The sequence below is a fragment of the Pseudophryne corroboree genome, chromosome 3, assembly GCF_028390025.1.
Source record: "Pseudophryne corroboree isolate aPseCor3 chromosome 3, aPseCor3.hap2, whole genome shotgun sequence".
NCBI classification, from domain to species: Eukaryota; Metazoa; Chordata; class Amphibia; order Anura; family Myobatrachidae; genus Pseudophryne; species Pseudophryne corroboree.
The window spans coordinates 230,482,982-230,627,160 of NC_086446.1; positions in this window are offsets into that span (position 1 = coordinate 230,482,982).

Here is a 144,179-nt window from a genome sequence, read left to right on the forward strand (position 1 = left end):
CCTCAGTTTGAATCTGTGCCCGGACGAGCTGGGTGCTGTTCAGTGAGCTCTCCTGAGCTTGCTGTAAGAAAGTATTTTGTTAGGTTTTTTATTTTCAGGGAGCTCTGCTGGCAACAGACTCCCTGCATCGTGGGACAGAGGGGAGAGAAGCAGCCCTACTCTTTGAAGCTAGGTCCTGCTTCTGAGGCTACTGGACACCATTAGCTCCAGAGGGATCGTACACAGGATCTCACCCTCGTCGTCCGATCCCAGAGCCGCGCCGCCGTCCCCCTTGCAGAGCCGGAAGACAGAAGCCGGGTGAGTATGAGAAGCAAGAAGACTTCGAAATCGGCGGCAGAAGACTCCGTTCTTCACATGAGGTAACGCACAGCACTGCAGCTGTGCGCCATTGCTCCAAACACACCTCACATACTCCGGTCACTGTAAGGGTGCAGGGCGCAGGGGGGGGCGCCCTGGGCAACATATGGACCTCTGTTGGCAAAAGTACTCGTATATACAGTTGGGCACTGTATATATGTATGAGCCCCCGCCACAAAGATATGTATTTTAGCGGGACAGAAGCCCGCCGTCGAGGAGGCGGGGCTTCTCCCTCAGCACTCACCAGCGCCATTTTTTCTCCACAGCTCCGCTGAGAAGAAGCTCCCCAGGCTCTCCCCTGCAGTTCACGGTAGAAAAGGGTAAAAGGAGAGGGGGGGCACATAATTAGGCGCTAAAAACACAATATACAGCAGCTACTGGGTTAACATTAAGTTACTATGTTATTCCTGGGTTATATAGCGCTGGGGTGTGTGCTGGCATACTCTCTCTCTGTCTCACCAAAGGGCCTTGTGGGGGAACTGTCTTCAAAAAGGGCATTCCCTGTGTGTGTGGTGTGTCGGTACGCTTGTGTCGACATGTCTGATGAGGAAGGCTATGTGGAAGCAGAGCGGGAGCAAATGAATGTGGTGTCTCTGCCGACGGCACTGAAACCTGATTGGATGGATATGTGGAAGGTTTTAAATGATAATGTTAATTCCTTACATAAAAGGTTGGAAAAAGCTGAAGCCTCAGGACAGTCAGGGTCCCAACCCATGCCTGATCCTATGTCGCAGAGGCCGACAGGGTCTCAGAAGCGCCCACTATCCCAAATTATTGACACGGATACCGACATGGATTCTGACTCCAGTGTCGATTACGATGATGCAAAGTTACAGCCAAGATTGGCTAAATCCATCCGTTATATGATTATAGCTATTAAGGATGTGTTGCACATCACAGAGGAAACCCCAGTCCCTGACAGGAGGGTTCATATGTATGGGGAAAAGAAGCCACAGGTAACTTTTCCCCCCTCACACGAGCTCAATGAGTTATGTGAAAAGGCTTGGGAATCTCCAGATAAAAAACTGCAGATTTCCAAAAGGATTCTTATGGCGTATCCTTTCCCGCCAAAGGACAGGTTACGCTGGGAATCCTCCCCTAGGGTGGACAAAGCTTTGATACGCTTATCCAAGAAGGTAGCCCTGCCGTCACAGGATACGGCTACCCTCAAAGATGCTGCGGATAGAAAACAGGAGGGTACCCTGAAGTCCATTTATACACATTCAGGTACCTTACTGAGGCCGGCAATCGCGTCGGCCTGGGTGTGTAGTGCTGTAGCAGCATGGACGGATACCTTATCTGAGGAACTTGATACCTTAGACAAGGATACTATATTAATGACCCTGGGGCATATTAAAGATGCTGTCCTTTATATGAGAGATGCTGAAAGAGACATTAGCCTACTAGGTTCTAGAATAAATGCTATGTCGATTTCTGCCAGAAGGGTCCTGTGGACTCGGCAATGGACAGGTGATGCCGACTCAAAAAGGCACATGGAAGTTTTACCTTACAAGGGTGAGGAATTGTTTGGGGAGGGTCTCTCGGACCTGGTCTCCACAGCTACGGCTGGAAAGTAAAAGTTTTTGCCATATGTTTCCTCACAACCTAAGAAAGCACCGTATTACCAAATGCAGTCCTTTCGATCTCAGAAAAACAAGAAAGTCCGAGGTGCGTTCTTTCTTGCCAGGGGCAGGGGCAGAGGAAAGAAGCTGCACAACACAGCTAGTTCCCAGGAACAGAAGTCCTCCCCGGCTTCCACTAAATCCACCGCATGACGCTGGGGCTCCACAGGCGGAGCTAGGCCCGGTGGGGGCGCGTCTCCGAAATTTCAGCCACAAGTGGGTTCACTCCCAGTTGGATCCCTGGGCAATAGATATTGTGTCTCAGGGATACAAGCTGGAATTCGAGGAGATTCCCCCTCACCGATACCTCAAATCGGCCCTGCCAGCTTCCCCCTTAGAGAGGGAAATAGTGTTAACTGCAATTCACAAATTGTATCTTCAACAAGTGGTGGTCAAAGTTCCCCTCCTTCAACAAGGAAAGGGTTATTATTCGACCATGTTTGTAGTACCGAAACCGGACGGTTCGGTTAGACCCATATTGAATTTAAAATCCCTGAACATGTACCTGAAAAAGTTCCGGTTCAAGATGGAATCGCTGAGAGCGGTCATTACAAGCCTGGAAGCGGGGGATTTTATGGTGTCTCTGGCATAAAGGATGCAGACTTTCATGTGCCCATTTATCCACCTCATCAGGCGTACCTCAGATTTGTGGTACAGGATTGTCATTACCAATTTCAGACGTTGCCGTTTGGTCTCTCCACGGCTCCGAGAATATTTACCAAGGTAATGGCGGAAATGATGGTACTCCTGCGGAAGCAAGGGGTCACGATTATCCCATACTTGGACGATCTCCTCATAAAAGCGAGGTCAAGAGAGCAGTTGCTGATCAGCGTAGCACGTTCTCTGGAAGTGTTACGGCAACAAGGCTGGATTCTAAATATTCCAAAGTCGCAGTTGGTTCCTACGACTCGTCTGCCTTTCCTGGGCATGATTCTGGACACAGACCAGAAGAGGGTTTATCTCCCGATAGAGAAAGTTCAGGAACTCATGACACTGGTCAGGGACCTATTAAAACCAAAACAGGTGTCAGTGCATCACTGCACTCGAGTCCTCGGAAAGATGGTGGCATCATACGAGGCCATTCCCTTCGGCAGGTTCCATGCGAGGACCTTTCAATGGGACTTACTGGACAAATGGTCCGGATCACACCTTCAGATGCATCGGTTAATCACCCTATCCCCCAGGGCCAAGGTGTCTCTCCTGTGGTGGCTGCAGAGCGCTCACCTTCTCGAGGGCCGCAGATTCGGCATTCAGGACTGGGTCCTGGTGAGCACGGATGCAAGCCTCCGAGGGTGGGGAGCAGTCACACAGGGAAGAAATTTCCAAGATCTGTGGTCAAGTCAGGAGACTTGCCTTCACATCAACATCCTGGAACTAAGGGCCATTTACAACGCCCTACGTCAAGCAGAGACCCTGCTTCGCGGTCAACCGGTTCTGATTCAGTCAGACAACATCACCGCTGTGGCTCATGTAAACCGACAGGGCGGCACAAGGAGCAGGGTGGCGATGGCGGAAGCCACCAGAATTCTTCGCTGGGCGGAGAATCACGTAAGCGCACTGTCAGCAGTGTTCATCCCGGGGGTAGAAAACTGGGAAGCAGACTTCCTCAGCAGGAACGACCTCCACCCGGGGGAGTGGGGACTTCATCAAGAAGTCTTCGCACAGATTGCAAGTCGGTGGGAACTGCCACAGGTGGACATGATGGCATCCCGCCTCAACAAAAAACGACAGAGGTATTGCTCCAGGTCAAGAGACCCTCAGGCGATAGCTGTAGACGCCCTGGTGACACCGTGGGTGTTCCAATCGGTCTATGTATTCCTCCTCTTCCTCTCATACCCAAGGTGTTGAGAATCATAAGAAAAAGAGGAGTGAGAACAATACTCATTGTTCCGGATTGGCCAAGAAGGACTTGGTATCCAGATCTGCAAGAATTGCTCACAGAGGACCCGTGGCCTCTTCCTCTAAGACAGGACTTGTTGCAACAAGGGCCCTGTCTGTTCCAAGACTTACCGCGGCTGCGTTTGACGGCATGGCGGTTGAACGCCGGATCCTAGCGGAAAAAGGCATTCTGGATGAGGTCATTCCTATGCTGATAAAGGCTAGGAAGGACGTGACAGCTCAACATTATCACCGTATATGGCGAAAATATATTGCTTGGTGTGAGGCCAGGAATGCCCCTACGGAGGAATTCCAGCTGGGCCGTTTCCTTCGCTTCCTACAGTCAGGAGTGACTTTGGGCCTAAAATTGGGTTCCATTAAGGTCCAGATTTCGGCCCTATTAATTTTCTTTCAAAAAGAGCTGGCTTCTCTACCTGAAGTTCAGACGTTTGTGAAGGGAGTGCTGCATATTCAGCCCCCTTTTGTGCCCCCAGTGGCACCTTGGGATCTTAACGTGGTGTTGAGTTTCCTGAAATCCCACTGGTTTGAACCACTCAAAACGGTGGAATTGAAATATCTCAAGTGGAAGGTGGTCATGCTACTAGCCTTGGCTTCGGCTAGGCGTGTGTCAGAATTAGCGGCTTTGTCACATAAAAGCCCCTATCTGGTTTTCCATGCGGATAGAGCAGAGTTGCGGACCCGTCCACAATTCCTGCCAAAAGTGGTTTCATCTTTTCATATAAACCAACCTATTGTGGTGCCTGTGGCTACTACTGACTTGGAGGATTCCGAGTTGCTTGATGTGGTCAGGGCTTTGAAGGTTTATGTAGCCAGAACGGCTAGAGCAGGGGTGGGCAATTATTTCAGCTGAGGGGCCACTTGACATTTTCTGTCAGTATCCGAGGGCCACATACAAAATAGCAGCTCGCCCCACTTGCCAAAAATATAGGGACGTGGCTTCATGTGGAAGGGGTGTGGGCAAAAAATAATACAGATTCATATTAGGCTGCACAATAGTCTCCATTATTCAAATTGCGCCACTTACACACATTACACCAGGTAGAGCCCCTTTTACACACATTACGGCTGGTAGAGAGCCTTTTTACACATTAACATTTTATTTAGGATAATTATTGTGCAGCAAGCAAATTATCCAGTGTCTTATGGCCCCTGGGGAAAGGTGTGACACGGTGACAGAACACGGTGGGGGTGACACAGTGACAGAACACGGTGGGGGTGACAGAACACGGGGGGTGTGACACAGTGATAGAACACGGGGAGGTGACACAGTGACAGAACACGGGGGGTGTGACACAGTCAGTGACAGAACACGGGGAGGTGACACAGTGACAGAACACGGGGAGGTGACAGTGACAGAACACGGGGAGGTGACACAGTGACAGAACACAGGGGGTGTGACACAGTCAGTGACAGAACACGGGGAGGTGACACAGTGACAGAACACGGGAAGGTGACACAGTGACAGAACACGGGGGGTGTGACATAGTGACAGAACACAGGGGGTGTGACATAGTGACAGAACACGTGGGGGTGACAGTGACAGAACACGGGGGGGTGACACAGTGACAGAACACGGGGAGGTGACACAGTGACAGAACACGGGGAGGTGACACAGTGACAGAACACGGTGGGGGTGACACGGTGACAGAACACGGGGGGGGTGACAGTGACAGAAAACGGGGGGTGACATAGTGACAGAACACGGGGGGGTGACAGTGACAGAACACGGGGGGGTGACACAGTGACAGAACACGGGGAGGGGGGGTGACATAGTGACAGAACATGGGGGTGACATGGTGACAGAACACGGGAGGGGTTGGTACAGCGAGAGCTAAAGATCTCTCCCCCAAACCTAAAAACAGTCTGACGCCACTGCCTGCACACACAAATATATACACACACACACACACACACACACACACACACACACACACACTTTCTTTCACTTTTCCCATTAACTTACTGATATGGCTGGCAGTGGCAGGAAGGATGGATCTGTAGCAGTCTGGTTCTTGTCCCGTGTAGCTCCGCCCCCTGAGGTCCCGTGTAGCCCCGCCCCCTCATCGGCACGTAGCCCCGCCCCCTTCTCGGCTGAACACAGCCGTTGTCACTGGGGACTCTGGAGGAGGCTGCTACAACGCAGCAGCAGGAGCAGCAGGGGAGAGAGGCGCCGCTGGGAGCTTGGAGGTACTGCAGTGCAGAGCAATGACAAGCAGCTCAGCCGGTCGGGCCGCTTGTCATTGCTCGCTGGTGGGAGGCAGTGGGCCGGGCAGGATCGGTTTGCGGGCCGCATCCGGCCCGCGGGCCGTATTTTGCCCACCCCTAGGCTAGAGTCAGGAAAACAGACTCTTTGTTTATCCTGTATGCTTCCAACAAGCTTGGTGCGCCTGCTTCAAAGCAAACTATTGCTCGCTGGATCTGTAACACGATTCAGCAGGCTCATTCTGCGGCTGGATTGCCGCTGCCAAAATCAGTTAAGGCCCATTCCACTAGGAAGGTGGGCTCTTCTTGGGCGGCTGCCCGAGGGGTCTCGGCATTACAGCTGTGCCGAGCGGCTACTTGGTCAGGTTCAAACACTTTTGCAAAGTTCTACAAGTTTGATACCCTGGCTGAGGAGGACCTTGTGTTTGCTCATTCGGTGCGGCAGAGTCATCCGCACTCTCCCGCCCGTTTGGGAGCTTTGGTATAATCCCCATGGTCCTTACGGAGTCCCCAGCATCCACTAGGACGTTAGAGAAAATAAGATTTTCTCTAACGTCCTAGTGGATGCTGGGGACTCCGAAAGGACCATGAGGAATAGCGGCTCCGCAGGAGACTGGGCACAAAAGTAAAAAGCTTTAGGACTACCTGGTGTGCACTGGCTCCTCCCCCTATGACCCTCCTCCAAGCCTCAGTTAAGATTTTGTGCCCGAACGAGAAGGGTGCAATCTAGGTGGCTCTCCTGAGCTGCTTAGAGTAAAAGTTTAAATAGTTTTTTTTATTTTCAGTGAGACCTGCTGGCAACAGGCTCACTGCATCGAGGGACTAAGGGGAGAAGAAGCGAACTCACCTGCGTGCAGAGTGGATTGGGCTTCTTAGGCTACTGGACATTAGCTCCAGAGGGACGATCACAGGCCCAGCCATGGATGGGTCCCAGAGCCGCGCCGCCGTCCCCCTTACAGAGCCAGAAGACTGAAGAGGTCCGGAAAATCGGCGGCAGAAGACGTCCTGTCTTCACTAAGGTAGCGCACAGCACCGCAGCTGTGCGCCATTGCTCTCAGCACACTTCACACTCCGGTCACTGAGGGTGCAGGGCGCTGGGGGGGGGGCGCCCTGAGACGCAATAAAAACACCTTTTTGGCAAAAAATACATCACATATAGCTCCTGGGCTATATGGATGTATTTAACCCCTGCCTATTTTTACATAAAAAAGCGTGAGAAAGGCCGCCGAAAAAGGGGCGGAGCCTATCTCCTCGGCACACTGGCGCCATTTTTTCCTCACAGCTCCGTTGGAGGAAGGCTCCCTGACTCTCCCCTGCAGTCCTGCACTACAGAAACAGGGTAAAACAAGAGAGGGGGGGCACTAGATTGGCATATAAATATATACAGCAGCTATATTAGGGAAAAACACTTATATAAGGTTATCCCTGTATATATATATAGCGCTCTGGTGTGTGCTTGCAAACTCCCTCTGTCTCCCCAAAGGGCTAGTGGGGTCCTGTCCTCTATCAGAGCATTCCCTGTGTGTGTGCTGTGTGTCGGTACGTTGTGTCGACATGTATGAGGAGGAAAATGGTGTGGAGGCGGAGCAATTGCCTGTGTTAGTGATGTCACCCCCTAGGGAGTCGACACCTGACTGGATGGTCTTATGGAAAGAATTACGTGATAGTGTCAGCACTTTACAAAAGACTGTTGACGACATGAGACAGCCGGCAAATCAGTTAATACCTGTACAGGCGTCTCAAACACCGTCAGGGGCTCTAAAGCGCCCGTTACCTCAGGTCGATACAGACACGGACACTGACTCCAGTGTCGACGGTGAGGAAACAAACGTATTTTCCAGTAGGGCCACACGTTACATGATCACGGCAATGAAGGAGGTTTTGAACATTTCTGATACTACAAGTACCACAAAAAAGGGTATTATGTGGGGTGTGAAAAAACTACCCGTAGTTTTTCCCGAATCAGATGAATTAAATGAGGTGTGTGATGAAGCGTGGGTTTCCCCCGATAAAAAACTGCTAATTTCTAAAAAGTTATTGGCATTATACCCTTTCCCGCCAGAGGTTAGGGCGCGTTGGGAAACACCCCCTAGCGTAGATAAGGCGCTCACACGCTTATCAAAACAAGTGGCGTTACCGTCCCCTGATACGGCCGCCATCAAGGAACCAGCTGATAGAAAGCTGGAAAATATCCTTAAAAGTATATACACACATACTGGTATTATACTGCGACCAGCAATCGCCTCAGCCTGGATGTGCAGTGCTGGGGTGGCTTGGTCGGATTCCCTGACTGAAAATATTGATACCCTGGACAGGGACAATATATTATTGACTATAGAGCATTTAAAGGATGCATTTCTATATATGCGAGATGCACAGAGGGATATTTGCACTCTGGCATCAAGAGTAAGTGCGATGTCCATTTCTGCCAGAAGAGGATTATGGACGCGACAGTGGTCAGGGGATGCGGATTCCAAACGGCATATGGAAGTATTGCCGTATAAAGGGGAGGAGTTATTTGGGGTCGGTCTATCGGACCTGGTGGCCACGGCAACGGCTGGAAAATCCACCTTTTTACCCCAAGTCACCTCGCAGCAGAAAAAGATACCGTCTTTTCAGGCTCAGTCCTTTCGTCCCCATAAGGGCAAGCTGGCAAAAGGCCACTCATATCTGCCCCGGGGCAGAGGAAGGGGAAAAAGACTGCAGCAGACAGCCTCTTCCCACAAACAGAAGCCCTCCCCCGTTTCTGCCAAGTCCTCAGCATGACGCTGGGGCCTTACAAGCGGACTCAGGCACGGTGGGGGCCCGTCTCAAGAATTTCAGCGCGCAGTGGGCTCACTCGCAAGTGGACCCCTGGATCCTGCAGGTAGTATCTCAGGGGTACAAATTGGAATTCGAGACGTCTCCACCTCGCCGGTTCCTGAAGTCTGCTTTACCAACGTCTCCCCCCGACAGGGAGGCGGTATTGGAAGCCATTCACAAGCTGTATTCCCAGCAGGTGATAATCAAGGTACCCCTCCTACAACAGGGAAAGGGGTATTATTCCACGCTGTTTGTGGTACCGAAGCCGGACGGCTCGGTGAGACCCATTTTAAATCTGAAATCCTTGAACACTTACATAAAAAGGTTCAAGTTCAAGATGGAGTCACTCAGAGCAGTGATAGCGAACCTGGAAGAAGGGGACTATATGGTGTCTCTGGACATCAAGGATGCTTACCTCCATGTCCCAATTTGCCCTTCTCACCAAGGGTACCTCAGGTTTGTGGTACAAAACTGTCACTATCAGTTTCAGACGCTGCCGTTTGGATTGTCCACGGCACCCTGGGTCTTTACCAAGGTAATGGCCGAAATGATGATTCTTCTTCGAAGAAAAGGCGTCTTAATTATCCCTTACTTGGACGATCTCCTGATAAGGGCAAGGTCCAGAGAACAGTTAGAGGTCGGAGTAGCACTATCTCAAGTAGTACTACGACAGCACGGATGGATTCTAAATATTCCAAAATCGCAGCTGATTCCGACGACACGTCTGCTGTTCCTAGGGATGATTCTGGACACAGTACAGAAAAAGGTGTTTCTCCCGGAGTAGAAGGCCAAGGAGTTATCCGACCTAGTCAGGAACCTCCTAAGACCAGGCCAAGTGTCAGTACATCAATGCACAAGGGTCCTGGGAAAGATGGTGGCTTCTTACGAAGCGATTCCATTCGGCAGATTCCACGCAAGAACTTTTCAGTGGGATCTGCTGGACAAATGGTCCGGATCGCATCTTCAAATGCATCAGCGGATAACCCTGTCTCCAAGGACAAGGGTGTCTCTCCTGTGGTGGTTACAGAGTGCTCATCTCCTAGAGGGCCGCAGATTCGGCATTCAGGATTGGGTCCTGGTGACCACGGATGCCAGCCTGAGAGGCTGGGGAGCAGTCACACAGGGAAGAAATTTCCAGGGCTTGTGGTCAAGCATGGAAACGTCACTTCACATAAATATCCTGGAACTAAGGGCCATTTACAATGCCCTAAGTCAGGCAAGACCTCTGCTTCAGGGTCAGCCGGTGTTGATCCAGTCGGACAACATCACGGCAGTCGCCCACGTAAACAGACAGGGCGGCACAAGAAGCAGGAGGGCAATGATGGAAGTGGCAAGGATTCTTCGCTGGGCGGAGAATCATGTGATAGCACTGTCAGCAGTGTTCATTCCGGGAGTGGACAACTGGGAAGCAGACTTCCTCAGCAGACACGATCTTCACCCGGGGGAGTGGGGACTTCACCCAGAAGTCTTCCACATGATTGTGAACCGTTGGGAAAAACCAAAGGTGGACAACAACAAAAAACTGGACAGATATTGCGCCAGGTCAAGGGACCCTCAGGCAATAGCTGTGGACGCTCTGGTAACACCGTGGGTGTACCAGTCAGTGTATGTGTTCTAGAGATGAGCGGGTTCGGTTCCTCGGAATCCGAACCCGCCCGAACTTCATGTTTTTTTACACGGGTCCGAGCGACTCGGATCTTCCCGCCTTGCTCGGTTAACCCGAGCGCGCCCGAACGTCATCATCCCGCTGTCGGATTCTCGCGAGGCTCGGATTCTATCGCGAGACTCAGATTCTATATAAGGAGCCGCGCGTCGCCGCCATTTTCACACGTGCATTGAGATTGATAGGGAGAGGACGTGGCTGGCGTCCTCTCCGTTTATAGAGATTCGAGAAGAGAGTGAGACAGAGAGAGACACAGTAGTAATTTGGGGAGCATTAGGAGGAGTACTACTACTACTAGTACTTGCTGAAGTGATAGAGAGAGATAGTGTGACTGTATTATCTGACTTGTGGGGGAGACACTGACAGTGGGGAGCAGTTAGAGTCTGAGAGCAGGACTCAGGACTCAGGAGTACATATAACGTACAGTGCACACTTTTGCTGCCAGAGTGCCAGCCACACTGCCATTGTTTGTGACCACACTGTGACCACCAGTATAATATATATTGTGATTGTCTGCTTAGGACTCAGGAGTACTACTTGCAAGTTGCTGATAGTGTGACCAGTGACCTGACCACCAGTTTAATAATCACCACCAGTTTATGAGTTTAATATATATTATATATATATAATTGTATATAATATATATATAATATTGTATACCACCTAGCACCTACCCGTGTTTTTTTTTCTTCTTCTTTATACATACTACTATAGTAGCTTACTGTAGCAGTCTGCGGTGCTGCTGAGCTGACAGTGTCCAGCAGGTCCGTCATCAGTCATTACATAATAAATATATAATATATACCTGTCCGGCTGCAGTACTAGTGATATTATATATACATATATATTGATTTCATCTCATTATCATCCAGTCTATATTATCAGCAGACACAGTACGTTAGTCCACGGCTGTAGCTACCTCTGTGTCGGCACTCGGCAGTCCATCCATAATTGTATACCACCTACCCGTGGTTGTTGTTTTTTTCTTTCTTCTTCATACATACTACTATAGTAGCTTACTGTAGCAGTCTGCGGTGCTGCTGAGCTGACAGTGTCCAGCAGGTCCGTCATCAGTCATTACATAATAAATATATAATATATACCTGTCCGGCTGCAGTACTAGTGATATTATATATACATATATATTGATTTCATCTCATTATCATCCAGTCTATATTATCAGCAGACACAGTACGTTAGTCCACGGCTGTAGCTACCTCTGTGTCGGCACTCGGCAGTCCATCCATAATTGTATACCACCTACCCGTGGTTTTTTTTTTTTTCTTTCTTCTTTATACATACTACTATAGTAGCTTACTGTAGCAGTCTGCGGTGCTGCTGAGCTGACAGTGTCCAGCAGGTCCGTCATCAGTCATTACATAATAAATATATAATATATACCTGTCCGGCTGCAGTACTAGTGATATTATATATACATATATATTGATTTCATCTCATTATCATCCAGTCTATATTATCAGCAGACACAGTACGTTAGTCCACGGCTGTAGCTACCTCTGTGTCGGCACTCGGCAGTCCATCCATAAGTATACTAGTATCCATCCATCTCCATTGTTTACCTGAGGTGCCTTTTAGTTGTGCCTATTAAAATATGGAGAACAAAAATGTTGAGGTTCCAAAATTAGGGAAAGATCAAGATCCACTTCCACCTCGTGCTGAAGCTGCTGCCACTAGTCATGGCCGAGACGATGAAATGCCAGCAACGTCGTCTGCCAAGGCCGATGCCCAATGTCATAGTACAGAGCATGTAAAATCCAAAACACCAAATATCAGTAAAAAAAGGACTCCAAAATCTAAAATAAAATTGTCGGAGGAGAAGCGTAAACTTGCCAATATGCCATTTACCACACGGAGTGGCAAGGAACGGCTGAGGCCCTGGCCTATGTTCATGGCTAGTGGTTCAGCTTCACATGAGGATGGAAGCACTCAGCCTCTCGCTAGAAAAATGAAAAGACTCAAGCTGGCAAAAGCACCGCAAAGAACTGTGCGTTCTTCGAAATCCCAAATCCACAAGGAGAGTCCAATTGTGTCGGTTGCGATGCCTGACCTTCCCAACACTGGACGTGAAGAGCATGCGCCTTCCACCATTTGCACGCCCCCTGCAAGTGCTGGAAGGAGCACCCGCAGTCCAGTTCCTGATAGTCAGATTGAAGATGTCAGTGTTGAAGTACACCAGGATGAGGAGGATATGGGTGTTGCTGGCGCTGGGGAGGAAATTGACAAGGAGGATTCTGATGGTGAGGTGGTTTGTTTAAGTCAGGCACCCGGGGAGACACCTGTTGTCCGTGGGAGGAATATGGCCGTTGACATGCCTGGTGAAAATACCAAAAAAATCAGCTCTTCGGTGTGGAAGTATTTCAACAGAAATGCGGACAACATTTGTCAAGCCGTGTGTTGCCTTTGTCAAGCTGTAATAAGTAGGGGTAAGGACGTTAACCACCTCGGAACATCCTCCCTTATACGTCACCTGCAGCGCATTCATAATAAGTCAGTGACAAGTTCAAAAACTTTGGGCGACAGCGGAAGCAGTCCACTGACCAGTAAATCCCTTCCTCTTGTAACCAAGCTCACGCAAACCACCCCACCAACTCCCTCAGTGTCAATTTCCTCCTTCCCCAGGAATGCCAATAGTCCTGCAGGCCATGTCACTGGCAATTCTGACGATTCCTCTCCTGCCTGGGATTCCTCCGATGCATCCTTGCGTGTAACGCCTACTGCTGCTGGCGCTGCTGTTGTTGCTGCTGGGAGTCGATGGTCATCCCAGAGGGGAAATCGTAAGACCACTTTTACTACTTCCACCAAGCAATTGACTGTCCAACAGTCCTTTGCGAGGAAGATGAAATATCACAGCAGTCATCCTGCTGCAAAGCGGATAACTGAGGCCTTGGCATCCTGGGTGGTGAGAAACGTGGTTCCGGTATCCATCATTACTGCAGAGCCAACTAGAGACTTGTTGGAGGTACTGTGTCCCCGGTACCAAATACCATCTAGGTTCCATTTCTCTAGGCAGGCGATACCGAAAATGTACACAGACCTCAGAAAAAGAGTCACCAGTGTCCTAAAAAATGCAGCTGTACCCAATGTCCACTTAACCACGGACATGTGGACAAGTGGAGCAGGGCAGGGTCAGGACTATATGACTGTGACAGCCCACTGGGTAGATGTATGGACTCCCGCCGAAAGAACAGCAGCGGCGGCACCAGTAGCAGCATCTCGCAAACGCCAACTCTTTCCTAGGCAGGCTACGCTTTGTATCACCGGTTTCCAGAATACGCACACAGCTGAAAACCTCTTACGGCAACTGAGGAAGATCATCGCGGAATGGCTTACCCCAATTGGACTCTCCTGTGGATTTGTGGCATCGGACAACGCCAGCAATATTGTGTGTGCATTAAATCTGGGCAAATTCCAGCACGTCCCATGTTTTGCACATACCTTGAATTTGGTGGTGCAGAATTTTTTAAAAAATGACAGGGGCGTGCAAGAGATGCTGTCGGTGGCCAGAAGAATTGCGGGACACTTTCGGTGTACAGGCACCACGTACAGAAGACTGGAGCAACACCAAAAACGCCTGAACCTGCCCTGCCATCATCTGAAGCAAGAAGTGGTAACGAGGTGGAATTCAACCCTATATATGCTTCAGAGGTTGGAGGAGCAGCAAAAGGCCATTCAAGCCTATACAATTCAGCACGATATAGGAGGTGGAATGCACCTGTCTCAAGCGCAGTGGAGAATGATTTCAACGTTGTGCAAGGTTCTGCTGCCCTTTGAACTTGCCACACGTGAAGTCAGTTCAGACACTGCCAGCCTGAGTCAGGTCATTCCCCTCATCAGGCTTTTGCAGAAGAAGCTGGAGACATTGAAGGAGGAGCTAACACGGAGCGATTCCGCTAGGCATGTGGGACTTGTGGATGGAGCCCTTAATTCGCTTAACAAGGATTCACGGGTTGTCAATCTGTTGAAATCAGAGCACTACATTTTGGCCACCGTGCTCGATCCTAGATTTAAAACCTACCTTGGATCTCTCTTTCCGGCAGACACAAGTCTGCTGGGGTTCAAAGACCTGCTGGTGAGAAAATTGTCAAGTCAAGCGGAACGCGACCTGTCAACATCTCCTCCTTCACATTCTCCCGCAACTGGGGGTGCGAGGAAAAGGCTCAGAATTCCGAGCCCACCCACTGGCGGTGATGCAGGGCAGTCTGGAGCGACTGCTGATGCTGACATCTGGTCCGGACTGAAGGACCTGACAACGATTACGGACATGTCGTCTACTGTCACTGCATATGATTCTCTCCCCATTGAAAGAATGGTGGAGGATTATATGAGTGACCGCATCCAAGTAGGCACGTCACACAGTCCGTACTTATACTGGCAGGAAAAAGAGGCAATTTGGAGGCCCTTGCACAAACTGGCTTTATTCTACCTAAGTTGCCCTCCCACAAGTGTGTACTCCGAAAGAGTGTTTAGTGCCGCCGCTCACCTTGTCAGCAATCGGCGTACGAGGTTACTTCCAGAAAATGTGGAGAAGATGATGTTCATTAAAATGAATTATAATCAATTCCTCCGTGGAGACATTGACCAGCAGCAATTGCCTCCACAAAGTACACAGGGAGCTGAGATGGTGGATTCCAGTGGGGACGAATTGATAATCTGTGAGGAGGGGGATGTACACGGTGATATATCGGAGGATGATGATGAGGTGGACATCTTGCCTCTGTAGAGCCAGTTTGTGCAAGGAGAGATTAATTGCTTCTTTTTTGGTGGGGGTCCAAACCAACCCGTCATTTCAGTCACAGTCGTGTGGCAGACCCTGTCACTGAAATGATGGGTTGGTTAAAGTGTGCATGTCCTGTTTATACAACATAAGGGTGGGTGGGAGGGCCCAAGGACAATTCCATCTTGCACCTCTTTTTTCTTTAATTTTTCTTTGCGTCATGTGCTGTTTGGGGAGGGTTTTTTGGAAGGGACATCCTGCGTGACACTGCAGTGCCACTCCTAGATGGGCCCGGTGTTTGTGTCGGCCACTAGGGTCGCTTATCTTACTCACACAGCTACCTCATTGCGCCTCTTTTTTTCTTTGCGTCATGTGCCGTTTGGGGAGGGTTTTTTGGAAGGGACATCCTGCGTGACACTGCAGTGCCACTCCTAGATGGGCCCGGTGTTTGTGTCGGCCACTAGGGTCGCTTATCTTACTCACACAGCTACCTCATTGCGCCTCTTTTTTTCTTTGCGTCATGTGCTGTTTGGGGAGGGTTTTTTGGAAGGGACATCCTGCGTGACACTGCAGTGCCACTCCTAGATGGGCCCGGTGTTTGTGTCGGCCACTAGGGTCGCTTATCTTACTCACACAGCTACCTCATTGCGCCTCTTTTTTTCTTTGCGTCATGTGCTGTTTGGGGAGGGTTTTTTGGAAGGGCCATCCTGCGTGACACTGCAGTGCCACTCCTAGATGGGCCAGGTGTTTGTGTCGGCCACTAGGGTCGCTTATCTTACTCACACAGCTACCTCATTGCGCCTCTTTTTTTCTTTGCGTCATGTGCTGTTTGGGGAGGGTTTTTTGGAAGGGACATCCTGCGTGACACTGCAGTGCCACTCCTAGATGGGCCAGGTGTTTGTGTCGGCCACTAGGGTCGCTTAGCTTAGTCATCCAGCGACCTCGGTGCAAATTTTAGGACTAAAAATAATATTGTGAGGTGTGAGGTATTCAGAATAGACTGAAAATGAGTGGAAATTATGGTTTTTGAGGTTAATAATACTTTGGGATCAAAATGACTCCCAAATTCTATGATTTAAGCTGTTTTTTAGTGTTTTTTGAAAAAAAACACCCGAATCCAAAACACACCCGAATCCGACAAAAAAAATTCGGTGAGGTTTTGCCAAAACGCGGTCGAACCCAAAACACGGCCGCGGAACCGAACCCAAAACCAAAACACAAAACCCGAAAAATTTCAAGTGCACATCTCTAATGTGTTCCCTCCTCTTCCTCTCATACCAAAAGTACTGAGAATCATAAGAAGGAGAGGAGTAAAGACTATACTCGTGGCTCCGGATTGGCCAAGAAGGACTTGGTACCCGGAAATTCAAGAGATGCTCACGGAAGACCCGTGGCCTGTACCTCTAAGAAAGGACCTGCTCCAGCAGGGACCATGTCTGTTCCAAGACTTACCGCGGCTGCGTTTGACGGCATGGCGGTTGAACGCCGGATCCTGAAGAAAAAGGCATTCCGGATGAAGTCATCCCTACCCTGATCAAAGCCAGGAAGGATGTAACCGTACAACATTATCACCGTATTTGGCGTAAATATGTTGCGTGGTGCGAGGCCAGGAAGGCCCCTACAGAGGAATTTCAACTGGGTCGTTTCCTGCATTTCCTGCAAACAGGACTGTCTATGGGCCTCAAATTGGGGTCCATTAAGGTTCAAATTTCGGCCCTGTCAATATTCTTCCAAAAAGAACTGGCTTCTGTTCCTGAAGTTCAGACGTTTGTCAAGGGAGTACTGCATATACAGCCTCCTTTTGTGCCTCCAGTGGCACCTTGGGATCTCAATGTAGTTTTGGGATTCCTAAAATCACATTGGTTTGAACCACTCACCACTGTGGACTTAAAATATCTCACATGGAAAGTGGTAATGCTGTTAGCCCTGGCTTCAGCCAGGCGTGTCTCAGAATTGGCGGTTTTATCCTATAAAAGCCCTTACCTAATTTTTCATACGGACAGGGCAGAATTGAGGACTCGTCCTCAATTTCTCCCTAAGGTGGTTTCAGCTTTTCACTTAAACCAGCCTATTGTGGTGCCTGCGGCTACTAGGGACTTGGAGGATTCCAAGTTGCTGGACGTAGTCAGGGCCCTGAAAATATATGTTTCCAGGACGGCTGGAGTCAGAAAATCTGATTCGCTGTTTATCCTGTATGCACCCAACAAGCTGGGTGCTCCTGCTTCTAAGCAGACGATTGCTCGTTGGATTTGTAGTACAATTCAGCTTGCACATTCTGTGGCAGGCCTGCCACAGCCAAAATCTGTAAAAGCCCATTCCACACGGAAAGTGGGCTCATCTTGGGCGGCTGCCCGAGGGGTCTCGGCTTTACAACTTTGCCGAGCAGCTACTTGGTCAGGGGCAAACACGTTTGCTAAATTCTACAAATTTGATACCCTGGCTGAGGAGGACCTGGAGTTCTCTCATTCGGTGCTGCAGAGTCATCCGCACTCTCCCGCCCGTTTGGGAGCTTTGGTATAATCCCCATGGTCCTTTCGGAGTCCCCAGCATCCACTAGGACGTTAGAGAAAATAAGAATTTACTTACCGATAATTCTATTTCTCATAGTCCGTAGTGGATGCTGGGCGCCCATCCCAAGTGCGGATTGTCTGCATTACTTGTATATAGTTATTGTTACAAAAATCGGGTTATTGTTGTTGTGAGCCATCTTTTCAGAGGCTCCTTCTGTTATCATGCTGTTAACTGGGTACAGATCACAAGTTGTACGGTGTGATTGGTGTGGCTGGTATGAGTCTTACCCGGGATTCAAAATCCTTCCTTATTGTGTACGCTCGTCCGGGCACAGTATCCTAACTGAGGCTTGGAGGAGGGTCATAGGGGGAGGAGCCAGTGCACACCAGGTAGTCCTAAAGCTTTTTACTTTTGTGCCCAGTCTCCTGCGGAGCCGCTATTCCCCATGGTCCTTTCGGAGTCCCCAGCATCCACTACGGACTATGAGAAATAGAATTATCGGTAAGTAAATTCTTATTTTACTTACCGGTAAATCTATTTCTCATAGTCCGTAGTGGATTCTGGGCACCCGTCCCAAGTGCGGACTTCTTCTGCAATACTTGTATATAGTTATTGCTGCAATAAGGGCTATGTTATTGTTGCATCAGGGTTGAACTGATGCTCTGTTGTTGTTCATACTGTTGACTGGGTAAGTTTATCACAAGTTATACGGTGTGATTGGTGTGGCTGGTATGAATCTTGCCCTGGATTACCAAAATCCTTTCCTGGTACTGTCGGCTCTTCCGGGCACAGTTTCTCTAATTGAGGTCTGGAGGAGGGACATAGAGGGAGGAGCCAGAGCAAACCAGAATCTAAATTCTTTCTTAAAGTGCCCATGTCTCCTGCGGAGCCCGTCTATTCCCCGTGGTCCTTACGGAGTCCCCAGCATCCACTACGGACTATGAGAAATAGATTTACCGGTAAGTAAAATCTTATTATATATTACTGGAAAAATACAGCACTCAAAGCTTGTAGCAACCATTGGCAAGGTGGTGGTGCAGGGTAAAAAATATATATACACTGCTCAAAAAAATAAAGGGAACACTAAAATAACACATCCTAGATCTAAATGAATGAAATATTCTTATTAAATACTTTGTTCTTTACATAGTTGAATGTGCTGACAACAAAATCACACAAAAATTATCAATGGAAATCAAATTTATTAAACCGTGGAGGTCTGGATTTGGAGTCACACTCAAAATTAAAGTGGAAAAACACACTACAGGCCAATCCAACTTTGATGTAATGTCCTTAAAACAAGTCAAAATGAGGCTCAGTAGTGTGTGTGGCCTCCACGTGCCTGTATGACCTCCCTACAATGCCTGGGCATGCTCCTGATGAAGTGGCGGATGGTCTCCTGAGGGATCTCCTCCCAGACCTGGACTAAAGCATCCGCCAACTCCTGGACAGTCTGTGGTTGGTGGATGGAGCGAGACATGATGTCCCAGATGTGATCAATTGGATTCAGTCTGGGGAACGGGCGGGCCAGTCCATAGCATCAATGCCTTCGTCTTGCAGGAATTGCTGGCACACTCCAGCCACATGAGGTCTAGCATTGTCTTGCATTAGGAGGAACCCAGGGCCAACCGCACCAGCATATGGTCTCACAAGGGGTCTGAGGATCTCATCTCGGTACCTAATGGCAGTCAGGCTACCTCTGGCGAGCTCATGGAGGGCTGTGCGGCCCCCCAAAGAAATGCCACCCCACACCATTACTGACCCACTGCCAAACCGGTCATGCTGGAGGATGTTGCAAGCAGCAGAACGTTCTCCTTGGCATCTCCAGACTCTGTCACGTCTGTCACATGTGCTCAGTGAGAACCTGCTTTCATCTGTGAAGAGCACAGGGCGCCAGTGGCGAATTTGCCAATCTTGGTGTTCTCTGGCAAATGCCAAACGTCCTGCACGGTGTTGGGCTGTAAGCAAAACCCCCACCTGTGTACGTCGGGCCCTCATACCACCCTCATGGAGTCTGTTTCTGATCGTTTGAGTGGACACATGCACATTTGTGGCTTGCTGGAGGTCATTTTGCAGTGCTCTGGCAGTGCTCCTCCTGTTCCTCCTTGCACAAAGGCGGAGGTAGCGGTCCTGCTGCTGGGTTGTTGGCCTCCTCCACATCTCCTGATGTACTGGCCTGTCTCCTGGTAGCGCCTCCATGCTCTGGACACTACGCTGACAGACACAGCAAACCTTGCCACAGCTCGCATTGATGTGCCATCCTGGATGAGCTGCACTACCTGAGCCACTTGTGTGGGTTGTAGGGAGGTCATACAGGCACGTGGAGGCCAAACACACTCATTTTGACTTGTTTTAAGGACATTACATCAAAGTTTGATCAGCCTGTAGTGTGTTTTTCCACTTTAATTCTGAGTGTGACTCCAAATCCAGACCTCAATGGGTTAATAAATTTGATTTCCATTGATAATTTTTGTGTGATTTTGTTGTCAGCACATTCAACTATGTAAAGAACAAAGTATTTAATAAGAATATTTCTTTCATTCAGATCTAGGATGTGTTATTTTAGTGTTCCCTTTATTTTTTTGAGCAGTGTATATATTTACACCCACTTTTTCAGCAATTTAGTAAAAGAAATTACCAGCACTCATGATTAGATGGACTGACAAAGTTTCCCTCAGGGAAAACCTTGTCGGTTGAAACAGCTGTTGGGTTTACAGCTGTGAGATTGTGTTTCATATGGACTCTTTCTGAATAGTAAACACTTTAAGACGTTCATCTAATCATGAGTGCTGGTAATTTCTCTAAATTGCTGAAAAAGTAAGTGTAAATATATATATGTATGTATATATATATATATATATAGAGAGAGAGAGAGAGAGAGATTGAAATAATGTTCTATTTATCATAGTATACTTTTTACAACCATTTATTTATTTTTTTAACGGTAACTCATTGACCAGTATTATAAAAGTAATACATATACATAATAGGTGATAGGAACATTGAGTAATTGTTCATCTGTGTGAACATTGTGCTGTTTATTACTGTTGCTATTTTGTTTGCAATTTTGCATTGTTTCACTGAGGTGATAGCAGTCACATGATATTTGTCATCTGGGAGCTGGCCCTTTCCTGATGCTCATTGGTGCCAGCTGCTTTAAATAGCCATCTGTTTCACACAGACATTGCCAGTTAAAGTGTTCCCACACTAACGTTTCCATACTCCTGTAATATGCTGTTAATATCTTGTCAGCTGTCTGGTATCAGACTTCTGCCTTGTGACCCCGTCAATACTGTTTGCTTCCTGGACTGAATAGTTGCCTGTAACCCAAACTATCCTGTTTGCTGCCTGGACAGACTTACAGTATGTCTGTGACTTCTACTGTTTGCATGCAGTACTGTGGAAAAGTTTTAGACAGGTTTGAAAAATATACTGCAATGGAAGAATAAATAGAAGTGTTTAATAGTTTATTTTTAGCAATTAACAAAATGCATAGTGAATGAACAATCAAATCAGTACTTGGCGTGAATACCCTTTGCCTTCAATACAGCATAAATTCTTCTAGGTACACTTGCACACAGTTTTCAAAGGAATTCGGCAGGGAGGTTGCTCTAAACATCTAGGAGAACTAACCACAGATCTTCTGTGGATGTAGGCTTGCTACAATCTTTCTGTCTGTTCATGAAATCACAGACAGATTTGATGATGATGAGATCAGGGATCTGTGGAGGCCATATTATCACTTCCATGGTTCCTTGTTTTTGTTTATGCTGAAGATAGTTCTTAATGACATTGGCTGTATGTTTGGGGTCATTGTCCTGCTGTAGAATAAATTTGGAGTCAATCAGACGCCTCCCTGATGGTATTGCATGATGGATAAGTACCAGGGTCGGTTCGGGACCTTGCAGCGCCCAGGGCGAAAGTTTCCTTTGTGCCCCCAGTAGTTGTGCCCCCTGCAGCTTTGCCCCCATTAGTTGTGGCCCCCTTAGCGTGCCCACCAGTAGCTGTGCCCCGAGTAAAAAAATAAAAAATACTTACCAGCCCCGTTCCTGCTTCCCGACCACTGCACTCCATCTCCACCGCTGGCACAGCACCTCTGATCTATGGGAAAGAAGTCATGACGTCTCTCCCATAGCGCCGCACAGAAAGTAGAGATGAGCGCCTGAAATTTTTCGGGTTTTGTGTTTTGGTTTTGGGTTCGGTTCCGCGGCCGTGTTTTGGGTTCGAACGCGTTTTGGCAAAACCTCACCGAATTTTTTTTGTCGGATTCGGGTGTGTTTTGGATTCGGGTGTTTTTTTCAAAAAACACTAAAAAACAGCTTAAATCATAGAATTTGGGGGTCATTTTGATCCCAAAGTATTATTAACCTCAAAAACCATAATTTACACTCATTTTCAGTCTATTCTGAATACCTCACACCTCACAATATTATTTTTAGTCCTAAAATTTGCACCGAGGTCGCTGTGTGAGTAAGATAAGCGACCCTAGTGGCCGACACAAACACCGGGCCCATCTAGGAGTGGCACTGCAGTGTCACGCAGGATGTCCCTTCCAAAAAACCCTCCCCAAACAGCACATGACGCAAAGAAAAAAAGAGGCGCAATGAGGTAGCTGTGTGAGTAAGATTAGCGACCCTAGTGGCCGACACAAACACCGGGCCCATCTAGGAGTGGCACTGCAGTGTCACGCAGGATGGCCCTTCCAAAAAACCCTCCCCAAACAGCACATGACGCAAAGAAAAAAAGAGGCGCAATGAGGTAGCTGTGTGAGTAAGATTAGCGACCCTAGTGGCCGACACAAACACCGGGCCCATCTAGGAGTGGCACTGCAGTGTCACGCAGGATGTCCCTTCCAAAAAACCCTCCCCAAACAGCACATGACGCAAAGAAAAAAAGAGGCGCAATGAGGTAGCTGTGTGAGTAAGATTAGCGACCCTAGTGGCCGACACAAACACCGGGCCCATCTAGGAGTGGCACTGCAGTGTCACGCAGGATGTCCCTTCCAAAAAACCCTCCCCAAACAGCACATGACGCAAAGAAAAAAAGAGGCGCAATGAGGTAGCTGACTGTGTGAGTAAGATTAGCGACCCTAGTGGCCGACACAAACACCGGGCCCATTTAAGAGTGGCACTGCAGTGTCACGCAGGATGTCCCTTCCAAAAAACCCTCCCCAATCAGCACATGATGCAAAGAAAAAGAAAAGAAAAAAGAGGTGCAAGATGGAATTGTCCTTGGGCCCTCCCACCCACCCTTATGTTGTATAAACAAAACAGGACATGCACACTTTAACCAACCCATCATTTCAGTGACAGGGTCTGCCACACGACTGTGACTGATATGACGGGTTGGTTTGGACCCCCCCCAAAAAAGAAGCAATTAATCTCTCCTTGCACAAACTGGCTCTACAGAGGCAAGATGTCCACCTCATCATCACCCTCCGATATATCACCGTGTACATCCCCCTCCTCACAGATTATCAATTCGTCCCCACTGGAATCCACCATCTCAGCTCCCTGTGTACTTTGTGGAGGCAATTGCTGCTGGTCAATGTCTCCGCGGAGGAATTGATTATAATTCATTTTAATGAACATCATCTTCTCCACATTTTCTGGATGTAACCTCGTACGCCGATTGCTGACAAGGTGAGCGGCGGCACTAAACACTCTTTCGGAGTACACACTTGTGGGAGGGCAACTTAGGTAGAATAAAGCCAGTTTGTGCAAGGGCCTCCAAATTGCCTCTTTTTCCTGCCAGTATAAGTACGGACTGTGTGACGTGCCTACTTGGATGCGGTCACTCATATAATCCTCCACCATTCTATCAATGTTGAGAGAATCATATGCAGTGACAGTAGACGACATGTCCGTAATCGTTGTCAGGTCCTTCAGTCCGGACCAGATGTCAGCATCAGCAGTCGCTCCAGACTGCCCTGCATCACCGCCAGCGGGTGGGCTCGGAATTCTGAGCCTTTTCCTCGCACCCCCAGTTGCGGGAGAATGTGAAGGAGGAGATGTTGACAGGTCGCGTTCCGCTTGACTTGACAATTTTGTCACCAGCAGGTCTTTCAACCCCAGCAGACTTGTGTCTGCCGGAAAGAGAGATCCAAGGTAGGCTTTAAATCTAGGATCGAGCACGGTGGCCAAAATGTAGTGCTCTGATTTCAACAGATTGACCACCCGTGAATCCTTGTTAAGCGAATTAAGGGCTCCATCCACAAGTCCCACATGCCTAGCGGAATCGCTCCGTGTTAGCTCCTCCTTCAATGTCTCCAGCTTCTTCTGCAAAAGCCTGATGAGGGGAATGACCTGACTCAGGCTGGCAGTGTCTGAACTGACTTCACGTGTGGCAAGTTCAAAGGGCATCAGAACCTTGCACAACGTTGAAATCATTCTCCACTGCGCTTGAGACAGGTGCATTCCACCTACTATATCGTGCTCAATTGTATAGGCTTGAATGGCCTTTTGCTGCTCCTCCAACCTCTGAAGCATATAGAGGGTTGAATTCCACCTCGTTACCACTTCTTGCTTCAGATGATGGCAGGGCAGGTTCAGTAGTTTTTGGTGGTGCTCCAGTCTTCTGTACGTGGTGCCTGTACGCCGAAAGTGTCCCGCAATTCTTCTGGCCACCGACAGCATCTCTTGCACGCCCCTGTCGTTTTTTTAAAAATTCTGCACCACCAAATTCAAGGTATGTGCAAAACATGGGATGTGCTGGAAATTGCCCATATTTAATGCACACACAATATTGCTGGCGTTGTCCGATGCCACAAATCCACAGGAGAGTCCAATTGGGGTAAGCCATTCCGCGATGATCTTCCTCAGTTGCCGTAAGAGGTTTTCAGCTGTGTGCGTATTCTGGAAACCGGTGATACAAAGCGTAGCCTGCCTAGGAAAGAGTTGGCGTTTGCGAGATGCTGCTACTGGTGCCGCCGCTGCTGTTCTTGCGGCGGGAGTCCATACATCTACCCAGTGGGCTGTCACAGTCATATAGTCCTGACCCTGCCCTGCTCCACTTGTCCACATGTCCGTGGTTAAGTGGACATTGGGTACAGCTGCATTTTTTAGGACACTGGTGACTCTTTTTCTGAGGTCTGTGTACATTTTCGGTATCGCCTGCCTAGAGAAATGGAACCTAGATGGTATTTGGTACCGGGGACACAGTACCTCCAACAAGTCTCTAGTTGGCTCTGCAGTAATGATGGATACCGGAACCACGTTTCTCACCACCCAGGATGCCAAGGCCTCAGTTATCCGCTTTGCAGTAGGATGACTGCTGTGATATTTCATCTTCCTCGCAAAGGACTGTTGAACAGTCAATTGCTCACTGGAAGTAGTACAAGTGGGCTTACGACTTCCCCTCTGGGATGACCATCGATTCCCAGCGGCAACAACAGCAGCGCCAGCAGCAGTAGGCGTTACACGCAAGGATGCATCGGAGGAATCCCAGGCAGGAGAGGACTCGTCAGAATTGCCAGTGACATGGCCTGCAGGACTATTGGCATTCCTGGGGAAGGAGGAAATTGACACTGAGGGAGTTGGTGGGGTGGTTTGCGTGAGCTTGGTTACAAGAGGAAGGGATTTACTGGTCAGTGGACTGCTTCCGCTGTCACCCAAAGTTTTTGAACTTGTCACTGACTTATTATGAATGCGCTGCAGGTGACGTATAAGGGAGGATGTTCCGAGGTGGTTAACGTCCTTACCCCTACTTATTACAGCTTGACAAAGGGAACACACGGCTTGACACCTGTTGTCCGCATTTCTGGTGAAATACCTCCACACCGAAGAGCTGATTTTTTTGGTATTTTCACCTGGCATGTCAACGGCCATATTCCTCCCACGGACAACAGGTGTCTCCCCGGGTGCCTGACTTAAACAAACCACCTCACCATCAGAATCCTCCTGGTCAATTTCCTCCCCAGCGCCAGCAACACCCATATCCTCCTCATCCTGGTGTACTTCAACACTGACATCTTCAATCTGACTATCAGGAACTGGACTGCGGGTGCTCCTTCCAGCACTTGCAGGGGGCGTGCAAATGGTGGAAGGCGCATGCTCTTCACGTCCAGTGTTGGGAAGGTCAGGCATCGCAACCGACACAATTGGACTCTCCTTGTGGATTTGGGATTTCGAAGAATGCACAGTTCTTTGCTGTGCTGCTTTTGCCAGCTTGAGTCTTTTCATTTTTCTAGCGAGAGGCTGAGTGCTTCCATCCTCATGTGAAGCTGAACCACTAGCCATGAACATAGGCCAGGGCCTCAGCCGTTCCTTGCCACTCCGTGTCGTAAATGGCATATTGGCAAGTTTACGCTTCTCCTCCGACAATTTTATTTTAGGTTTTGGAGTCCTTTTTTTTCTGATATTTGGTGTTTTGGATTTGACATGCTCTGTACTATGACATTGGGCATCGGCCTTGGCAGACGACGTTGCTGGCATTTCATCGTCTCGGCCATGACTAGTGGCAGCAGCTTCAGCACGAGGTGGAAGTGGATCTTGATCTTTCCCTAATTTTGGAACCTCAACATTTTTGTTCTCCATATTTTAATAGGCACAACTAAAAGGCACCTCAGGTAAACAATGGAGATGGATACTAGTATACAATTATGGACTGCCTGCCGAGTGCAGACACAGAGGTAGCCACAGCCGTGAACTACCGTACTGTACTGTGTCTGCTGCTAATATAGACTGGTTGATAAAGAGATGTCTATGTAACTATGTATGTATAAAGAAGAAAGAAAAAAAAACCACGGTTAGGTGGTATACAATTATGGACGGACTGCCTGCCGAGTGCCGACACAGAGGTAGCCACAGCCGTGAACTACCGCACTGTACTGTGTCTGCTGCTAATATAGACTGGTTGATAAAGAGATAGTATACTCGTAACTAGTATGTATGTATAAAGAAAGAAAAAAAAACCACGGTTAGGTGGTATATACAATTATGGACGGGCTGCCGAGTGCCGACACAGAGGTAGCCACAGCCGTGAACTACCGCACTGTACTGTGTCTGCTGCTAATATAGACTGGTTGATAAAGAGATAGTATACTCGTAACTAGTATGTATGTATAAAGAAAGAAAAAAAAACCACGGTTAGGTGGTATATACAATTATGGACGGGCTGCCGAGTGCCGACACAGAGGTAGCCACAGCCGTGAACTACCGCACTGTACTGTGTCTGCTGCTAATATATAGACTGGTTGATAAAGAGATAGTATACTCGTAACTAGTATGTATGTATAAAGAAAGAAAAAAAAACCACGGTTAGGTGGTATATACAATTATGGACGGGCTGCCGAGTGCCGACACAGAGGTAGCCACAGCCGTGAACTACCGCACTGTACTGTGTCTGCTGCTAATATATAGACTGGTTGATAAAGAGATAGTATACTCGTAACTAGTATGTATGTATAAAGAAAGAAAAAAAAACCACGGTTAGGTGGTATATACAATTATGGACGGGCTGCCGAGTGCCGACACAGAGGTAGCCACAGCCGTGAACTACCGCACTGTACTGTGTCTGCTGCTAATATATAGACTGGTTGATAAAGAGATAGTATACTCGTAACTAGTATGTATGTATAAAGAAAGAAAAAAAAACCACGGTTAGGTGGTATATACAATTATGGACGGGCTGCCGAGTGCCGACACAGAGGTGGCCACAGCCGTGAACTACCGCACTGTACTGTGTCTGCTGCTAATATAGACTGGTTGATAAAGAGATAGTATACTCGTAACTAGTATGACTATAAAGAAAGAAAAAAAAACCACGGTTAGGTGGTATATACAATTATGGACGGGCTGCCGAGTGCCGACACAGAGGTAGCCACAGCCGTGAACTACCGCACTGTACTGTGTCTGCTGCTAATATAGACTGGTTGATAAAGAGATAGTATACTCGTAACTAGTATGACTATAAAGAAAGAAAAAAAAACCACGGTTAGGTGGTATATACAATTATGGACGGGCTGCCGAGTGCCGACACAGAGGTAGCCACAGCCGTGAACTACCGCACTGTACTGTGTCTGCTGCTAATATATAGACTGGTTGATAAAGAGATAGTATACTCGTAACTAGTATGTATGTATAAAGAAAGAAAAAAAAACCACGGTTAGGTGGTATATACAATTATGGACGGGCTGCCGAGTGCCGACACAGAGGTAGCCACAGCCGTGAACTACCGCACTGTACTGTGTCTGCTGCTAATATATAGACTGGTTGATAAAGAGATAGTATACTCGTAACTAGTATGTATGTATAAAGAAAGAAAAAAAAACCACGGTTAGGTGGTATATACAATTATGGACGGGCTGCCGAGTGCCGACACAGAGGTAGCCACAGCCGTGAACTACCGCACTGTACTGTGTCTGCTGCTAATATATAGACTGGTTGATAAAGAGATAGTATACTCGTAACTAGTATGTATGTATAAAGAAAGAAAAAAAAAACACGGTTAGGTGGTATATACAATTATGGACGGGCTGCCGAGTGCCGACACAGAGGTAGCCACAGCCGTGAACTACCGCACTGTTCTGTGTCTGCTGCTAATATAGACTGGTTGATAAAGAGATAGTATACTCGTAACTAGTATGTATGTATAAAGAAAGAAAAAAAAACCACGGTTAGGTGGTATATACAATTATGGACGGGCTGCCGAGTGCCGACACAGAGGTAGCCACAGCCGTGAACTACCGCACTGTACTGTGTCTGCTGCTAATATATAGACTGGTTGATAAAGAGATAGTATACTCGTAACTAGTATGTATGTATAAAGAAAGAAAAAAAAAACCACGGTTAGGTGGTATATACAATTATGGACGGGCTGCCGAGTGCCGACACAGAGGTAGCCACAGCCGTGAACTACCGCACTGTACTGTGTCTGCTGCTAATATATAGACTGGTTGATAAAGAGATAGTATACTCGTAACTAGTATGTATGTATAAAGAAAGAAAAAAAAACCACGGTTAGGTGGTATATACAATTATGGACGGGCTGCCGAGTGCCGACACAGAGGTAGCCACAGCCGTGAACTACCGCACTGTACTGTGTCTGCTGCTAATATAGACTGGTTGATAAAGAGATAGTATACTACTAATATTATATATACTGGTGGTCAGGTCACTGGTCACTAGTCACACTGGCAGTGGCACTCCTGCAGCAAAAGTGTGCACTGTTTAATTTTAATATAATATTATGTACTCCTGGCTCCTGCTATAACCTATAACTGGCACTGCAGTGCTCCCCAGTCTCCCCCACAATTATAAGCTGTGTGAGCTGAGCACAGTCAGATATATATATACATTGATGCAGCACACTGGGCTGAGCAGTGCACACAGATATGGTATGTGACTGAGTCACTGTGTGTATCGTTTTTTTCAGGCAGAGAACGGATATATTAAATAAAACAAACAACTGCACTGTCTGGTGGTCACTGTGGTCGTCAGTCACTAAACTCTGCACTCTCTTCTACAGTATCACAGCCTCAGGTCAATCTCTCTCTCTCTCTCTCAACCCTAATCTAAATGGAGAGGACGCCAGCCACGTCCTCTCCCTATCAATCTCAATGCACGTGTGAAAATGGCGGCGACGCGCGGCTCCTTATATAGAATCCGAGTCTCGCGATAGAATCCGAGCCTCGCGAGAATCCGACAGCGTCATGATGACGTTCGGGCGCGCTCGGGTTAACCGAGCAAGGCGGGAAGATCCGAGTCGCTCGGACCCGTGAAAAAAAACATGAAGTTCGGGCGGGTTCGGATTCAGAGAAACCGAACCCGCTCATCTCTAACAGAAAGGTCCTCTCCGCGAAGGGAAACTAGACGCTACCTCACTGTGCGTCTAGTTTCCCTTCGTGGAGAAAACCTTTCCCTAACCACCGCCGCCGCCATCCTAGTTAGTAGCGGCTCTTGCCACGGTGGCGGCGCCCCCGGGACAGCGGCGCCCCGGGCAAAAGTCCTGTTTGCCCGTGGCAAGAGCCGCTACTGATAAGTACCTGTCTGCCTAAAACTATTGCACAGTACTGTATATGTGCTGTTTATTATTTCACATACCTTAAAACAGACTGCTGCTGACCAGTGCCATAAGAGGGTGGTGTTCCTACCCCTAATCCCAACACCGACTTTGGGAAGTAGAGCTCTACCCGGAGTTTTCTAAGTATGGGCAGCCCCATAGGTTGCCTGCCCAGTAGGTCCCTGTTATATAATTTCAGGCACCCTGAAAGCCACATACAGGTGCTGTGTGGGAGGGACAATACCACCCCCATGCTCTGTGTGATGGCATCACTAGTTACGGCCCTGCTGCTTAACATTTTCAGTGTTTGCTATTCCGTTGATATATTCTCCTGCTAAAAAAGTAGCTCTTATTTTGCTGGACTTTACCTTATTTGCAGTACTGACTGTCCAATTATCTACCTTTCATAGCACCTTAGGCGCTATACAAGAACTTCCCACAGAGGTACTAAGGGCAAAAGACTGCAGCAGCGCAGGAGGTCCAGGACACTTTCTCGGGAGGCCTTCTGGGTACCGCTATATTGACACCTGTTTGTGAGCTGTCCGTTGCAGTTCATAAACCAGATTGTAATTACTACCTTTAGCTATCTGTGGGACAAATACAGTACCTCTACATTGTGTGCTATCACATAAACCTTGAATGGCTCACACCATCAAGATCCATTGCATCTCTGCATGTATGACTTTTTTCATGTTTTCTGTGTATTTAAATGTTTTTATTGCATCAGCTAAGTGTGATATATGCTTTAATATTAAACGTATTGCACTATATATATCTTTTAATATCTTCCTTATAGACACTGCAAGAACCATTTGTATTTGATTGGAACAGAAAGGGTGTTTACACATGAGATCTGGATGCGGATTATTCCCAGTGGAAACCATCTGATACAGGGACATATAACATTTTAAATGTATTTGTTGTATCCAAACAAAGAATGCATGACTACCACTTTTAAGGGGGCGCCACTTGAACTTAAGGTGTATACACATGGAGAGATTTTGTCTATGAGAGATTTTGACTGAGCGATTTCCCTTGAACTGTCAGTAGGAGATTTTAACTAACTTGACCAGCGATGTTGACTAAAGGTGCATACACACTGGGCGTTTTTGCCCAGTGTGTATGCTCAGAGATGATCGCTGACATCACTGGTCTGAAAATCGCTCAGTGTATACACACTGAACGATTTTCCCCCTGCCCAGCAATGTCAGAGGGGGTGAACGGCTTTCCATAGCAGGACGCTATGGAAAGCTGTCCACCCCGCCATTCATCTGCTCGTAATACCAGCAGATGAACGGCGTCCGCCTGCGATGAAGCGGGGGCGCGCATCAGCGCTCACCGTTCATCGCCAGGGCATAGACACTCAAAAGTGAGCTGCTTTCAGCTCAAAATCGCCTAGTGTGTATGGGCCTTAAGTGTGCAAGAGATTTTGGCTATGGGAGATTTTGACTATCTCATTTAAATAGCGGGATGCTTTTACAGAGTGGGAGAGTGTCATATCTAGGTAAGTATTTTGTGTTTTTTTTATTACAGGTACTCCAATGGATTCTGCATGGACAAGGGGACGGAAGTGCTTCATGGGACACTAGGTAAGTATGTTTGAGTGTATAAGTGTGCATGTTTGTGTAAATAAACTTTTACTATCATGGTGTGTGTTTTTTTGGGGGGGTATTTCTTTTGTTGTGGAACTACAGGTACCAGTGGGCTTGTTAATTCCTCACATGCTGGTACTTGTGGTTCTCCAAGTACCAGCATGCGGGGAGGCTTGCTGGGACTTGTAGTTCCACAGCTAAAGTCAATATTCTTTTTTTACACATATTTGGCTACCAGCCCGACACCCACTGCCCAGGGGTGCTGGGGACAGCCTCGGTCTTCACCCCTGGCCCTTGGGTGCCTAGAGGGGAGGGCCCCCTTGATTTAAGGGGTCTCCACTCCCCCAGGGAACCCCAGCCAGGGGTGACTAGTTGGGGGATAATGCCACGGCCGCAGGGACCAATATAAATGTGTCCCCCGGCTGTGGCATTATGTCTCTGACTAGTGGAGCCCGGTGCTGGTTTAAAAAATACGGTGGATCCCTACGTCATTTGTCCCCCTTATTTTTGGAACCAGAACTGGACAAAGAGCCTGGTGTTGGTTGTTAAAATACGGGGAACCCCTGTGCAATTTCCCCCCAGTATTTTAACTACCAGGACCGCCTCAAAGAGCCCGGGGCTAGTTATGCTTAGGACGGGGGACCACACGCATTTTTTTCTTTACTTTTAACTATAGGAGGGCACAGTATATATAATTTTTACTAATTTCTCCAAGAGGGCTGGTTAGTGAATATCTATCTATCTTGTGCGGTGGGAACACCCCTTTTCCCATCCACAGCGGAGGACAGAAGCCCCCCACATTACACAGGGGTGGCAGCAAACCCCTCTTCCTCTTCACAGCAGCAGAAATGGCTGGTGAATCCCCTTGCCCCACCACACATGGGACATGTGCAGCGGCAGGCACCCCCACAGCTGCAGCAGCCTGCAATATCCCCACCCACTCGCCCATCTGCCTGCCCACCTCAATAGCAGCAGCAGCGGCAGTGGCCAGCACATCCCCAGGCACTGGCACGCTCCTTCGTCCCTAGGGACCCCCACCCCCTTCTCCCAGCACAGTGACTGGCCTCTCCCCCCTCCAGAGGAGAGCAGCGGTAATTGGGCAGGCACCCGCAGCCGCCGCTCTCTCCATCTCACTCCGCGTTAGCAGCCATCATCCCCACGCAACACTTTTTCTTTTCTTGCTTTCCCATTGATCTGGTTTGCAAATGTCTATCATCATATAATCTCACATAATAACAGCCCCATGTAAATGACAATATACTGATTTCAAAAGGCTGCTAATATTATGTTAAAGTATACAGATATGTCCTGATATATCGTTGCTGCGTACCGCATAGCGGGCGCAATGCAACTCGCGCCAGCTCCTTGCACTATAACTCCCGTTATAAGTTGCGTTGTAAATGTGACGTCACGTTATAATTGTAACATGCATTCTACTTTCTGTCCACCAGATGTCGTTTTTCCTAAACTCCTAAGTTTTTCCTAAGGTAAGTATGTGTGTGTCGACATGTGTGAAATAAACTTTTACTGTCACGGTGTGTGTCTCCTGTTTTTATGTGGGTATTTTTTTCCCAGTAGAACTACAGGTACCAGCGGGCCCGTTTTTCTCCCGCATGCTGGTACTTGTGGTTCTCCAAGTACCAGCTTGCGGGGGAGGCTTGCTGGGACTTGTAGTACTACTGGAAAAAACAATATTCTTTCACATTTCTCAAGGCTATCAGCCCCCCATCCGCAGCCCTTGGATGGGGGGGACAGCCTCGGGCTTCACCCCTGACCCTTGGGTGGCTGGGGGGGGGGGGACCCCTTGATTAAAGGGGTCCCCACTCCCCCAGGGTACCCCGGCCAGGGGTGACTAGTTGGATATTTAATGCCACGGCCGCAGGGCACTGTATAAAAGTGACCCCCGGCTGCGGCATTATCTGTCCAGCTAGTGGAGCCCGATGCTGGTGTAAAAAATATGGGGGACCCCTACTCTTTTTGTCCCCCATATTTTTTGCACCAGCACCAGGCGCAGAGCCCGGTGCTGGTTTTAAAAATACGGGGGATCCACTGTCCGTTTTCCCCACGGATTTTTAGAACCAGGACCGGCTCGAAGAGCCCGAGGCTGGTTATGCTTAGGAGGGGGGACCCCACGCATTTTTTTTTCTGACTTTTCCCATTCCATTAAACATGACATTAATGACATAGAGATCCAGTGGCATTGTGCATTACATATTTAGGGCTATTTGAAGCAAATGAACCGGAAATGATGTCCGAAATGTACATGCTGTTTATGATAGTCAACGGGTGCACCGTGGTTGGGGTTAGTGCTTTGTTACAACGAGCTCAGCTGGAAATAATAAACAGACCAAACAAGTGTATTTCTTTAAAAAAATATATATAAAAATAAATTCACCAAAAAAAACAATCTCTGGTGTCGACAGGATTCGAACACGGGATGCACACATTGCAGGCGGACACTGTAACCGTTATACCACTGCTGACCACAATATGAGTAGGCACTCCAGGTAAATATATGATGTGTTATGATGTGTTCTACTCTTAGTGAACGCGCGGCAACGTGCTTAACATGGAGCATTCGCCACCTAGCGGTGAAAATGTGTATTACATGGCGTGGGACACAACGCACGCCATAACGTTATTACAACTCGCGATTCAGGACCCTAAATAGCGCGCTATGAGCAACGGTGTATGAGGATACATCTGTATGTTTACAGGAAGTGAGGAATTGTTGCAATTTTGCAAGTATACTGATCCAGTTGTGTTATAGAATATATATATATATATATATATATATATATATATATGCTATCGCCAGTGGCGTACAGTATTTATAATGAGCAGGGGCGTTTTTTTTTTTAATAACTGGGCCCTCTCACTCTGATGTTTATAAACAGAACATGAGTCTTTATAACCTCCCTGAAGACCATAAGGGTGGAAAAAACATTTAGGGGGAGATTTAACAAAGTTTGGAGAGAGATACAGTACCAGCCAATCGCCTCCTTACTTATTTTACTCGCTGTTGTGACAGGAGTTGATTGTGTTGTACTGTATCTCAATCCACTTTAGCTCTCCCCAGGTTTTGAAAAATCTCAATGACATCAACCAGATCAGTGATTCTCAAATTTGATTCTCAAGTCCTCAATCAGTTTATATTTTGCAGGTCACCCAGCAGATGCACAGATGTATCATTACTAATACCCCTTTCACACCGCACAAATAACCCGGTATCGACCCCGCATATTGCCGGGTCGACACGGGTCGGAGTGAGGTGTGAAAGGGGCATAGCCGAAATCGCGGGTCGCCTGGCCCGGCAATTCAACCCGGGAATAAAGCAGTGTTGTACCCGGGTTGAATACCGGGTCAGTGGCTGCGTAAACGGGCTCCCGGGCCGCTGCGTCCCGGGACCCATTTACTACAGCAGGGAGGGGCGGCGCGGAGATGATCTTATCTCCCAGCGCCGCCTCCACCTCCACCCCCGCTACCAGCTCTGCCCCCTGCTGCTATGGCAACCCACCCAGCATATTGCCGGGTCGGGGAAGCCTGCAGCAGCTGCCAATGCCGGATCCCACCCGGGAAGGACCCGTTTCCTATTCCCGGGTGGGATCCCGCATTAGCAGTGTGAAAGGGGTATAACTGACACGTTTTAAAAGATTCACAGGTGGAGCTAATTATTTCACTTGTGATTCTATGAGGAGACCTGGGAAACATGTACTGTTTGTCATCCTGAGGACCGAGTTTGAGAACCTGTGAACTAGATAAAAGAAACCCCATTCTGGAAAATCAGCTGCAGCAGCATAAATGAGTCATCAGATGAGATCATTACCCATTCCCTGTGCAGATAGTAATAATGTATGTCTCCTTTGTTTTAATGCACTTCAAATTCATACATTCTTCTACAGTATCACTATCAACACGGACAGTCCTCTGCTTCATATCCAGGCTCTAGATCCATATTCAGTTTAACATCTTGTGTACTTTGGGGACTATTTATCATTCAATATGTGTCACATATTCCTCAAAACCAGTCATTTTTGGAGGATACTTGCAAATATTAACTATCACCCAGTGTACCAAGGAGGGACAGCTACTGAGAGCGCATACCTCCCAACATGATCCTCTCCAGGAGGGACAGAATGCTTTACTCCTGGCCTTCCCTCTTAATTGATGATTGCCATCACCTGTGCTGAAACACCTTTCTTATCCATTAACCTGTTCAACACAGGTGCCGGCAATCATACATTAAGAGAAAAGTCCGGAAGCAGAGCATTATGTCCCTACTGGAGAGGATCATGTTGGGAGGTATGATGGCGGAGATATATGCTGCAGTCAGAGGCGGAACTACCGCCAGTGCAACCAGTGCATTGCACTGGGGCCCACCTCTGTCCAGGGGCCCAAAGCATGTAATGAGTCAAACTCATTACTCATTACTCATGTAATGAGTCAAACTCCGGGCGGCTGTGTGCTGCCCGCAGCACACAGCCGCCCGGAGAGGAGAGGAGCGCACGGGGGTAAGGAGGAGGAGGGAGGTGGAGGAGGGAGCCGCAGCAGCGCTTTGTTACTGGTGGAGGCGCTGCTGCTGCTGCCCCTCTGCTTCACTATAGGCTGTCTTCCGAGAACAGCCTATAGTGAAGCAGAGGGGCAGCAGCGCCTCCACCAATAACACAGCGCTGCTGCGGCTCCCTCCTCCTCATTCTCTACTGCCCGGGAATCGTCAGAAGCTGCACCGAGGAGCCTGAGCCAGCGGAGAGGGTAGGTATAATTCTTCTTTCTTTCTGTCTCTATCTTTCTTTCTTTCTTTCTGTCTTTCTTTCTGTCTTTCTTGGGACTGCCTGCCGCAATGTGTAAAAATGGAGAATCTGCCTGCCGCAATGTGTAAAAATGGGGAATCTGCCTGCCGTTATGTGTAAAAATTGGGAATCTACCTGCCGCAATGTGTAAAAAGGGGGAATCTGCCTGCCGCAATGTGTAAAAAGGGGGAATCTGCCTGCCGTAATGTGTAAAAAGGGGGACGCTGTCTGCCGTAATGTGTACCAAGGGCACGCTGTCTGCCGTAATGTGTAAAAAGGGGATGCTGTCTGCCGTTATGTGTAAAAAGTGTACGCTGTCTTCCGTAATGTGTAAAAAGGGGACGCTGTCTGCCGTAATGTGTAAAAAGGGGGACGCTGTCTGCCGTTATGTGTGAAAAGTGTACGCTTTCTGCCGCTAAGTTTAACAAGGGCACGCTGTCTGCCGTTATGTGTAAAAAGGGGACGCTGTCTGCCGCTATGTGTAACAAGGGCACGCTGTCTGCCGTTATGTGTAAAAAGGGGACGCTGTCTGCCGCTATGTGTAAAAAGTGCATGCTGTCTGCCGTTATGTGTAAAAAGTGCATGCTGTCTACCGTAATGTGTAAAAAGGGGAATCTGTCCGCCGTAAGGTGTAAAAGGGTCTCTACCTGGTGTAGTGGTGCTACTGTGCGGCGTAATTTCAATAATGGAGACTACTGTGCACCGTTTTATGAATTGGTATTATTTTGTGGCCACACCCCTTCATCACGAAGCCACGCCACTATGTATTTTTGCGCACGCCTACCGCGCGCGCTGCCCTTGTTTTGCATGTAGGGGTGGGGCTCCGATGCCGTTTCTTGCACACAGTGCTAAAATGTCTAGTTACGGCACTGTTGCTAGGTATCCTTTTCTCTGGTCCTGAGCAGGTCCCCCTCACTAGATCCTCTCCAGGGGTGAGGGGGTGTACTTGGATGGGATGGGGGGGCCGAAAGCATTTTATCGCACCTGGGCCCACCGCTCGCTAGTTCCGCCACTGGCTGCAGTCCCTCTATTTCTGACAGCAGGGCAAATGTATTAAGCCTGGATAAGTGCTAAAGCAGTAATAAGTGCAAGGTGATAACGTACCAGCCAATCAGCTCCAATATGTAAAATTACAGGAGCTGATTGGCAGTGCGTTATCACCTTCCACTTATCACTGCTTTATCACTTCTCCAGGCTTAATACATCTGCCCCAGTAGCTCAAACCCCATAGGTTTCTGGCTCTCTGCACCCTGTGACAAGTGAACGCTCCCAGTATTTGATTAAGAGCACTGTCCTTATTTGAAGTGTACCATACCTCCCAACATGACCCTCTCCAAGAGGGACAGAATGCTCTGCTCCTGGACCTTCCAATTAATTTATTGTTGCCATCACCTGTGCTGAAACACCTTTCCTATCCATTAACCTGTTCAACACAGGTGATGGTAATCATACATTAAGAGAAAAGTTCAGAAGCAGAGCATTGTGTCCCTCCTGGAGAGGGTCATGTTGGGAGGTATGGTGTACTACTGGTTTGTATTGTGCGTTGTACTGGCAAAAGAAATCTCTAAAGCTGCTGTGATTAATTCTGCTTTTTTATATTACTGGATTTACTATTAGCTCCTGATTATTTGTGTTGTACAGATTTGTACAGCTGTATTTTACTTGACATGGCAAAATTCACTTGTCTTTTCAATGGAAAACAAGGAAGGGAAAATTAGATTTCATCTTTTGATTGTACTGCTCCATGTATAGAGGAGGATAATGAGCATTAAAATCTATTAAGGATTTTTCCTGATTAGAAAATCTATTCAAGAGTGAAATGAAACACTGGTGGGACAGTGTCTCATTGCAAAGATATAATGACAACAAACAAATCCCTACAAGGCAGTGGCGTAACTAGGGGCCCGCAGCCCCTGCGAGTGCTTAGTGGCGCGCAGGGCTGCGGGGTGTCCTACCCGCCACTGATTTCTGCTGGGAAGGAGGGACACGGATGGCACAGCGCGCATCTCTCCTGTGTGTCCCTCCTGGGTCTCCTGCAGCAGGGCGTGTCTTTTAAATGAAGTGCCGGAACTTAATTTAACAGACACGCCGCTGCCGCTGGAGACCCAGGAGGAACACACAGGAGAGGCGCACGCTGTGCCATCCGTGTCCCTCCTTCTCGAATCGCACAGCAGTGGGGGAGCCCGGGGGGGGGGGGTGTAACTTGCACTGGAGGAGCATATTTAGCACTGGGGTGTGGGGTGTGGGGGGGTGTACCTGGCACTGGGGCAGCATATTTATCACTGGGGGGGGGGGGTGTACCTGGCACTGGGGGAGCATATTTAGCACTGGGGGGGGGGGGGGTGTACCTGGCACTGGGGAGAATATTTAGCACTGGGGGAGGGCATATTTGGCACTGGGGGGGGGGCATATTTGGCACTGGGAGTATATGTGTACCTGGCACCGGGGGGGCATATTTGGCACTGGGGGCATATGTGTACCTGGCACTGTGGGGGAATATCTGGCACTGGGGGCATATGTGGCACTGGGAGCACAGCCCTAGCAACAAGCATTACCACCTGGTTACAAGCACAATACCCAGCTCATGAAATCCCTGGCAACAAGCATTACCCCATAGCAATGAGCATGACACCCAGTGCATGAAACCCCTGGCTACGAATATTACCTCCTGGCAACAAGTTTGAAACCCAGCACATGATACCTCTGGCAACAAGCATAACACCTACCGCCTGAAACACCTGGCAACGAGCATGACACCCTGGGCATGAAAACCCCTGGCATCGTGCATGGAACCAAGAGCATGAAACCCCTGGCAACGAGCAGGTAATTTAAAAGTAATTAGAAGCCTTACTGTAGGACTTAATGTGTAATGGGCATTACGGTGTCTGGCATAATGTATCACGGACATTGCAGTATGTGTCATAATGTGTCACAGGCATTACGGTATGTGGCATACTATATCACGGGCATTGTGGTATAACGTCTCAGGGGCATTGCAGTGTGTGGCATAATGTATAACGGACATTGCGGTGTGTGGCATAGGGTATAACGGGCATTGCGGTATGTGTCACAGGCATTATGGTGTGTGGTATACTATATCACGGGCATTGTGGTATGTGGTATAATGTCTCAGGGTCATTGCAGTGTGTGGCATAATATATCACGGATATTGCAGTGTGTGTCATAATGTGTCACAGGCATTGTATGTGCTATAATGTATCAGGGGCATTGCAGTGTGTAGCATAATGTATAACGGGCATTGCAATTCCTGTCATAATGTGTCACAGGCATTGCGGTGTGGCATAATGTGTCACAGGCATTACGGTGTGTGGCATGATGTGTCGGGGGCATTATGGTGTGTGGCATAATGTCTAAGGGCCATTGCAGTATGTGGCATAATGTATACTGGGCATTACTATAAGGAGGAAAAATGACAAATAATGTAAGGGGCATGAATCAGGATTTTTTTTTCCTGTGGTGGCCAACGTCTGGGCATGCAGGTTGCAAAACTGGGGTATAAGGTAGTCTTTTCCTGCAATGCCACACCCCTATATGCAAAGCCACGCCCATTTCAGCAAGGCCACACCCACGCGCATATTCATCGCTTTGCTAGGGCCAATTATGGGGGGGGGGGGGGCGCCAGAGAATTTTTTGGCTTGGGGGAGAAAATTTTCTAGTTACGCCACTGCTACAGGGGTACAGTCTATCTCTTTTCAGGAGCAAAATAAACTCCTGGATGATTTAAGTAATATGTTGGATACATGTTAATTCTACTGTATGATATTATTGACTATGTGTAGAGAGTAAGATATTGAAATTTTATATTATATGATATTGAAACAGTAAAGGGGGGTACACACGGAGCGATGTTCAGCTAATTTCTAACCAATCTGACTAGATTGCTTAGAACATCACTCCGTGTGTAGGGGTGCCGGCGATAGCGATGCGCAGTGCCGCGCGTCGCTATTGCCGGTGCTAGATTGGCCTGCATGCAGGCACAATATAGCAGGTCGCTCATTTCACCGCTGGGTGAAATGAGCGCCCCCCCGTGTCCGTCCCCCCCTCGCTCAGCACATTGCGCTGTGCTGAGCGGGGGGAGAGATGTGTGCTGAGCGGTCTGCGCTAGACCGCTCAGCACACATCTCTGGGGAAATCTCCCCGTCAGTACGGCCCTTAAGTTTACAATGGTATTTAATGCCATTTAAATGTCATCATTAGAAAAAGATCATTAAAGGTAAAAGAAGAAATTTGTAAGAGCTTTTTTTATTATCAGCATAGAAAGGTCATTAACTTTAGTTAATTAGTCTCAAAATAATAGTTTTTGATAGCCTAAATCTAAAACTTATTCAGAGAGTACTGTTTCAGAGCATATATGAACAGACTAGTAAAGAAACACTTTACATACAAAGACACATTGGGCCTAATTCTGAGTTGATCGCAGCAGGAACTTTGTGTTAGGCGCCGGGGTCCGCTTGATGGTCTGCGCGGCCCGGCGCCTAGCAACTAGAGACGCCGTGCACGTACAGCCGCCGGCTCCCTAGCAACGCTAGACGCCGGGCGCGCTGAGCCGCACGGACCCTAGCAACGGGGACGCCACTGGCGGACCGCGTTCCCCGTTGCTTGGCTTTAGGAAATTAAGATATTCACCTGCTCTCTGGCCGTGCAGCAAGGCAGCTGCACGGCATTTATTCTAATCAGCCTTTAGCAGCTGATTGGAGGACTCCTTGTTAAATACACTCCCAGGGCTTCTCACAGACGCCGGTAATAGCTTCCTGCATGCTGCCTTTGTTTGCTGAGAGTCTGTTTCCAGTCCTGCTGTATCCGGTCATTCCAGTCCTCAGAAGTCCGGTATTCGGGAGTTGTCATCTCATCCCAAGAGGTCGTTTGGTTCCCTGGAGTCCTGACTGATCACCGTTTTATATCCAGTGGTGTTCGTGAGTTGCGGCTCTGCCGTGTGTTGCGGCTCAGCCGCTTTACCTTTTATATTTTGTGTTTGGAGCATTTGCGGAGGGTTCCGCTTCCACAAGTCCTCTCTGGTACTCGGCGGTGCCGGGTAGGAGAATTGGACAAGTGGATATTTTGGTTGTCCTTTTCCCTGGCGGTTTCTCCGCACATATTATAGTTTTGAGTTTGCTTAGCCCCTGGCCTGGTTGTTTAGTTAGAGGGCCTCTTGTTATCACCCTGTCTCGGGTTTCCCTTTGTCTCTCATTAAGACCGGGGGGCATCGAAGTTGGGCAGACATAATCCGCCCTTCAAACGCGGCTGCCAAGGGCTCAAGAAACCATAGTCTCGCAGGGGATTTCTGACAACACGGGTGAGACAACAGAGTTAGGGCGCCAGGGGCTATTTTCCTGTCCTGCTCCCTTCCCCAGCATTCCGTTCCAGTGCTCCGGTCCTTGCCATAAGATCTCCTCTGACCAGAGTGCTGGAATCATAACATTATTACCGGCCATACCAAAACTTAAAATTAAACGGGGTTGAATTTTTTCTCATTCAGTTTTGTGAGAGTTTATCGGCCTCATGAATCCAACAGGTTTAGGGCCAAATCCTGGTCAGCTCTTAGTCAGCCAGATTCAAGAACTTACTCAGATGGTTCAGGATCTTTCTCTTCGGGTGAAGTCGTAGGAAGATCTTTTGCGAGCTTCCCCAAGGGTAGTCCCTGAACCAAAGATGCATTTGCCTGACCGTTTTTCTGGTGATAGAAAAGAGTTTTTTAATTTTAAAGAATCCTGTAAACTTTATTTTCGTTTAAGACCGACTTCCTCGGGTACTGAATCTCAGCGGGTCGGGTTTATTATTTCTTTGCTCCAGGGGGATCCTCAGACCTGGGCATTTGGTTTAAGAGCAGAGGATCCGGCATTGTTGTCAGTTGACGCTTTTTTTGAGTCTTTAGGGCTCTTGTATGATGACCCTGATAGAGAGGCGTCCGCTGAAAGTCAGTTGCGCGCTCTCAGACAGGGTAGAAATCCTGCGGAGGTTTATTGTACGGAGTTTCGCCGTTGGTCGAACGACTGTGGCTGGAATGACCCAGCCCTGCGCAGTCAGTTTCGCCTCGGCTTATCAGAGTCTATAAAAGACAGTCTCCTTCGGTACCCCGCTCCTGAGACTCTCGATAAACTCATGGAGCTTTCTATTAAGATTGATCGTCGTCTCAGAGAGCGGAGGGCTGAAAAAGGAGCACCTGTAAGGTCAAGTCCGTGTGTATATTCCATTCCTGAAGATGTAGAGGAGCCCATGCAGATGGGTCTCTCCCGGCTGTCTCCTGAAGAAAGAGCCAGAAGGCAAAATTCTGGTCTTTGTCTGTACTGTGGGGGTAAGGGACATTTTGCTCGTAATTGTCCGAACAAGTCGGGAAACGCTTTGACCAGGTGAATTGTGAGGGGGTTCACCTAGGTCTGCAGCTTATCTCCTCGAATAACTCCCTTTTAGTCCTAGTTAAAGTTTCCTTTGGCAGCCTCAGTTCTTCGGTGTCGGCTTTTGTTGACAGTGGAGCTGCAGGAAACTTTATGGATTTAACTTGGGCTAAGGCCTTAGGCATTCCTCAGTTACCTTTGGGTAGGTGTGTCACCATGCATGGCTTAGATGGGAGTCCGCTGTCTAATGGGATTATTTCTCTCCGTACACCCCCTGTACTACTTACATTAGGAGCTCTACATTCCGAAAAAATCGAGTTCTTTCTTACACATTGCCCAGCAGTTCCAGTTGTTCTGGGTCACCCTTGGCTGGCCTTTCATAATCCCACCATTGATTGGCGGTCGGGGGAGATTTCACATTGGGGTACTTTTTGTGATAAGGAATGTATCACGTTTCCAGTCAGAGTAGCAGCTATCATTCCAGAACTCATTCCGGTGGAATACCAGGAGTTTGCTGATGTTTTCTCCAAAGGCAATGCGGACATTCTGCCTCCCCATCGGCCTTATGATTGTGCTATTGAGTTAATTCCTGGTGCCGCATTGCCAAAGGGAAGATTATATGCATTATCCGGGCCAGAAACTGTGGCTATGAATGATTATGTAAAGGAGAGCCTTGAGAAATGATTTATTAGACCATCAAAATCTCCTTTAAGTGCAGGCTTCTTCTTTGTGGAGAAAAAGGATGGTTCGCTTAGACCTTACATTGATTTTAGAGCCCTGAATAAGATCTCAGTTAAAAACACCTATCCTTTGCCGTTGATTTCTGTACTCTTTGATCAGTTACGTTCTGCTGTGATTTTTTTTCTAAAATTGACCTTAGAGGAGCGTACAACCTCATCCGAATTAAATCTGGAGATGAGTGGAAAACGGCCTATAGTACTCAGTCGGGTCACTACGAATACCTGGTGATGCCGTTCGGCCTGTCCAATGCTCCGGCAGTTTTTCAAGACCTCATTAACGATGTGCTCCGTGACTTCCTAGGGAAATTCGTGGTCGTTTACTTAGACGACATCTTGATTTTTTCTGAATCAATGGAACAACATGTTACCCAGGTGCGTCTGGTTCTTCAAAAGTTACGTGAGAATCATTTATATGCCAAGCTGGAGAAGTGTGAGTTTCATGTCACGGAAGTATCTTTTTTAGGGTACATAATTTCCCCTCAGGGATTTTCCATGGAACCAAAGAAACTCCAGGCCATCCTTAGTTGGGCGCAACCCACCAATTTAAAAGCAATTCAGCGCTTTTTAGGGTTTGCGAATTATTATAGGAGGTTCATTCATTCTTTTTCTGACCTGGTTGCTCCCATTGTAGCTCTGACAAAGAAAGGAGCGGATCCTACCAACTGGTCGCGTGAAGCTGAGTTGTCCTTCCGGGCCTTGAAACAAGCCTTTGTCTCGGCTCCAGTCCTCAGACATCCTAATCCGGAATTGCCCTTTGTGGTGGAGGTTGATGCCTCGGAGGTTGGAGTGGGGGCTATCCTTTCTCAAATGGATCCGGAGTCTCTGGAGTTACATCCTTGTGCCTTTATGTCCAGGAAATTCTCCTCCGCTGAATCCAACTATGACGTTGGTAATCGGGAGTTACTGGCGGTAAAGTGGGCTTTCGAGGAGTGGAGGCATTGGCTGGAGGGAGCAAAACATACTATTTCGGTATTGACTGACCATAAGAACCTGCAATACATTGAATCGGCTAAGCGGCTTAATGCCCAGCAGGCACGTTGGGCATTATTTTTTACGCGTTTCAAATTTATAATCACTTTCAGGCCTGGTTCCAAGAATACTAAGGCTGATGCCCTGTCACGTAGCTTTCTTCCGGTTCACAATAACAATCCTGTTACCCCCATACTTCCATCTTCGGTCATCTGGGCGGGCCTCACACAAGATTTATTTACCCAGTTAAAACAGCTTCAACACCAAGCTCCTAGAATTACTCCTGCTGGTCGTCTTTACGTCCCTGAGTTTTTGAGAGCTACTGTTTTAACATAATTCCATGATAACAAAGTTTCAGGGCATCCAGGAGTCTCTAAGACATTGGAGTTAGTCTCTCGCTCAGTATGGTGGCCTGGTCTTTCTAAAGACGTCAAGGAATTTGTTTATTCATGTCAGGTTTGTGCACAGCATAAGGTTCCCCGTTCCTTGCCCATCGGGCAACTTATGCCCTTAAATGTTCCTCTCAGGCCGTGGTCTCATATTTCCATGGATTTTGTGGTTGACCTTCCCCTTTCAGCCGGATTCCGAGTCATATGGGTTGTAGTGGACCGTTTTAGTAAAATGGCTCATTTTATTGCTCTTCCCCGATTGCCTTCTTCCCAAGGGTTGGCAGTTTTGTTTCTCCGCCATGTATTCAGGCTTCATGGGTTGCCTACTGATATTGTTTCTGATCGGGGTCCACAATTCATCGCACAATTCTGGAAATGTTTTTGTGCCTCATTGAAGATGAAATTGTCGTTAACATCCGGTTACCACCCACAATCCAACGGGCAAACCGAACGAGTTAACCAATCATTGAAACAATATTTGCGCTTGTATTCAGCCAAACTCCAGAATGATTGGTCCGAGTTTCTTCCGTTGGCTGAATTTGCTTACAATAATTCTTGTCATTCCTCCACTAAAGAGTCTCCATTCTTTTCAGTTTTTGGTTTTCACCCCAGAGCTAATTCTTTTTTTTCATCATTCCTCAGTCTCCTCGCTTACCTTAACCTCCCATCTCAGAGCCATTTGGAAAAAGGTGCACCTTGCTCTCAGAAAAGCGGCCTTTCGAGAGAAGAAATTTTCTGACAGGCTCCGACGTCCTTGCACTTTTAAGGTGGGAGATAGGGTGTGGTTGTCGACTCGCAACATCAGGCTTCGACAATCCACGGCTAGACTGGGACCCAAATTTATTGGGACATTTCTTATTATTAAAAGAGTCAACCCAGTTGCCTTTCGGTTACGTTTACCAAGATCTCTCAGGATTGGAAATACGTTTCATTGTTCCCTGTTGAAACAATACATTTCTTCCAGTAGATTTCCTCGGAAGATCTCTCAGGGTAGATCTCCAGTGGATGTACAGGGACAACAGGAGTTCTTGGTAGAGAAGGTTCTCGATTCCAAATTGTCCCGGGATCGGCTGTATTTTCTGGTTCACTGGAAAGGCTATGGTCCGGAGGAAAGGTCTTGGGTCCTGGATAAGGATCTTCATGCCCCGAGGCTCAAGAGGGCATTTTTTCGGGAATTTCCTCAGAAACCTGGCTTTAGGGGTTCCTTGACCCCTCCTCAAGGGGGGGTACTGTTAGGCGCCGGGGTCCGCTTGATGGTCTGCGCGGCCCGGCGCCTAGCAACTAGAGACGCCGTGCACGTACAGCCGCCGGCTCCCTAGCAACGCTAGACGCCGGGCGCGCTGAGCCGCACGGACCCTAGCAACGGGGACGCCACTGGCGGACCGCGTTCCCCGTTGCTAGGCTTTAGGAAATTAAGATATTCACCTGCTCTCTGGCCGTGCAGCAAGGCAGCTGCACGGCATTTATTCTAATCAGCCTTTAGCAGCTGATTGGAGGACTCCTTGTTAAATACACTCCCAGGGCTTCTCACAGACGCCGGTAATAGCTTCCTGCATGCTGCCTTTGTTTGCTGAGAGTCTGTTTCCAGTCCTGCTGTATCCGGTCATTCCAGTCCTCAGAAGTCCGGTATTCGGGAGTTGTCATCTCATCCCAAGAGGTCGTTTGGTTCCCTGGAGTCCTGACTGATCACCGTTTTATATCCAGTGGTGTTCGTGAGTTGCGGCTCTGCCGTGTGTTGCGGCTCAGCCGCTTTACCTTTTATATTTTGTGTTTGGAGCATTTGCGGAGGGTTCCGCTTCCACAAGTCCTCTCTGGTACTCGGCGGTGCCGGGTAGGAGAATTGGACAAGTGGATATTTTGGTTGTCCTTTTCCCTGGCGGTTTCTCCGCACATATTATAGTTTTGAGTTTGCTTAGCCCCTGGCCTGGTTGTTTAGTTAGAGGGCCTCTTGTTATCACCCTGTCTCGGGTTTCCCTTTGTCTCTCATTAAGACCGGGGGGCATCGAAGTTGGGCAGACATAATCCGCCCTTCAAACGCGGCTGCCAAGGGCTCAAGAAACCATAGTCTCGCAGGGGATTTCTGACAACACGGGTGAGACAACAGAGTTAGGGCGCCAGGGGCTATTTTCCTGTCCTGCTCCCTTCCCCAGCATTCCGTTCCAGTGCTCCGGTCCTTGCCATAAGATCTCCTCTGACCAGAGTGCTGGAATCATAACACTTTGTTAGCAATTGGGCAAAACCATATGTACTGCAGGGGGGCAGATGTAACATGTGCAGAGAGAGTTATATTTGGGTGGGGTTTGTTCAAACTGAAATCTAAATTGCAGTGTAAAAATAAAGCAGCCAGTATTTACCCTGCACAGAAACAAAATAACCCACCCAAATCTAACTCTCTCTGCAAATGTTATATCTGCCCCCCCTGCAGTGCACATGGTTTTGCCCAACTGCTAAAAAATTTCCTGCGGCGATCAACTTGGAATTACCCCCATAGTTGCAAAAATTATAATAACAAAAAGGCTAAAATAAAATTAGACAATACATGTATAGCAATTCAAATAAAAAAGAGAACGTACAGTTGCATATATTACTGATGCTGGGATTGGCAATAAAGAAAGATACAGTCTTCCCAAAATGGGTCCCTTCATTTATGACAAGGAACAAACAACTGCAATTCCATTTTAATCTGTCGGGGAGAAGGCACTGTTGGGGTGGCCAGAATAATGTCCATTCTAAATAATATGTCTCTTTTATTTATAGACATGTCTCTAGACCAAGAACGAGATTTCATCTTGGGTTTTCTGTACTTATACAAACAACATGAATGTCTCTGACACATGAAAGCCCATGACTATGCCAACAAGATCAAGTGCAACCAGGTATATGAAGAGCTTGCCAGCTACAGCAAGCCATTTTACGATGCAGCCTCTGTTCTCTGGGTATGCAAAAAAAACCAAAACAGAACCTGAGGGCTGTTTTTCTCAAGGAACATAAAAAGATAGAAGGGTCAAAGAGGTCAGGAACTGGGAATGATGACATATACCAAACCTGTGGTATTATGACCAGTTAGTATTCACGGTGCAACATGTTATGCACACCAGTGCCTGCAGGAATGTACTGGTGTCTGAACTGTTATGCACACCAGTGCCTGCAGGAATGTACTGGTGTCTGAACGGATAGGGATGCAAAACAAATGAACTCACAGACAGACTGGGGAATATGACATTACGTACACAGAAGGTGATAGGGTAACAAAATAAACACAAAGTGAACAGAGAAGCCCAGAGGCTAAGAAACTGGGTGTCTCCCTAGTATTAGGAATGCTCAGATGGAAAAAGCAAGATATTGTGTTTTAATACGTAGAGAACCCGAAATGCTGTTGCTAAGGGCAACAGCAAAACCCTAAAGGGTTACCAACGGGTGTGGCAGTAAACTCCTTGGTCAGAGATGGAATGATAGACACAAGGAGAGTCTCCACAATCCTAATCCTCACTTGCAGTGCACAGGTTCAGCTTACTGCCACTAAACTGATACCTGAACACCTTGCACAGTGAGAAAGGATTTAGGCAGGCAAGTCTGAGAATACAGCCGCAAACTTGCTAAGTTCACAGAGTAGCAAAAGAACCCCAGCAAGTTAAACGACTGACTCCAGTTTTACTGCTAGGTCTGGATTGGCAGAGTGTAGTACCAAACCCCAAGGCCTATTTGCAGTAAGCAACAACAAATACAAAGCTACACAGTACTGGCTAACTTTCAGGAACTGACTAACCAACAAAGATTCAGCAGCATCTGCTTAACCTGAGAAGAGGCCTTATATAGCAGGTGCTGTCCACGCCCCACTCAGACCTCACAGACTGTGAGCACAAAAACCAGCACCGGATCCCCTGCCGTGCACAAAGCCTGTAACCACTGCACAGCAAAAGACCCGAACCGGAGTATCAGCTGCGCTCAGGCCACTCCTCTAGCACTTGTCTCCCGGTTGCCATGACGACGTGGCAGCACAGGGCAGGAGACCCTAACAGTACCCCCCCTCTGACGAGGGGTCAAAGAACCCCTACCACCGGGTTTATCGGGGAACTGCGAGAAGAAAGAGCGTATCAGTCTGGGGGCATGAAGATCACAACTGCGCACCCACGACCGCTCCTCCGGGCCATACCCCTTCCAGTGCACCAAAAATGACAGCCGACCCCGAACCATCTTGGAGTCAAGAATCCTTTCAACAACAAACTCCCTCTGGCCACGTATCAGAAGAGGGGAAGGTCTTCCACTGGAAGAAGGATTACTAATCGCCCGTTTTAAAAGGGAACAATGAAATGTTTTATTGATACCCAAAGAACGGGGCAGATCTAACTGAAATGCCACCGGATTGATAACCCTGGTGATCTTATAAGGGCCGATGAACCGGGGGCCTAACTTATGAGATGGCTGTCTCAACTTCAAATTCTTGGTAGACAACCAGACGAAGTCTCCTAATTTGAAGCTGCAGGGTCTTTTCCGCTTATCAAAAACCCTTTTGGTCACTAATGACACAGACACAAGGGCTTTCTTCACTTTCCTCCAAATACCTCTAAGGACCGAAACCACAGAGGAACCACCAGGCGTGGAGTCCAGGGGGTCAAAAGAATTGGCCTTAGGATGATGCCCATACACACAAAGGAAGGGAGAGATCCCTGTAGCAGAGTGAGCCGCGTTGTTATAGGCAAACTCCGCCATGGACAGATGAGCAACCCAGTCAGTCTGACACTTGGAGACATAACACCTGAGGAACTGCTCCAAGGACTGGTTCACCCTTTCAGTCTGCCCATTAGACTGCGGATGGTAGCCTGACGACAAGCTGACAGAAATCTGGAGATCGGAACAAAATGCCCTCCAGAATTTGGCCACAAACTGGGATCCGCGGTCAGAGACCACATCAAGTGGCAACCCGTGGAGACGCACAACATGCAGCATAAATAATTCAGACAGGCGTCTGGCCGATGGCAGCCCAACCAGTGGAACGAAGTGCGCCATCTTCGAAAACCTGTCAACGACAACCCAGATGGCTGTCATCCCCGAGGATTTGGGCAAGTCCACCACAAAATCCATTGAAATGTGGGTCCATGGCTTAGATGGAATAGAGAGTGGATGTAATGGGCCAACAGGAACCCCTCTAGGAGTCTTATTTCGGGCACAGATGTCACATGCCCGAACCCACTGATCCACATCCTTAGCCACCGAGGGCCACCACACCGCCCTAGATAGCAACTCCCGAGTTCTGGCAATACCCGGGTGACCTGCCGACTTCTTGGCATGGAATTCCAGGAACACTCGCTGTCTTAACCTAGGAGGCACAAACAAAAGACCTACCGGAAGGTCTGGAGGAGCCTGCTCCTGTGCTCTAAGGACTAATGACAAGAGGTCCTGGGTAATGCCCACTTTAATACATGATGGGGACACAATGGGCAACGGCTCCTCGGTGGTCTCCTGGATTGGAGCAAAACTCTGCGAGAGCGCATCAGCCTTGATGTTTTTTGACCCAGGGCGATATGTTATCAAAAAATTAAAGCAAGCAAAAAACAAAGCCCATCGTGCCTGCCTGGCATTGAGACGCTTCGCTGACTCTAAATATGCCAGATTCTTATGGTCGGTGAGAATTGAGACCACAAACTTAGCCCCCTCAAGCCAGTGTCTCCACTCCTCGAGTGCATCCTTAATAGCCAACAATTCCCGGTTACCCACGACATAATTAATCTCGGCAGGCGAAAATTTACGGGAAAAGTAAGCACAGGGATGAAGGCGATTATCAGACACTCCCATCTGAGAGAGCACTGCCCCATTACCCATCTCAGAGGCATCCACCTCCACCACAAAAGGACGCTCTGGATCTGGGTGTCGCAGCACCTTGGCCGAGACAAATGCCCTTTTGAGACGGGCAAAAGCCGCTTTAGCCTCACAAGACCAGTGAGCAACATCCGCCCCTTTCTTAGTGAGTGCCACCAAGGGCGCCACTATAGACGAAAATCCAGCAATAAATCGTCTATAAAAATTCGCAAAGCCCAGGAAACACTGAAGCGCCTTCAAACTAGTGGGCTGCACCCAATCCAGTACTGCCTGTACCTTGGAACCCTCCATTTGGAAACCTTCTGGGGAGATAATATATCCTAGAAATGCGATTTGCTGAACTTCAAATTCGCACTTCTCCAGCTTCGCCCCAAGCCGGTGGTCTCTGAGTTTCTGGAGGACTAAGCGTACATGCTTCCGATGTTCCTCCAGGGAATGGGAGAAGATTAGGATGTCATCTAAGTAAACAACTAAGAATCTATCCAAATATTCCCTGAGTACATCGTTCATGAAATCCTGGAAGACTGCCGGGGCATTACAGAGCCCAAAAGGCATCACCAAATATTCATAATGCCCTGAGTGGGTATTAAAGGCAGTCTTCCATTCATCCCCCTCTCTTATTCGGATTAGATTGTACGCCCCGCGTAGGTCAATCTTAGAAAAAATGGTGGCAGTACGAAGCTGGTCAAACAAGACCGAAATGAGAGGCAGTGGGTATGAGTTTTTAATCGTGATACGGTTCAATTCCCTGAAGTCGATGCAGGGTCGCAACGAACCGTCCTTTTTACCCACGAAGAAGAACCCCGACCCAACTGGAGACTGTGAAGGTCTGATAAATCCCTTAGCCAAGTTCTCCTGAATGTACTCTGCCATAGCCTGAGTCTCAGGACGTGACAGGGAGTACAACCTGCTCTTGGGAAGCTTAGCATTTGGCAACAAATCAATGGCACAGTCATAGGGGCGATGGGGAGGTAGTACCTCTGCAACTTTTTTGGAGAACATGTCCGCAAAATCTGCATAACACCCTGGCAATCCTGGCAAACTTAGCTGCGAGAGCCTGACTGGAAGGCTCAAGCAACTCCTGAAACAATCCGTACCCCAACTAAGAATCTCCCCAGAGACCCAGTCAAATTGAGGACTGTGGGCCCTTAACCAGGGTAACCCCAACACCAATGGGGCAAAAGTACAGACAGTCACATAAAAGGACAATTTTTCAGAGTGTGTGGCTCCAATAAACAAAGAAATCTGGCTAGTGCAAGAGGTAATTTTACCTTGGGATAATGGTTCCCCGTTTAACCCACAAATCTCAATTTCCAATGCCCAGGGTACTAAGGGAACAGAGTGTTTCAGGGCGAATTGGCGGTCCATAAAAACCCCGTCGGCCCCACTGTCCACAAAGGCCTCAGTCTTGACAGTTTGACCGAGGATCTTCAAGGTCACCGGAATGATAAAAGTCTTCTTGGGAAATTCTGAATTCTGGCCTGACAGGATATTTCCCAACACCCTCAGGCCCTGAAGTTTTCCGGCTTTTCTGGGCATGATACTACCACATGACCTTTATTCCCACAGTACAAACACAACCCCTGCTGTCTCCTCCGCGTCTTCTCACGCGAGGAGAGGCGGGTAGCCCCAATCTGCAAAGGCTCCTCGGAAAATTCCTCAGAGTCTGAGGTTCCCTTGGGAAAGAAGGAAACCTCGGTCTCCCTTTCAAGCCTACGCTCTCTCAGCCGTCTATCCACCCGGATGGATAACTGCATGAGCTGATCCAAGCTATCAGGCAAGGGATATTGTACCAGTTGGTCTTTTATCTGGTTAGAAAGACCTCTTCGGTACTGGTGTCTCAGGGCTGGGTCATTCCACTGGGTATCATGGGCCAACCTCCGAAACTCCGTACAGTAAACCTCAACTGGCCTTCGCCCTTGCTTAAGGATCGAAATCTGAGCCTCGGCTGAGGCCGTCTTGTCAGGGTCATCATACAACATGCCCAGTGCCGTAAAAAAAGCATCAACACTTTTAAGCGACGGACAGTCAGGCTGCAACCCATATGCCCAGACCTGTGGGTCTCCTTGTAGCAAGGAAATCACTATGCCCACCCGCTGAATCTCCGACCCAGAAGACTGAGGCCAAAGCCGGAAGTATTGCTTGCAGCTCTCCTTGAAACAAAAGAACTGCGAGCGATCTCCAGAAAAACGATCCGGGAGATTTACTTTCGGCTCCTTCACCCCTGAAGGTGCTGCTGCTGCGGGAGCTCCGCCAGCGGCCTGGGAGGTGTGCATTTTAATGGATAAATCATTAAATTGTCGAGTCAGGACCTGCACCTGATGGACCACCTGTTGCAACGTATTTTGAGGGGTATGCTCCATATTCCCACAAAATTTCAACAGGAGTATTGGGCTGCTGAATATGTTATGCACACCAGTGCCTGCAGGAATGTACTGGTGTCTGAACTGTTATGCACACCAGTGCCTGCAGGAATGTACTGGTGTCTGAACTGTTATGCACACCAGTGCCTGCAGGAATGTACTGGTGTCTGAACGGATAGGGATGCAAAACAAATGAACTCACAGACAGACTGGGGAATATGACATTACGTACACAGAAGGTGATAGGGTAACAAAATAAACACAAAGTGAACAGAGAAGCCCAGAGGCTAAGAAACTGGGTGTCTCCCTAGTATTAGGAATGCTCAGATGGAAAAAGCAAGATATTGTGTTTTAATACGTAGAGAACCCGAAATGCTGTTGCTAAGGGCAACAGCAAAACCCTAAAGGGTTACCAACGGGTGTGGCAGTAAACTCCTTGGTCAGAGATGGAATGATAGACACAAGGAGAGTCTCCACAATCCTAATCCTCACTTGCAGTGCACAGGTTCAGCTTACTGCCACTAAACTGATACCTGAACACCTTGCACAGTGAGAAAGGATTTAGGCAGGCAAGTCTGAGAATACAGCCGCAAACTTGCTAAGTTCACAGAGTAGCAAAAGAACCCCAGCAAGTTAAACGACTGACTCCAGTTTTACTGCTAGGTCTGGATTGGCAGAGTGTAGTACCAAACCCCAAGGCCTATTTGCAGTAAGCAACAACAAATACAAAGCTACACAGTACTGGCTAACTTTCAGGAACTGACTAACCAACAAAGATTCAGCAGCATCTGCTTAACCTGAGAAGAGGCCTTATATAGCAGGTGCTGTCCACGCCCCACTCAGACCTCACAGACTGTGAGCACAAAAACCAGCACCGGATCCCCTGCCGTGCACAAAGCCTGTAACCACTGCACAGCAAAAGACCCGAACCGGAGTATCAGCTGCGCTCAGGCCACTCCGCTAGCACTTGTCTCCCGGTTGCCATGACGACGTGGCAGCACAGGGCAGGAGACCCTAACACAACATGATCCAGTCCGGGCTTCTGATGTCCTGATGGCAGAGACAAAAGAGTGCGGAGTGGAGGCAGAGGATCTGCTAAGCCATCATCTGTAAGTGGAAGCCCAGCAATCGCAAGTAACAGAAATGACAAATGTTAACAATTGTTTCAGAGTCCCCTCCACTTCCCCTTCACTTATTGTATGTACTCCTCTTGTCACGTCACCGCTCCATCTCTGTTGAAGAAGGTCATATATATTTGTCTCTGACCTTTTTGGCCAGAGCACTCCAGGTTTCCACCACTGGTGGTACCACCACTGAGGGGAACTGAACCACCTCCTCTGGATGGTGTGGTCTTCCACCACAACTGTGCCCGATGTCATTTGCTGGGTGGCTTTCTTGTGCAGGAAGTTGTGCAGGACACAGCATGCAGTGATGACCCAGTCAATCTTCTCCACCTTCAAATTAATTGCGGTATAAAAGATTCGGAATCGGTTGCTCAAGATCCCAAAAGCATTCTCGACAATATGCCTTGCCTGAAACAGGCGGTAATTAAATACCCGCTTTTCTTTATTGAGGACCATTAGCGGGAATGGCTTCATTCTTATGAAGGGCAAAGGCCTCAACGGCATTAGCCTATGTTTCGTTGCCTCTCTAGATGCAAATGCAGGGTCTTGGTGGTGAGCCAGTCGTAGAATGCCGTGTTCTTAAATGAGCCACCATCAGAAGCACAGCCGTTCTTCCCCACATCTTCAGACAGAAACTCATAGTTCACAACCGCCATTAGAACCACACTGAAGTACCCCTTGTAGTTACAGTAGTACGACCTGCTGCTGGCAGGTGGGGTAATACGAATATTCTTGCCATCGATAGCTCCTCTGCAGTTAGGGAGCTGCCAACAGCTGTCAAATTGATCCCCAACGGCTATCCACTCTTCCGTGCTTGTAGGGAACTGCAAAAGAAAAGAATATATATACATATATATATATATACATATACACACGCATGAAATATTTTTTCTCTCTTTTAACAGACACCAATTACACCTGACATTACCAGCACCCCGGACCTGAGTCTGTCTCCAACACTAACCCCGCCCCTGCCCCCCCCCCCCCCCCCCCACCAAAGAAACAATGTCAAAAAAGAAAAAACACGCCGGAGGAGGAACCACTTCTAAAGCAGGCCAGAGAGGCATTATTGAAGCCACCAGATGAATGTGACACTTTTGCCTCCTATGTGAGCTCTGCGTGTAGAGCCTTGGATGCAGACCAAAAAATTCAATTTGAACAATTTACATCAGAGCTAATCTTCAAAGCGTGCAGCCATCTCCTGAACTCTGAGACAAGCATAACATCCGGCCCCACTGTTTCTCCCCTAGCTCAACTCACCACCACCCACCTACTGTTCCACCCAGACATACCCCCAGACATACTTTGCACAAACACCAGACTACACCCCCCTCCTACCAACCAGCTCCCCCACCCACCCCACGCCAACCAACCTGCTCTCCCACCCACCACATATTTTAGAAATGTTTTGCATTTTATACATTTTTATATATAGATATATACTATATATTATATATACTGTATATATATATATTCTATTTAATAAAACTTTGTATTTAAGCAGCCGTGCTGGCCGTAAAGAAACACAAAAACAAGTTTTTCACTGAAGTTAAGATTAAACATAAAAAATATTTAAAAAATTTAATAAACCATTTTTGTTGTTTTACTTTAAAAAAAAAAAGTGTATTGTGTGTTTTATTTCCTACCTTACAATAACAGAACTGCAGCACCTTGATGATAACCTTGCAGGTCTCATGGATAATGCATCCCAAAGCTTGAGCCGAGATGCGGGTCCCAAACTTCAGATCTTCAAATGACCGTCCCAAAGCCAGGTACCTCAGCGTAGCCACGAACCTCTCTTCAGACGGAATGACAGTCCGGAACTTGGTATCCTGCCTCCGGATGTATTGGGCCACCAGAAGCAGCAACTCCTGGAAGGTGGCGTTGTCCATTTGCAGGAAGTTGTGATAATCTTATGCGTTATTCTCCCTAATCTCCATGAGCAGGGGCATGTAGGATCAACTCTCCCTCTCCAGCAGCCAATCCTTGTTCCAACAAGACCTCACCCTATTTATTTATTATTATTTATTTATTAACAGTTTCTTATATAGCGCAGCATATTCCGTTGCGCTTTACAATTAGAACAACAGTAATAGAACAAAACTGGGTAAAAACAGACAGACAGACATAGAGGTAGGAAGGCCCTGCTCGCAAGCTTACAATCTATAGGGAAATAGGCATATATACACAAGGATAGATGCTACCTATTGCATAATGGTCCACCAGATTGCTAGGTTCTTAATGGGTTGTATGATGATACCCCACAAAGTTATCCAAGTGTCAGGAGGGTGTGAGACTAAAGAAAGACAAGATATGTGATGTTATGAATATTCTACAGAGGATGTAATTAGATAGGGAAGCATTGAAGGTTATGTGGGTGGGTCTGGAATTTGATAGACTTGTCTGAAGAGGTGAGTTTTCAGGGAACATTTAAAGGTTTGGAGACTAGAGGCGAGTCTTACTGTGCGTGGGAGGGCATTCCATAGAGTGGGTGAAGCCCGGATAAAGTCCTGTAATTTTGAGTGTGAACAAGTAATGCGTGTGGATGAGAGACATAGATCTTGTGCAGAGCAGAGAGGTCGGGTAGCGAGATATTTTGAGATGAGTGAAGAGATGTATGTTGGTGCAGTTTGGTTAATAGCCTTGTATGTGAGTAAAAGTATTTTATATTTAATACGGTAGAATACCGGTAACCAATGGAGGGACTGACAGAGCGGATCTGCAGACGATGAAAGTCTGGCAAGGAAGATTAGCCTCGCAGCTGCATTCAAAAGGGATTGTCATTGTAGTGGTGAGAGCTTATGTTTGGGAAGACCAGTAAGGAGACTATTACAATAATCAATGCGGGAGATAATGAGAGCATGGATTAGAGTTTTTGCTGTATCTTGTGTAAGATAAGGGCGTATTTTGGATATGTTTCTTAGATTTATGTAACATGATCTTGAGACAGATTGAATGTGGGTAACAAAGGACAGTTCAGAGTCAAGAATGACACCTAGGCAGCGAGCTTGTGGGGTAGGGGTGATTGCCGAGTTCTCAACAGTGATAGAGATATCAGGTTGGAAACTACTATTGGCCGGTGGAAATATAATTAATTCTGTTTTGGAAATATTAAGTTTGAGGTGGTGAGATGTCATCCAAGATGAAATGGCAGTGTTAGGGTCTCCTGCCCTGTGCTGCCACGTCGTCATGGCAACCGGGAGACAAGTGCTAGTGGAGTAACCTGAGCGCAGCTGATACTCCGGTTCGGGTCTTTTGCTGTGCAGTGGTTATAGGCTCTGTGCACGGCAGGGGATCCGGTGCTGGTTTTTGTGCTCACAGTCTGTGAGGTCTGAGTGGGGCGTGGACAGCACCTGCTTTATAAGGCCTCTTTTCAGGGTAAGCAGATGCTGCTGAATCTTTGTTGGTTAGTCAGTTCATGAACGTTAGCCAGTACTGTGTAGCTTTGTATTTGTTTGTTGCTTACTGCAAATAGGCCTGGGAATTTGGTATTACACTCTGCCAATCCAGACCTAGCAGTAAGACTGGAGTCAGTCGTTTAGCTTGCTGGGGTTCTGTTACTACTCTGTGAACTTAGCAAGTTTGCGGCTGTATTCTAAGACTTGCCTGTCTAATCCTGTCTCACTGTGCTAGGTGTCAGGGGTCAGTTTAGTGGCAGTAAGCTAAAACCTGTGCACTGCAAGTGAGAATTTGGATTGTGGAGATTCTCCTTGTGTCTATCATTCCATCTCTGACCAAGGAGTTTACTGCCACACCCGTTGGTAACCCTTTAGGGTTTTGCTGTTGCCCTTAGCAACAGCATTTCGGGTACTCTACGTATTAAAACACAACATCTTGCTTTTTCCATCTTAGCAGTTCTAATACAAGGGAGATACCCAGTTCCTTAGCCTCTGGGCTTCTCTGTTCACTTTGTGTGTATTTTGTTACCCTATCACCTTCTGTGTACGTTATGTCATATCCCCCAGTTTGTCTGGGAGTCCATCTGTTTTGCATAACAGTTCAAACACCAGTACATTCCTGCAGACACTGGAGTGCATAACAGTTCTGACACCAGTACTTTCCTGCTGGCACTGGTGTGCATAACATATTCAGCAGCCTAATACTCCTGTTGAAATTTTGTGGGAATATGGAGCATACCCCTCAAAATACGTTGCAACAGGTGGTCGATCAGGTGCAGGTCCTGACTCGACAATTTAATGATTTGTCCATTAAAATGCACACCTCCCAGGCTGCTGGCGGAGCTCCCGCAGCAGCAGCACCTGCAGGGGTTAAGGAGCCGAAAGTAAATCTCCCGGATCGTTTTTCTGGAGATCGCTCGCAGTTCTTTTGTTTCAAGGAGAGCTGCAAGCTATACTTCCGGCTTAGGCCTCAGTCTTCTGGGTCGGAGATTCAGCGGGTGGGCATAGTGATTTCCTTGCTACAAGGAGACCCACAGGTCTGGGCATATGGGTTGCAGCCTGACTGTCCGTCGCTTAAAAGTGTTGATGCTTTTTTTTACGGCACTGGGCATGTTGTATGATGACCCTGACAAGACGGCCTCAGCCGAGGCTCAGATTTCGATCCTTAAGCAAGGGCGCAGGCCAGTTGAGGTTTACTGTACGGAGTTTCGGAGGTTGGCCCATGATACCCAGTGGAATGACCCAGCCCTGAGACACCAGTACCGAAGAGGTCTTTCTAACCAGATAAAGGACCAACTGGTACAATATCCCTTGCCTGATAGCTTGGATCAGCTCATGCAGTTATCCATCCGGGTGGATAGACGGCTGAGAGAGCGTAGGCTTGAAAGGGAGACTGAGATTTCCTTCCTTCCCAAGGGAACCTCAGACTCTGAGGAATTTTCTGAGGAGCCTATGCAGATTGGGGCTACCCGCCTCTCCTCGCGTGAGAAGACGCGGAGGAGACAGCAGGGGTTGTGTTTGTACTGTGGGAATAAAGGTCATGTGGTAGTATCATGCCCAGAAAAGCCGGAAAACTTCAGGGCCTGAGGGTGATGGGAAATATCCTGTCAGGCCAGAAGTCAGAATTTCCCAAGAAGACTTTTATCATTCCGGTGACCTTGAAGATCCTCGGTCAAACTGTCAAGACTGAGGCCTTTGTGGACAGTGGGGCCGACGGGGTTTTTATGGACCGCCAATTCGCCCTGAAACACTCTGTTCCCTTAGTACCCTTGGCATCGGAAATTGAGATTTGTGGGTTAAACGGGGAACCATTATCCCAAGGTAAAATTACCTCTTGCACTAGCCAGATTTCTTTGTTTATTGGAGCCACACACTCTGAAAAATTGTCCTTTTATGTGACTGTCTGTACTTTTGCCCCATTGGTGTTGGGGTTACCCTGGTTAAGGGCCCACAATCCTCAATTTGACTGGCTCTCTGGGGAGATTCTTAGTTGGGGTACGGATTGTTTCAGGAGTTGCTTGAGCCTTCCAGTCAGGCTCTCGCAGCTAAGTTTGCCAGGATTGCCAGGGTGTTATGCAGATTTTGCGGACGTGTTCTCCAAAAAAGTTGCAGAGGTACTACCTCCCCATCGCCCCTATGACTGTGCCATTGATTTGTTGCCAAATGCTAAGCTTCCCAAGAGCAGGTTGTACTCCCTGTCACGTCCTGAGACTCAGGCTATGGCAGAGTACATTCAGGAGAACTTGGCTAAGGGATTTATCAGACCTTCACAGTCTCCAGTTGGGTCGGGGTTCTTCTTCGTGGGTAAAAAGGACGGTTCGTTGCGACCCTGCATCGACTTCAGGGAATTGAACCGTATCACGATTAAAAACTCATACCCACTGCCTCTCATTTCGGTCTTGTTTGACCAGCTTCGTACTGCCACCATTTTTTCTAAGATTGACCTACGCGGTGCGTACAATCTAATCCGAATAAGAGAGGGGGATGAATGGAAGACTGCCTTTAATACCCACTCAGGGCATTATGAATATTTGGTGATGCCTTTTGGGCTCTGTAATGCCCCGGCAGTCTTCCAGGATTTCATGAATGATGTGCTCAGGGAATATTTGGATAGATTCTTAGTTGTATACTTAGATGACATCCTAATCTTCTCCCATTCCCTGGAGGAACATCGGAAGCATGTACGCTTAGTCCTCCAGAAACTCAGAGACCACCGGCTTGGGGCGAAGCTGGAGAAGTGCGAATTTGAAGTTCAGCAAATCGCATTTCTAGGATATATTATCTCCCCAGAAGGTTTCCAAATGGAGGGTTCCAAGGTACAGGCAGTCCTGGATTGGGTGCAGCCCACTAGTTTGAAGGCGCTTCAGCGTTTCCTGGGCTTTGCAAATTTTTATAGACGATTTATCGCTGGATTTTCGTCTATAGTGGCGCCCTTGGTGGCACTCACTAAGAAAGGGGCGGATGTTGCTCACTGGTCTTGTGAGGCTAAAGCGGCTTTTGCCCGTCTCAAAAGGGCATTTGTTTCGGCCAAGGTGCTGCGACACCCAGATCCAGAGCGTCCTTTTGTGGTGGAGGTGGATGCCTCTGACATGGGTATTGGGGCAGTGCTTTCTCAGATGGGAGTGTCTGATAATCGCCTTCATCCCTGTGCTTACTTTTCCCGTAAATTTTCGCCTGCCGAGATGAATTATGACGTGGGTAACCGGGAATTGTTGGCTATTAAGGATGCACTCGAGGAGTGGAGACACTGGCTTGAGGGGGCTAAGTTTGTGGTCTCAATTCTCACTGACCATAAGAATCTGGCATATTTAGAGTCAGCGAAGCGTCTCAATGCCAGGCAGGCACGATGGGCTTTGTTTTTTGCTCGCTTTAATTTTTTGATAACATATCGCCCTGGGTCAAAAAACATCAAGGCTGATGCGCTCTCGCGGAGTTTTGCTCCAATCCAGGAGACCACCGAGGAGCCGTTGCCCATTGTTTCCCCATCATGTATTAAAGTGGGCATTACCCAGGACCTCTTATCATTAGTCCTTAGAGCACAGGAGCAGGCTCCTCCAGACCTTCCGGTAGGTCTTTTGTTTGTGCCTCCTAGGTTAAGACAGCGAGTGTTCCTGGAATTCCATGCCAAGAAGTCGGCAGGTCACCCGGGTATTGCCAGAACTCGGGAGTTGCTATCTAGGGCGGTGTGGTGGCCCTCGGTGGCTAAGGATGTGGATCAGTGGGTTCGGGCATGTGACATCTGTGCCCGAAATAAGACTCCTAGAGGGGTTCCTGTTGGCCCATTACATCCACTCTCTATCCCATCTAAGCCATGGACCCACATTTCAATGGATTTTGTGGTGGACTTGCCCAAATCCTCGGGGATGACAGCCATCTGGGTTGTCGTTGACAGGTTTTCGAAGATGGCGCACTTCGTTCCACTGGTTGGGCTGCCATCAGCCAGACGCCTGTCTGAATTATTTATGCTGCATGTTGTGCGTCTCCACGGGTTGCCACTTGATGTGGTCTCTGACCGCGGATCCCAGTTTGTGGCCAAATTCTGGAGGGCATTTTGTTCCGATCTCCAGATTTCTGTCAGCTTGTCGTCAGGCTACCATCCGCAGTCTAATGGGCAGACTGAAAGGGTGAACCAGTCCTTGGAGCAGTTCCTCAGGTGTTATGTCTCCAAGTGTCAGACTGACTGGGTTGCTCATCTGTCCATGGCGGAGTTTGCCTATAACAACGCGGCTCACTCTGCTACAGGGATCTCTCCCTTCCTTTGTGTGTATGGGCATCATCCTAAGGCCAATTCTTTTGACCCCGTGGACTCCACGCCTGGTGGTTCCTCTGTGGTTTCGGTCCTTAGAGGTATTTGGCGGAAAGTGAAGAAAGCCCTTGTGTCTGTGTCATTAGTGACCAAAAGGGTTTTTGATAAGCGGAAAAGACCCTGCAGCTTCAAATTAGGAGACTTCGTCTGGTTGTCTACCAAGTATTTGAAGTTGAGACAGCCATCTCATAAGTTAGGGCCCCGGTTCATCGGCCCTTATAAGATCACCAGGGTTATCAATCCGGTGGCATTTCAGTTAGATCTGCCCCGTTCTTTGGGTATCAATAAAACATTTCATTGTTCCCTTTTAAAACGGGCGATTAGTAATCCTTCTACCAGTGGAAGACCTTCCCCTCTTCTGATACGTGGCCAGAGGGAGTTTGTTGTTGAAAGGATTCTTGACTCCAAGGTGGTTCGGGTCGGCTGTCATTTTTGGTGCACTGGAAGGGGTATGGCCCGGAGGAGCGGTCGTGGGTGCGCAGTTGTGATCTTCATGCCCCCAGACTGATACGCTCTTTCTTCTCGCAGTTCCCCGATAAACCCGGTGGTAGGGGTTCTTTGACCCCTCGTCAGAGGGGGGGGTACTGTTAGGGTCTCCTGCCCTGTGCTGCCACGTCGTCATGGCAACCGGGAGACAAGTGCTAGTGGAGTAACCTGAGCGCAGCTGATACTCCGGTTCGGGTCTTTTGCTGTGCAGTGGTTATAGGCTCTGTGCACGGCAGGGGATCCGGTGCTGGTTTTTGTGCTCACAGTCTGTGAGGTCTGAGTGGGGCGTGGACAGCACCTGCTTTATAAGGCCTCTTTTCAGGGTAAGCAGATGCTGCTGAATCTTTGTTGGTTAGTCAGTTCATGAACGTTAGCCAGTACTGTGTAGCTTTGTATTTGTTTGTTGCTTACTGCAAATAGGCCTGGGAATTTGGTATTACACTCTGCCAATCCAGACCTAGCAGTAAGACTGGAGTCAGTCGTTTAGCTTGCTGGGGTTCTGTTACTACTCTGTGAACTTAGCAAGTTTGCGGCTGTATTCTAAGACTTGCCTGTCTAATCCTGTCTCACTGTGCTAGGTGTCAGGGGTCAGTTTAGTGGCAGTAAGCTAAAACCTGTGCACTGCAAGTGAGAATTTGGATTGTGGAGATTCTCCTTGTGTCTATCATTCCATCTCTGACCAAGGAGTTTACTGCCACACCCGTTGGTAACCCTTTAGGGTTTTGCTGTTGCCCTTAGCAACAGCATTTCGGGTACTCTACGTATTAAAACACAACATCTTGCTTTTTCCATCTTAGCAGTTCTAATACAAGGGAGATACCCAGTTCCTTAGCCTCTGGGCTTCTCTGTTCACTTTGTGTGTATTTTGTTACCCTATCACCTTCTGTGTACGTTATGTCATATCCCCCAGTTTGTCTGTGAGTCCATCTGTTTTGCATAACAGTTCAAACACCAGTACATTCCTGCAGACACTGGAGTGCATAACAGTTCTGACACCAGTACTTTCCTGCTGGCACTGGTGTGCATAACAGGCAGAAAGGCATTCAGTGACACGGCCCTATGCTGTGCCCCCTTCCTCTCCTCACTCAGCTTGACCACAGCATAGGACAGCACAACTCAATAGCGACAGGGATCCATCATCATAGAATACAGGATACAACTCACGATAGTAAGCAGTATAAAGCACTTTGTCATGCAAGGCAGTCAGAGGCGGATTGGCCATAGGGTTTGTAGGGAAGATCCCCGGTGGGCCGACGCACCCGTGGGGCCTGTTTTGTTTGAGAACATGTTGTCCTTTTTATAGACATAATGAATAAGATGCAAAATAATTTGCATATATGAAATTTACTTAGCCTGTGATTGCAGATGTTCTAGTGTATGCTCTGTCTGCCTGCTTGGCTGACATATAACACCCCTTTCACATCGCACAAATAACCCGGTATCGACACGGCATATTGCCGTGTCAAAACGGGTCAGTGTGCGATGTGAAAGCACTTTGGCTGAATTAGCGGGTCGCCTGACCCGGTAATTCAACCCGGTAAAAAAGAAGGGTTATTACCGGGTTGAATACCGGGTCAGGCGCACTGTGAATGGGAGCCATTTCGATGCGACGCGGCTCCCGTTCACAGCATAGGGAGAGGCGGTGCAGGAGATGAGCTTATCTCCCAGCGCCGCCTCCACCCCCGCCCCTGCTGCTGCTGCGCCCCATCCCCCCCCCCCCTCCCGCTGCTATGGCAACCGTCCAAGTATATTGCCGGGTCGGAAAGCCACCAGAGCAGAGCAAATGCCGGATCTCACCCAGTAAGGACACATTTCTCTTACCGGGTGGGATCCGGCATTTGCGATCTGAAAGCGGCATTAGATTGAGTGAATAGTGATTGGGATATGGTTGGTGTAATAAGCAAGAAAATATATCTCTCTAAAGAATTATATAGTTTCCTAAATTCTGAAGGTATATCATATAATGTGCTCATAATATTTAATTTTATTTCTTTTTAACTTCCCCCTTGATGCTGGACATGCCCACTATCTGGAAAGTCTTGGGGGGAGGGTGCTGCTGCCATGGCCCATGGCTAGACCTTACATCTCTGGTGCTGCCCATGTGGGGCCACTAGTACAAATTTTTCCAGGGACGCTTTTTGTTCCCAATCCGCCCCTGCAGGCAGTACAAAGCAATGCACAGTAGCTAGCAATGTGGAGCGTTCAGCAGGGTAAAAACCAAGCCTCACTAGTCACAGAGCCGACAGAAGTTCACAGAGCTAAAATGGTTCCCACTTTATATACCCCCTAGTGAAGGCCAGCCCACTATGTAAATTTATCTCAAATCTGTAAAGAAGGACTATTTACACCATACATACTGTACCCTCCTCCTGCATTAGTTTGTCCTGGGTTTGCACACAGATTAGTATGGGACACATAGCATTACTGTGGGCCCTGGAATGTGATTGACATACCTCTGTATTTTCATCTTGGCAGAGCTATAAGCAAAATAAAAAAGCTATATCTAATTACATTTCTCCAGCTATGCCCATATTTCTATAGCAGGGGTGGTACGCAGTGGCGTAAGTTTGTCCCAGTCGCCCGGAGGCAAGAAAAACATTGGTGCCCCCCTATATATATATATATATATATATATATATATACTGTGTGTGTATATATATATATATATATATATATATATATATATATATTTGCTCCTGCATAGCAAGCCTGCAGATTCTAATTATGGGGGTCATTCCGAGTTGTTCGCTCGCAAGCGGATTTTAGCAGATTTGCTCATGCTAAGCCGCCGCCTACTGGGAGTGAATCTTAGCATCTTAAAATTGCGAACGATGTATTCGCAATATTGCGATTACACACCTCGTAGCAGTTTCTGAGTAGCTTCAGACTTACTCGGCATCTGCGATCATTTCAGTGCTTGTCGTTCCTGGTTTGACGTCACAAACACACCCAGCATTCGCCCAGACACTCCCCCGTTTCTCCGGCCACTCCTGCGTTTTTTCCGGAACCGGTAGCGTTTTTTCCCACACGCCCATAAAACGGCCTGTTTCCGCCCAGTAACACCCATTTCCTGTCAATCACATTACGATCGCCAGAACGATGAAAAAGCCGTGAGTAAAAATCCTAACTGCATAGCAAATTTACTTGTCGCAGTGCGGACATTGCGCATGCGCGTTAAGCGGAAAATCGCTGCGATGCGAAGATTTTTACTGAGCGAACAACTCGGAATGACCCCCTATATCAGTGATTTTCAACCTTTTTTTACTCGCGGCACACCGAACAATATTTAAAAATTGCCAAGGCACATCATCAGTTCCCCACAGTAAAAAACAAAATGCACACATTGGCCCTCACCGTAAAAAAAAAAAAAAACACATACATTGGCTGTGTCAGGGCATTCTGGGATATGTAGTTTCACAACAGCTGGAGGGCCGCAGTTTGGACATGCCTGGCCTACACAGAAAAAACAATCACATTGCTCCCCACATAAATTCTATTGCTCCCCACATGAATTATTCACATTGTTCCCCCCATAAATCCATAAATTCTTATTCTCCCCACATAAATCCTATTGAAATCCTATTGTTCCCCACAGGAGAAATAAAATAACAAATATTATTATCAGCTGTCCTCCTCCCTGTCCCTCATTGGCGAGGGTTGTTCATAGTGGAGTTCTGCTAATACTGAGCAGCGGGCGGTCGGGCAGGTGTGGATGTGGGTTGGCAAGGAAAGCTGTGTATGCAGGCGGGAACTGGAAGATGTGTATGCAGGCAGGTGGGCTGGCTGGGTGGTGAGACGCGGCGGCCGTGACCTATGATATCACACCGTTTTCAAGGCATAGGTCACGGACAGAGCACGACTGATCTTCTAAGAAGAGCCTGGCCCAACAGTTCACTCTGAGGGTGCAGGAAGCTGCTCTGGCTCCGCGGCACACCTTGCAACTGGTCGCGGCACACTAGTGTGCCACGGCACACTGGTTGAAAAAGCCTGCCCTATATGAAGCTACTACAAAACCGTTGCAACTAGGCAGATCTATGTAGGGGTCCAGCCACACACTACATAGATCTGCTCAGTCACTCACAATGCTGATTATTTCTCTGACAATTAGTTTGCAAGTGTCATATCCAGGATTAGAACCCACAACCTATTACACTGGAAGCATGCACCTTACTGATGGAGATATTTGCTCTTGCATAGGAAGTATGAGAATTCTAACTACAGTATATGAAGTTAATTTTAATTGTCTGAGAAATAACTTCATATAGTTACTGTTAGAATGTTCATGCTTCCTTTATAGGGGCAAATAGCTCCATCTGTAAGGTAAAAAGGGAGACTAAGCGCTCCGGTGAGTAGCACTGCACTGTGATTGTCAGCAGCCTCTTGTAAAGGGAATTGCCAGTCCCTTAACCGCAAAACTATCAAACAAGTAACAAGTGGCGCTTGACAATCAGAAAGTTTGAAAACATTTATTTTAAAAAATATCTAAGAATTACAACAACCTCCCGGGGGTAAATAACAATGTTAAAACATCACAATAATACTGTATTGTAGCTACGTGTTCAAACTATAATATAAACACCAATTGAAGATGATCTTATTTACATACAGTTAATTATTAGTAGCACCTGGAAGGTCATAAAACATGCCGGGTTCAGTATGTGCACAAAAGTATAAGGCTGTTAAATGCTTTATCAGAACAAGAATCACTCACGGCTGTGTGCTTTTGAAGAATTGCATATGTCACGGATTATTGGCAGTAAACGGCTGGTGCAGATAGAATAAAAAGAAATTTAGATGCACATATTCCGCTGGGCAGGAGCTTCTTCGGTCCCTGCTCCCTGGTGTTGTCCCGTTGTCTGGGTAGAGACACACACCAGAGCCTCAGCGGATGGAATAAATGCCGCGCCGTGCGGGGAGTCCCGATGAGCCGTCCTTACCCGATCCACACCACCTCCGGTACCTCCGTACTTTCCAAACGGAGACAATCAGCTGGTATTCCGGAGTTATTATGGTGATCGGTCCGGGTGTATTCTGCCAGCAATCGGCCTTTCTTAGATGAAGCAGACACCCGGTGTAATCTCCATCTGTAAGGTGCCTGCTTCCAGTGTATCTATAATAAAGAGGGTGTGATTTGTAAGGTGTAGTGACTAGTGGGGAAGTCGGCTACAGAAGAGATACTGGCTGCTGTCATTTAACTTAATTGATTAATGTCGCTGAACACACGGAACAGGAGGAGAGGTGCCCCCCTTCAAAGCAGGAGCCTGGCGGCAGCTGACTCTGTTGCCTCCCAGAGTTCTGCCTCTGGTGGTACGGCCAGCAAGCCTAGGTGGTACTCGAGCTTGAGTATCGCCTCTGCAGTCTACAGGGCCATAACTCCAGAACAGTCTACATGGCATACATCACATGATTGAAGTTGTGGATGCTGTTCCTGCTGACACACTAGTACTGCTGCATCATTCTCTGGGCAGAGACTGGCCAAGTCAGGTGATTGGGGAACCAAGCTGCAGAGTGTAACACAGACATGGAGCCAGAGACACAAACATAATAAGCTTACTACTGGGGTGGAGGTCTGAACAAAGAAATGGACATACAGAGAACACTCAGAACATACAGAAGAGGGAGAAGGGAAGCACTCATCACATACAAATGGGGGGAGCTGAGAGCACTCGGCACATACGGAGGAAGGAAAAGTACTCAGCACATACGGAGGAAGGAGTACACAGCACATACAGATGAGGGAGCTGAGAGCATTCAGCACATACAAATGGGGGGTCGCACTCAGCACATACGGAGGGAGGAGTACACAGCACATACAGATGAGGGAGCTGAGAGCACTCAGCACATACAAATGGGGGGTCGCACCGACCTAGACATTGTCGACCTAGTTACTGTTGACTTTCAATACCACACCCGTATGTGCTGTGTACTTCTCCCTCCGTATGTGCTGAGTGCGACCCCCCATTTGTATGTGCTGAGTGCTCTCAGCTCCCTCATCTGTATGGGGTGTGGTATTGAAAGTCAACAGTAACTAGGTCGACAATGTCTAGGTCGACCACTATTGGTCGACAGTAACTAGGTCGACAGGGTCAAAAGGTCGACAGGGTCAAAAGGTCGACATGTTCTAGGTAGAGATGAGCGCCTGAAATTTTTCGGGTTTTGTGTTTTGGTTTTGGGTTCGGTTCCGCGGCCGTGTTTTGGGTTCGAACGCGTTTTGGCAAAACCTCACCGAATTTTTTTTGTCGGATTCGGGTGTGTTTTGGATTCGGGTGTTTTTTTAAAAAAACACTAAAAAACAGCTTAAATCATAGAATTTGGGGGTCATTTTGATCCCAAAGTATTATTAACCTCAAAAACCATAATTTACACTCATTTTCAGTCTATTCTGAATACCTCACACCTCACAATATTATTTTTAGTCCTAAAATTTGCACCGAGGTCGCTGTGTGAGTAAGATAAGCGACCCTAGTGGCCGACACAAACACCGGGCCCATCTAGGAGTGGCACTGCAGTGTCACGCAGGATGTCCCTTCCAAAAAACCCTCCCCAAACAGCACATGACGCAAAGAAAAAAAGAGGCGCAATGAGGTAGCTGTGTGAGTAAGATTAGCGACCCTAGTGGCCGACACAAACACCGGGCCCATCTAGGAGTGGCACTGCAGTGTCACGCAGGATGGCCCTTCCAAAAAACCCTCCCCAAACAGCACATGACGCAAAGAAAAAAAGAGGCGCAATGAGGTAGCTGACTGTGTGAGTAAGATTAGCGACCCTAGTGGCCGACACAAACACCGGGCACATCTAGGAGTGGCACTGCAGTGTCACGCAGGATGTCCCTTCCAAAAAACCCTCCCCAAACAGCACATGACGCAAAGAAAAAAAGAGGCGCAATGAGGTAGCTGTGTGAGTAAGATTAGCGACCCTAGTGGCCGACACAAACACCGGGCCCATCTAGGAGTGGCACTGCAGTGTCACGCAGGATGTCCCTTCCAAAAAACCCTCCCCAATCAGCACATGATGCAAAGAAAAAGAAAAGAAAAAAGAGGTGCAAGATGGAATTATCCTTGGGCCCTCCCACCCACCCTTATGTTGTATAAACAAAACAGGACATGCACACTTTAACCAACCCATCATTTCAGTGACAGGGTCTGCCACACGACTGTGACTGATATGACGGGTTGGTTTGGACCCCCCCCAAAAAAGAAGCAATTAATCTCTCCTTGCACAAACTGGCTCTACAGAGGCAAGATGTCCACCTCATCTTCACCCTCCGATATATCACCGTGTACATCCCCCTCCTCACAGATTATCAATTCGTCCCCACTGGAATCCACCATCTCAGCTCCCTGTGTACTTTGTGGAGGCAATTGCTGCTGGTCAATGTCTCCGCGGAGGAATTGATTATAATTCATTTTAATGAACATCATCTTCTCCACATTTTCTGGATGTAACCTCGTACGCCGATTGCTGACAAGGTGAGCGGCGGCACTAAACACTCTTTCGGAGTACACACTTGTGGGAGGGCAACTTAGGTAGAATAAAGCCAGTTTGTGCAAGGGCCTCCAAATTGCCTCTTTTTCCTGCCAGTATAAGTACGGACTGTGTGACGTGCCTACTTGGATGCGGTCACTCATATAATCCTCCACCATTCTATCAATGTTGAGAGAATCATATGCAGTGACAGTAGACGACATGTCCGTAATCGTTGTCAGGTCCTTCAGTCCGGACCAGATGTCAGCATCAGCAGTCGCTCCAGACTGCCCTGCATCACCGCCAGCGGGTGGGCTCGGAATTCTGAGCCTTTTCCTCGCACCCCCAGTTGCGGGAGAATGTGAAGGAGGAGATGTTGACAGGTCGCGTTCCGCTTGACTTGACAATTTTGTCACCAGCAGGTCTTTCAACCCCAGCAGACCTGTGTCTGCCGGAAAGAGAGATCCAAGGTAGGCTTTAAATCTAGGATCGAGCACGGTGGCCAAAATGTAGTGCTCTGATTTCAACAGATTGACCACCCGTGAATCCTTGTTAAGCGAATTAAGGGCTGCATCCACAAGTCCCACATGCCTAGCGGAATCGCTCCGTGTTAGCTCCTTCTTCAATGCCTCCAGCTTCTTCTGCAAAAGCCTGATGAGGGGAATGACCTGACTCAGGCTGGCAGTGTCTGAACTGACTTCACGTGTGGCAAGTTCAAAGGGCATCAGAACCTTGCACAACGTTGAAATCATTCTCCACTGCACTTGAGACAGGTGCATTCCATCTCCTATATCGTGCTCAATTGTATAGGCTTGAATGGCCTTTTGCTGCTCCTCCAACCTCTGAAGCATATAGAGGGTTGAATTCCACCTCGTTACCACTTCTTGCTTCAGATGATGGCAGGGCAGGTTCAGTAGTTTTTGGTGGTGCTCCAGTCTTCTGTACGTGGTGCCTGTACGCCGAAAGTGTCCCGCAATTTTTCTGGCCACCGACAGCATCTCTTGCACGCCCCTGTCGTTTTTTAAAAAATTCTGCACCACCAAATTCAAGGTATGTGCAAAACATGGGACGTGCTGGAATTTGCCCATATTTAATGCACACACAATATTGCTGGCGTTGTCCGATGCCACAAATCCACAGGAGAGTCCAATTGGGGTAAGCCATTCCGCGATGATCTTCCTCAGTTGCCGTAAGAGGTTTTCAGCTGTGTGCGTATTCTGGAAAGCGGTGATACAAAGCGTAGCCTGCCTAGGAAAGAGTTGGCGTTTGCGAGATGCTGCTACTGGTGCCGCCGCTGCTGTTCTTGCGGCGGGAGTCCATACATCTACCCAGTGGGCTGTCACAGTCATATAGTCCTGACCCTGCCCTGCTCCACTTGTCCACATGTCCGTGGTTAAGTGGACATTGGGTACAACTGCATTTTTTAGGACACTGGTGAGTCTTTTTCTGACGTCCGTGTACATTCTCGGTATCGCCTGCCTAGAGAAGTGGAACCTAGATGGTATTTGGTAACGGGGGCACACTGCCTCAATAAATTGTCTAGTTCCCTGTGAACTAACGGCGGATACCGGACGCACGTCTAACACCAACATAGTTGTCAAGGACTCAGTTATCCGCTTTGCAGTAGGATGACTGCTGTGATATTTCATCTTCCTCGCAAAGGACTGTTGAACAGTCAATTGCTTACTGGAAGTAGTACAAGTGGGCTTACGACTTCCCCTCTGGGATGACCATCGACTCCCAGCGGCAACAACAGCAGCGCCAGCAGCAGTAGGCGTTACACGCAAGGATGCATCGGAGGAATCCCAGGCAGGAGAGGACTCGTCAGACTTGCCAGTGACATGGCCTGCAGGACTATTGGCATTCCTGGGGAAGGAGGAAATTGACACTGAGGGAGTTGGTGGGGTGGTTTGCGTGAGCTTGGTTACAAGAGGAAGGGATTTACTGGTCAGTGGACTGCTTCCGCTGTCACCCAAAGTTTTTGAACTTGTCACTGACTTATTATGAATGCGCTGCAGGTGACGTATAAGGGAGGATGTTCCGAGGTGGTTAACGTCCTTACCCCTACTTATTACAGCTTGACAAAGGGAACACACGGCTTGACACCTGTTGTCCGCATTTCTGGTGAAATACCTCCACACCGAAGAGCTGATTTTTTTGGTATTTTCACCTGGCATGTCAACGGCCATATTCCTCCCACGGACAACAGGTGTCTCCCCGGGTGCCTGACTTAAACAAACCACCTCACCATCAGAATCCTCCTGGTCAATTTCCTCCCCAGCGCCAGCAACACCCATATCCTCCTCATCCTGGTGTACTTCAACACTGACATCTTCAATCTGACTATCAGGAACTGGACTGCGGGTGCTCCTTCCAGCACTTGCAGGGGGCATGCAAATAGTGGAAGGCGCATGCTCTTCACGTCCAGTGTTGGGAAGGTCAGGCATCGCAAACGACACAATTGGACTCTCCTTGTGGATTTGGGATTTCAAAGAACGCACAGTTCTTTGCGGTGCTTTTGCCAGCTTGAGTCTTTTCAGTTTTCTAGCGAGAGGCTGAGTGCTTCCATCCTCATGTGAAGCTGAACCACTAGCCATGAACATAGGCCAGGGCCTCAGCCGTTCCTTGCCACTCCGTGTGGTAAATGGCATATTGGCAAGTTTACGCTTCTCCTCCGACAATTTTATTTTAGGTTTTGGAGTCCTTTTTTTTCTGATATTTGGTGTTTTGGATTTGACATGCTCTGTACTATGACATTGGGCATCGGCCTTGGCAGACGACGTTGCTGGCATTTCATCGTCTCGGCCATGACTAGTGGCAGCAGCTTCAGCACGAGGTGGAAGTGGATCTTGATCTTTCCCTAATTTTGGAACCTCAACTTTTTGTTCTCCATATTTTATAGGCAGAACTAAAAGGCACCTCAGGTAAACAATGGAGATGGATGGATTGGATACTAGTATACAATTATGGACGGACTGCCACGGTTAGGTGGTATAAAAAAACCACGGTTAGGTGGTATATAATACAATTATGGATGGACGGACTGCCTGCCGAGTGCCGACACAGAGGTAGCCACAGCCGTGAACTACCGCACTGTACACTGGTTGATAAAGAGATAGTAGTATACTCGTAACAACTAGTATGACGACGGTATAAAGAATGAAAAAAAAACCACGGTTAGGTGGTATATATTATAATACAATTATGGTTGGACGGACTGCCTGCCGAGTGCCGACACAGAGGTAGCCACAGCCGTGAACTACCGCACTGTACACTGGTTGATAAAGAGATAGTAGTATACTCGTAACAACTAGTATGACGACGGTATAAAGAATGAAAAAAAAACCACGGTTAGGTGGTATATATTGTAATACAATTATGGATGGACGGACTGCCTGCCGAGTTCCGACACAGAGGTAGCCACAGCCGTGAACTACCGCACTGTACACTGGTTGATAAAGAGATAGTAGTATACTCGTAACAACTAGTATGACTGACTATGACGGTATAAAGAATGAAAAAAAAACCACGGTTAGGTGGTATATATTATAATACAATTATGGATGGACGGACTGCCTGCCGACTGCCGACACAGAGGTAGCCAGTGATGAGCGAGGTTCGGTTTTACTCGGTTTTACTCGGTTTTACTCGGTTCTCAAAACGGCATCTTATTGGCTATCCAAAACACGTGACATCCGTGAGCCAATAAGATGCCGTTTTGAGAACCGAGTAAAACCGAGTAAAACCGAACCCGCTCATCACTAGTAGCCACAGCCGTGAACTACCGCACTGTACACTGGTTGATAAAGAGATAGTAGTATACTCGTAACAACTAGTATGACTGACTATGACGGTATAAAGAATGAAAAAAAAACCACGGTTAGGTGGTATATATTGTAATACAATTATGGATGGACGGACTGCCTGCCGAGTTCCGACACAGAGGTAGCCACAGCCGTGAACTACCGCACTGTACACTGGTTGATAAAGAGATAGTAGTATACTCGTAACAACTAGTATGACTGACTATGACGGTATAAAGAATGGAAAAAAAACCACGGTTAGGTGGTATATATTATAATACAATTATGGATGGACGGACTGCCTGCCGACTGCCGACACAGAGGTAGCCACAGCCGTGAACTACCGCACTGTACACTGGTTGATAAAGAGATAGTAGTATACTCGTAACAACTAGTATGACACTATGACGGTATAAAGAATGAAAAAAAAACCACGGTTAGGTGGTATATATTATAATACAATTATGGATGGACGGACTGCCTGCCGACTGCCGACACAGAGGTAGCCACAGCCGTGAACTACCGCACTGTACACTGGTTGATAAAGAGATAGTAGTATACTCGTAACAACTAGTATGACACTATGACGGTATAAAGAATTAAAAAAAAACCACGGTTAGGTGGTATATATTATAATACATTTATGGATGGACGGACTGCCTGCCGACTGCCGACACAGAGGTAGCCACAGCCGTGAACTACCGCACTGTACACTGGTTGATAAAGAGATAGTAGTATACTCGTAACAACTAGTATGACTATGACGACGGTATAAAGAAAGAAAAAAAAATACCACGGTTAGGTGGTATATAATTATACAATTATGGATGGACGGACTGCCTGCCGAGTGCCGACTGCCGACACAGAGGTAGCCACAGCAGTGAACTACCGCACTGTACTGTGTCTGCTGCTAATATAGACTGGTTGATAAAGAGATAGTATACAACAATATACTACTATACTGGTGGTCAGGCACTGGTCACCACTAGTCACACTGGCAGTGGCACTCCTGCAGCAAAAGTGTGCACTGTTTAATTTTAAATTAATATAATATTATGTACTCCTGGCTCCTGCTATAACAACCTGCAGTGCTCCCCAGTCTCCCCCACAATTATTATAAGCTTTTATACATTGATGTGCAGCACACTGGGCTGAGCTGAGTGCACACAGACTGAGTCACACTGTGTGACTGCTGTGTATCGTTTTTTTCAGGCAGAGAACGGATATAGCAGAGAACGGATATATTAAATAAAAGTTAACTTAACAACAACTGCACTGGTCACTGTGGTAAACTCTGTCTGCACAATCTCTCTCTCTCTCTCTCTCTCTTCTAATCTATTCTAATGGAGAGGACGCCAGCCACGTCCTCTCCCTATCAATCTCAATGCACGTGTGAAAATGGCGGCGACGCGCGGCTCCTTATATAGAATCCGAGTCTCGCGAGAATCCGACAGCGTCATGATGACGTTCGGGCGCGCTCGGGTTAACCGAGCAAGGCGGGAAGATCCGAGTCGCTCGGACCCGTGAAAAAAAAAGTGAAGTTCGTGCGGGTTCGGATTCAAAGAAACCGAACCCGCTCATCTCTAGTTCTAGGTCGACAGGTCAAAAGGTCGACATGAATTTTTTATGTTATTTTGGTGTCATTTTCTTCGTAGAGTGACCGGGAACCCCAATTAGTGCACCGCGTCCCCTCGCATGGCTCGCTTCGCTCGCCATGCTTCGGGCATGGTGCCTTCGCTCCGCTACCGCTTCGCTCGGCACAGATTACCGTTCCAATCGTAGTCCACGTGGATCGTTAAGTATGAAAATGTTCAAAAAAAGAAAAAAATTGTGAAAAACTCATGTCGACCTTTTGACCTGTCGACCTAGAACATGTCGACTTTCAATCCGGATCCCAGGGAGCTGAGAGCACTCAGCACATACAGATGGGGGGTAGCACTCAGCACATACGGAGGGAGGAGTACTTAGCACATACAGATGGGGGGTAGCACTCAGCACATACAGATGGGGGGTAGCACTCAGCACATACGGAGGGAGGAGTACTTAGCACATACAGATGGGGGGTAGCACTCAGCACATACAGATGGGGGTAGCACTCAGCACATATGGAGGGAGGAGTACTTAGCACATACAGATGGGGGGTAGCACTCAGCACACACAGATGGGGGGTAGCACTCAGCACATACGGAGGGAGGAGTACACAGCACATACAGATGAGGGAGCTGAGAGCACTCAGCACATACAGATGGGGGGTAGCACTCAGCACATACGGAGGAAGGAGTACTTAGCACATATGTAACAGTAGATTTCACACTCCGGTAAGTATCTCTGTGTCTCGCTCAGGTAAGTAATTTTGCTCTAAAATGGTACCTTTTCTTCTCTCGACGCAGGGTTTTCAAGTTATGATCTTCGCGGGGGAATGAGGACAAGAGTCACAACAAACACTTTATACAAGACACTACGTGTGAATTGCCTTCTCTTTATTCTGACAGAACTCACAGAAGGTGGATCATAGTGAAACAATGTTTCTGTGATAAACCGCTAAATCTGTGCTATAGCTCAAATAAAATAGTTTTATTTTAATGGAACAACATGTACCTTTTGCTTACCAATATGCAATAGAGATGCCTAGACAAGAGTAGTTAGGGCAACAATACATTCCATAAAGTTTGCAAACAATTTAACGTGTAGCAATGTTGTCAACAATATTTACATTACTTTGCCAATTGTGTCAGAAGGGAAGAAGTTTCCCTAAAATGTTAATATTTAAATCCGAGTACTCTTAATACCTTGTTGGTGCACATAGGGTGAAGTCGTTGTGGTACCAATGAAATGAAATAAATCCTCACTACAGGAATACTGTACTCTCTTCTGTTTTGGTATCAATTATAAGTCTCCAGGGGTTTAAATAAAAACAATTTGGCTTTATCCTACATCCTTGTCCGTTTCGATACTTTCAGGAGAGTAAAGGTACAATTAATTCAGGACCCAGTATGTGATAACGATAACAATAGAATCACTTTGTAATCCTGCTCTAGCTGTATCTGTTCTCCAATGAAGCCAAGGGGAAGATGCAATTAGTAGACTCTTAGCTTGTACCGATAAGCGTCATTCCTGACAGTAGTGGCTGGAAATCGACATAATATTAACTGAGGCTCAGAAGCTGCAGAATCGTATGCTAATGGTCCTTTCCTTATGCTATATCTCCTTACTTCTGTAGGCACAAATTGTCTTACAACGTCAATGTTCACTTATTATCAGCCGTTGCTTTCTGACTGACTCTTAGGCAGGCTCACTAGATATAGGGACTTTACACGTAAATCTGTGATCTTAGTTTCAGGAGGAATTTTATAGCTCTCATATGTCCAAAATAATTCAAAGCTGCAGAGCGTCTAAAGTGTATATTTATAAGGTCCTTGAAATGTATGCACTAATTTTAGCAAGGTGTGGAGGGGTTGGTGATACATTAACGTCATCCGATACTAAAAGCTGAATTGCTGATGGGGCTGCTGCGGGACTGCTGCGAAGGTTCACTACTAGGTACCTTACAAGGAACTCCGGCTCCACCTCCACTAGTGTCTCCCGGCCGTTGTCACCGCCCTGGGGCTGGGTGGGTTCAGTAGATGACGCCCACATCTAAAGCTAGAGGCCTCAGCCTATCCCACCTCCCGCTGTCACTCTCAGCTGTGCACACCTCTCTGGGCTGGCTTGCTGGGATGGCGCCGCCCGCTCTTGTTAACAGGTGCTCCGGTCCGTCCCTCCTCCCGCTGTCACTCACCACTCGGGCCGCCTCTTTGGTAAGAGCTTCCCTGCAGTGTCTGTCAGGTAGACTCACTACCCGGAGCCGGAACGCTGTCCCTCACTCTCTCCGTGTCCTCTCCTTCGTGTTGCCTCTACAGCTCAACCCCGCTCCGCTGGTATGCACAGGGAACCGGAGGCAGCAACTTCGGTCACTCGCACCCGGCGATCGGACACCGGACAGTAGTAGGTACTCCCGCTGCGCCACGCTGCCTCTGCACACTCTCCCTTTTCTCACTACGCAAACCCTCTCGTGGGCAGTCCGTTAAACTTGGCTCGCATGCCGCTGACACCTTCCCCACGAGCAGTCTCTTAATCCTTGGCCTGTGTGCCACTGAAACCACATACTGTAGGGGACCTGTTCTGGAGCACAGACCCCCTGTTTACCCATATTCCTAGCACAGTCCCATGCTGTGTACATATGCAATGGGCTGTTTCACCTCCCCTCTATGAGGGGAACATTCGGTTCTCCTGGCTCTCCTCCGTGAGGAGTAACCATTCTGTATTTCCATAAATTGTGCATCAGCCCAACCTATTTACACTGCATTTATTACTGCACAATGGGGTGTTACACATACAGGTGAGGAAGCAGTACTTAGCGTAAACAGATGGGGCAGCAGAGAACCAGAGCGCAATCATCACATACAGGGGAAGGAGAAGTACTCAGTACATACAGGTGAGGGAGGAGTACTCAGCATATACAGATGGAGAAGCAGAGAGCACTTAGCACAGAGGAAAGAGAAGTATTCAGCACATACAGGTGAGGGAGGAGTACTCAGCATATAAAGATCAGGGACGTGCAGTCAGGGGAGGCAGTGCCTCCCCTGTCATTAATGATTAACACAAAGAAGATACTTCTGACACATATTCTGTGTCATAAGTATCTTCTTTATATTATTCTAATCATTGTAATTCATTAAATTAGTTTGGGAGGCACTTATAGCAGTCTGCAGTGTATGGAGGGGCCATGGGTGCTGGGGTGGGAATGATGAAGGGGGAAGGAAGGGGGGGTTCTGGGGTAGGAATGATCTCCACTTAGCTTTCTCTCTCTCTCTCTCTCTCTCTCTCTCTGTGTCTCTCTCTCTCTCTCTCTCTCTCTCTCTCTCTCATGTAGCTCTCTCTCTCTCTCATGTATCTCTCTCTCATGCAGCTCTCTCTCTCTCTCATGTAGCTCTCTCTCTTCTCATGTAGATCTCTCTCTATCTCTTCATGTAGCTCTCTCCATGTACTGTAGCTCGGTCTCTCTCTATGTAGCACTCTCTCTCCCCATATAGCCCTCTCTATCCATGTAGCTCTTTCTCTCACCATGTAGCTCTCTCTCCATTTAGTGCTCTCTCTCCATTTAGTGCTCTACCTCTATTTAGCGCTCTATTTCTCTCTCCTTTCCATCTCTCTCTCTCTCTAGCCATGTCTGTTTCTCTTGCCATGTCTGTCTCGCCATCTGTCTCTTGCTCTCACCATGTCTCTCTTACTCTCGCCATCTCTCACGTGTCATATCTCGCTCTCTCTCTCCCTCCCCATGCCTCTCTCTCTCACCATGTCTCTTTCTCTCTCTCTCGCCATATCTCTCTCTCGCTCTCTCTCCCACCCTTCATATTTACACATATCTGGAAACCCCTCCTTAAAAATCTCCATACGTCCTATGAGGTCCAAGCCAGGACAAGAACAATTTGTCACCTGCCATGCCCCTGAGAGTGTCTCTACAGTGGTGAGAAATGTTGTACCAGTTGTATCTGTGTGCCAAGGTTTCCAGTTTTTAAAGCTTTGCCTTTAATTAAAAAAAGTATCTGCACTATGGTGAGCACCCTCTGTTTAATGTTCCTAGATTTTATATATATATATATATATATATATATATATAGAAGGTGCGGGCCGGCACTCCTCCCAATGGCTGGAAATTACCCTGGTGCCCTCTGGTAGAAATTTTGCAAAGTCCCAATACAGAAGACAGCGGCACTTGACAAAGGGGCGGGTGAGCCCCGAAACGTCGGCTTTCTTGTACACTCTGAATACAACTTTGTGTTTTTGAAAATCCCTGAGTGCCGCTGTCTTCTGTATTGGGACTATATATATATATATATATATATATATATATGCTGGGGATGTACTGGAGTAGCCAGTGCCTCCCCAGCCATTGACCTCACCGCACGTCACTGATACAGTTTGGGAAGCAGAGAAGCAGAGAGCACTCAGCACATACAGAGGAAGAAAAAGTACAATTGATGGAACACAAATATCTCAGGATTTTGCATCTAACTACATACAGTAAGTCTCTATATGTCACTAAAGCTATGCCAACGGCAGTATAATATCAAATTTGTAAATGCTATAGGGGGCTTGTTTTGTAACATTGTTTCTTTTCCATTTCACAGTTGATAACCCTGAGACTGCATGTGATTTGCACGGTTGTGTTAATGATGGATAAGGGTGGGATGTACTAACCTCCGCCGCCGCGTTAATTGCCGTTTTCACTGCAATCTGAGTTACCACTCCGCTGGCCGCCGCTACCCCTTTGCTCCCCGTCTGTGGCCGCGGTGGTGATGAGGAGAGAGAACAAAAGCAGACGGGGAGCAAAGGGGTAGCAGCAGCCAGCGGAGCGGTGACTTAGGTTGCAGTGAAAATGGCAATTAACGCGGCGGCGGAGGTTAGTACATCCCGCTCTAAGTGTCTTAAAAGACAAAAATTGGTCTACTAACGCTATGAAGAAAGATGAGACCCCTGCATATACTAATTTGCAGGATATGGACTCAGGGATAGGTGACCATAAGGGGAAGGTAAGTATACTTATCTTCCCCTGTCAAGATGCTGCTCTCCGGGAATGCCACGGTCAGTATTCTGACCACTGGCATTACATACCGAGCTCGGTGAAATGTATGTTAGATGTACAAGCTGCCCAAAAAACTGAATGCAATTTCCCTGTCAAATGACACTGATAGTTGCAGAATCAATGGTATGACTACCCATGTGCAGGAAGTGTTACTGAGACAAAACACAGTTTTGTCATACAATTGGATGAAAGTACTGACCTCAGAAATCATGCTCAGCTAATATTTTACGACTTACAGTGGGAATAGAAATGAAAGACCATTTATGTATATGAGGAATATCCATAGTGGACAATGGCAGAATACATTTTTAAGAAACTGAGGAATGGGCCGTGCGGAGGGCGTGCCGCGGCAGCTGCGTGACATCACACGCAGCCGCTGCGACCCTCACAGCGACAGGTAGCTCCCTGCCAGCACGCAGGAACTGCGCTGGTGGGGAGCTACTCTTCAAGTACAAAAGCATCGCCGCTGTGTGATGCTTTTCTATTTGTGCGGGGTTGGGCCTGACATGCAGGGCGGATGTCTGTGTGACTGATCGTAGATGTGCTAAATTTAGCACATCTACGATCAGATCTGAATTAGGCCCCTGGTAATGAGGTCCTGGACTGCGGCGTGTGATAAGGAAACCTGCAGAAACCTGTACTGAATGAGTTGATTACAATGATGTTTTTAAATGATTAGTTAATGAATTCAGTCCATGCCGTACAATAGTAATCTTTTGGGGTGTTTGACTTCAGACGGTCATGTACTGTACAGGTTAGTTTTGTTTTTCTTGAATATAAATTTGGCAAGTGGAAAATTTACAAGATCATTTTGTACAGAATAGAGGGGTTTTGTGTTGTGAATCATGCATTACTCCACAGGAATTGACTGTTAAAGCCCCCATATACAGGTGGACAAGTTCAGGGCCGTCTTTTCGTATGGGCTCAATGGGCTCTTGCCCAAGGGCCCCAAGAGAATAAGGGCCCTAGGCTGATAGCTGAGGGTCCCCTCTTTCCAGGGGTACCAGAATTTTGAAAATCGGCCCTGGGGAACCAGAGATATCTGACTTGAAAGCAGTGGTCCCCATCCAAGCCTGTTAATTGCTCTTCCCAGCCAGATATTTCGGGTTCTGTCTGACTTTGAGTATTTCTAAGGGTATAAGCCAAAAGCCGGGACTCTCCACTTTTAGTGGACACTGGCAGCTTGTTTCTACTATGCCCAGAACCAGAGATATCAGCCTTCAAGCAGCTGGTCCCTGCTCCAGCTCCACATGCCTAATATGCAGTTTTAGATTTTCGTTGGTGAATTGCTCTGGCTCCTGAACTCTGATCCCCAAGTCCCCAGAACCTTCTGAAAGGTGGAACTCTCTAGTATTTTATTCCATTCAAAGCTAAGAAATATATTTTCAGGAACTTGAGATATCTGCAGTCAAGCAAGCTGCCCTCCCACCGTAAAATGATATTAAGCCCACTCCACTAGCCACCCCTCCCCTACGTATTAAACACCCCCTACCACCCTAGAAGTCATGTACCAGGGCTTCTTCATTAAGCACAATGACCCCTTCTACAGTTTAGCCCATCTGTGCAGTAAATGAGTAATTAGCAGAAATCACTGCTTCAGGTCCTACATGCTGAGCAGAAGATAGAACACCCCCTACTGCCCGCGGGACATCAAAGCTGCTACTGATAGCTCCTCCCACCCCTACTGCTGGAGTATGGGTAGGGGGCCCAGTGCATTGCTGTGCCCAGGGGCCTACACTGCTGTTAAGACGGCTCTGGACAAGTTGGACCCGATTTCCTTTGCAGCTCCTCGGGAGGCCTTCATACGATTTGGCACTTGATGTGCCATATTTTACCTGCGATAAATCGCATGCGATTTATCGCATGTTAAGGACTCCCAAGGAACTACCGCTGGGGAACAGGCTGCGATAGCGGCAGGAGGCAGATTTAAAAAAATAATTCCAATGAATGGGCGGCCGCTGATTGGCTGAGAGAGCTCTCTCAGCCAATCAGCATTGGAATAGGAGTTTTGAAATCTCCTGCCGCTACCGCAGCCTCTGGTGGGGTCCCTGAGGAGCAGAGAGGGGAGAGAGCCTCTCCTGCTGGCGCACACCTATGGCCCCGATCGGATGCAATACATCGCGGGTCACTGATGCATTCGATTCCGATAGATCATATGTGCTGCACATATGATCTCCAAGCTCCGATCCAATGCACACAGGAACGCGCATCGGATCGGATGTCAAACACATCCGATTTGGCCTGTTTTCATACGATATATCGGCCCAATCCATTTGAATCGGATGAAAACAGGTAAAATCAGACCTGTGTATGGGAGCCTTAAGACTGTTGCTGTTAATATTTGTTTTATCCATAAAAAGCTGTCAAATTTCATGATTGCTTTAGTTAATATTAAGCATTGCATGATCTATTAATTGCTATACAAGTTTATTAACTTGACTGAGCTTTATATAATCAATTTTATAAATTGTTAACAGAGTTTGAACATAAAATTAGTTTGACAACTACAAAGGAAAATTTTAATTTGCTCAGAGGTGGCAATACTGCAACAGTATGTGTCATTAAGAACTATGGCCTTCATTCCAAGTTGTTCGCTCGCTAGCTGCTTTTAGCAGCATTGCACACGCTAGGCCGCCGCCCTCTGGGAGTGTATCTTAGCATAGCAGAATTGCGAACGAAAGATTAGCAAAACTGCTACTAAATAATTCTTTGCACTTTCTGAGTAGTTCCAGACCTACTACTAGATTGCGATCAGCTCAGTCTGTTTAGTTCCGGGTTTGACGTCACAAACACGCCCTGCGTTCAGCCAGCCACTCCCCCGTTTCTCCAGACACTCCCGCGTTTTACCCTGACACGCCTGTGTTTTTTAGCACACTCCCGGAAAACGCTCAGTTACCACCCAGAAACGCCCCTTTCCTGTCAATCATTCACCGATCAGCAGTACGACTGAAAAGCGCCGCTGAAGCCACAGCAAAACTGCTAAGTTTTTAGTAAAATAACTAAGCGCATGCGCACTGCGTACCATGCGCATGCGCATTTAGCAGCAAATCGCAGAATAGCGAAGATCGGCAACGAGCGAACAGCTCGGAATGACCCCCCATCTTCAGTGTAAAGAAGAACAAGAAGTCCTGGAAGTGATGATATGGCCCCCACAGAGCCCTGATCTCAACATGATCAAATCTGTCTAGGATTATAAGAAGTGACAGAAGGATATGAGCAAGCCTACATCAGAAAACAGAAAATCGGTGGTTAGTTCTCCAACATGTTTGTAACAACCTCCTTGCCAAGTTCCTTCAAAAACTGTGAACATGTACCTAGAAGAATGCTTTATTAAAGGCAAAGGGTGGTCATACCATATATTGATTTGATTTAGAGTTCTCTTCTGTTCATTCACTTTGCATTTTGTTAATTCCTAAAAAATAAACTGTTTTCACTACTACTTTTGAAAGCATTCTTCAGGGCCCCATACACTAGAACGATTATGCCTGATTTCAGCCCAATTCGGGCATTCGGGCTGATATATTGGGTGAAATCGGGCATTTTGGCTGTGTATCCGATCCGATACTTAGCCCCGTGAGCGTCGTTTCGACTCCTCTAGGTCGTTAGTGTTGCACTCGTGATATGTCGGTTCCCACAGGTATGGCTGGGATCGCATACGATATATGACATCAAAATGTACGAAATTGTATGGAATCATTTGGAACCACTCCCGGGAAGCTCCCGGGAGAGTTCAAAGGAAATTGCCTCCGACTTCAGCCTCAGACATATCGTTGTATCATTGCCCTTAACTTTGCAGCATTTTTCCACACCTGCCTAAAACTTTTGCACAGTACTGTGCAGTCCTATTTTTGTAGAGAAATAGGTTCACGAACTCCCGGAGATGGGCAGCGGTGGGCAGAACTGTGGGTAATGTGGAAGATGCTAGGGGCACTTTTGTAAGAATAAAGACTTTTTCTTTCTGAAATAAGGGTGTGTGGCCTTGCTGCAACAGGCAATGCCTTCCAGGAAAAGACTACCTTATACCCCAGTTTTGCAACCTGCATGCCCCCCCCCCCCTCCCCCACATTGCCCATCACAGGAGAAAATAAGAATTTACTTACCGATAATTCTATTTCTCATAGTCCGTAGTGGATGCTGGGGACTCCGAAAAGACCATGGGGGAATAGCGGCTCCGCAGGAGACTGGGATAGCGGCTCCGCAGGAGACTGGGCACAAAAGTAAAAGCTTTAGGACTACCTGGTGTGCACTGGCTCCTCCCCCTATGACCCTCCTCCAAGCCTCAGTTAGGATACTGTGCCCGGACGAGCGTACACAATAAGGAAGGATTTTGAATCCCGGGTAAGACTCATACCAGCCACACCAATCACACCGTACAACTTGTGATCTGAACCCAGTTAACAGCATGATAACAGAGGAGCCTCTGAAAAGATGGCTCACAACAATAATAACCCGATTTTTGTAACAATAACTATGTACAAGTATTGCAGACAATCCGCACTTGGGATGGGCGCCCAGCATCCACTACGGACTATGAGAAATAGAATTATCGGTAAGTAAATTCTTATTTTCTCTGACGTCCTAGTGGATGCTGGGGACTCCGAAAGGACCATGGGGATTATACCAAAGCTCCCAAACGGGCGGGAGAGTGCGGATGACTCTGCAGCACCGAATGAGAGAACTCCAGGTCCTCCTCAGCCAGGGTATCAAATTTGTAGAATTTAGCAAACGTGTTTGCCCCTGACCAAGTAGCTGCTCGGCAAAGTTGTAAAGCCGAGACCCCTCGGGCAGCCGCCCAAGATGAGCCCACCTTCCTTGTGGAATGGGCTTTTACAGATTTTGGCTGTGGCAGGCCTGCCACAGAATGTGCAAGCTGAATTGTATTACAAATCCAACGAGCAATAGTCTGCTTAGAAGCAGGAGCACCCAGCTTGTTGGGTGCATACAGGATAAACAGCGAGTCAGATTTTCTGACTCCAGCCGTCCTGGAAACATATATTTTCAGGGCCCTGACTACGTCCAGCAACTTGGAATCCTCCAAGTCCCTAGTAGCCGCAGGCACCACAATAGGCTGGTTTAAGTGAAATGCTGAAACCACCTTAGGGAGAAATTGAGGACGAGTCCTCAATTCTGCCCTGTCCGTATGAAAAATTAGGTAAGGGCTTTTATAGGATAAAGCCGCCAATTCTGAGACACGCCTGGCTGAAGCCAGGGCTAACAGCATTACCACTTTCCATGTGAGATATTTTAAGTCCACAGTGGTGAGTGGTTCAAACCAATGTGATTTTAGGAACCCCAAAACTACATTGAGATCCCAAGGTGCCACTGGAGGCACAAAAGGAGGCTGTATATGCAGTACCCCCTTGACAAACGTCTGAACTTCAGGAACTGAAGCTAGTTCTTTTTGGAAGAATATTGACAGGGCCGAAATTTGAACCTTAATGGACCCTAATTTTAGGCCCATAGACAGTCCTGTTTGCAGGAAATGCAGGAAACGACCCAGTTGAAATTCCTCTGTAGGGGCCTTCCTGGCCTCACACCACGCAACATATTTACGCCAAATACGGTGATAATGTTGCACAGTTACATCCTTCCTGGCTTTGATCAGGGTAGGGATGACTTCATCCGGAATGCCTTTTTCCTTCAGGATCCGGCGTTCAACCGCCATGCCGTCAAACGCAGCCGCGGTAAGTCTTGGAACAGACATGGTCCCTGCTGGAGCAGGTCCTTTCTTAGAGGTAGAGGCCACGGGTCTTCCGTGAGCATCTCTTGAAGTTCCGGGTACCAAGTCCTTCTTGGCCAATCCGGAGCCACGAGTATAGTCCTTACTCCTCTCCTTCTTATGATTCTCAGTACCTTGGGTATGAGAGGCAGAGGAGGGAACACATACACTGACTGGTACACCCACGGTGTTACCAGAGCGTCCACAGCTATTGCCTGAGGGTCCCTTGACCTGGCGCAATATCTGTCCAGTTTTTTGTTGAGGCGGGACGCCATCATGTCCACCTTTGGTTTTTCCCAACGGTTCACAATCATGTGGAAGACTTCTGGGTGAAGTCCCCACTCCCCCGGGTGGAGGTCGTGTCTGCTGAGGAAGTCTGCTTCCCAGTTGTCCACTCCCGGAATGAACACTGCTGACAGTGCTATCACATGATTTTCCGCCCAGCGAAGAATCCTTGCAACTTCCGTCATTGCCCTCCTGCTTCTTGTGCCGCCCTGTCTGTTTACGTGGGCGACTGCCGTGATGTTGTCCGACTGGATCAACACCGGCTGACCCTGAAGCAGAGGCCTTGCCTGACTTAGGGCATTGTAAATGGCCCTTAGTTCCAGGATATTTATGTGAAGTGACGTTTCCGTGCTTGACCACAAGCCCTGGAAATTTCTTCCCTGTGTGACTGCTCCCCAGCCTCTCAGGCTGGCATCCGTGGTCACCAGGACCCAGTCCTGAATGCCGAATCTGCGGCCCTCTAGAAGATGAGCACTCTGTAACCACCACAGGAGAGACACCCTTGTCCTTGGAGACAGGGTTATCCGCTGATGCATTTGAAGATGCGATCCGGACCATTTGTCCAGCAGATCCCACTGAAAAGTTCTTGCGTGGAATCTGCCGAATGGAATCGCTTCGTAAGAAGCCACCATTTTTCCCAGGACCCTTGTGCATTGATGCACTGACACTTGGCCTGGTTTTAGGAGGTTCCTGACTAGGTCGGATAACTCCCTGGCTTTCTCCTCCGGGAGAAACACCTTTTTCTGTACTGTGTCCAGAATCATCCCTAGGAACAGCAGACGTGTCGTCGGAATCAGCTGCGATTTTGGAATATTTAGAATCCATCCGTGCTGTCGTAGTACTACTTGAGATAGTGCTACTCCGACCTCTAACTGTTCTCTGGACCTTGCCCTTATCAGGAGATCGTCCAAGTAAGGGATAATTAAGACGCCTTTTCTTCGAAGAAGAATCATCATTTCGGCCATTACCTTGGTAAAGACCCGGGGTGCCGTGGACAATCCAAACGGCAGCGTCTGAAACTGATAGTGACAGTTCTGTACCACAAACCTGAGGTACCCTTGGTGAGAAGGGCAAATTGGGACATGGAGGTAAGCATCCTTGATGTCCAGAGACACCATATAGTCCCCTTCTTCCAGGTTCGCTATCACTGCTCTGAGTGATTCCATCTTGAATTTGAACCTTTGTATGTAAGTGTTCAAGGATTTCAGATTTAAAATAGGTCTCACCGAGCCGTCCGGCTTCGGTACCACAAACAGCGTGGAATAATACCCCTTTCCCTGTTGTAGGAGGGGTACCTTGATTATCACCTGCTGGGAATACAGCTTGTGAATGGCTTCCAATACCGCCTCCCTGTCGGGGGGAGACGTTGGTAAAGCAGACTTCAGGAACCGGCGAGGGGGAGATGTCTCGAATTCCAATTTGTACCCCTGAGATACTACCTGCAGGATCCAGGGGTCCACTTGCGAGTGAGCCCACTGCGCGCTGAAATTCTTGAGACGGGCCCCCACCGTGCCTGAGTCCGCTTGTAAGGCCCCAGCGTCATGCTGAGGACTTGGCAGAAGCGGGGGAGGGCTTCTGTTCCTGGGAAGAGGCTGTCTGCTGCAGTCTTTTTCCCCTTCCTCTGCCCCGGGGCAGATATGAGTGGCCTTTTGCCCGCTTGCCCTTATGGGGACGAAAGGACTGAGCCTGAAAAGACGGTGTCTTTTTCTGCTGAGAGGTGACCTGGGGTAAAAAGGTGGATTTCCCAGCCTTTGCCGTGGCCACCAGGTCCGATAGACCGACCCCAAATAACTCCTCCCCTTTATACGGCAATACTTCCATATGCCGTTTGGAATCCGCATCACCTGACCACTGTCGCGTCCATAACCCTCTTCTGGCAGAAATGGACAGCGCACTTACTCTTGATGCCAGAGTGCAAATATCCCTCTGTGCATCTCGCATATATAGAAATGCATCCTTTAAATGCTCTATAGTCAATAATATATTGTCCCTGTCCAGGGTATCAATATTTTCAGTCAGGGAATCCGACCAAGCCACCCCAGCACTGCACATCCAGGCTGAGGCGATTGCTGGTCGCAGTATAATACCAGTATGTGTGTATATACTTTTTAGGATATTTTCCAGCTTCCTATCAGCTGGTTCCTTGAGGGCGGCCGTATCAGGAGACGGTAACGCCACTTGTTTTGATAAGCGTGTGAGCGCCTTATCTACCCTAGGGGGTGTTTCCCAACGCGCCCTAACCTCTGGCGGGAAAGGGTATAATGCCAATAATTTTTTTAGAAATTAGCAGTTTTTTATCGGGGGAAACCCACGCTTCATCACACACCTCATTTAATTCATCTGATTCAGGAAAAACTACGGGTAGTTTTTTCACACCCCACATAATACCCTTTTTTGTGGTACTTGTAGTATCAGAAATGTTCAAAACCTCCTTCATTGCCGTGATCATGTAACGTGTGGCCCTACTGGAAAATACGTTTGTTTCCTCACCGTCGACACTGGAGTCAGTGTCAGTGTCTGGGTCTTTGTTGACCACCTGAGGTAACGGGCGCTTTAGAGCCCCTGACGGTGTTTGAGACGCCTGTACAGGTATTAACTGATTTGCCGGCTGTCTCATGTCGTCAACAGTCTTTTGTAAAGTGCTGACACTATCACGTAATTCCTTCCATAAGACCATCCAGTCAGGTGTCGACTCCCTAGGGGGTGACATCACTAATACAGGCAATTGCTCCGCCTCCATACCATTTTCCTCCTCATACATGTCGACACAACGTACCGACACACAGCACACACACAGGGAATGCTCTGATAGAGGACAGGACCCCACTAGCCCTTTGGGGAGACAGAGGGAGAGTTTGCCAGCACACACCAGAGCGCTATATATATACAGGGATAACCTTATATAAGTGTTTTTCCCTTATATAGCTGCTGTATAGATTTATCTGCCAAATTAGTGCCCCCCCTCTCTTGTTTTACCCTGTTTCTGTAGTGCAGGACTGCAGGGGAGAGTCAGGGAGCTTCCCTCCAACGGAGCTGTGAGGAAAAAATGGCGCCAGTGTGCTGAGGAGATAGGCTCCGCCCCCTTCTCGGCGGCCTTTCTCCCGCTTTTTTAAGGCAAAATTGGCAGGGGTTAAATGCATCCATATAGCCCAGGAGCTATATGTGATGTATTTTTTGCCATATAAGGTGTTTTTATTGCGTCTCAGGGCGCCCCCCCCCAGCGCCCTGCACCCTCAGTGACCGGAGTGTGAAGTGTGCTGAGAGCAATGGCGCACAGCTGCGGTGCTGTGTGCTACCTTATTGAAGACAGGACGTCTTCTGCCGCCGATTTTCCGGACCTCTTCAGTCTTCTGTTTCTGTAAGGGGGCCGGCGGCGCGGCTCTGGGACCCATCCATGGCTGGGCCTGTGATCGTCCCTCTGGAGCTAATGTCCAGTAGCCTAAGAAGCCCAATCCACTCTGCACGCAGGTGAGTTCGCTTCTTCTCCCCTTAGTCCCTCGGTGCAGTGAGCCTGTTGCCAGCAGGTCTCACTGAAAATAAAAAACCTACTTTAAACTTTTACTCTAAGCAGCTCAGGAGAGCCCCTTAGTATGCACCCTTCTCGTTCGGGCACAAAAATCTAACTGAGGCTTGGAGGAGGGTCATAGGGGGAGGAGCCAGTGCACACCAGGTAGTCCTAAAGCTTTTACTTTTGTGCCCAGTCTCCTGCGGAGCCGCTATCCCAGTCTCCTGCGGAGCCGCTATTCCGCCATGGTCCTTTCGGAGTCCCCAGCATCCACTAGGACGTCAGAGAAATAAAAATTTAGATTCATGCTCCTTACATTGTCATTTTTCACCCATATAGTATTGCCCCTTACACAATATGCTACACACTGTAATGCCCATTAAACATTATGCCACACACCATAATGTCCATTACACATTATGCCACATACCGTATCGCCCATTACACAATATGCCACACATCATATTGCTCATTACGCAATATACCACACAATTATGCCCCATACACAATAATGCCCCTTACAAATTATGCCTAACAGTAAGTATTCTAATTACTTTTTTCAATTTCCTTCTCACTGTAAGGGGTCACAAACTCATTGCCAAGGGAAGGGCTGCATTAAGCCTTGGGGGTGTCTGGGGCACATTAGACAGGGGGGCCCCCGATGGAAGGTGGGGGATGTATATTGAATTGTGCATACCTCCCAACATGTCCCATTCCAGGAAGGACAAAATGCTCTCTACCTGGACTTCCCACTTAATATATGATTGGCGTCACCTGTTTTGAACTACTTCATTGATAAGAAAGGTATTTCAACACAAGTGTTTGCAAGCATAAATTAAGATGGAAGTCTAGGTAGAGAGCAATTTGTCCCTCCTGGAATGGGTCATGGTGGGATGTATGGATTGTGTATATTAAATTTAAACCGATGGTGTATTGAACTAATAGTTTAATAATACCTGGGTACTGTTTATAGCTCCACCTAATTGAAAGACAACTATTCTTTGAGAATCCAACTATCTCTTCATGCATCTTGAGATGTATATATATATATATATATATATATATATATATAATTTGTTCATCTTATGGAATGGCAGTAGTCAGGACTTCGAAGCAGCTATAAAATACATCAATGTTTCTTTGTCACCTATCAAATTCACATACCGTTGGAGTCATTCACAAGTAGATTTTTTGGATGTCTCAATACAATTGTCAGAGGGCCAACTGTCCACATATTTTTTCGAAAAGATACAGACCGCAATACTCTATTGCTGGTGAGTAGTCATCATCCTCCTCCTTTGAAAAACAGCCTCCCATTTTCCCAAATGCTAGGAGCTGCATGTATTACCAGTAACCACATTGAACTCCCACAGCAACTTGGTAACATCATTTTGAAATTCAGAGCACAAGGTTATTGTTCGAGAGATTTGGAAAAGCACAAAACCAAGGTACTGTCAATGAACCGTGATGAGCTTCTTAAACCTAAGTTATGTATTGAAGACACTAATAGATATACCTGGACCACCACCTATGACTCCTCCAGCTCTGTTATTCCTCGGCCCAATCGGGCACTTTGGACAATTATTTCTAGCGACAAAGATCTGCCTACATTCAATAAATCTCGTTCCATGACATGCTACAGATGGAGTCGCATCTTACGCAACATTTTTTGTTTCATGCTGATATAACAGATATCACTCTATGCAATATAGCCACTAAAAGTGTCCATCTTGTATACCTTGTACTTATTTGATTACTGGACCTTATTTTCATCATCCGCATTCTGGCCAAAGATTTAACATCAAGCATGTCCTCACTTCTAGTTCCCGCTACGTGGTGATATATTTTAGAATCTGCCCTTGTGGGCTTTATTACGTAGGCATGACCTCCAGACAATTAAAAGAGAGGATGGCTCTCCACCGCTCTGCCATCAAAGCTGCACTAGACGACAAACCAAAGATACAACCTGTGGTGATACACTTCATGCATAAGGGACATCGAATAGCGAACGAAAGATTAGCAGAACTGCTACTAAATAATTCTTTGCACTTTCTGAGTAGCTCCAGACCTACTCCTAGATTGCGATCACCTCAGTCCGTTTAGTTCCTGGTTTGACGTCACAAACACGCCCTGCGTTCGGTCAGCCACTCCCCCATTTCTCCAGACACTCCCGTGTTTTTCCGTGACACGCCTGCGTTTTTTTAGCACACTCCCGGAAAACGCTCAGTTACCACCCAGAAACGCCCCTTTCCTGTCAATCATTCACTGATCAAAAGCGTCGCATGAACACCAGCAAATCTACTAAGTTTTGTGTTAAATAACTAAGCGCATGCGCTCTGCGTACCATGCGCATGCGCATTTAGCAACAAATCGCAGCATAGCGAAAATCGGCAATGAGCGAACAACTCAGAATGACCCCCAGTGTACCAAATCAAGGTGGTAATCACTGAGGGAAGGACTATCCAGGGCTAACAGTATGCATATATAATGCCAGCGGTCGGGATGCCGGGCTGTCAGAATGCTGGCAGCAGGGCGAGCGCTACGAGTCCCCTTCCGGGCTCGGTGGCTTTTTGGCCACAATTCCTCCATGAAGACCATTTCTGGATAGACCTCTACAAACAGTAGATCAGTATACCTGGGTCCAGTGGTTTCTGCCTTAGGGCCTATTCAAGGTTGATTGCAAAACAACATTTTCCTCTAATGGGCAAAACCATGGACAGTGCAAGTGGGGCAGATGTAACATGTGCAGAGAGAGTTAGATTTGGGTGGGTTATATTGTTTCTGTGCCGGGTAAATACTGGCTGCTTTATTTTTACACTGCAATTTAGATTTCAGTTTGAACACACCCCACCCAAAATCTAACTCTCTCTGCACATGTTACATCTGCCCCAACTGCAGTGCCACATGCTTTTGCCCAGTTGCTTGCATTTTAGGTTTGCTAACAAACATGAATAAGGCCCACAGTGGTGACCACAGACCACTTCTCAGCTCCTATGCTTTCTGGCTGATGTTTTGGTCACTTTTGAAAGCTGGCGGTGCTTTCACTCTAGTGGTAGCATGAGACGGAGTCTACAACCCACACAAGTGGCTCAGGTAGTGCAGCTCATCCAGGATGGCACATCAATGCGAGCTGTGGCAAGAAGATTTGCTGTGTCTTTCAGCGTAGTGTCCAGAGAATGGAGGCGCTACCAGGAGACAGGCCAGTACATCAGGAGACATGGAGGAGGCCATAGGAGGGCAACAACCCAGCAGCAGGACCGCTACCTCCGCCCTTGTGCAAGGAGGAACAGGAGGAGCACTGCCAGAGCCCTGCAAAATGACCTCCAGCAAGCCACAAATGTGCATGTGTCTACTCAAACGATCAGAAACAGACTCCATGAGGGTGGTATGAGGGCCCGACGTCCACAGGTGGGCGTTGTGCTTACAGCCCAACACCGTGCAGGACGTTTGGCATTTGCCAGAGAACACCAAGATTGGCAAATTCGCCACTGGCGCCCTGTGCTCTTCACAGATGAAAGCAGGTTCTCACTGAGCACATGTGACAGACGTGACAGAGTCTGGAGATGCCAAGGAGAACATTCTGCTGCCTGCAACATCCTCCAGCAAAACCGGTTTGGCAGTGGGTCAGTAATGGTGTGGGGTGGCATTTCTTTGGGGGGCCGCACAGCCCTCCATGTGCTCGCCAGAGGTAGCCTGACTGCCATTAGGTACCGAGATGAGATCCTCAGACCCCTTGTGAGACCATATGCTGGTACGGTTGGCACTGGGTTCCTCCTAATGCAAGACAATGCTAGACCTCATGTGGCTGGAGTGTGTCAGCAGTTCCTGCAAGACGAAGGCATTGATGCTATGGACTGGCCCGCCCGTTCCCCAGACCTGAATCCAATTGAGCACATCTGGGACATCATGTCTCGCTCCATCCACCAAAGCCACGTTGCACCACAGACTGTCCAGGAGTTGGCAGATGCTTTAGTCCAGGTCTGGGAGGAGATCCCTCAGGAGACCATCTGCCACCTCATTATGACCATGCCCAGGCATTGTAGGGAGGTCATACAGGCACGTGGAGGCCACACACACTACTGAGCCTCATTTTGACTTGTTTTAAGGACATTACATCAAAGTTGGATCAGCCTGTAGTGTGTTTTTCCACTTTAATTTTGAGTGTGACTCCAAATCCAGACCTCCATGGGTTAATAAATTTGATTTCCATTGATAATGTTTGTGTGATTTTGTTGTCAGCACATTCAACTACGTAAAGAACAAAGTATTTAATAAGAATATTTCATTCATTCAGATCTAGGATGTGTTGTTTAAGTGTTCCCTTTATTTTTTTGAGCAGTGTATGTATGTATGTATATATATATATATATATATATATATATATATAGTAGTGGTGAGACTCGGCACTCAAGTATGGGTATGCAAATGTAGCTGGCTGCGGTGCCTTCCGTAGATCTATTGCAGGATCCTATATAGTCAATGTCATAACAGCGGCACTCAGCAGACTGAAGAAATAGTTAAAAAAGGACCGCATTAAAGACGTTTTAACTATTTCTTCAGTGTGCTGAGTGCCGCTGTTATGACATTGACTATATATATATATATATATATATATATATATATATATGTATATAATTTAGTCACAAGAGTTATAACAGCAGTATGGTGTAATACACACTGTGTGCTCCTTATGTCACCAGTCTCAGTATGCCATGCCCAAGTACAATACCTAGATAAGCAATATGCACCACCGTTCTTTTCACTATGCACAGAAGTTTCTTGGTTTCATATCTTGACAAGTTTGTGGGGATGTTGTCAGCAAAATCAATGACTTTCCCTATCAGTAAAATGTCATTATATAGACTCAGCAAGTATTTTTCCATGCATCAATAGGTGTGTTTGATTAATCTGTTAAATAGAAGCATTAAGATAAAGAGCTGGGCGGCTGCACAGAACAGGTGACAAAGATTACAAATGGAAATTATATTGATGTTTATTTTTTATTTGATTATTGGCCTATTACCCTCTCTATTATCTGTGACCTGTAATACACCCATGAATCAGCTATCATGGGACACGGGTAAAAGCTAGGCATGACATAACAGAGTACAGTGTATGGATTACATAGGGACAGTTTTCTTTCTGTCCCTTTGTAACCAATAATCACTGTGGCCACCTTATTATATCTAATTACCTAATAAAGTGCAGCTACTACATTTTCCAACAGAATAGACTGTAGTTGTTGTAAAATCTACTGCAGGCCTTTATGCCCAAGCAAGTACTGAGCTTACTTGGAAAATGAACGAATGACTATCATCTAGATTCTAGAACATTGGAAGTACAGGTTGAGTATTCCATATTCTAAATCAGAGGTTCTCAAACTCGGTCCTCAGGACCCCACACAGTGCATGTTTTGCAGGTAACCCAGCAGGTGCACAGGTGTATTAATTACTCACTGACACATTTTAAAAGGTCCACATGTGGAGCTAATTATTTCACTTGCGATTCTGTGAGGAGACCTGCAAAACTTGCACTGTGTGTGCCCCCGAGGACCGAGTTTAAGAACCTCTGTTCTAAATGATTAGCACCAGAAGTATTTTGGATATGGGATTTTTCCATAGTTTGGAATAATTGCATACCATAATGAGATATCATGGTGATGGGACCTTAGTCTAAGCACAGAATACATTTATGTTTCATATACACCTTATACACACAGCCTGAAGGTCATTTTAGACAATATTTTTAATAACTTTGTGCATTAAACAAAGTGTGTCTACATTCACACAATTCATTTATGTTTCATATACACCTTATACACACAGCATGAAGGTCCATTAATACAATATTTGTAATAATATTTTGTATCAAATAAAGTTTGTGTACATTGAGCCATCAGAAAACAAAGGTTTCACTATCTCAGTCTCACTCAAAAAATTCAGTATTTCGGAATATTCCGTAATTCGGAATATTTGGATATGGGATACTCAACCTGTAATATGTTCTAGTGTAATAAAATAGCTCTTTCAGTTTTGATTTGTTAATATATTGGTGTGTAGTCTTGTTTTTTCTGTAGAAAACCTAAATTACGGAAATACTGATGTTACACATGAGGAGTGTCCAGGTAGGAGACAATGGACCAGTTCTTGCTTGGGTGTCCATCTAACATAGTGGTTCAAGTGCTTTAAAACTCCTTCACTTTTTCAGAGCTTAGTTACCCGGAGTGGGTAAGGGTATATGGAGTTTACATGGTGTCAATATTTTAGGCTTACCATACTATCCCTTTAAACTGGGTCACTCATGAAACACACAGGTTCTGTGGCTGGCTGACTTCAAGCCTGCATTTCACCTGGTTTTAAGCAGCTAGAGAACCTGTGTAATTATTGAGTGTCCCGGTTTGAAGGGATAAGATGGTAAGCCTATAATATTTTGATATACTGTAAGCACATTTTTATTGCAGTCATTAGATATTTTGCTACATATGAAAGGTATCATGGCCCTCATTCCGAGTTGTTAGCTCGCTAGCCGCTTTTCGCAGCAGTGCACACGCTAAGCCGCCACCCTCTGGGAGTGAATCTTAGCTTAGCAGAATTGCGAACGAAAGATTCGCAAAATTGCGAATAGAAATTTCTTAGCAGTTTCTGAGTAGCTCGACACTTACTCTGCCACTGCGATCAGTTCAGTCAGTTTCTTTCCTGGTTTGACGTCACAAACACACCCAGCGTTCGCCCAGGCACTCCCCCGTTTCTCCAGCCACTCCCGCGTTTTTCCCAGAAACGGCAGCGTTTTTTCAAACACACCCATAAAACGTCCAGTTTCCGCCCAGAAACACCCACTTCCTGTCAATCACACTCCGATCACCAGAACGAAGAAAAAACCTCGTAATGCCGTGAATAAAATACCAAACTTCTTAGCAAATTTACTTGACGCAGCCGCAGTGCGAACATTGCGGAAAATCGCATCGATGCAAAGGAAAATAACGAGCGAACAACTCGGAATGAGGGCCCATGTTTCCATCAGAGGATATGTTCTTTCATGTGAAGTAATGGTAAATGAGTTCTGCATGAAAGTAACATCAGGGAAATTGAGAGGGCCTGGATGTGCAATGACAAGTTGCCTTCTTACAGTTTTATCTTTTCTCTCTCTTATATATATAAGTAGAACGGAAATTTGCAAATAAAGGGCCTGATTTGTATGCAATGCAAAAAAGCACACAACTGGGCATAACCATGTTGCACTGCAGATGGGGCAGATGTAACATGTGCAGAGAGAGTTAGATTTGGATGGGTTATTTAGTTTCTGTGCAGGGTAAATACTGGCTGCTTTATTTTTACACAGTAATTCAGATTTCAGTTTGAACACACCCCACCCAAATCTAACTCACTCTGCACATGTTATATTTGCCCCCCCCTGCAGTGCACATGGTTTTGACCAGCTGTGTGCTTTTTTGCTTTGCTTACAAACCTGAATCAGATCCAAAGACTACAAATAGACATCTGTCACTTCAAGTAATATGTGTGAGACAAGTGAAGGTAATACTATAAGACAGACAGGTCTCAATTTGCATTTCGCAGGTGCTGTTAATAATAATTGTTATCATCATTGCATCCTGTTGCACCAACGCACAGGAAATACTGTCATATACACCTCCTGACAGGCACGTCAACATCTGTTCAGAAGTTTGTTTCCCAATCACACAAACCCTTACCATTCACAGATTACATTTGACAGCGCCTCCTTTCTGTCATAAAAGTTTGAAAGTGAAAGATAAGATGCACATGTGCAATAATGAGAGCTGTTCATCATGACCCTGATGCAGAGGTAGATGCCACGGCGATGTTGTAAGTCTCCGCATACGTTTGAGTCACACTGTGCATGATACTGATGCTTACCGCACAGAGACACAGAAATAATTATGATACAGGCACAGTGGATTTCAGTGGGTTTTCTGGGACGTAATGTGGTGGTGCAGCTCACCCAGATGGCAGGGATATTATGTACCCAGAAACACCCCCACCTTAGTGCGCCAATGTATGTATATATTTTTCTAACGTCCTAGTGGATGCTGGGGACTCCGTAAGGACCATGGGGAATAGACGGGCTCCGCAGGAGACAGGGCACTTTAAGAAAGAATTTGGATTCTGGTGTGTTCTGGCTCCTCCCTCTATGTCCCTCCTCCAGACCTCAGTTAGAATCTGTGCCCGGCCAGAGCTGGGTGCTGTTCAGTGAGCTCTCCTGAGCTTGCTAAAAAGAAAGTATTTTGTTAGGTTTTTTATTTTCAGAGAGATCTGCTGGCAACAGGCTCTCTGCTATGTGGGACTGAGGGGAGAGAAGCAGCCCTACTCTCTGAAGATAGGTCCTGCTTCTTAGGCTACTGGACACCATAAGCTCCAGAGGGATCGTACACAGGATCGCACCCTTGGTCGTCCGATCCCGGAGCCGCGCCGCCGTCCCCCTCGCAGAGCCAGAAGACAGAAGCCGGTGTCAGAAGCAAGAAGACTTCGAAATCGGTGGCAGAAGACTCCAGTCTTCATATGAGGTAGTGCACAGCACTGCAGCTGTGCGCCATTGCTCCCACACTAAACCCACATACTCCGGTCACTGTAGGGTGCAAGGCGCAGGGGGGGGGGGGGGGGGCGCCCTGGGTAGCAATTAGAAACCACTTGGCAAAAGTGGGCATATATACAGTTGGGCACTGTATATATGCATGGGCCCCCGCCATATTTTTACACAGAAACGCGGGACAGAAGCCCGCTGCTGAGGGGGCGGGGCTTCTTCCTCAGCACTCACCAGCGCCATTTTCTCTCCACAGCTCCTGCAGAATCATGGTAGAAGAGGGTAAAAAGAGAGGCGGGGCACATAAATTTGGCGCAAAAACGATATATACAGCAGCTACTGGGTTAACACTAAGTTACTGTGTGACTCCTGGGTTATATAGCGCTGGGGTGTGTGCTGGCATACTCTCTCTCTGTCTCTCCAAAAGGCCTTGTGGGGGAACTGTCTTCAAAAAGAGCATCCCCTGTGTGTGTGGTGTGTCGGTACGCTTGTGTCGGCATGTTTGACGAGGAAGGCTATGTGGAAACAGAGCGGGAGCAAATGAATGTGGGGTCGCCGCAGACGGCGCCGACACCCGATTGGATGGATATGTGGAAGGTTTTAAATGATAATGTTACTTCCTTGCATAAAAGGTTGGATAAAGCTGAAGCCTTGGGACAGCCGGGGTCTCAGCCCATGCCTGATCCTATGTCGCAGAGGCCGTCAGGGTCTCAGAAGCGCCCACTATCTCAAATTGTTGACACAGATGTCGACACGAATTCTGACTCCAGTGTCGATGGCGATGATGCAAAGTTACAGCCTAAAATGGCTAAAGCCATCCGTTACATGATTATAGCAATGAAGGATGTGTTGCACATCACAGAGGAAACCCCAGTCCCTGACAAGAGGGTTTATATGTATGGGGAAAAAAGGCAAGAGGTGACCTTTCCCCCTTCACATGAGTTAAATGAGTTATGTGAAAAGGCTTGGGAATCTCCAGATAGAAAACTGTACATTTCCAAACGGATGCTTATGGCGTATCCTTTCCCGCCAACGGACAGGTTACGCTGGGAATCCTCCCCTAGAGTTGACAAAGCTTTAACACGCTTATCCAAGAGGGTAGTCCTGCCGTCACAGGATACGGCCACCCTAAAAGATGCTGCGGATAGAAAGCAGGAGGGTATCCTGAAGTCCATTTATACACATTCAGGTACCCTACTAAGGCCGGCGATTGCGTCGGCCTGGATGTGTAGTGCTGTAGCAGCATGGACAGATACCTTATCTGAGGAACTTGATACCTTGGACAAGGATACTATAGTACTGACCCTGGGGCATATAAAAGACGCTGTCCTGTATATGAGAGATGCTCAAAGAGACATTAGCCTGCTGGGCTCTAGAATAAATGCAATGTCGATTTCTGCCAGAAGGGTCCTGTGGACTCGGCAATGGACAGGCGATGCCGACTCAAAAAGGCACATGGAGGTTTTACCTTACAAGGGTGAGGAATTGTTTGGGGACGGTCTCTCGGACCTGGTCTCCACAGCTACGGCTGGAAAGTCAAATTTTTTGCCATATATTCCCTTACAACCTAAGAAAGCACCGTATTACCAAATGCAGTCCTTTCGATCACAAAAAGGCAAGAAAGTACGAGGTGCGTCCTTTCTTGCCAGAGGCAGGGGTAGAGGAAAGAAGCTGCACAATACAGCTAGTTCCCAGGAACAGAAGTCCTCCCCGGCTTCCACTAAATCCACCGCATGACGCTGGGGCTCCACAGGCGGAGCTAGGCCCGGTGGGGGCGCGTTTCCGAAATTTCAGCCACAAGTGGGTTCACTCCCAGGTGGATCCCTGGGCTATAGAGATTGTGTCTCAGGGATACAAGCTGGAATTCGAAGAGATGCCCCCTCACCGTTACCTCAAATCGGCCCTGCCAGCTTCCCCTTAGAGAGGGAAATAGTGTTAGCTGCAATTCACAAATTGTATCTTCCGCAGGTGGTGGTAAAGGTTCCCCTCCTTCAACAGGGAAGGGGTTACTATTCGACCATGTTTGTGGTACCGAAACCGGACGGTTCGGTCAGACCCATATTGAATTTAAAATCCCTGAACATATACCTGAAAAGGTTCAAGTTCAAGATGGAATCGCTCAGAGCGGTCATCGCAAGCCTGGAAGGGGGGGATTTTATGGTGTCTCTGGACATAAAGGATGCTTACCTTCATGTCCCCATTTATCCACCTCAGGTTTGTGGTACAGGATTGTCATTACCAATTCCAGACGTTGCCGTTTGGTCTCTCCACGGCTCTGAGAATATTTACCAAGGTAATGGCGGAGATGATGGTGCTCTTGCGGAAGCAAGGGGTCACAATTATCCCATACTTGGACGATCTCCTCATAAAGGTGAGGTCCAGAGAGAAGTTGCTGATCAGCGTAGCACGCTCTCGGGAAGTGTTACAACAGCACGGCTGGATTCTTAATATTCCAAAGTCGCAGTTGATTCCTACGACTCGTCTGCCCTTCCTGGGCATGATTCTGGACACAGACCAGAAGAGGGTTTATCTCCCGATGGAGAAGGCTCAGGAGCTCATGACACTGGTCAGAGACCTATTAAAACCAAAACAGGTGTCGGTGCATCACTGCACGCTAGTCCTGGGAAAGATGGTGGCATCATACGAGGCCATTCCATTCGGCAGGTTCCATGCGAGGACCTTTCAATGGGATCTGTTGGACAAGTGGTCCGGATCACATCTACAGATGCATCGGCTGATCACCCTATCCCCCAGGGCCAGGGTGTCTCTCCTGTGGTGGCTGCAGAGTGCTCACCTTCTCGAGGGCCGCAGATTCGGCATTCAGGACTGGGTCCTGGTGACCACGGATGCAAGCCTCCGAGGGTGGGGGGCAGTCACACAGGGAAGAAACTTCCAAGGTCTGTGGTCAAGTCAGGAGACTTGCCTTCACATCAATATCCTGGAACTAAGGGCCATATACAACGCCCTACGTCAAGCGGAGACCCTGCTTCGCGACCAACCGGTTCTGATTCAGTCAGACAACATCACCGCAGTGGCTCATGTAAACCGCCAAGGCGGCACAAGGAGCAGGGTGGCGATGGTGGAAGCCACCAGAATTCTTCGCTGGGCGGAGAATCACGTAAGGGCACTGTCAGCAGTGTTCATTCCGGGAGTGGACAACCGGGAAGCAGACTTCCTCAGCAGGCACGACCTCCACCCGGGAGGGTGGGGACTTCATCAAGAAGTCTTCACGCAGATTGCAAGTCGGTGGGAACTGCCACAGGTGGACATGATGGCATCCCGCCTCAACAAAAAGCTACAGAGGTATTGCGCCAGATCAAGAGACCCTCAGGCGATAGCTATAGACGCACTAGTGACACCGTGGGTGTTCCAGTCGGTCTATGTATTTCCTCCTCTTTCTCTCATACCCAAGGTGCTGAGAATCATAAGAAAAAGAGGAGTGAGAACAATACTCATTGTTCCGGATTGGCCAAGAAGGACTTGGTATCCAGATCTGCAAGAAATGCTCACAGAGGACCCGTGGCCTCTGCCTCTAAGACAGGACTAGTTGCAACAGGGGCCCTGTCTGTTCCAAGACTTACCGCGGCTGCGTTTGACGGCATGGCGGTTGAACGCCGGATCCTAGCAGAAAAAGGCATTCCGGATGATGTTATTCCTACGCTGATAAAGGCTAGGAAGGACGTGGCGGCTAAACATTATCACCGTATTTGGAGAAAATATGTTGCTTGGTGTGAGGCCAGGAATGCCCCTACGGAGGAATTCCAGCTGGGCCGTTTCCTTCACTTCCTACAGTCGGGAGTGACTTTGGGCCTGAAATTGGGTTCCATTAAGGTCCAGATTTCGGCCCTATCCATTTTCTTTCAAAAAGAACTGGCTTCTCTTCCTGAAGTTCAGACGTTTGTAAAGGGAGTGCTGCATATTCTGCCCCTTTTTGTGCCTCCAGTGGCACCTTGGGATCTTAACGTGGTGTTGAGTTTCCTGAAGTCACACTGGTTTGAGCCACTCAAAACGGTGGAGTTAAAATATCTCACATGGAAGGTGGTCATGCTATTAGCCTTGGCTTCGGCTAGGCGTGTGTCAGAATTAGCGGCTTTGTCACATAAAAGCCCCTATCTGGTTTTCCATGCGGATAGAGCAGAATTGCGGACCCGTCCACAATTTCTGCCAAAAGTGGTGTCATCTTTTCATATGAACCAACCTATTGTGGTGCCTGTGGCTACTCGTGACTTGGAGGATTCCGAGTTACTAGATGTGGTCAGGGCTTTGAAGGTTTATGTATCCAGAACGGCTAGAGTCAGGAAAACTGAGTCGCTGTTTATCCTGTATGCATCCAACAAGCTGGGTGCTCCTGCTTCAAAGCATACTATTGCTCGCTGGATCTGTAACACGATTCAGCAGGCTCATTCTGCGGCTGGATTGCCGCTTCCAAAATCAGTAAAAGCCCACTCCACAAGGAAGGTGGGCTCTTCTTGGGCAGCTGCCCGAAGGGTCTCGGCATTACAGCTTTGCCGAGCGGCTACTTGGTCAGGTTCAAACACTTTTTCAAAGTTCTACAAGTTTGATACCCTGGCTGAGGAGGACCTTGTGTTTGCTCATCCGCACTCTCCCGCCCGTTTGAGAGCTTTGGTATAATCCCCATGGTCCTTACGGAGTCCCTAGCATCCACTAGGACGTTAGAGAAAATAAGATTTTACTTACCGGTAAATCTATTTCTCGTAGTCCGTAGTGGATGCTGGGCGCCCGTCCCAAGTGCGGACTTCTTCTGCATTACTTGTATATAGTTATTGCTTAAATAAGGGTTATGTTTGGTTGCATCAGGGTTGATCTGATGCTGCGTTGTTGTTCATACTGTTAACTGGGTATATTATCACGAGGGATACGGTATGATTGGTGTGACTGGTATGAGTCTTGCCCTGGATTCCAAAATCCTTTCCTTGTACTTTCTGCTCTTCCGGGCACAGTTTCTCTAACTGAGGTCTGGAGGAGGGACATAGAGGGAGGAGCCAGAACACACCAGAATCCAAATTCTTTCTTAAAGTGCCCTGTCTTCTGCGGAGCCCGTCTATTCCCCATGGTCCTTACGGAGTCCCCAGCATCCACTACGGACTACGAGAAATAGATTTACCGGTAAGTAAAATCTTATTTATTTTTTTTATCTAGCAGATGACCCCTTTACCTCATTTTCCAGTTCGAATCTTCCCAAATTGAATCTACTATTATGCAAGAATACTATAGGGAATTTCACACTAATAGCTCACCCAGACTGGACTCCAGGTTAATAAGCCACCAAGAAAAGTTTTTGTACCAAAGTAATAAATCACTGTTTGTATTACTCCACAGGATTTCTCATATTTAAAATTACCCGTTTTGAAGTTACCTAATAGAAACAGAAATCATTAACAAAAACTACAAATAAAGGAAAAACACATGAGATAGACCAAGAAGCAAAATAACACTTCTAATGAATGATTAACCTTTAAAATAACATCATGGTATGGCAGGGCCGGATTAAGCCCTTGGGGGGCCCAGGGTACACAAGACAGGGGGCCCACCCACCAGCAACCACCCCCCGCAGGGGGGAAAGCAGGATTCAGAAGGGGGGGTTTCCTTTGAAGCACACACGTGTGTGTGTGTGTGTACGTACGTACGTACGTACGTACGCACGCACGCACGCACGCACGCACGCACACACACACATTACATAGAACTCATGCACCCCCATACACACAAATACATACACACAAAACACATACACACATACATATACACGAATAGAACATATACGCATATATACAGTATACACAGATAGAACACATGCACACATAGAACACAAACTGTGTGTACACGTACACTTACATTAAAGCCTGCCCTGAGGAAAAGGGTGAGGATGCCGCAGCCAGGACATATTGCTGGGAGCCAGGGGCACAGTTTACCATTAGGCCCCGCCCCCACGGCAAAAATGCCGTGATTCGCGGGTCGGCGGGGAGGGGGCGGAGCCAATATGACATGATTCTATAACAATTATCTTATATTACCTCCGTCCCCTCTGCTCCGACCCCCGAATCGCAGCATACCCCCGCACAAAGACCCCACGCTGCAGTGGGGAGAAGACTACCGTCTGCAAGGGAGGGAGGTTTCCGCGCTGCCAGCGGGTGTGTTATGTCCCGCTCGCGCTGTGCGTGTGGCTCCCTCCCCCTCCTAATGGGCAGCTCGGATCAGGGATTGATACAGGCAGCAATCTCCAGCCTCCACTGCAGCCAGGAGAGCTGCTGCTGGTGGCGGAGGCTGGAGAGGGGACAGCAGCACCAGAGCGGGGCAGCGCAGCTTTGGCTGGGGGCCCCTTATGACAGGGGGGCCCGGGGTACTGACCCCCTGGGCCCCCCCTTAATCCGGCTCTGTGGTATGGTACATTAAGTCTGATGTGTTATGTCCATCAACTGATATTTTTTACAAGACTCAATTTTCTCTTACAGGAAAGCAAAGTCCTGATGTTCAAGAGACACTCAACCAACTGCATGATTTCAGAAGCCTCTTCATATAAATGCCAGTGCTGCCTAACACAGTAATGTACATCGGTTACAGATGACTGGACAGACGCAGCAGTTGCTACCGATCATGGGACCACTGCTAGCAGTATTGGACTGGGGAATGAAGGGCCCACCAAGGGAATAAAGTGGCAGGGGCCCATGTTTAGGGGTGTGGCCAGCTACCAAAGAGTCTTGGCTAACCATTAGCTCCACCATGCTTCACTGTTGCCTGCAGACACTTGTCATTGTACCGCTCTCCGAGGGTAATTCAGAGTTTATCGCAGCAGCAAATTTGTTAGCAGTTGGGCAAAACCATGTGCACTGCAGGGGGACAGATATAACATGTGCAGAGAGAGTTAGATTTGGGTGGGTTATTTTGTTTCTGTGCAGGGTAAATACTAGCTGCTATATTTTTACACTGCAATTTAGATTGCAGTTTGAACACACTCTAACTCTCTCTGCACATGTTATATCAGCCCCCCCTGCAGTGCACATGGTTTTTCCCAACTGCTAACAAATTTGCTGCTGGGATCAACTCTGAATTAGGCCCCCGATCCCTTCAGCGAATAAACTGAATTCTGTTATAGGCTTACAGCCAAACATTTCAGGTTTTGACTCATCAGTCCTTAGTACATGCTGCCATTTTTCTGCACCCCAGTTCCTATGTGTTTGTGCATAGTTGAGCAGCTTTGCCTTGTTTCCACTTTGAAGTTATGGCTTTTTGGCTGCAATTCTTCCATGAAGACCACTTCTGTGTAGACTTCTCGGAACAGTAGATTTCTGCCAGTTCTGGGCTGATGGCACTGCTGGACATCTTCCGATTTCAAATGGAAGTTAGCATGATATGTCTTTCATCTGATGCACTAAGTTTCCTTGGCCAACCACAGGTCCTCAACGTTGCCTGTTTCTTTGTTCTTCAATGCGGAGAAATACAAACAGGTACATCTCCATCATGCAATACCATCAAATTTATTCTGCAGCAGGACAATGACTCCAAACATACAGCACATGTCATCAATAACTATCTTCAGTGTAAAGAAGGACAAGTTGTCCTGAAAGTGATGATATGGCCCAGACAGAGCACTGATCTCAACATAATCAAATCTGTCTAGGATTACATGAAAAGACAGATGGATTTGAGCAAGCCTACATCCACAGATCATCTGTGGTTAGTTCTCCAAGATGACCCTCCTGCTGAGTTCCTTCAAAAACTGTGTAGAATTGATGCTGTTTTAAGGCAAAGGCTAGTCACACCAAATATTGATTTGATTTAGATTTCTCTTCTGTTAATTCACTTTGCTTTTTAGCAAATTGATAAAAAAGAACTATTAACACTTCTGTTTTTGAAAGCATTCTTACTTTGCAGCATTTTTTCCACAACTGCCCAAAATGTTTGCAACACACTATATAGGAATAGCATGGGAGTGAGCATAGGAATATAACCATCAAAAACCCAAAGGAAACAGAGATGGCTATTGGAACACGTTCCATTCTACAACGTCTGGCAAAAGCAACTGTGACCAACCGCTGGTGAAGTGGAGGTTACTCCACTAGTTCTCGGTTGGTGTGGTGACGCCAGGCACAGGTGGAACGCAGACATGCATTCCATGTGATGCGCAATCCGGAAATGGTGGCTGGTGGAATGCGAATGTGCGTTTCACCCAACAACAACTCATGGCATTCAAGGGTGGTCCCGCACCCCCATTGTATTTGTAGCTCTAGCATAAGTATTAACTTTAAAATAACTTCCCAAACCCATGGCTCTGGGATAACTCATTAGCGGGTTCCACTTGTAAAAAAGCTTGCCCAGTGGGGGTTTTTAGGGGATTGCTCCTGGTTACCCACATTTCTTACAGGAAAAGATGTCACAGCACATTTGGTATAAATATCTAGCAAGGGACACTCTGATTTTTTTTCCACTGCAGCCATTGCAAGAGCAGGTGTCCTGGCGATATATATACCCACAGAAGGAAGGATTTTGATATACTTTTTGTTTGGAATTCCCCAACTTGGGGCCTAATCAGCGATTGCAGTCAGAATCCCTATGTAGAGTGCACACGAGCAGCACCCCAATGCGCCACACGCAGCCACTGCGAGCCGGGACACAGTAAGTAGCTCCCTGCCAGCGCCAGGAGCTGCGCTGGCAAGGAGCTACTCAGTGGGTGCGAAAGCATCGCCGTTGTGCGATGCTTTTGCACCGTTGTGGGGGGGAGGGGAGGGCCAGACATGAGGGGCGGACTAGCCCTGTGCTGGGCGTCCCCCCCCCCCCCCCCCCGCATGTCTGAGTAAATGATCATATATGTGCTAAATTTAGCACCTCTACGATCAGATTTGAATTACCCCCTTGGTTCCTATTATCATGTATTCTCTGTAAAACCACAAAAAGCTACCCCATTTCTGTAAGGCTATCCCATTTTCATAATGTCTACATTGGAACTCCCACAGCTGAGCTCACACCCTAGGGTAGTTGGTTCCATTCTATGACATCTGTTCCTATGTAGTGTTGGTTCCATGTTAACACCTTATTTTATTTATGATGTAAGATCAAATTTCTATATTTTAATCTGAATGTCATGAATAAAATTTGGATATTCTGTTAATAAAAGGTCTCTGGTGCCATATCTTCGGTATCTGCTCTGGTGATAGGGTATCTTCCAAGTTAAAACTCGGCTGAGTACAATATTCGGTGGTCAAAGCTCCATTGAACAACAGTCCTTGGTTGGGGTTCTACTCAAGTCCTGTCTGAATTATGGTGGTCATTCCGAGTTGATCGCTAGCTGTTTTCGGTCGCTGCGCAGCGATCAGGCAAAAAAAGGCACTTCTGTGCATGCGCGTCGTACTATTACAACGAATGATGTAGTTTCACACAAGGTCTAGCGAAGCTTTTCAGTCGCACTGCTGGCCGCAGAGTGATTGACATGAAGGGGGCGTTTCTGGGTGTCAACTGACCGTTTTCAAGGAGTGTTCGACCAAATGTAGGCGTGCCAGGAAAAACGCAGGCGTGGCTGGGCGAACGCAGGGCGTGTTCGTGATGTCAAAACAGGAACTGAATAGTCTGAAGTCATCGCAAGCGCTGAGTAGGTCTGAAGCTACTCTGAAACTGCACACATTTATTTTGTAGCCGCTCTGCGATCCTTTCGTTCGCACTTCTGCTGAGCTAAAATACACTCCCAGTGGGAGGCGGCATAGCGTTTGCACGGCTGCTAAAAACAGCTAGCGAGCGAACAACTCGGAATGACCACCTATATTTGAGTACTTGACTTTAACTTGTATGGACTTATGCATGGACAATTGTAATTAAAGTCACAGCTTCCTATGGTTACCATATTCTTACATTTCCTGATTCCCGCTAACAGAGTGAAGTAGCTCCTGGCCAGCACGAAAAAGCTGTGCTGGCCGAGAGCTACTCCTAAAGTGCAAAAGCATCGCCACTGAGCGATGTTTTTGTATTTCAGCGACAGGGCAGGGACTCGCATGTGGGGCAGGCTAGCCCTGTGCTGGGCGTCCCCCCACATGTCTGTGTTCCTGATCGTAGCTGTGCTAAATTTAGCACAGCTAGGATCAATTCGGAATCACCCCCCAGGAACGTGTGGACACTTGATACCATGCCTATTCCTGAAGGGGAATTTATTCCCCTATTGCGGATCTCCAAAGCGCTCCCACTTCTGCATTCAGCAACTGGAAATGACATGAGCATTCCAATATCAACTTCCGGATAGGCATGTCATCTTTTTCGTGACAAAGGTATAATTACTGAAACACGTTTCATGGACCTCATGCCTGAACTTTGGATGAACACTGACTGCACTGTCAACCCAAGCCTGGTCCTGTTAAGCTTTCTGCGGTAGTGCCGAGCTATCTGGGCTTGGACCTTTCTGCTTTCATTAAACTAGCCCCCCGCAGCACCTATTTTTGGTGAAACTTATTTTGGACATAATAGGGAAGTGTACTGCACATATCCATATGGTCCTATTTTATTTATGTTTTATGTCAATTGTTGTGGCTTTGCAAGTGGAAATTATTATCTAATTACATACCTGTCCCCATTGTCAATTATATTATGGTGGATCAAGGTTTATTGGTGAAACATCTTCATGTAATTTAGTGCCATTCACCACAAACAGCCATTTTGATTCATATATATTTGTGAAGTAGGTGTTGCTTCTAGTTGCATTGGTGAGGCTGCTTTATTCATGTTTACTGCGCAGAATAAAGGTGTGTATTCTTTAGTCAATTGAATAAAATGGTGGCTGCTCAATCAATTTAACTTAATAGTAGTCAACAGTGCCGTAACTAGACATTTTAGCGCTGTGTTCAAGAAAAAGCATTGGCAACCCCTCCCCCCCCCATATATATATAAAACAGGGGCAGTGTGCATAAAAAATATAGGGGCGTGGCTTCATGGGGAAGGGCGTGGCCACAAAATAATACGAATTCATATTATTACGCTGTACAGAAGTCTCCATTATTCAAATAATGCTGCACAGTAGCACCACTTACACACATTACACCAGGTAGAGCCTCTTTTACACATTACGCCTTGTAGAGCCCCTGTCACACATTACGCAAGACAGTGTCCCCCCCTTTTTTTTATTTTTTACACATTACAGCAGGCAGAGTTTCCATTTTTTACACATTACAGCAGGCAGAGTGCCCCTTTTTTTACACATTACAGCAGGAGAGTCTCCTTTTTTACACATTAGGCAGGGTCCCCCTTTATTTACACATAACGGCATGCAGTCCCCCCTTTTTTTTCTACACATAACGGCAGGCAGTCCCCCTTTTTTTCTACACGTAACGGCAGGCAGTCCCCCCTTTTTTTTTTACATATAATGGCAGGCAGTCCCCCTTTTTTTCCACATAATGGCAGGCAGTCCCACTTTTTTTTTTACAAATTAGGCAGAGTCCTGCATTTTTACACATTAGGCAGGGAGGGGGGAGAGAGAGAGAGAGAGAGAGAGACAGCCATCCAGGGATAGTTACCTGTCAGCCTGCTCCTCTGCACCAGCACCATGTGCACCTACGGGCCTGACAGGCACTTCTTCACTGGCTCCAAGTCCAGGGCGCTCTTCTGTCTTCTGTGACATCGGAGGCTGCGCCGCTGCAGGACCAGGGGGCACCGGATGAGGAGGGACAGTAAAGCGGCAGCAGCCGCAGCAGATAGCACACAGAGTGAAAGAAGAGATTCTGTCCTCACCCTGCTCCGTGTCCTCCTCCCGCAGCCCACCCTTATTTCAGCAGGCAGCGTTCAATTTCCGCCGCCTGCCACAGCTTCTCTTTCACACCGCTGCGGTAGCGGCCGGGCACCTTCTCCGACTGGACCGTGCTGCCAGCAGTTCTGCGCCTACAGTGCATGTGCGCTGTGGGCAATACACCGCTGGCACCCACCTAGTTACGGCCCTGGTAGTCAAAGGTGAATGAAAAGAAGGGATCATTCCAGGGCTGTTTCTAGCCAATTTGGCTCCCAGTGCGAGATTTAAAAATGGGCCGCCCCCGTGACATAAAAAAATGTGCCCCCCCACACCTAGATGGAAAAAAAAAACCTTGCGCGTGCACCCGGCAAGGTCTCATCTAAATGGGTGTGGCCTCATTTAAATGGGCATGGCCTCGTCTGAAAAGACCCTGCTCCAACAGATCACGACCACCACAGGAAAAAAAAATTCTACCATATTAAACCCCACACAGTAATGCCCCCTGCACCATATTATGCCACACACCGCAATGCCCTTGATACATTAAATCCCCACACTACGGCAGGCAAGAGTCCCCATTTCACACATTACGGCAGGTGTCCCCATTTTACACATTGAGAGAGAGAGAGAGAGAATACTTACAGAGGCGATTACCGCTCTTCGGCCCGCCTCACCAGTCGCTCCTCGCGCCGGCCTTTCCCTCTTCCTAACTTGGATCCCCCTCTGTACTCCGCACAGGGGGGGGGGGTGTTTCGCGGAGTGACAGGGTTGCGTCGTGACGTAACGACGCAACCGCGTCATTCCGTTAAACTCCGCCCCCCAAGCGGGTTACTCGGGGAGAAATAGGAGGGGAAAGCAGGGAGCCACAGTTAGTGTCGCGGCGGGCGCCCAGTGCGGTTGCACTGCTCGCCTGCCCCAAGAAACGGCCCTGGATCATTCTAGACAAGAAAAAAAAGGAAAAATATTCCCCCAGCTGGCAGCACACTACAAAGGATCAGCAATGAGATTTGAATACTACTGTACATGATAATAGAAATACAGAGATCTCAGTTTGCATATGCATATACTGTATATATACAGTATTTGCAAAGATATGAATAAGCACTGTAAAGATAAAATGTCTTGTCAGGCTGACAAACATTTTATTTGACAAACTGTAATCCATTGTGGCATACTTACCTACTTTTAATGTCTCCTCTCCGGGAGAAGCCTGGAGAGGAGACGCTGCAGTAGACTTCAGGGGGCGGGACCAGGCTGTGGCATCATCAAGTCCCGCCCCCACCCCCCCCCAAAAAAAACCGTCACGATTCGTGGGTCCATGGGAAGGGCACGGGGCTAAAATGACGCGTACGTTTTCACTGAGAAGCTGTTACTGAATAGCTGAGCCGTCGAAGAAAGAATCCTACAAAACGGTTTTATAGGAGTCTTCCTTCGGCGGCTCAGCTGTTCAGTAACAGCGGCCGCCGAGAAGCTCCTGCACAGTCAGTCTCGCGGGACAGGGAAATCGAGATAGTGACTGCAAGCCGCCGGACAGCCTGCGCTCCCGAGTCCCTACTGAAATGTAAGTGAAGGTGTGTGTGTGCGTATATGTGTGTATCATGTATGTGTGCGTGTGTGTATGTGTATATGTATGTATGTGTGTGCGGAGGGAGGGGGCGAGACTTTGTCAGAGATCATAGGTGGGGGCCCCCACAATCTACGTTGCCCTGGGCCCCCCACCACCTTTTATCCGGCCCTGGTCATATGTGAAATGCAGAGCTGTAACTAGACATTTTGGTGCCGTGTGCCAGAAAAAGTGTTGGTGCCCCCCCTCCCCCAAATAAATAAAATTAAAAGTAAATAAATAATAAATAAATATTTTTCGAAAAATAATTGAGATCTGATAGACATTCAGGACATGAAACAACTAACAACACATCCCTCATAATAGAAGGCAGGTGCAATGCGCAGTCAGCACACCCTACTGACTGATACCCCTTTCAGACATCCTCCAAAATACTAGGATTTTGCACATGAATGCGCATCATCCCGGGATTTTGGCATGTCTGAAAGGCCCCAACCCGGGAAAACCCGGGAACACATTCCCGGCTTGCTGACCAGGGTTTTTACCGGGACTTAAGTCCCGGGTAGACAACCCGGCCCAGGTCTGAATGATGCGACCTGGGAATTTACTCCCAGGTCGCACCTAGATGCCTCCGATTGGAGTTTGGTTGGCTGGAAGGGGCGAGGCTGCTTTGATGGGGCGTGCATTGGCTGCTGCAGTCCGTACTGCAGTGAGTAGTAAAAGCATCCAGCACAGCCTAACAGAGGTGGCCTGTTGTGGTGAGGTCTCGGCTAGTGTGCGTGTGTGAGATAGAGTTTGTTGTGTGTGTGTATATTACACGTATATGTGTGTTTGAGTGTGACATGTGTATGTGTAAGACGTGTGTGTGAGTGTGTAAGACATGTATGAGTGTGACATGTGTGTGTGTATATGACATGTGACATGATAGTAGCTTGGTCTGCCCTGCCAGGGCAGACCAGGCTTATGTCTGAAAGGGGTCGATCCAGGAATTTCCCAGGTCTCAGGTTTAGTGTGAAAGATGGTCTCCAGCAAAAACCCAGGATTTTTCATAGATGAAAAACCGAGGACTGAGCATGGAAATTCCCGGGTCGTGTGTCTGAAGGGGTATGACTCTCCCAACACCCACTAATCGGTGAACTCATTGACACTACACAAATATAAAACCACCTTTCTGCATCCACCTCTCATCAGCTCCTTGCTCAGTGCTGCGCAGCCTCTCCTACATATACAGATGTAGCCACCTTTATCTTGACTGTTTCTCCGCCGAGACGGGCGTTTAGTCACGCTAAGGCGATAGCTGAGTTTAATCACAGGTAGGCGCGTTGAGGCGATCTAGATACTCATCATGCATTACACATCTCCACCACTGTGTGGCTAATGCTCCACTAATCCAGTACTTTCGATCGTACAGTATAGCGGCGGATTGATCTACAGCTCTGGCAATACTGTAGGCGTAACGGGAGGCGGTGGAAAAAGTATGGAGTACTGTATGTGTATGGAGACGCAACTACAGTAATTGTGTAAAAGGAAGAATGTACAGGACAATGTATAAACACCGTGCTTTTAAAATACATGAGCGTCTGGGAATGGAGGGCTACAGTAGCTAGCAGGAGGCGGTGGAAAATACCGTGCTTTACAAATGCGAGCGTACGAGTCCTCTAAGGCATAAACCAACACCAATGGGGTGGGGGCCGGGCGCTGTTTGCAGTACTTTCACACATGAAATTGGGAGTCTCTCATGAGGCGTCGTGGGCTAGGGGTGAAGGCTCCCACCTCCCACGCTGGGGGTCCTGGGTTCGAGATGTGATGTGCCTTCTTTTTTTTTTTTATTGTAATAATACACTGTATTATTTTATCTACATTGTAAGACAGTCAATGGAAAGGTACACACAAGTTACATATAAATCAGAGTACATCTGCAGGAGCGATTCTTTACGCTAAATGCAACTAAACAGCGGGAATGAAATGAGGGTATTCTGACGCTACTAACTGAGCAAAACAGTACTGTAGATCTTCAGCGTTTGTGTATTGCACATGACCTGAATTCCCTCCCTGTGCAGGCTCCCAGGGGGGAAGGGCGATGGGGGTAGGGGGAGACGATGGGAAATACTGTACTGTGCCTTTGAAATGCAATTACATGAGCGTCCGAGTCCACTACGGCATACTGTAAACCAACACCAATGGGAAGGAAATGCCAACCATTTTTTTTATGTGTTCCCGTGACATTCATTTAAAAAAAAATTTTTCTCTCTCTAATACATCCAATGGAAGGATGCACACAGGTTTCACATAAATCAAAGTACATCTGTAGGAGCGATTCTTTACGCTAAATGCAACTGCACAACGGCAATGAGTAGAAATGAGTGTATTCTGACGCTACTAAGTGAGCAAAACAGTACTATACAGTAGATATTCGGCGTTTGTGTATTGCACATGACCTGAATTCCCTCCCTGTCTACTGCATGATCTGTGCAGGCTCCCAGGGGGGAAGGGCAATAGGCTAGCAGGAGGCGGTGGAAAATACCGTGCTTTACAAATGCGAGCGTCCGAGTCCTCTAAGGCATAAACCAACACCAATGGGGTGGGGGCCGGGCGCTGTTTGCAGTACTTTCACACATGAAATTGGGAGTCTCTCATGAGGCGTCGTGGGCTAGGGGTGAAGGCTCCCACCTCCCACGCTGGGGGTCCAGGGTTCGAGACGTGATGTGCCTTCTTTTTTTTTTTTTTTATTGTAATAATACACTGTATTATTTTATCTACATTGTAAGACAGTCAATGGAAAGGTGCACACAAGTTACATATAAATCAGAGTACATCTGCAGGAGCGATTCTTTACGCTAAATGCAACTAAACAGCGGGAATGAGTAGAAATGAGTGTATTCTGACGCTACTGTGAGCAAAACAGTACTATACAGTAGATATTCGGCGTTTGTGTATTGCACATGACCTGAATTCCCTCCCTGTCTACTGCATGATCTGTGCAGGCTCCCAGGGGGGAAGGGCAATAGGCTAGCAGGAGGCTACTGGGGACTCAGACTCATACAGTACTTGCATTTCAAAAGCACAGTATTTTCCACCGCCTCCCGCTTGCCCATCGCCCTTCCCCCCTGGGATCCTGCACAGGTCATGCAGTAGACAGGGAGGGAGTTATTTACGTAAACTAGGGCAAAGCTGCAGGAGCAGTTGTACTGTTTAGGGTCTATGCACCACATGGTATACATACAATTCTATAGCAGGGCAGACTCAATTGAAATGGCTACCGCCTGTGTCTCCTCGCCCAATGGAGGCCCTCGGCTATGGAGCAAGTAACAGCACAGATTTGGTAGGTCACGGGGCAATGCTGAAGGAGCGTCAGAATCCCCTAGCTAAAATACACAGGGGTGATAGGGATAAGTGAGGTCTTTGCGCATAACGATACACCGCAAAGTTCCCCATGGTTTTGATTATGCCTTTTCTTTGAACACAGTATTTTCCACTGCCTCACCCTACCTCCATCCCACTTTCCCCTTCCCCCCCTGGGAGCCTGCAAAGTACATGCAGTAGACAGGGAGGGAGTTCCGATCAGGTTACAAGACATGTGCAACAGTATACTACTGTATGTAGGAAAATCCACCGCCCACTCTGATTTATGTGAAACCTGTGTGCACCCTTCCATTGAATGTATAACAAAGAAAAATAATAATAATAAAGTGAATGTTACAGGAACACATTAAAAAAAGGTTGGCACTTCCTTCCCATTGGTGTTGGTTTATGCCTTAGGGGACTCGGACGTTAATACTTGTATTTCAAAAGCACAGTGTTTTCCACCGCCTCTCCCTACCCCCATCGCCCTTCCCCCCTGGGAGCCTGCACAGGTCATGCAGTGGACAGGGAGGTAGTTCAGATCAGGTACAATACACAAATGCTGACGATCTACAGTACTGTGTTGCTCAGTTAGTTGCGTTGGAATACACTAATTTATACTCATTACCGCTGTGTATTTGTATATAGCGGAATGAATCGCTGCTGCAGATTTACTTTGATTTATGTGAAACCTGTGTGCACCCTTTCATTGAATGTACAACAAAGAAAAAAAATTATAAAGTGAATGTCACGGGAACATAGAAAAAAAAAGGTTGGCACTTTGTGACTCTCAGCATGGGAGGTGGGAGCCTTCATCACTAGGTTGGTATGGAAGGGGAGACAATTAGCTACCGGAGGGTACCAACCCCAAGTTTCTGTGAACCCCACAAGGCTCATGGCAAGCGTCGGAACCTATGGTGGGTCTGAATTAACGGTCCCATTATAGTCTATGGGAAAATGGGTCCACTTTGCGTACTGATATCTCTGGTTCTGGGTGTCCCAGAGACTCAGGACTGGTACCATACAAAAGAGGAGACTCTTGGCTTTCGGGGCAGACCAACCACTAGTTTATGTGACACTGGAAAAGGAAACGGGAAGCAACCGTGTTTCGGGTCCCCTCCAGTTGTCCGCCTAGCTTGCACAGGATACAGGGTTTCTGGCTAGATAGGAAATACTGTACAGAAATGCTAAGCATGGTAATTTGACATCCAGGAACATAGGGAGGAGTTTTTATCTCACTCCATTATACTTAGAAAAATTACACTTGCCACTGTACGTTACAAGCTGTTTGTGCTAATTAGTACACTAGTAGAACATACTGTACAGAGATACTAAGGACAGTGATTTGGCATCCACGAACTTAGGGAAGAGCTTTTATCTCTCTCCATTGTAATCTTTCTAAGTATAATGGAGAGAGATAAAAGCTCCTCCCTAAATTCCTGGGTGCCAAATAACCGTCTTTAGTATCTCTGTATAGTATTTTCAATTAGGGTACTAATTAGCACGGACAGCTTGTAAAGTACAGCGGAAAGTTTAATCTTTCTATGTAAAATGGAGAGAGATAAAAGCTCCTCTGGAAGTTCCCAGATGCCAAATCACCATTCTTAGTATCTCTGTACAGTATGTTCTACTAGTATACTAATTAGCACAAACAGCTTTTAACTGGATGCCAAATCACCATACTTCGTATCTCTGTACAGTATGTTCTATTAGGGTACTAATTAGCACGAACAGCTTGTAACGTACAGCGGCAAGTTTGATCTTTCTATGTATAATGGAGAGAGATAAAAGCTCCTCAATAAGTTCCTGGATACAAAATCACCATACTTAGTATCTCTGTACAGTATGTTCTATTAGGGTACCAATTAGCTGTTTGTGCTAATTAGTACCCTAATAGAAAATACTATGCAAAGATACTAAGGATGGTGATTTGGCAACCAGGAACTTAGGGAGGAGCTTTTATCTCTCTATATTATACATAGAAAGATTAAAATTGCCACTGTATGTTACAAGCTGTTCGTGCTAATTAGTACACTAGTAGAACATACTGTACAGAGATACTAAGTACAGTGATTTGGCATCCACGAATTTTAGGGAGGAGCTTTAATCTCTCCATTGTAATCTATCTAAGTATAATGGAGAGAGATAAAAGCTCCTCCCTAAATTCCTGGATGCCAAATTGCTGTCCAGAGTATCGCTGTACTCTATGTTCTACTAGTGTACTAAATAGCACGAACAGCTTGTAACGTACAGTGGCAAGATTAATCTTTCTATGTATAATGGAGAGAGATAAAAGCTCCTCAGTAAGTTCCTGGATGCCACATCACTATACTTAGTATCTCTGTACAGTATTATCTATTAGGGTACTAATTAGCTGTTCGTGCTAATTAGTACCCTAATAGAAAATACTATACAGAGATACTAAGGACGGTGATTTGGCAACCAGGAACCTAGGGAGGAGCTTTTATCTCTCTATATTATACATAGAAGGATTAAACTTGCCACTGTACGTTACAAGCTGTTCGTGCTAATTAGTACACTAGTAGAACATACTGTACAGAGATACTAAGTACAGTGATTTGGCATCCACGAACTTAGGGAGGAGCTTTAATCTCTCCATTGTAATCTATCTAAGTATAATGGAGAGAGATAAAAGCTCCTCCCTAAGGTTCCTGGATGCCAAATCACTGTATGTAGTATCTCTGTACAGTATGTTCTACTAGTGTACTAATTAGCACGAACAGCTTGTAACGTACAGTGGCAAGATTAATCTTTCTATGTATAATGGAGAGAGATAAAAGCTCCTCAGTAAGTTCCTGGATGCCACATCACTGTACTTAGTATCTCTGTACAGTATTTTCTATTAGGGTACTAATTAGCTGTTCGTGCTAATTAGTACCCTAATAGAAAATACTATACAGAGAAACTAAGGATGGTGATTTGGCAACCAGGAACCGAGGGAGGAGCTTTTATCTCTCTACATTATACATAGAAAGATCAAAACTGCCACTGTACGTTGCAAGCTGTTCGTGCTAATTAGTACACTAGTAGAACATACTGTACAGAGATACTAAGTACAGTGATTTGGCATCCACGAACTTAGGGAGGAGCTTTAATCTCTCCATTGTAATCTATCTATGTATAATGGAGAGAGATAAAAGCTCCTCCCTAAATTCCTGGATGCCAAATTGCTGTCCAGAGTATCGCTGTACTCTATGTTCTACTAGTGTACTAAATAGCACGAACAGCTTGTAACCTACAGTGGCAAGATTAATCTTTCTATGTATAATGGAGAGAGATAATAGCTCCTCAGTAAGTTCCTGGATGCCACATCACTATACTTAGTATCTCTGTACAGTATTTTCTATTAGGGTACTAATTAGCTGTTCGTGCTAATTAGTACCCTAATAGAAAATACTATACAGAGAGACTAAGGATGGTGATTTGGCAACCAGGAACTGAGGGAGGAGCTTTTATCTCTCTACATTATACATAGAAAGATCAAAACTGCCACTGTAAGTTACAAGCTGCTCGTGCTAATTAGTACACTAGTAGAACATACTGTATAGATATACTACAGACAGTGATTTGGCATCCAGGAACCTTAGGGAGGAGCTTTTATCTCTCTCCGCTGTAATCTTTCTAAGTATATTGGAGAGAGATAAAGGCTCCTCCCTAAGTTCCTGGATGCCAAATCACTGTCTGTAGTATCTCTGTACAGTATGTTCTATTAGGGTACTAATTAGCACGAACAGCTTGTAACATACAGCGGCAAGTTTAATCTTTCTATGTATAATGGAGAGAGATAAAAGCTCCTCAGTAAGTTCCTGGATACCAAATCACCGTCCTTAGTATCTCTGTACAGTATGTTCTATTAGGGTACTAATTAGCACGAACAGCTAATTAGTACCCTAACAGAAAATACTGTACAGAGATACTAAGTACAGTGATGTGGCATCCAGGAACTTACTGGGGAGCTTGTATCTCTCTCCATTATACATAGAAATATTAAACTTGCCACTGTATGTTACAAGCTGTTCGTGCTAATTAGTACACTAGTAGAACATAGAGTACAGCGATACTCTGGATGGCAATTTGGCATCCAGGAATTTAGGGAGGAGCTTTTATCTCTCTCCATTATGCTTAGAAAGATTACAATGGAGAGAGATTAAAGCTCCTCCCTAAGTTTGTGGATGCCAAATCACTGTACTTAGTATCTCTGTACAGTATGTTCTACTATTGTACTAATTAGCACGAACAGCTTGTAACGTACAGTGGCAAGTGTAATTTTTCTAAGTATAATGGAGAGAGATAAACTCCTCCCTATGTTCCTGGATGTCAAATTACCATGCTTAGCATTTCTGTACAGTATTTCCTAGCTAGCCAGAAACCCTGCATCCTGTGCAAGCTAGGCGGACAACTGGAGGGGACCCGATATACGGTTGCTTACTGTTTCCCTTTCCAGTGTCACATAAACTAGTCGTTGGTCTGCCCTGAAAGCCAAGAGTCTCCTCTTTTAAATGGTACCAGTCCCGAGTCTCTGGGACACCCAGAACCAGAGATATCAGTACGCAAAGTGGACATATTTTCCCATAGACTATAATGGGCCCGTTAATTCAGACCCACCATGGGTTCCGACGCTTGCCATGAGCCTTGTGGGGGTCACAGAAACTTGGAGTTGGTACCCTCTGGTAGCTAATTGTCTCCTCTTCCATACCAACCTAGCGATGAAGGCTCTTACGTCCCACACTGAGAGTCCCAGCTTTGAGTCCCAAAGTGCCAACCTTTTTTTTTTTTATATGTTCCCGTGACATTCACTTTATTATTGTTTTTCTTTGTTATACATTCAATGAAAGGGTGCACACAGGTTTCACATAAATCAAAGTAAATCTGCAGCAGCGATTCATTCCGCTATATACAAATACACAGCGGTAATGAGTATAAACTAGTGTATTCCGACGCAACTAACTGAGCAACACAGTACTGTAGATTGTCGGCATTTGTGTATTGTACCTGACCTGAACTCCCTCCCTGTCCACTGCATGACCTGTGCAGGCTCCCAGGGGGGAAGGGCAATGGGGGTAGGGAGAGGCGGTGGAAAATACGTGCTTTTCAAATACAAGTATTTGCGTCCGAGTCCCCTAAGGCATAAACCAACACCAATGGGAAGGAAGTGCTAACCTTTTTTTAATGTGTTCCTGTAACATTCACTTTATTATTATTTTTTTTCTTTGTTATACATTCAATGGAAGGGTGCACACAGGTTTCACATAAATCAGAGTGGGCGGGGGATTTTCCTACCTACAGTAGTATACTGTTGCACGTCTTGTAACCTGATCGGAACTCCCTCCCTGTCTACTGCATGTACATTGCAGGCTCCCAGGGGGGAAGGGGAAAGTGGGATGGGTGTAGGGCGAGGCAGTCGAAAATACTGTGTTCAAAGAAAAGGCATAATTAAAACCATGGGGAACTTTGCAGTGTATCGTTATGTGCATATACCTCGCTTAGTCCTATCGCCCCTGTGTATTTTAGCTAGGGGATTGTGACGCTCCTTCAGCATTGCCCCATAGCCTGCACAATCTGGACTGTTACTTGCTCCGTAGCCTAGGGCCTCCGTGGAGCAAGGAGTCATAGGTGGTAGCCATTTCAATTGAGTCTGCCCTGCTACAGAATTGTATGTGTACTGTACGGTGCATAGAACCTTAACAGAACCGCTCCTGCAGCTTTGCCCTGGTTTATGTGAATAAAAAAATAATAAAGTGTCTGGAAAAAACTAACATGCATTCGTACTTTAGAAATCTAACTCGGGACTCTGAGTATATGAAGCGGAACACTTCACCACTTCGCCGCAGACAGATGAATAAATCCATTGGTTTTGATTATGCTGTAATGGCTATGGGATTAGGACGCTAACATACTGTACAAAATTCCTAATCTCGAGAGGCAATAGTGAACTTCTAACACGTCCATTTGCGACAGTGTAAACTACTGGTTTTATGTTGTTTTGTCTGCGGGACTTGGACGCTCACATATTCATAAAGTACTGTAGATGGATCATATACTGTATACTGTACTATTTGCGTCTGTACCGTATATACTGTATTAAATAATGCAGCATAATGAGTATTTACTGTATTAAATAATGCAGCGTAATGAGTATTTACTGTATGCAGCGTAATGAGACGCTTAGTAAAGTAGTCCTTATTATATATTTCAGTATTGTATTTTACGGGAGACCACACGCATGCGCAGTGGTGATTGTAAAAGGCGACATCTGGTGGATGATCGCAGGTATTACACGTAAAGGTAACGCCAAACGCTCTGTCTGTCTCCGTGCGATTAGGTACGCCTCTCTGTGACTAGGCGCGCCTCCCTACGCTGCGTATGCTCGATCGGGACAAACGCCTCAGCCAGTCAAGATAAAGGTGGCTACATCTGTAGTGCCAAAGTGCCAGAGGATAGCCATTATTCACAGCACCCAAAGCATGTGAATCTTATGGCAGTGGCATCCCACCTCAAAGTGTGCCATACAGCAACTTATGCAGCTATCTAGAACATGGGCTATCGATGGTTAGTGGCCAATGTCAAATCATTTTGCCATCAATGGCAGAGAACCAATGGTTCTTCAACATCTATGGTAGAGAGTCCACAATAGTTGTTTTTTTGCCTACATAATGCTGGGAATAGAGTCTAGCTCCCCCACCCAATAGACCCCAAAAGCTCTATCCTTGGGCTCTGACTGGCCAGCAGCTTAATAAGCCATAGAGCAGTAGTGACCATCAATGGTTTCCCTGTAAATGTTTTTGTATCATCAATTATTAACCCACCATAGGTTATCGCTAACATGGAGAAAGTTAACAGGAAATAAAATAAAACGCTCAGGTAGCTGAATTAATACACCATTAGAATTTACTAATACATTTTTTATTTTATAATACTTAGGGGGATATTCAATTTGGTCCGAAGAGACATCGGGAGTAAAAACCCCCGATGTTTCTTTGGGTGCTGCGGTCGGGCTATTTAATTTGCTCAGCCGGTAACAAGTCCTCTTACACCCGAAAACACACAGGTTCAGTGAAACTAGAGATGAGCGCCGGAAATTTTTCGGGTTTTGTGTTTTGGTTTTGGGTTCGGTTCCGCGGCCGTGTTTTGGGTTCGACCGCGTTTTGGCAAAACCTCACCGAATTTTTTTTGTCGGATTCGGGTGTGTTTTGGATTCGGGTGTTTTTTTCAAAAAACCCTAAAAAACAGCTTAAATCATAGAATTTGGGGGTCATTTTGATCCCAAAGTATTATTAACCTCAAAAAACATAATTTACACTCATTTTCAGCCTATTCTGAACACATCACACCTCACAATATTATTTTTAGTCCTAAAATTTGCACCGAGGTCGCTGTGTGAGTAAGATAAGCGACCCTAGTGGCCGACACAAACACCGGGCCCATCTAGGAGTGGCACTGCAGTGTCACGCAGGATGTCCCTTCCAAAAAACCCTCCCCAAACAGCACATGACGCAAAGAAAAAAAGAGGCGCAATGAGGTAGCTGTGTGAGTAAGATTAGCGACCCTAGTGGCCGACACAAACACCGGGCCCATCTAGGAGTGGCACTGCAGTGTCACGCAGGATGTCCCTTCCAAAAAACCCTCCACAAACAGCACATGACGCAAAGAAAAAAAGAGGCGCAATGAGGTAGCTGACTGTGTGAGAAAGATAAGCGACCCTAGTGGCCGACACAAACACCGGGCCCATCTAGGAGTGGCACTGCAGTGTCACGCAGGATGTCCCTTCCAAAAAACCCTCCCCAAACAGCACATGACGCAAAGAAAAAAAGAGGCGCAATGAGGTAGCTGTGTGAGAAAGATAAGCGACCCTAGTGGCCGACACAAACACCGGGCCCATCTAGGAGTGGCACTGCAGTGTCACGCAGGATGTCCCTTCCAAAAAACCCTCCCCAAACAGCACATGACGCAAAGAAAAATAAAAGAAAAAAGAGGTGCAAGATGGAATTGTCCTTGGGCCCTTCCCACCCACCCTTATGTTGTATAAACAAAACAGGACATGCACACTTTAACCAACCCATCATTTCAGTGACAGGGTCTGCCACACGACTGTGACTGAAATGACGGGTTGGTTTGGACCCCCACCAAAAAAGAAGCAATTAATCTCTCCTTGCACAAACTGGCTCTACAGAGGCAAGATGTCCACCTCATCATCATCCTCCGATATATCACCGTGTACATCCCCCTCCTCACAGATTATCAATTCGTCCCCACTGGAATCCACCATGTCAGCTCCCTGTGTACTTTGTGGAGGCAATTGCTGCTGGTCAATGTCTCCGCGGAGGAATTGATTATAATTCATTTTAATGAACATCATCTTCTCCACATTTTCTGGATGTAACCTCGTACGCCGATTGCTGACAAGGTGAGCGGCGGCACTAAACACTCTTTCGGAGTACACACTTGTGGGAGGGCAACTTAGGTAGAATAAAGCCAGTTTGTGCAAGGGCCTCCAAATTGCCTCTTTTTCCTGCCAGTATAAGTACGGACTGTGTGACGTGCCTACTTGGATGCGGTCACTCATATAATCCTCCACCATTCTATCAATGGTGATAGAATCATATGCAGTGACAGTAGACGACATGTCCGTAATGGTTGTCAGGTCCTTCAGTCCGGACCAGATGTCAGCATCAGCAGTCGCTCCAGACTGCCCTGCATCACCGCCAGCGGGTGGGCTCGGAATTCTGAGCCTTTTCCTCGCACCCCCAGTTGCGGGAGAATGTGAAGGAGGAGATGTTGACAGGTCGCGTTCCGCTTGACTTGACAATTTTCTCACCAGCAGGTCTTTGAAACCCAGCAGACTTGTGTGCGCCGGAAAGAGAGATCCAAGGTAGGTTTTAAATCTAGGATCGAGCACGGTGGCCAAAATGTAGTGCTCTGATTTCAACAGATTGACCACCCGTGAATCCTTGTTAAGCGAATTAAGGGCTCCATCCACAAGTCCCACATGCCTAGCGGAATCGCTCTGTCTTAGCTCCTCCTTCAATGTCTCCAGCTTCTTCTGCAAAAGCCTGATGAGGGGAATGACCTGACTCAGGCTGGCAGTGTCTGAACTGACTTCACGTGTGGCAAGTTCAAAAGGTTGCAGAACCTTGCACAACGTTGAAATCATTCTCCACTGCGCTTGAGACAGGTGCATTCCACCTCCTATATCGTGGTCAGTTGTATAGGCTTGAATGGCCTTTTGCTGCTCCTCCAACCTCTGAAGCATATAGAGGGTTGAATTCCACCTCGTTACCACCTCCTGCTTCAGATGATGGCAGGGCAGGTTCAGGCGTTTTTGGTGGTGCTCCAGTCTTCTGTACGTGCTGCCTGTACGCCGAAAGTGTCCCGCAATTTTTCTGGCCACCGACAGCATCTCTTGCACGCCCCTGTCGTTTTTTAAAAAATTCTGCACCACCAAATTCAAGGTATGTGCAAAACATGGGACGTGCTGGAATTTGCCCAGATGTAATGCACGCACAATATTGCTGGCGTTGTCCGATGCCACAAATCCACAGGAGAGTCCAATTGGGGTAAGCCATTCCGCGATGATCTTCCTCAGTTGCCGTAAGAGGTTTTCAGCTGTGTGCGTATTCTGGAAACCGGTGATACAAAGCGTAGCCTGCCTAGGAACGAGTTGGCGTTTGCGAGATGCTGCTACTGGTGCCGCCGCTGCTGTTCTTGCGGCGGGAGTCCATACATCTACCCAGTGGGCTGTCACAGTCATATAGTCCTGACCCTGCCCTGCTCCACTTGTCCACATGTCCGTGGTTAAGTGGACATTGGGTACAGCTGCATTTTTTAGGACACTGGTGACTCTTTTTCTGAGGTCTGTGTACATTTTCGGTATCGCAACCCTAGAGAAATGGAACCTAGATGGTATTTGGTACCGGGGACACAGTACCTCCAACAAGTCTCTAGTTGGCTCTGCAGTAATGATGGATACCGGAACCACGTTTCTCACCACCCAGGATGTCAAGGCCTCAGTTATCCGCTTTGCAGTAGGATGACTGCTGTGATATTTAATCTTCCTCGCAAATGACTGTTGGACAGTCAATTGCTTGGTGGAAGTAGTAAAAGTGGTCTTACGACTTCCTCTCTGGGATGACCATCGACTCCCAGCAGCAACAACAGCAGCGCCAGCAGCAGTAGGCGTTACACGCAAGGATGCATCGGAGGAATCCCAGGCAGGAGAGGACTCGTCAGACTTGCCAGTGACATGGCCTGCAGGACTATTGGCATTCCTGGGGAAGGAGGAAATTGACACTGAGGGAGTTGGTGGGGTGGTTTGCGTGAGCTTGGTTACAAGAGGAAGGGATTTACTGGTCAGTGGAGTGCTTCCGCTGTCACCCAAAGTTTTTGAACTTGTCACTGACTTATTATGAATGCGCTGCAGGTGACGTATAAGGGAGGATGTTCCGAGGTGGTTAACGTCCTTACCCCTACTTATTACAGCTTGACAAAGGGAACACACGGCTTGACACCTGTTGTCCGCATTTCTGGTGAAATACCTCCACACCGAAGAGCTGATTTTTTTGGTATTTTCACCTGGCATGTCAACGGCCATATTCGTCCCACGGACAACAGGTGTCTCCCCGGGTGCCTGACTTAAACAAACCACCTCACCATCAGAATCCTCCTTGTCAATTTCCTCCCCAGCGCCAGCAACACCCATATCCTCCTCATCCTGGTGGACTTCAACACTGACATCTTCAATCTCACTATCAGGAACTGGACTGCGGGTGCTCCTTCCAGCACTTGCAGGGGGCGTGCAAATGGTGGAAGGCGCATGCTCTTCACATCCAGTGTTGGGAAGGTCAGGCATCGCAACCGACACAATTGGACTCTCCTTGTGGATTTGGGATTTCGAAGAACGCACAGTTCTTTGCTGTGCTTTTGCCAGCTTGAGTCGTTTCATTTTTCTAGCGAGAGGCTGAGTGCTTCCATCCTCATGTGAAGCTGAACCACTAGCCATGAACATAGGCCAGGGCCTCAGCCGTTCCTTGCCACTCCGTGTGGTAAATGGCATATTGGCAAGTTTACGCTTCTCCTCCGACAATTTTAGTTTAGGTTTTGGAGTCCTTTTTTTTCTGATATTTGGTGTTTTGGATTTGACATGCTCTGTACTATGACATTGGGCATCGGCCTTGGCAGACGACGTTGCTGGCATTTCATCGTCTCGGCCATGACTAGTGGCAGCAGCTTCAGCACGAGGTGGAAGTGGATCTTGATCTTTCCCTAATTTTGGAACCTCAACTTTTTTGTTCTCCATATTTTATAGGCAGAACTAAAAGGCACCTCAGGTAAACAATGGAGATGGATGGATTGGATACTAGTATACAATTATGGACGGACTGCCACGGTTAGGTGGTATAAAAAAAACACGGTTAGGTGGTATATATTATAATAATAATACAATTATGGATGGACGGACTGCCTGCCGACTGCCGACACAGAGGTAGCCACAGCCGTGAACTACCGCACTGTACACTGGTTGATAAAGAGATAGTAGTATACTCGTAACAACTAGTATGACACTATGACGACGGTATAAAGAAAGAAAAAAAAATACCACAGTTAGGTGGTATATATTATAATAATAATACAATTATGGATGGACGGACTGCCTGCCGACTGCCGACACAGAGGTAGCCACAGCCGTGAACTACCGCACTGTACACTGGTTGATAAAGAGATAGTAGTATACTCGTAACAACTAGTATGACACTATGACGACGGTATAAAGAATGAAAAAAAAACCACGGTTAGGTGGTATATATTATAATAATAATACAATTATGGATGGACGGACTGCCTGCCGACTGCCGACACAGAGGTAGCCACAGCCGTGAACTACCGCACTGTACACTGGTTGATAAAGAGATAGTAGTATACTCGTAACAACTAGTATGACACTATGACGACGGTATAAAGAAAGAAAAAAAAATACCACGGTTAGGTGGTATATATTATAATAATAATACAATTATGGATGGACGGACTGCCTGCCGACTGCCGACACAGAGGTAGCCACAGCCGTGAACTACCGCACTGTACACTGGTTGATAAAGAGATAGTAGTATACTCGTAACAACTAGTATGACACTATGACGACGGTATAAAGAATGAAAAAAAAACCACGGTTAGGTGGTATATATTATAATAATAATACAATTATGGATGGACGGACTGCCTGCCGACTGCCGACACAGAGGTAGCCACAGCCGTGAACTACCGCACTGTACACTGGTTGATAAAGAGATAGTAGTATACTCGTAACAACTAGTATGACACTATGACGACGGTATAAAGAAAGAAAAAAAAATACCACGGTTAGGTGGTATATATTATAATAATAATACAATTATGGATGGACGGACTGCCTGCCGACTGCCGACACAGAGGTAGCCACAGCCGTGAACTACCGCACTGTACACTGGTTGATAAAGAGATAGTAGTATACTCGTAACAACTAGTATGACACTATGACGACGGTATAAAGAATGAAAAAAAAACCACGGTTAGGTGGTATATATTATAATAATAATACAATTATGGATGGACGGACTGCCTGCCGACTGCCGACACAGAGGTAGCCACAGCCGTGAACTACCGCACTGTACACTGGTTGATAAAGAGATAGTAGTATACTCGTAACAACTAGTATGACACTATGACGACGGTATAAAGAAAGAAAAAAAAATACCACGGTTAGGTGGTATATATTATAATAATAATACAATTATGGATGGACGGACTGCCTTCCGACTGCCGACACAGAGGTAGCCACAGCCGTGAACTACCGCACTGTACACTGGTTGATAAAGAGATAGTAGTATACTCGTAACAACTAGTATGACACTATGACGACGGTATAAAGAATGAAAAAAAAACCACGGTTAGGTGGTATATATTATAATAATAATACAATTATGGATGGACGGACTGCCTGCCGACTGCCGACACAGAGGTAGCCACAGCCGTGAACTACCGCACTGTACACTGGTTGATAAAGAGATAGTAGTATACTCGTAACAACTAGTATGACACTATGACGACGGTATAAAGAAAGAAAAAAAAATACCACGGTTAGGTGGTATATATTATAATAATAATACAATTATGGATGGACGGACTGCCTGCCGACTGCCGACACAGAGGTAGCCACAGCCGTGAACTACCGCACTGTACACTGGTTGATAAAGAGATAGTAGTATACTCGTAACAACTAGTATGACACTATGACGACGGTATAAAGAATGAAAAAAAAACCACGGTTAGGTGGTATATATTATAATAATAATACAATTATGGATGGACGGACTGCCTGCCGACTGCCGACACAGAGGTAGCCACAGCCGTGAACTACCGCACTGTACACTGGTTGATAAAGAGATAGTAGTATACTCGTAACAACTAGTATGACACTATGACGACGGTATAAAGAAAGAAAAAAAAATACCACGGTTAGGTGGTATATATTATAATAATAATACAATTATGGATGGACGGACTGCCTGCCGACTGCCGACACAGAGGTAGCCACAGCCGTGAACTACCGCACTGTACACTGGTTGATAAAGAGATAGTAGTATACTCGTAACAACTAGTATGACACTATGACGACGGTATAAAGAATGAAAAAAAAACCACGGTTAGGTGGTATATATTATAATAATAATACAATTATGGATGGACGGACTGCCTGCCGACTGCCGACACAGAGGTAGCCACAGCCGTGAACTACCGCACTGTACACTGGTTGATAAAGAGATAGTAGTATACTCGTAACAACTAGTATGACACTATGACGACGGTATAAAGAAAGAAAAAAAAATACTACGGTTAGGTGGTATATATTATAATAATACAATTATGGATGGACGGACTGCCTGCCGACTGCCGACACAGAGGTAGCCACAGCCGTGAACTACCGCACTGTACACTGGTTGATAAAGAGATAGTAGTATACTCGTAACAACTAGTATGACACTATGACGACGGTATAAAGAATGAAAAAAAAACCACGGTTAGGTGGTATATATTATAATAATAATACAATTATGGATGGACGGACTGCCTGCCGACTGCCGACACAGAGGTAGCCACAGCCGTGAACTACCGCACTGTACACTGGTTGATAAAGAGATAGTAGTATACTCGTAACAACTAGTATGACACTATGACGACGGTATAAAGAAAGAAAAAAAAATACCACGGTTAGGTGGTATATATTATAATAATAATACAATTATGGATGGACGGACTGCCTGCCGACTGCCGACACAGAGGTAGCCACAGCCGTGAACTACCGCACTGTACACTGGTTGATAAAGAGATAGTAGTATACTCGTAACAACTAGTATGACACTATGACGACGGTATAAAGAATGAAAAAAAAACCACGGTTAGGTGGTATATATTATAATAATAATACAATTATGGATGGACGGACTGCCTGCCGACTGCCGACACAGAGGTAGCCACAGCCGTGAACTACCGCACTGTACACTGGTTGATAAAGAGATAGTAGTATACTCGTAACAACTAGTATGACACTATGACGACGGTATAAAGAAAGAAAAAAAAATACCACGGTTAGGTGGTATATATTATAATAATAATACAATTATGGATGGACGGACTGCCTGCCGACTGCCGACACAGAGGTAGCCACAGCCGTGAACTACCGCACTGTACACTGGTTGATAAAGAGATAGTAGTATACTCGTAACAACTAGTATGACACTATGACGACGGTATAAAGAATGAAAAAAAAACCACGGTTAGGTGGTATATATTATAATAATAATACAATTATGGATGGACGGACTGCCTGCCGACTGCCGACACAGAGGTAGCCACAGCCGTGAACTACCGCACTGTACACTGGTTGATAAAGAGATAGTAGTATACTCGTAACAACTAGTATGACACTATGACGACGGTATAAAGAATGAAAAAAAAACCACGGTTAGGTGGTATATATTATAATAATAATACAATTATGGATGGACGGACTGCCTGCCGACTGCCGACACAGAGGTAGCCACAGCCGTGAACTACCGCACTGTACACTGGTTGATAAAGAGATAGTAGTATACTCGTAACAACTAGTATGACACTATGACGACGGTATAAAGAAAGAAAAAAAAATACCACGGTTAGGTGGTATATATTATAATAATAATACAATTATGGATGGACGGACTGCCTGCCGACTGCCGACACAGAGGTAGCCACAGCCGTGAACTACCGCACTGTACACTGGTTGATAAAGAGATAGTAGTATACTCGTAACAACTAGTATGACACTATGACGACGGTATAAAGAATGAAAAAAAAACCACGGTTAGGTGGTATATATTATAATAATAATACAATTATGGATGGACGGACTGCCTGCCGACAGCCGACACAGAGGTAGCCACAGCCGTGAACTACCGCACTGTACACTGGTTGATAAAGAGATAGTAGTATACTCGTAACAACTAGTATGACACTATGACGACGGTATAAAGAATGAAAAAAAAACCACGGTTAGGTGGTATATATTATAATAATAATACAATTATGGATGGACGGACTGCCTGCCGACTGCCGACACAGAGGTAGCCACAGCCGTGAACTACCGCACTGTACACTGGTTGATAAAGAGATAGTAGTATACTCGTAACAACTAGTATGACACTATGACGACGGTATAAAGAATGAAAAAAAAACCACGGTTAGGTGGTATATATTATAATAATAATACAATTATGGATGGACGGACTGCCTGCCGACTGCCGACACAGAGGTAGCCACAGCCGTGAACTACCGCACTGTACACTGGTTGATAAAGAGATAGTAGTATACTCGTAACAACTAGTATGACACTATGACGGTATAAAGAATGAAAAAAAAACCACGGTTAGGTGGTATATATTATAATAATAATACAATTATGGATGGACGGACTGCCTGCCGACTGCCGACACAGAGGTAGCCACAGCCGTGAACTACCGCACTGTACACTGGTTGATAAAGAGATAGTAGTATACTCGTAACAACTAGTATGACACTATGACGACGGTATAAAGAAAGAAAAAAAAATACCACGGTTAGGTGGTATATATTGTAATACAATTATGGATGGACGGACTGCCTGCCGAGTTCCGACTGCCGACACAGAGGTAGCCACAGCCGTGAACTACCGCACTGTACTGTGTCTGCTGCTAATATAGACTGGTTGATAAAGAGATAGTATACAATACATACAACAATATACTACTATACTGGTGGTCAGGCACTGGTCACCACTAGTCACACTGGCAGTGGCACTCCTGCAGCAAAAGTGTGCACTGTTTAATTTTAAATTAATATAATATTATGTACTCCTGGGGGCTCCTGCTATAACAACCTGCAGTGCTCCCCAGTCTCCCCCACAATTATTATAAGCTTTGCCTTTTATACATTGATGTGCAGCACACTGGGCTGAGCTGAGTGCACACAGACTGAGTCACACTGTGTGACTGGCTGCTGCTGTGTATCGTTTTTTTTCAGGCAGAGAACGGATATAGCAGAGAACGGACGGATATATTATATTAAAATAAATAAAAGTTAACTAACAACAACTGCACTGGTCACTGTGGTAAACTCTGTCTGACTCTGCACAATCTCTCTCTCTCTTCTAATCTAATTTCTAATGGAGAGGACGCCAGCCACGTCCTCTCCCTATCAATCTCAATGCACGTGTGAAAATGGCGGCGACGCGCGGCTCCTTATATAGAATCCGAGTCTCGCGAGAATCCGACAGCGTCATGATGACGTTCGGGCGCGCTCGGGTTAACCGAGCAAGGCGGGAGGATCCGAGTCTGCTCGGACCCGTGAAAAAAAACATGAAGTTCGTGCGGGTTCGGTTTCAGAGAAACCGAACCCGCTCATCTCTAAGTGAAACCTGTGTGTTTTCGGGTGAAACAGCCCCGTTTTCGGTTGAAAACGGGGCTGTTATCGGGCATTTTGCTTCGCCTGCCGGAGGCAGGTGAAGCAAAACCCCCGATAAGCCGCGGCACACGCTGGCTTATCGGGGCCAATTAAATAGCCCCCACCGGCCGATACTTATCACCCGGCACCCCGGGCCAAATTGAATATCCCCCTTAGTATATACTAATCACCATTCATTGATTCCTATATGTCAACTATGCAAGAAAGTATTGCATTACATAATTCACAGTCATAACAGATTAGAGGCAAAATAATTTGCATATATGTTAATGTATGTATGTCTATGAATATATATTTATATACTAGCTGCTTTACCCATTCTTCGCACAGGAGTATCTGATTTTCACGGGTTGGTACATCTACAGCAGGGCTGTCCAAACCGGTCCTCGAGATCTACCAACAGTTCATGTTTTCCAGGCCTCCTGGAGATCTGTAGCATTGTCATGTAGCATTGTCAGTTAGGAATGAATGCAGCACATCTTAATTAGTAATGACTACACCTGTGCACCAGCTAGGTGGTCTGGAAAATGTGAACTGTTGGTAGATCTCGAGGACTGGTTTGGCCAGCCTTGATCTATAGAGATGTAAATTTGAGAAGTCTTCATGTACGTAAATATTAATCCATGGTTCTTGGCGTTACCCGAGTAGCACCTGTAGCAGATACGGTAAAAAGTGACAGGAACATTTTTGTAGTTTATTACATTCTACACACGCTGGAGGTGCAATCCAAATTTTGATACGATCTGGTCCATTTGGATTGTTATCGTTCACGCAAACCAAGCCACGCATTAGTAATGACGTCATTATGTCAACCCCTTTTTCATCCCCGTAGAAGAGATTTATTAAAATTCTAATTACGTAGTTTTCCTATTTCCCACCTATGTTACAAGTCAGCTTCCTAACATATCGGGAAGTAAGAGAATTAGTGATGAGCCAGTGGGTGAGTGAGGGCTTCCTCATTTATATACAGTATATATAGATCGCCCGCATGGAAGTCTTAACGCAATACGACTATTTTCTTTGCGACCATCTTCAAGTTCAAGTTCACTACCCAACCACTAAAAGAAGTAGCGTGAAGATCCATATCCTATATTCCAGAGTTATGCTGGAACATACATACACATATGCATACATACATAAATTTTTATATATATATATATATATATATAGAATATATATATATATATAGAATATATATATATATATATACATATATAGAATATATATATATATATATATATATAGAATATATATATATATACATATATATACATATATATATATATACATATATAGAATATATATATATATAGAATATATATATATATATATAGAATAAATATATATATAGAATATATATATATATATAGAATATATATATATATAGAATATATATATATATAAATATATATATAGAATAAATATATATATATATATAGAATATATATATATATATATATATATATAGAATATATATATATCTCAAAAGGTTTAAGTCGGTGTGGAAAAAGGGATGCGGTTACAATCTCGGCAGTCGGGATCCCGGCGGTCAGCATACTAATGCCACCAGAATGCCGGCAGGTGGCCCAGGACTATTTCCACTGGTGGGTGTCCAGGGAGGAGAGCGCAGCATGCACCTCTCCTTCCCCTCACTCCTGTCTCCAGCGGCTCCCTGTCTGAAATCAGCCGCCAGTTCGTCACCCAATCAGAGATCGCGGACCGGCTGTGGCAGCTGCTCCTGGATCGTGAGCTTTAACTGGCTGATGGACCGGCGGCTGATTTCAGGCAGGGACACTCCATACATACGGCAGTACGGATGGTGTAATGGTTAGCATTACTGCCTCACAGCACTGAGGTCATTGGTTCTATTCCCACCAATGGCTCTACCTGTGTGGAGTTTATATATTTTCCCCGTACTTGCGCGGGTTTCCTCCGGGTACTCCGGTTTCCTCCCACAAACCAGAAATATACTGATAGGTTATGGACCATGATGTGCTGTGATGGTGCCGAAATCGCTGTCGACCTGAATATGACACACTGGAGACATGTAACTAACTATATCATTGGCCACCCTATGCAGGCATTTGCACATGTTGACTCTTCTCCAAATGTAACGTTTATGGTTGTGGCCAAAAAGTTCAATTTTGGTCTCATCACTCCAAATGACTTTGTTCCAGAAGTTTTGAGGCTTGTCTCTGTGCTGTTTGGAGTATTGTAAGCGGGATGCTTTGTGGCATTTGCATAGTAATGGCTTTCTTCTGGCGACTCGACCATGCAGCCTATTTTTCTTCAAATGCCTCCTTATTGTGCATCTTGAAACAACCACACCACTTTTTTTCCAGAGAGTCCTGTATTTCAGCTGAAGTTATTTGTGGATTTTTCTTTGCATCCCGAACAATTTTCCTGGCAGTTGTGGCTGAAATTTTTGTTGGTCTACGTGACCGTGATTTGGTTTCCACAGAATCCCTCATTTTCCACTTCTTAATTAGAGTTTGAACACTGCTGATTGGCATTCTCAATTGCTTGGATATCTTTTTATATCTCTTTCCTGTTTTATACAGTTCAGTTACCTTTTCCCGCAGATCCTTTGACAATTCTTTTGCTTTCCCCATGACTCAGAATCCAGACACGTCAGTGCAGCACTGGATAAAAGATGCAAGGGTCTTTCAGGAGTCCAGAAACTCAATTACATTTTATACACACACACTGATTACAAGCAAACAGTTCACAGGTGAGGATGGTTACCTTTAGTAGCCATTCAAACCCGTTTGTGTCAACTTGTGTGCATGTTATCAGGCCAAAATCTCCAGGGTATGTAAACTTTTGATCAGGGTCATTTGGGTAGTTTCTGTTGTCATTATGATTTAAAAAGAGCAAACACAGCTGTTTGACAATAAATGCTTCACCCAACCACTAACCATGAGTGAAAGAAAAGTTTGTGAGTTATCATTCATTTTCTCTGACAAATGGCCAGAAAATCACAAATTCTGCTAGGGTATGTAAACTTATGAGCACAAATATATATATATATATATATATATATATATGTTGCAAATAGTCCCGGCACTCCCCTTTTTTTGGGGGATGAATTTGCTGAGGTGCCCTCCTGGTGGAAACTCCTTTCCACTAAAAAATGTTAAGATATAGCGGCGGCACTCAATCAGACTTGGCAACTGCAGTTAATTAATTTATTATGCCAACATGTTTCGGGGATTAGACCCCGTCCTCAGGGCCAGAGGACGGGGTCTAATCCCCGAAACATGTTGGCATAATAAATTAATTTACTGCAGTTGCCAAGTCTGATTGAGTGCCGCCGCTATATCTTCATATTATATGTACCCCTTGATGAAGTCTCTATGACGAAACGCGTTGGGCATCCAATTGACCTCTGACTCAGATAAGCACTTTAATACGTTTTTGCACTTTATTGCTTTTATAATTGTGTATTTGCTTTTTATCCCATTTTTAGATAAAGTTCTGTTATAAGATTTTAAATAAATGTTTATATTTTACATATTTTTCTAAATATCCTGTAATTATTTATAGACACCATTGGTCGCTGCCCCCATCCCTTCCTTTTATAAACACAAATCATTTCGTGGGCTCACCATCCCGATTGTATTTGGGGGCCTAGCTGACGCCCACAAACAGGGAGTGTCTAATATAATTTAACTATATTGTGGTTTTTAAGAAAGGACAGTATTTCCATCTGTGGCGCAGTATTTTTCTCTGTTTTCACGATATATATATATATATATATAGAAAAAGACAAAAAAACTCTTACTGCGCTATTAAAGGAATTTTTGAATTTGCAGGAAAATCTATTAGGCTGCCTTGTCTCACTGGGTTCCCTGTTAGGAAGAACTCAAGAAGAGGAAACATAAAACAATGGTGAGAATGGCGCCTCAGGGTTCTTTCAACACCTTACCACTTGTCACCCCTATTACAGAGGTTTCATATATCCTCAGATTAAATAAGATATTATATAAGGAGTAGTGTTACACAGTGTATTCTGCTAATACCATTTTTTATAAAAATCATAAAATGTAAAATCAGTCCATAACCACATAGACATTTCAAAATAGGAAATTCTTCCTGATGTTAACAACAATTTAAAATTCACCACTAATATTGATGTACAGATGTATAGCTCTTCTTTTACAGTCTCCTCCTTCTATAAGAGGTCACAGTAAATGTATAAAAAAAACAAAAAAGGTTACCGTTCCCGGTTGTAGTCCACGTGGATCGTAAAGTATGAAAATGTCCAAAAATTGAAAAATAATAATAATAGGAGTTTAATTACCTACCGGTAAATCCTTTTCTCGTAGTCCGTAGAGGATGCTGGGGTCGACATTAGTGCCATGGGGTATAGACGGGTCCATTAGGAGCCATGGGCACTTTAAGAGATCAATAGTGTGGGCTGGCTCCTCCCTCTATGCCTCTCCTACCAGACTCAGTCTAGAAACTGCGCCCGAGGAGACGGACATACTTCGAGAGAAGGAAATACACAGATAGTGGCGAGATTCACACCAGCTCACACGTACAACAAAAGGAAAGCCAAGCTAACCAACTTGGAACGATTCAGCAATGGCTGAACTAATAAACTGAACCAAGTATCAATGCAGGAATATGAAGCACTGGGCGGGCGCCCAGCATCCTCTACGGACTACGAGAAAAGGATTTACGGGTAGGTAATTAAAATCCTATTTTCTCTTACGTCCTAGAGGATGCTGGGGTACACATTAGTACCATGGGGATGTACCAAAGCTCCAAGTATGGGAGGGAGAGTGCTGAGGTTCCTGCAGAACAGATTGACCAAACTGAAGGTCCTCAGAGGCCAAAGTATCGAACTTGTAGAACTTAGCAAACGTGTTCGACTCTGACAAGTAGCTGCTCGGCAAAGCTGAAAAGCCGAGACACCCCGGGCAGCCGCCCAGGAAGAACCCAAGTATCATGTGGCTCCTTGCTGGTTAATCATGGACCCAGATTGGGGTAATGGAGGTGTGTGGTGTGGTGCCTCTGGACTGGCTGAGCTGTAGTGTGGCATACCTTTACATTCTATTAACACTTTTCACATACTAATTTAACACTATTTATCCTTTTTAATTACATCTCATTTTTGTATCACCTTCTTTATAGCTTCGGCTTCCTAACACTAGTTTATTAACACCATAGTTTTTTCACTGTTATGCTGCCCTGGGTTTTCTTGCTTATGCTGGTGTTTTGGGGTGCCACACCCTGCACCTAGATATGGCGCTAGGGACCCCAAATATACAGAGACGCCTTGATGTGGCTTTGGGGCTTATTCATACATTTGCGCAAATATATGTATCCGAGATCTCTGAATTCTAATATTATGTGGGATTTATATTAGAGATGAGCGGGTTCGGTTTCTCTGAATCCGAACCCGCCAGAACTTCATGTTTTTTTTCACGGGTCCGAGCGACTCGGATCTTCCCGCCTTGCTCGGTTAACCCGAGCGCGCCCGAACGTCATCATGACGCTGTCGGATTCTCGCGAGGCTCGGATTCTATCGCGAGACTCGGATTCTATATAAGGAGCCGCGCGTCGCCGCCATTTTCACACGTGCATTGAGATTGATAGGGAGAGGACGTGGCTGGCGTCCTCTCCGTTTAGAATTAGAATAGATTAGAGAGACACTTGATTTACTAATTTTGGGGAGCATTAGGAGTACTCAGTAGTGTACAGTGCAGAGTTTTGCTGATAGTGACCAGTGACCACCACTTTTATTTATAATCCGTTCTCTGCCTGAAAAAAGCGATACACAGCACACAGTGACTCAGTCACATACCATATCTGTGTGCACTGCTCAGGCTCAGGCCAGTGTGCTGCATCATCTATTATCTATATATAATATTATATATATCTGTCTGACTGCTCAGCTCACACAGCTTATAATTGTGGGGGAGACTGGGGAGCACTACTGCAGTGCCAGTTATAGGTTATAGCAGGAGCCAGGAGTACATAATATAATCCGTTCTCTGCCTGAAAAAAGCGATACACAGCACACAGTGACTCAGTCACATACCATATCTGTGTGCACTGCTCAGGCTCAGGCCAGTGTGCTGCATCATCTATTATCTATATATAATATTATATATATCTGTCTGACTGCTCAGCTCACACAGCTTATAATTGTGGGGGAGACTGGGGAGCACTACTGCAGTGCCAGTTATAGGTTATAGCAGGAGCCAGGAGTACATAATATATTATATAGTGAGTGACCACCAGACACACAGTGCAGTTTATTTAATATATCCGTTCTCTGCCTGAAAAAAGCGATACACACAGTGACTCAGTCAGTCACATACCATATCTGTGTGCACTGCTCAGGCTCAGGCCAGTGTGCTGCATCATCTATATATATTATATATCTGTCTGACTGCTCAGCTCACACAGCTTATAATTGTGGGGGAGACTGGGGAGCACTACTGCAGTGCCAGTAATAGGTTATAGCAGGAGCCAGGAGTACATAATATTATATTAAAATTAAACAGTGCACACTTTTGCTGCAGGAGTGCCACTGCCAGTGTGACTAGTGACCAGTGACCTGACCACCAGTATATAATATTAGTAGTATACTATCTCTTTATCAACCAGTCTATATTAGCAGCAGACACAGTACAGTGCGGTAGTTCACGGCTGTGGCTACCTCTGTGTCGGCACTCGGCAGCCCGTCCATAATTGTATATACCAGTGACCTAACCGTGGTTTTTTTTTCTTTCTTTATACATACATACTAGTTACGAGTATACTATCTCTTTATCAACCAGTCTATATATTAGCAGCAGACACAGTACAGTGCGGTAGTTCACGGCTGTGGCTACCTCTGTGTCGGCACTCGGCAGCCCGTCCATAATTGTATATACCACCTAACCGTGGTTTTTTTTTCTTTCTTTATACATACATACTAGTTACGAGTATACTATCTCTTTATCAACCAGTCTATATATTAGCAGCAGACACAGTACAGTGCGGTAGTTCACGGCTGTGGCTACCTCTGTGTCGGCACTCGGCAGCCCGTCCATAATTGTATATACCACCTAACCGTGGTTTTTTTTTCTTTCTTTATACATACATACTAGTTACGAGTATACTATCTCTTTATCAACCAGTCTATATATTAGCAGCAGACACAGTACAGTGCGGTAGTTCACGGCTGTGGCTACCTCTGTGTCGGCACTCGGCAGCCCGTCCATAATTGTATATACCACCTAACCGTGGTTTTTTTTTCTTTCTTTATACATACATACTAGTTACGAGTATACTATCTCTTTATCAACCAGTCTATATATTAGCAGCAGACACAGTACAGTGCGGTAGTTCACGGCTGTGGCTACCTCTGTGTCGGCACTCGGCAGCCCGTCCATAATTGTATATACCACCTAACCGTGGTTTTTTTTTCTTTCTTTATACATACATACTAGTTACGAGTATACTATCTCTTTATCAACCAGTCTATATATTAGCAGCAGACACAGTACAGTGCGGTAGTTCACGGCTGTGGCTACCTCTGTGTCGGCACTCGGCAGCCCGTCCATAATTGTATATACCACCTAACCGTGGTTTTTTTTTCTTTCTTTATACATACATACTAGTTACGAGTATACTATCTCTTTATCAACCAGTCTATATATTAGCAGCAGACACAGTACAGTGCGGTAGTTCACGGCTCATAATAGTTCATAATTGTATACTAGTATCCAATCCATCCATCTCCATTGTTTACCTGAGGTGCCTTTTAGTTGTGCCTATTAAAATATGGAGAACAAAAATGTTGAGGTTCCAAAATTAGGGAAAGATCAAGATCCACTTCCACCTCGTGCTGAAGCTGCTGCCACTAGTCATGGCCGAGACGATGAAATGCCAGCAACGTCGTCTGCCAAGGCCGATGCCCAATGGCATAGTACAGAGCATGTCAAAACCAAAACACCAAATATCAGTAAAAAAAGGACTCCAAAACCTAAAATAAAATTGTCGGAGGAGAAGCGTAAACTTGCCAATATGCCATTTACCACACGGAGTGGCAAGGAACGGCTGAGGCCCTGGCCTATGTTCATGGCTAGTGGTTCAGCTTCACATGAGGATGGAAGCACTCAGCCTCTCGCTAGAAAACTGAAAAGACTCAAGCTGGCAAAAGCACCGCAAAGAACTGTGCGTTCTTTGAAATCCCAAATCCACAAGGAGAGTCCAATTGTGTCGGTTGCGATGCCTGACCTTCCCAACACTGGACGTGAAGAGCATGCGCCTTCCACCATTTGCACGCCCCCTGCAAGTGCTGGAAGGAGCACCCGCAGTCCAGTTCCTGATAGTCAGATTGAAGATGTCAGTGTTGAAGTACACCAGGATGAGGAGGATATGGGTGTTGCTGGCGCTGGGGAGGAAATTGACCAGGAGGATTCTGATGGTGAGGTGGTTTGTTTAAGTCAGGCACCCGGGGAGACACCTGTTGTCCGTGGGAGGAATATGGCCGTTGACATGCCAGGTGAAAATACCAAAAAAATCAGCTCTTCGGTGTGGAGGTATTTCACCAGAAATGCGGACAACAGGTGTCAAGCCGTGTGTTCCCTTTGTCAAGCTGTAATAAGTAGGGGTAAGGACGGACTTCCGGGTACGGCGCCGATGCGTGCAGCAGCAGCAGTGTGAGCTCCGTGTGCCGCCCCAGCCCGCGCTAGCCCGTACGCAGCACATAGCGTTACAGCCCGCTCCAGAACCGCTCACCTGCCTGTGGGAACACCTCTGGCACCTGATGGAGCACTTCCTGGCCGCCCCAGAAGCGGCTAAGCCCCTCAAACAACGTCCTGCAAAAACGAAAGGGAAATCCAAGATGGCCGCCGGACAGCAGACACATCCGCAGCAGCAGCAAATTCACACAGATCGTGAGTTACATTCCTCCTCTGACTCCTCTGTGAACACAGCTCTCCCTGTACATGCTGCCCCCTCTACACAGAAGTCTAATAAGACTACAGAACAGGCTGAGGGCCCAATTACATACTCTGACATGGTAAAGGCAATTCAGGACTCCATTAATCCTATTATGGAATCTCATGCTGCCAAAGTCACACAGGCAGTGCATGACATCAAATCACAGTTTAAACAGCTTTCCAAACGGGTGCAGGCTAATGAACAGCGCCTTGGGGAGACATTTCATGACGTTGCCGATTTAAAGGAACAGTGCGCCTTTCTTCAGAAATCCCATTACCAGCTTCTTAATAAGGTCGACGATCTCGAGAATAGATCACGTCGAAATAATCTGAGGGTTGTTGGGCTACCCGAAGCCCTTAAAGGGCCAGCACTCCTTTCCTTCATACAAGACACGCTGCCAGATCTGCTTGATATCCAAGATTCCTGCACGGGTATGATTGTGGAGAGGGCCCATCGCATTGGTCCTGCAAGGCCTACGCAGGATTCCCGACCCCGAGCTGTTATTTTCCGTTGTATAAATTACATCCACAAAGACACCATCTGGTCTGCGTCTCGCCGTAAGCGGAACTTACAATGGAACGATGTGAAGATTTTTATCTTCCAAGATTATTCGGCAGAGGTGGCCAGGGCACGACGTGAATTCACCCCACTTTGTTCCCGCCTAGCAAAAGCAAATAGAAAATTCGCTCTTATATACCCAGCACGATTACGCCTGTTCAAAGGATCTTCATTTACAGACTTCTCCACCGTGGCTGATGCGGAAGCATATCTACTGGAAGAGGAGAACGGCCGTTCCTCACTGCGCCAGCCCTCAACGGACTCGACTCCTGACTGCTAACCACGGCTATAAAATTCCTTAGCGTGGCTATCTCCTCCTTTACTGGCGATTACTCTATTACTTTGATATATCTGTTTATGTTATAGCTGTTAATCGCTAGAAGTTCTTGAAATTATTGGTGGGAGGAGACACCTCTCTTACCGGCGTAAATGCTATGGCGGGTGCCATTTCATCATTAATCCCATTCTGAATGGGATCCTTCTTTTAAGGCGCCTTCCACCTAAAGTTTTCCACATATTATTCTAAGTTATGTTTTGTTTATGCCATATATAAGCTATGCTTATTATTTCTCAGTACCAGGGCTGGGGCAAGCCTGGAGTTCTTATCTGGTTCTCCAATTGGCGAACTATAGGTCAATTTAGATTATCTTTGTACCTGAAGTGCACTTTTGATGCTAATCCTTTGATCCATTCTTTTCTGGATCCTTTGCTTTACTTTCCCCCACTTTTTCTACCCATTGTTCTCTCCTCTCTGTGTCTTGTCCTGTTGGTTTTCTATGTCCATGATAGCAATGTATTTTGTAGATATGATATTATCGGTTTTATTTATTGCCATGAACCATACCTTTCTTCAGCAGAATGATGACCAGTTTAAAAATTTGCACATATAATGTAGGTGGCTTCCACTCCCCCATAAAGAGGAAGAAAATCTTACTTTACTTATCTAAACTACATGTAGATGTTGCATTCCTCCAGGAGTCTCATCTCCTTCCCCCTGAGATCGACAAGCTCAATTGCCTGGGCTGGAGAGTGCTGGCGTCCGCCCCATTTACTGCCAAGGCCCGTGGGGTACTCATTTTGATTAGACGCTCCGTCCAAGTAGACCTTCACTCCTCCCAATCTGATACTGAAGGCAGATACCTCATTGTAGACGCCACTCTAGATGACTCACGCTTTCTACTGTGTAATGTATACGCCCCCAATATCGATCCCCAACCCTTTTTTCTGTCCATTGCCGCTAAACTGCACCCACACTCTCATAAACAGGTGATACTCGCAGGTGACTTTAACTCTACTGTATCCAATGCTCTTGATAGGAACACCAAGTCCAGATCTAGCCGTTATACTCCCAAATATGGTTTACCATATCTAATGTCACAGCTGCACTTGGTGGACGTGTGGCGAGCCTGTCATCCAGTCGACCGTGAATACACTTGTTTATCGGCTGCTCATGGTACACTGTCGAGAATCGATTATCTGCTCATCTCGGCTTCTATGTTTACCAGGGTGCAAACTTCTGAAATTGAACCGGTGTCCTTGTCGGATCATGCGGTCTGCTGGATGGCTCTCGCCACCTTCCCCAATAGAGGCCCTGTCAGACAATGGCGCTTCCCATCCCACCTGACCAATTCCATTCAATTTAGAAATATGCTGGAGGCATCATGGGCTGACTTCACACATTGTAATATAACTGCAGAGAAGGAATCACCGCTCCTGTTCTGGCAGACGTCTAAGACAGTACTAAGAGGTGCTATCATCTCCTTCACCTCCAAACATAAGAAAGACACACAAGCTCTGTACCTTGATGCTCAATCTAAACTTACTGACGCCTACCAAGCGTTCACGCAGTCCCCCACCCCAATTACCAGAAAACTCTACCATGAACAGAAATCCCTATTTGACAAACTCTTAACCCAAACCGAATCTAAATTAACATTTATGTCTCAATGTAGATTTCATAAATTCGGCAATCGATCTAGTCGATTGCTTTCAAATCTCCTGAAAGGTCAACATCCCCCAACACTTATCCATGCTCTAACTAGGGCTGACGGCACTGTGGTACATGATTGTGACCAGGTGTCTGAGGTTCTGCAGTCTTTTTATTCCTCACTATATTCTGAACCCTCTATTGATTACCAACAACAACACTCTTTCTGGTCTTCCCTTACGCTTCCCTCTCTATCTTCTACCTCATCCCAACCCCTACTGAACCCCATTACTGAGGAGGAGGTGCTCCATGCAATTCACTGTTTGAAACCAAACAAAACCCCTGGACCTGACGGTCTAACCAATGAATACTATAAAATACTGGCCCCTCAATTGGTCAAACCCCTTTGTAAACTATTCAACTTGCTGTTGTCCGGAACACCTCCTCCACTATACTTCAACGCTGCGATTCTAAAAATCCTCCATAAACCAGGGAGAAACCCCCTGCTTCCCAGTTCATATAGACCTATATCCTTATTGAATACGGATTACAAGATATATACCAAGATCTTGGCAGACCGGGTAAAGCTTCTCTTGCCCTCTCTGATCCAGGAAGACCAGACAGGGTTTATTTGGGGGCGCCACTCTACGGTGAATGTGCGTAAGATACTGACTGTCATGCAGTGGTTGGAGACCTCGGGAGACCAGAACCCCTATGCCCTTCTCTCCCTTGATGCTGAGAAGGCTTTTGACCTAGTCACATGGGATCACCTTTTTGACACCATGCACAGGTTTGGATTCCCGGAGGCCTTCATCCATGCAGTACGTCTTCTCTATCATGACTCTTCCTCTCAAATCCTCTCTAACAATTATATGTCCTCTCCCATCCCCCTCCATAGAGGGACCAGACAAGGTTGCCCCCTTTCACCTCTTCTATTTGCTATAGCTATAGAACCCCTAGCCACTGCACTGCGCATGTCTCTAGAATATACTGGTATTGGTGTTGGGTCGACTGAAGTGA